General features: G+C 38.1%; 10 protein-coding genes across 31 annotated transcripts in view; 2 read left to right on the top strand and 8 right to left on the bottom strand.

Moving 5' to 3' along the window:
• Positions 1–20,492: 20,492 nt before the first annotated feature.
• Positions 20,493–24,100, top strand: LOC108093463 (calcium uptake protein 1 homolog, mitochondrial). 2 transcript variants are annotated; one of them, XM_017193545.2, is made up of 8 exons: positions 20,493–20,874; positions 20,945–21,137; positions 22,006–22,168; positions 22,286–22,323; positions 22,388–22,502; positions 22,559–22,719; positions 23,121–23,580; positions 23,639–24,100. In XM_017193545.2, exons 1-8 carry the CDS (start codon positions 20,582–20,584, stop codon positions 23,791–23,793), a joined length of 1,578 nt encoding a protein of 525 aa, XP_017049034.1. In that variant the 5' UTR covers positions 20,493–20,581; the 3' UTR covers positions 23,794–24,100. The 2 variants fall into 2 exon arrangements, with proteins under 2 accessions (XP_017049034.1, XP_017049042.1); XM_017193553.2 differs by lacking the exon at positions 22,006–22,168 and adding an exon at positions 21,680–21,839.
• Positions 24,101–24,216: 116 nt separating this feature from the next.
• Positions 24,217–28,044, bottom strand: LOC108093454 (zinc finger protein Xfin). Its single transcript, XM_017193533.2, has 4 exons — positions 27,699–28,044; positions 26,593–26,879; positions 25,259–26,082; positions 24,217–25,191 (listed from the first exon to the last, which is right to left on the bottom strand). The coding sequence occupies exons 3-4, from the start codon at positions 26,067–26,069 to the stop codon at positions 24,248–24,250; spliced, it is 1,755 nt and encodes a 584-aa protein (XP_017049022.1). The 5' UTR covers positions 26,070–26,082; positions 26,593–26,879; positions 27,699–28,044; the 3' UTR covers positions 24,217–24,247.
• Positions 28,045–29,594: 1,550 nt separating this feature from the next.
• On the bottom strand, positions 29,595–34,649 carry LOC108093492. Its single transcript, XM_017193584.2, is given in 4 exon segments — positions 29,595–31,402; positions 32,562–32,583; positions 32,586–33,442; positions 34,445–34,649. Coding segments are annotated over 3 exon segments (1,521 nt in total). The 5' UTR covers positions 33,433–33,442; positions 34,445–34,649; the 3' UTR covers positions 29,595–30,750.
• A 509-nt stretch (positions 34,650–35,158) lies between these two features.
• Positions 35,159–47,226, bottom strand: LOC108093519 (ubiquitin-conjugating enzyme E2Q-like protein CG4502). Its single transcript, XM_017193615.2, has 5 exons — positions 46,945–47,226; positions 36,712–37,241; positions 36,467–36,590; positions 35,959–36,308; positions 35,159–35,892 (listed from the first exon to the last, which is right to left on the bottom strand). Exons 2-5 carry the CDS (start codon positions 37,032–37,034, stop codon positions 35,808–35,810), a joined length of 882 nt encoding a protein of 293 aa, XP_017049104.1. The 5' UTR covers positions 37,035–37,241; positions 46,945–47,226; the 3' UTR covers positions 35,159–35,807.
• A 1,907-nt stretch (positions 47,227–49,133) lies between these two features.
• Positions 49,134–66,910, bottom strand: LOC108093449. The gene is given in 6 exon segments (XM_017193523.2): positions 49,134–51,996; positions 52,061–52,215; positions 52,282–52,446; positions 53,711–53,824; positions 53,908–54,038; positions 65,879–66,910. Coding segments are annotated over 6 exon segments (2,940 nt in total). The 5' UTR covers positions 66,082–66,910; the 3' UTR covers positions 49,134–49,824.
• A 408-nt stretch (positions 66,911–67,318) lies between these two features.
• On the bottom strand, positions 67,319–70,108 carry LOC108093503 (elongation factor G, mitochondrial). Of its 2 annotated transcripts, none has more exons than XM_017193596.2 (4): positions 69,951–70,108; positions 68,184–69,858; positions 67,779–68,124; positions 67,319–67,719 (listed from the first exon to the last, which is right to left on the bottom strand). In XM_017193596.2, exons 1-4 carry the CDS (start codon positions 70,020–70,022, stop codon positions 67,575–67,577), a joined length of 2,238 nt encoding a protein of 745 aa, XP_017049085.1. In that variant the 5' UTR covers positions 70,023–70,108; the 3' UTR covers positions 67,319–67,574. The 2 variants fall into 2 exon arrangements, with proteins under 2 accessions (XP_017049085.1, XP_017049093.1); XM_017193604.2 differs by having other exon boundaries at positions 69,956–70,059.
• Positions 70,109–70,903: 795 nt separating this feature from the next.
• LOC108093343 (sodium bicarbonate cotransporter 3) lies at positions 70,904–102,902 on the bottom strand. 19 transcript variants are annotated; one of them, XM_017193392.2, is made up of 12 exons: positions 97,525–97,941; positions 89,419–89,522; positions 85,598–85,810; positions 83,383–83,853; positions 81,430–81,597; positions 80,509–80,746; positions 78,584–79,529; positions 77,753–78,255; positions 76,963–77,275; positions 74,750–74,992; positions 73,229–73,482; positions 70,904–71,215 (listed from the first exon to the last, which is right to left on the bottom strand). In XM_017193392.2, the coding sequence occupies exons 1-12, from the start codon at positions 97,599–97,601 to the stop codon at positions 71,134–71,136; spliced, it is 3,612 nt and encodes a 1,203-aa protein (XP_017048881.1). In that variant the 5' UTR covers positions 97,602–97,941; the 3' UTR covers positions 70,904–71,133. The 19 variants fall into 19 exon arrangements, with proteins under 19 accessions (XP_017048881.1, XP_017048924.1, XP_017048906.1 ...); XM_017193367.2 differs by lacking the exons at positions 70,904–71,215; positions 81,430–81,597 and adding exons at positions 71,502–72,624; positions 82,341–82,460 and having other exon boundaries at positions 97,525–97,942; XM_017193350.2 differs by lacking the exon at positions 70,904–71,215 and adding an exon at positions 71,505–72,624 and having other exon boundaries at positions 97,525–97,942.
• LOC108093441 lies at positions 75,399–76,955 on the top strand. Its single transcript, XM_017193509.1, has 2 exons — positions 75,399–75,710; positions 75,767–76,955. Exons 1-2 carry the CDS (start codon positions 75,546–75,548, stop codon positions 76,616–76,618), a joined length of 1,017 nt encoding a protein of 338 aa, XP_017048998.1. The 5' UTR covers positions 75,399–75,545; the 3' UTR covers positions 76,619–76,955.
• A 1,501-nt stretch (positions 102,903–104,403) lies between the features above and the next one.
• LOC108093329 (uncharacterized protein PB18E9.04c) lies at positions 104,404–106,743 on the bottom strand. The gene is made up of 4 exons (XM_017193326.1): positions 106,661–106,743; positions 105,571–106,610; positions 105,393–105,503; positions 104,404–105,119 (listed from the first exon to the last, which is right to left on the bottom strand). The coding sequence occupies exons 1-4, from the start codon at positions 106,741–106,743 to the stop codon at positions 104,452–104,454; spliced, it is 1,902 nt and encodes a 633-aa protein (XP_017048815.1). The 3' UTR covers positions 104,404–104,451.
• A 3,403-nt stretch (positions 106,744–110,146) lies between these two features.
• Positions 110,147–118,862, bottom strand: part of LOC108093476 (protein Wnt-4) — a 23,350-nt gene continuing 14,634 nt past the window's right edge. Inside the window, exons 2-4 of one of the 2 annotated variants that reach the window (XM_017193565.2) lie at positions 111,526–112,024; positions 110,909–111,148; positions 110,147–110,641 (exon numbers count right to left, since the gene is read on the bottom strand). In XM_017193565.2, coding sequence (XP_017049054.1) covers positions 110,399–110,641; positions 110,909–111,148; positions 111,526–112,024 — 982 coding nt within the window. In that variant the 3' untranslated portion in view covers positions 110,147–110,398. The remainder of the gene's footprint in view (positions 110,642–110,908; positions 111,149–111,525; positions 112,025–118,862) is intronic. The other variant, XM_017193572.2, reaches the window with a different exon arrangement.

The raw sequence follows: 118,862 nt of genomic DNA, 5'->3' as shown, positions 1-118,862 counted from the left end.
AAGAGCAGAGAGCTATGCAGATTCTGATTTCTGATTTCTGAAAGCTGGGGAATTTCTCTTTAATTGGGCTTCAACTTGTCAATCAAAACGTCGAGCCGAACTGATGAAAATGGTGGCTGCTTGGAGGCACTTTATAATTGAATTGATGATGTACAGAAGGATTACAATGAAAAACTAAATATACTTTAAAGTTTATAATTTACAAGGAGTTCTGTTTAAAAACCTTATTTTATTACACATCAATTGAAATTAAGTAAATAATTCATTGTTTTATACATTAATCCCTTCTACGCAGTGTATAGTACAAGTACATATATAGTAAAAAGTCAAGTTAGACCCCAAGGATTTTTCAAAACTTCTGTTATTTTTAAATTTTAAAAATATATGGTTTTTCGTTGGTTGGTTCCATGCTCTTCGAAACCAATTTTTTGATTGAAAGGAAATTAATCACATTTAGAAGTAATAATTTAGAAGCATTTAATCCCGCTAGGTAAATACTTTGAGGTATTCCTCATGCATCATACTTAAATTCCCTCTAGACGGCATCTTAGGTCAGTTACCACATTCAAGCGCATTGAGTCATCGAACAAAATAGTCAAGGAATCACCAAGGCTGTGTTCCAGCAGAAACCCCATTAGGCGCCATTAGAAAAGAGTTTTATGTTACCAGTTGCGAGCTAAAAGCCTTTCAATCCGACTAAAAAGGAGGAGGAGAGGGAAACCAACCTGAACCTGCCCCAATGCGATGCTCAAGCAAAATGCAAATGAAACCACAAAGGAAGGAAAGTATAAAAAAGGAGATGAAATTGAAAATGGAAATGAAAAATAAAGAATGCGAGGAAAGAAATGCGATTGAGATTCGCCATCTGGGAGGCGGTGGCCTATCGAAATCGGTAGGCATTTGAATAATTGAAGTGTTGGGCATCGAACAAAGGACCCGCAAGATACAAAGATACATTTCCAAATACTCAACAAGTTTTTCCCTCTTGTTTGGAGAATTGCCAATTGTCAATGGTTTTGATATTGCCAGCCGAAGGAAAAGCGTGACAAATTGTTTGTGTTTTTTTTTGGAAGAGGAACGAAAGGGAGACCACAAAGCAAATAAAAATGGGAAACTCAACAGGAGTCATAAATTTTGGGGCAGAGAAATTTATCAGGCTTAGCCGGGCCAATTGATTTTATTCCAGGCTCTTTTCGCCAAAAACAAATCCGATTGACCAACAACAAGTCGGCAAACATATAAAAAAGTTCCTATAGGAAATTGAATCTGAAACTTACGCAATTTTTTCTCTTCTTTCCAATCGATGGTGAAAAGTTCCAGCAGAAGATTTTCACAGCAGCCCTAACAAGGAAAATAAACAAGGGGCAGATGCAAAACAAACAAGCTACAAGTATCTTTAAGATGCAGCAGAAGCGCATCTCACAGATATAATTCTCTTCCTCATCGCCCGGCACTTCCACTTGTTTGCTTATCCAAGGTAACTTTAAATACTTTTCCGACTGCCTGCCAAAAATAAGGTGAGAATTTTGTTTAGCCACAAAATGGTTCCACGTCGAAACTTTGCTTTCTATCTGCCAGTTGCATCTTCCAAGTTGTGCGAACTGTCGCACATCATTTCCCAATGCAGCTCTTAGATTCAGAACAAAGTTGAGATAGGAGAAATACGAAATTCGAATACCCTTAATAGCACTAAAAATTAGAGTTTTTGTATAAAGTTACGAAATTGCTAAAAAGTTAGTTTAAAGTAAGATCTTTTATGGTTTTCACTACTGCTTACGTTAAAGAACTTGTTAAAATTAATGGTTGGAGGATTAAAATATAAATATTTCTAATTGTTTAACTTAAGTGCAGGTTATTTCATTTTTGAATTAGGTAACATTTAATCAATATTCTAAAATAATTACAATAAGGAAATAACCATAGTTAGAAATATAATCAGTTAGGTAATGCAAATAAATTAAACTGAGCTTCAGTAGATCAAAAACTATTACCGAGAATCCTATCTTATCCTAGAACAACCTCTTAAACCCAAATAAATAAACCAACTTAATCATCAATTTACGTTGCCCCGACGGAAAAGAAAACTCCTTAACTCTGAGTATTTTTCTATATCGACAGACCATAAAAAAAATCCATAGCTAATAAATCAAGCAAATATTTGGGTCACGCTTCCGTGGCCGTGTGGCATACTGTCTGCCGGCCGAGTGCCCACTGTACAGGAGGGTTGGGGAGGTGCAAATGGACATCGGCAGTGTCTAGTAAAAAAGGAAAATATTTGCTTGAAAATTGCCTGTAAATATTTGAGTCGGTCGTGTGGGGGCAGATCATTGTGTCTTGGAATCGTTTTGGTTCTCTTTTTCGGTTGATTTATGCGCGGTCAGCCACACTTGACCCAATCTGGGATGTGGCCAAGAGCTGGAGTTCTCTTACCCAGACCGATTCCACATGCTTGCGCACACATATCTTGGCCATAATTCAATGAAAGTGTCAACAGGGCAGCAGAAAGCTAAACGAATCAACTTCAGCCCAATCAATTCCGGCAAAATAATAATAAACAATTTTCTAAGCCAAGCAAATATGCAGCGGCTTTTTCTTGAATATTTTCGTTTTTTTATAGAAAACTACGTGACTTGATAAAATGGGGAAGTTTACTTGTTTATGTAAAATAATTTCGAGAAACCTATTCCATAATCCATTAAAATAATAATACTCATTACTTTTTACACATCTAGAAAGTGAAAGAATTTTATAGAAATTATTAAAGCTTGATAAACAGTGTAGAAAAAATATTTTCAAGCACCAAAGAGTTCCCTCTGTTGACCCATGGGTACACAAACACATCTTAGCCTGACTTTAAGCAGGCTTTTAAAGTCGCTGAATGTCAACTTGTGGTGATGGCAAAATGGGGAAATGGGAAATGCACTTTTCCGCACACACAGAGAGGCAAGCTGACGGAGACGAAAGGGGCAGTCGGAGAGAGAGGCACACACATCCGGTGGCCATTTGTCGAAATGAACTGGCAGGATTGCGGGCAGGGTCACGACACATGGCGGCCCAAACCGATTTGACCCGGCCAAGACCAAGCCGGCAGACAAACAACTGTGAAATGCATTTCGACATGTCCAACGCAACAAAGAAGAGCCAGAAAAAACAACCTATGGGGCAAGGCGAGAGAACTTTCCTGGCCCTGCACCGCCATAAAAGTAAATGGAACATGTACAAGTGTCTTTATATACACCAATCTATGTGTACACGCAGAGAAACCAATAATCTACATTTTAATATATATTTATAGTTAAAAAAAATGTAAACAGTACAATTTAAAGTTTATAATGTTATTAATGAACAAGAGAGGAGGATCAAAACATTAAAAACGCGAAAGTATTAAACATTAAAATTGGTTTCAGAATCCTAAAAAGGAGTTCAATATATTTTAAATATAAATCGTTGTATAAATAAAAATAACTTTTAAACAATAATATCTTATGCCATTTCAAACTTAAAGGGTTAATTTTATAATAATTTCATATGAAAAAATCAGTTCCAAATGATTTAAATTTATTAGAGCTTGCTTCCAATATTTTCTTTTTTCTATCTGCATAAATAAGTGTGTATGCCTGAAATGTCCAGCAACTGCTGCAAACTATCAGCTGCAAACTTTAAAAGCTAAAAATGTTTATAGAAAACTCGTTACACAAATCGAATAGAAATTCTCGTCTTTTCCTTGCAGCAACCTCATTTTGTAAGGGGGAGTATGTACAGATGACCCTGACAACCCTGGAAAAACTCACTAATTTCCTATCGTAAAAACTTCAATTGCTGTTGTCGACGGAGGTGTAATTTCAAAATGCAATAGGTGAATAAAAAAGGGAAAAGAAAACGTTGGTGATGGACTTGCAACTAAAAGGGGAAGCTCAAGTTGCAACCTGTTATTGCTTAACTTTAGTTTCAACATAGGAAATTTATTACAATTTACAAGCATGGGATTGCACAATTATAGGCTTTTAAATTAATTAAAGGCAGTTTGAAAATAGCAAATGATTAAGCAATGTCTAAATGCATTTGTTTCCTATTTGGTTTACTAGCACAGAGATTTGTTGAGCCAAAATATTGTAATATTATTATTAGACCACAATGGAATACCTAAGAAATAATCTCATTAATCTTTTAGCAGTCTTGAAAAGTGGTTCCCAATCCCCTAATCCTTCCTAATCATCATCAGTTTAACCGTCTTTAGCCAATCTATTATCGCAAAGACCTTGTCTGAAGTATTTAGCCACAATTCGCAAACAATTTACCAAAAAATTAAAAGGGAAAAAAGTTTGACTTTGGCTTTTACTCCTCTCATTTATTTGTCTAGCAATTAAAAAAGTATAAAACCAGAAAATTAAAAGCGCCAACTGTTGGACAAAGTTTTTTTTATTTTTTCCAAATTGTATTTTCAGCGAAAAAAATTTTTTTCAGCTGCTTTGGCAAACTTTTCGCCGGTCCGAAAACAAGGAAAAACAAACCAACAGGCGTCGCGTCGCCGCACTTAATTAAATTAGAAGGAGTTTCCCTTCTCACTGCACAGTGGCACTAAAACGATGCGAAAAGTCAACAATAACAAACCAGGGAACAAGGGCAAAATTGAACGAAATGTGCGCCAACAGACGGCGACAGTCGCGGGAAATCAGCAAAACTAATGCCGAAACTTTTTTTGGGGGAAGAGTCTGGTTTTCTACGTAACAGTGGGTGGGGTTCGTGAGAAAGTGGGCGGTGGGTGTGGGACGGACTTTCGTGGTCTTGTAAGTCGAGTGGGCGTGGCCCGTCAGCGAACCCACTGCGGCGTGAAATGGCCGACAACTTTCATCTGCCAAGCTGAATTTCGGCTGTGGGATCTGTTCCGGATTTCACATCCGGAGATTTAACCTCTTAGCGAAAATTTTGTAAAACGTATTTGATTTTCGCTAAAATATTAAGAAAATTTTTAAAAGCTTGTATGATTTATAATAATTAATAAATAATAAATAAGCTCTTTTTGTATATTTTATATTCCTTTACAAATTATTAAACAAAAGAAGTATACATATTTTGTTAGTTAATTTAAGCAAATATTAAGCTTTCCCTAGTATAATAAACTCATAAAACTAAGGTAAAGGTTTTATATTGAAATGAAGATATACCTTGGATATAAGTTATTATAATTACTTTTGGTTAAATATTTAATTGGTAGAAATATTAGTAATGAAAAACCGGAACCAAGTTGAAGCTTTGCTTTTAAGTCAAAGCTATTCTATTTTTGCGCCTGGGTGGCACAAAGTTTATCAACTTAATTAGAGGCTTGATTACGATGACTGTCGTCCATCTCCACGGGCATTAAAATTAAACGCGCTGCGAATGGCTAAAGAGTCTGAAGAGGAAAGGAGGAACGGAGAAGGCAGCCGGAGACGGAGGCGGATATCCGGAGACAGAATCCGGATACGGTGGCAGCACTTTGACATTTTAAAGCCGCCGCCAGACGGCGTGGTTCTTATCGCAGCACCTACACACCACCACGCCCTGCCACCCACCTACCACCCACTTACCACCCACCGCCCGGAAAAACCCCTTTTTACCGAACCCTCCTTTTACAGTCTGTTATCAGCTTATGGCTCCCATTTGGTTAGCAGCCCTTTAACTGCTTCCCATTTATCGTAGATTTGATTTATGGAGCAATTAAAAGCTGCCCCAGATGAAAAGTGGGAGGGGGTTTTCCAGCGAGTAAGAATAAAGGGGGGAGTGCGGATGGGAGATGGGCTGGAAAAGTCCAGCTCACACGTCCTTCTTTTCTCGACATCTTTGCCGGCGGTAGCATCGAAGCGAAGCCAAATTTATGGCAACAAATTTATTGGCTAAAAGTAGCGACCAAAAAAAAGAAACACGAAATTTAAATAGAATTTCCGCTTGCTTAAAAATGACAAACGGTGAGAAGAAAAGCGGAAAAGAACTGAGATGCTAAATCCCTCTAAGCTACACAGTTAAAATGGAAAAGCAGTTTTTATTAAACGTGGGGCAATACGTACAAGAACTCAGTCATTGAATAATATTTTTAATATTGTGTAACAAATAATAATATATATGGAAAGTCTTCCAAAATTTTTAAAAACATATAAATAAAACTAAAAAATATTATACAACATAAGAAATTGAATTGAATGAAAAGTACAATTTCTTATTTCAACATCAGTTTCCTTAGTTTTTTGGCCGTGTCAACTTGAGTTCCCATTCTTCTCCTTTGATTTCAATAGCCAGCTTTCTTAGATATCCTTTCGTCCTGGTCCCCTGCTGCTTTCCGACATCGCCCAGCTGTTGGCCTGCACTTCAAGTTATGCATTGCCGACCGATTTGGTATTTTTAGACTCGTGTCAAACACATATTCCTACACAGTTCCAAACACAGCCTCAAGTTGTGTCTACAATATGGGCAGAAGTCAGTGCAACATGTTGCCAGTGCCATGAAATGTAAATAAATTTCTCATGCGGCCTGGCATGTCGTAAAACACGAGGTTAATGTGGTAAAAGCCGGCTAGACATCTGATTCATGGGAGGTGCGGTGTGAAGAGGGTCTAAAAAGGAGTTGCCAACAAAGGGCAGCATATTGTTGCCTAAGCAAACTATTTAGGACAGTAACTGGCATTTAATGGGGTCTACTTGTGGACGGGAAGTGCAATCGCATATTTCATTGCCAACTTTGGATGCGCACGAGTATTGTTTTGGGGAAAGGGAAACAGCTTCAAGGAAGCTACAAATCTGGACAAGTTAGACAAGATAATACGGTCAAACGTCTGTAAAACAAAGTTTCTGAAGCCAAAAAATACATGATGTAAGGTAGTTCACATTAGCAGATATTGAAAGGCAAACATTTGATCACCCATAAATTAGGTAATTAAATATGTAAAATATATTTTCACACAATAGTGATTATAAATCTATACAATATCATTTTGTTTAAATTAACTTAAATAAAATTCAGCGTAAAATAACACCTTGCTTAGCTTATAAGAACCCTTTTATTTGTTATGCAGATTGTAGTCCTAAGTCTTAGCTGAAATTCCTTTTAATTCCAACTCGGGAATTATTTGCCCTTAAGGCGCCCTAAAGTATGCAGCATTTGTTGAGGATTACTGCGGTCGTGTCTGAGATTTACTTTTGCTCCTTGAGCCTCTTGACCTAACCCTTTACGACTTGCCCCAAGGCAAGTAGCAGGTCACGGAGTCAATTATTATAAACTGACAAAACTGCCGAGGTAACAAATTTTGCAGCTCTCGCCGAAACCCCGCTGGTCTGTCTATTTAATTAACACGCACACACCGACATGCCAAAAAATTGAGTTAAAACTTTTTTGGCTGCGGCCGAAAGGGGGTTGCTGTCGGTGGAAAATTAATTTGGCGCCCTTTTGCCCGCCGCCTAACTCGCACATAAACTTCTAATTGGCAGCACATTCCGCATACGCCGCGTTGGCCCATGCAAAAAACTTTTTCCACCCAGCCTGCCGGGGATGAGCCCCCAAAAAACGAGGGCCACAACTTCGACGTTTTGTGTGCGCAAAAGTTATAATAGATTTTTAGTTTCACTCATTTAGTCGAAATATTTGGCAGACAGCAAAGGATCTGCTCTCGTCCAGAAAAAACTAATCATTGTGGTTAAGGACTAAGTTTAATTTTTTTCCCAAGTGCTCACATACTAAATTGAATTGTTTCGGGCAAGAAGGTCACTTAACTTGCCTTCAATGGGAGTTTAGTAAATAGTTGTTGAGTTAATTGTTGTTAAATATAGTGTTAATGGGAAAATGTTTAGTGTGAGTTTCAGAGTAAATTTCCCTTTTAATTAAATATACAATATTAACAAAAGATTTATATTAACATTTAAAAACTTTTAAAAAAATAATTTGGTATAATATTTTCTGCATTAAACAAAATTCAAGTTATATGTATGTCATGTTTAAAATTTAATACCAATATCGTGAACATAATCTTCCATAAATTTAAAGCAACAAGACTTAAGTTCTTGCGAAAATGAACTCAGTTTTAGTTTAAGTTTATTTTCCATCATTCATCTGCTTTATCACTTTAATCTCCTCCTGCGAGTTCCGTCGGCTAAAACTCAATTATATTTGTTTATTCATTCCCAAAACTAATCCGGCTGTTTAATGTGTTCAACTTGGCCAGCAAACGCATCTATCTTGGCCAGAAAACTCCTCCCAAGAAAACTTTGTTGTTCTTGTCTCGAGTCTTGGTGTCTCTTGGCTTTTCCGCTCCGCTTTCCTCGCCTGTCTCGGAAAAACTTTCCCCTGGGCGTCATGCTGTCTGTGCTTGTGGCTTTTCGCTGCCATTTTATGGTCAACATTCTCCCACCCACAGTTCGCTGCTCCTCTTCCTGCTTGGCTTCTTGGTTCATATATCTTTAATTTTTTATGCCCTCAGTTATGTCAGCACATTTGCCATAGCATACTTTTCAGCAGCCACAAAACTTGAGTTGCTGTCATTAGCGGGAGAGATTCTAAGGAAGCGGAGTGGAAGTCAATCCACTCTAACAAAATAAAGTCCCTTAACTATCGAAAACACAGATTGTTGTTGAGAATTTGAGTAAATATAATATATATATACATATCTCTGAGTTAGACAAGTAGCAAAAATATCAGGCGATATAAAATGGTGGAAAATACAGTTTAATGTTGAGAATATATATTTTTAGTAAGACAGTTACCAAAAGTAATCAAATGGAGGCTTGGGTCACCTTTTAAATATTAATGTTTTATAATTTCTCAAAATTGAACAGGTAAATACTTATATTTAACATTTTAAAAAATATTTAAGTGTTTTAATTACTGATTTAATTATAAATTTTATTTATTCACTTTATAAATATTTTCTGTCTAAGTTATTTTATAAAATTATTTATAAAAAGGTTTCTGAAACCACCTTAAGTTTGTTATTTGTTGTTCCAGGTGTAGCTCTTAAGGTTTTACTTGTGTGTGTTGACTGTTTTGTGGCCCATAACTGGGTCAACAATGGGAGCTCTTTGAGGTCCCTCCCTCCTGCCGTTGCCCCCTCCGATCCTCCGCTCCTTTGCTATTCTGCTATCCTCCCTCCTCCTTTGTGGTTATTCTGGTTTGTTGCTTTAGCCATTGTTGGGGCCATCGCCCGTTTACAAGTCAAGTGGCGCGCATAACACCAAAAAATTGTGTAACGTAAACAATTTATTTTGCTGTAGAACTTGACGTTTCACTGCTGCTTTTACTGTTGGCTGTCATTGTCAGTTGGCCAGATTTGACAGCCAGATTCCGGCACACCACTATTGATTTTTGTAATGCTTTTTTTATTTTTAACGCATTATTACGAATTTTAAATTGTTTTGTCAGTTAAATCCCTTTGCGGCACTCCAAGGTAAATTCTTTGCATTTTGTTTGATTTTAATGTGATGTGTAAATTAAGCTTAATTAAATTCCACATGAAACGGAAAAATAATTATTTGATGATTTAATTTCGATTGGAATTCGCATCAAAGAGACCAAGAATGCACTATAAATCATGTGCGTTTTATGGAATATTAAATATTTACGGGTCAGAGAGGTTAGGGGTTTTATTTTTATTTTATTTATTTAATAGCAATTCTGTCAAAATATTTGTTTTAGGAAATGTACATCTATTGATATGTTTGCTTGGTTCATTTACATGTTGTAAAATGTCTATATAAATGTCACAATAATCACAAATAATATATGTTTACCTAAACTATATTTGACAGCATAAATTAAGCCCTAGATTACCAAAGTATAGTGGCACTTATCGAAAGTATACGTAGATAAGACCTGATGCCAAATGCATTTGCAACATCTGGCAAACATTTTAGCCCCTTCCATCGACCCACTGACCAAAACGTGACAATTTTGGCCAAGCACCAAACGCAAGGCAAACATTGCAGCCACTCAGAGTTGGCCAAAAGCACTTGGCCATGTGTGCAGCTGCTCACTTAATGTCAGTCGGTTGGCTTACAGCGGCTGATGCCGCAGCTTAGTATTTGCATAAAGATTCGATTCAACGACGATGGGAGGAAGTCGGGGATCAGGACAAATAGCGCAAATCTGACAAAAAAATAAAATGCAAACAAGTGCAAAGTGCCAAAAGACAGGATATTTATACAAATTCTTCTTTAAGGGCCATCCACTTTTCCTAAAACCATTTAATCTTTTAACTTTTCAAATACAATATTAAAACCTAACAGAATCTATTTAATATGGGCTTCAAAACATGTATAAATTTGTAAAGATTATTTGATTAATAATTATGTAATAAGAAATAAGATTTTATACCTACCCATTAAAAAATATAATATAAGAAAATTCATTAACATTTATAACCAAAAACTAAAGAAAGATAAGGGTAAGTTTTTCTTCTCTGACTTTAAGTAATAATTGTTTCCTTAACTTTACTATACAAAAGCAAACCTTTCGATTGTGTAAAACTCAATTTATGGCAAATCACTTGGGGCAATTAAAAAGTAAGCAAACTTTTCAAAGCAAAACTGCGGAAATCACTGGACCACCGGCATTGCCAAATGAAACTATGTGAAAAACTTGCTCAAATCAGAGTCGAAAACCGAAAGGCCGAATAAGCTGAGTGCAAAAGATAAGCTTAATGAAGATTGCAATTGGCCAATTGTTGCCACTGCAGCTGAGATTTGTGTTTTTTGCCTTTTAGGCAATGCAAAAATTAGCAGCAATTAAAGGAAATTCGCAACGAAATGCGATAAGTGCGGCCGATATAAATGTGTTTGAAGTTTCGCATTTGGAGGAAGGTGAAGTCAAAGTCGACTTCGAACTGGCCATCGTTATGGTCTGGAAAATTGGCCAATGAAATGGCCAACCACTGGAAAAAGTGGCCAAAAGTGGGTCAAACAGATACTGATAAATGGCCAAATGCTTGAGTTTAGTGCTTTAAGAACTTTCTGCCAATCTGTTTCCTTATTGCGCTTTCTTTTGAATGTCTTTTATATTTTTGTTCATTTATCTGATTTAATAAAAGATTCCTTGCCTTTACTATTGTTGACTTTTTGACATTTTGTTTGTGCAATTGTGGCTTGCCTTTGTTTTTCCAAATAATTTATATAAATATTATTTGGCCATTGGTTATTAGAACTTAAAATTGCCACAACATCTATCTCCATTTTAAATTAAATGAACCTTTAAAGTTTAAACGTTTTGAATTACCATTAGACAAACAATTCTAAGAAATGTCACTCCGTTTAAATATGTATTATTTTTCTAAGAAAATACAATCTTTGAAATAAAGCAACCCCAATTAAAGTGCCATCATTCCCACACTCGCCATATAAAGATGTACGTACATCATGTCACAATATTTTGACAACTTGCTGTCATGCCCAAGATAATCATGGCCCTTAATGAGATGCAAGACGAATGGGGCCGCGTTTTTTGATAAATTGATAAGGTCTTCGGAAGGTACAAATTACAGGCCTACAAAGGTTGCCCCCGGTACTCCGACTGCCCAATTAAATCCATATACGCATAAACAAAATCAGAAAAATCGGTAAAACAAAAAAAAGGTAAACTCGTTGTGCATCTTGTGAATGAGCATTGGATCGGAGGGGAATCGAAGCAGAAAACTCAACAGAAGCAGCCGCATCTTCAAGGGCGTTCGATAAACGCAAAACTGGTTTCGAAACCATCTGGAAAATAGGAGACTGAGGGGCGTAGTAGGTGTCGTAGGCATCTGCTTTTCGATGAGTCAGTTTTTATTTTAGTTGTTGTCTTGCGACTGTTTTTTTCTTAATGGTCAAGGTCAATTTGCAGCTCACGAACTGACAAATTGAGGTAATTTGAATATTTGGAGTAGGAAAATGAATAGATGGATATATTTTATTATCAGTCGCCCACATTACATTTTCATTTGCATTCAAAAAACTTCAAAATTGTGCGGAAGTGGAGCGCATTCTACACATAAGGTTAAAAGACCTCTATAACGAATTCAAAATCATATACCTTTTTGTGATTAGTAAATTTGGTTTACTTTATAATTATATTATGTTTAAATAAATAGTTCATTATATTGAAAAAATTATACTTTATTATAAAATGTACATCAGTATTTTAAAGGCTTTTCCAGTTTATACATTTTTAATTATTCACTTTCTCTTTTACTTTTTTTCTCCACATAAATCCCTACAAATGTTTGTCACTTCAGTAAACATTAAAATAAAAAACTTGTCAAAAACAAATATGGATTTACAAAAAATAAAGGCATTAATTGCCATAATATTGTATAAAAGCGTACGCATTGTGTGCAATCTGCAACAATGTTGCAATTGCCATCAATTAAATGAAAAGCCCCAACAATTTGCATTTCCATGCAAATTATGCTCAACAGGCGAGAAAAAGCTGATGACGCGATGGAACAAAATGAAAACTGAGATAACAACTAAAGTAAAATGAAATAAAAACTTTGCTTGCACAAAAATTGACGTAACTGGCATTTAATTTGCAGGCGAAAGGCTTTACAAAAAAAAAACCAGGCTACATCGGTTACTTTCTAAAAACGAAATCGAAAGTTGTCAGGGTAATGAAAAGGAAATCACTCCTGGATATTAAAATATAGGAAGAAATTTATGCAAAACCAAAACTTTAAAAAAATGTTTACGCATAATATTTTGCAGAGTGAAAACTGAAGTTCCTGTTAATTAATGAATCAATAAAATTTTTAAAGCCCACTATATTATCAGTAGAAAATAAAAAATCAATAAAGGCCTATAAAAATTGGACTGCAACAGATACTTTTCCTTGCAAAAAAAGAAACTTCACGAATAGCATCTGGTGTTTACTTCTCAGCGAAATTAGATTTTCGATCTAATATTAAGACAAGTGAACTTTAACCTTTTGTTCTTTATCCGGAAATCTGAAAGAGGATTCAATCAAAGGCAAAGTAAGAAGTGGAATTCCTCGTTTCCTGGCAAAAACAGAAACCAGGGAGACGATATTGCTCCGGGCCTTATTTTTATTCGCCGACGGCAGGTAATCGCTTTCGAAAAGGGAACCTCTGGGCTTCCCCAATCCCTCAACTCCGATTCATTGCGAGTCAAGTGCGTTCAATTTCCTTCGGGGAAATACAAGTGTTCTGAACCAGCCCGGCCAGCCCTCATCAATATAAATCACAACAAAGGGCCCTTGGCCAACTGGCTTTTGACATTGTTTACCTCATCAGTTCGGGGAGCTCTGAAAGCCTGGAACAAGCACATATTTTTGACTGATGTTCCCGGGATTGAGTGCCCGGCTTTTGTTTTTCGGCCCGGCCGAAAGCTTCTGTTCCTGCCTTTTGATGGATGCGATGCAGCAGCTGTTTTTGGCCAACAATGAAGCCGGCTGGAGCGGAATACGGCCAGTGATGCATTATCTAAATGGACACTCAAGTTCATATCTTGAAACCTTGGTTAGCTTGGGCCTTAAAGGGCGTTATTGGAGTCTTTCAAATTGAAAGTATGTTTTACTTTAAATTGGATGCAGATATTCTATAATATTAACTTAAAAATAATGTAACCAAAACAAAATTAGTAGTTTAGTTCTGAAATATATAATCTTATTTTAAAATAAAAAAATTACATTTATGAGAAGACTATATCACAATATTAAATATGAACAACAATTATTTCCATATGAGCAATTTTTGACATTAAGAAATTGAATTGAAGCAATGATAGGTATTTTAGTAAACGATAGCTATATTAAATTATACTATTCTATTTCAATCCTTGGCTCATGCCACTCTACATTTTCGTTGTCAATCCATGACATTAAGCTCAATTTCTGATATGCGCTTATCTCATTGTCGATATCTTGTTGTCAGCTTTGCATCGAGATACGAAAAAACTCATTGAGGTTGATAATTTGCATTGCAAAACGAAAAACGAAACCGAAACCGAAACCGAAGCCGAAGCTTATCTCACGGCATTTATCTTGGACAGTAGCCGGCTAGGCAAAGAGTGTTCAACCTATAAACACCACGTATCTATCTGTTTGCATCTAATTCTGTATCTACTATAGGTACACCGCTGTCTGGCTTCCATTCTCTGGTCAAAATAGCTGCAGGCGCTCTCCGGTGTTGCAAATATGCAAATTAGATTTGTATTATTACACACGTTTTGTTAATTGCCTTATTGCTTTCAATGCAAACCCAATATCAGGTTTATCACTTACCGTTTTACTGACAAAAAAATAGAAGCCATAATTGATTAAATCACTTTCGTTCGTGTTCATCAGCGTTTTTGCAATCTGGGACAATTGTTGTGGGGATAGAAAAAAACTAGATGATAAATAGAACAACAATAAAAAATCGGATGGTAAAATAAAACTGTCTGCTACTGAAATCATTCAACTTTTAAATGCATCTATTTTTTATAAATACTATATATGCAACACAAAAGCCCATCTCTATCACAATTTTATAAATTCTTTTGACTCTTTAATATTTTCCTTATCTCAGATTCCGCTTACCACTGATCAACAAATTGACGCATATATAATATTTACCGAAAACCAATAAAAGGACAATCAGGTTTTCCATTTTTTTTTTTTGTCGGGAACAATGGCTTTCACATACACATCTCTTTACTCCTCATATAATTTTCAGTGCCCGCTCCTGTATAGTTAGTCATTTTGCCTGCCTGCAAACCGTTTGCCTTCTTTTCTGTTTTCAGCGTTTTCATTCGATTTTTCCCCTTTTGAGTTCCGCTCAAATACAATGGATGGGCAATCCAAAAACGAGCATCCATTTTCGATTTTTCATCATCAATGGCGGAGCACTTCTTCCATTCTGGCTTGACTTATTTCTTTGCTGCTGTTTTTTTGTGTTTTCAGCTTTTTTCGTTATTGTTCGGTGCATTTTTATTGGAACGCTTTTGGCCCCTTTCGCGAAAAAGGGGAAACGGGGGGTCTCTTGCCTTTTTGCGACGGGTCTCCGGCCATTGTTTACTTCCGTTTCCGGTCGGAAAATGGCGAAGGACTATGGATTTTCGGGGGTATTGGCATATGCAAATATTTTCAGCATGATTGCGTTTTGCTCTCTTTTGATTTCTTGCCTTTGTGACTTTTTATTGTTAATCGAATTGATCAAATTAAAAATATATCGGCATTCCTGTGCGAGGCGACGTTTCGGTTTAAAAGGTAAAGTTGGTCAAAAGCGCGATACCTTATTCATGATTCCTTTCCCTCCGGCTCTTTCATCTCATTTGTCATTCACATGCTGTGCTTTTCCGAGGGAAATGGCGGGAAAAGATACTCGCATGTCGCTGGAATGTAATTAAATGAATTTGTTTACTTTACAAAATGAGCTTGGCACTTTTCACGCGCTTTTCGCAAATTGTGAGGCGCTTTTTTTGCCTCGGTCGTGTGGCCTAATTAAGTAAAAATATTTGCACATGCCACATGTCCTCAGCCCATCTCAACATTGCCTTTTTAAACGCTCTCAAAACGCTTAGCTCCTGCCCTCGTGTGGTTTTCATTTAATGTCTGGTAAATACAAATTAAAACACGCTTTTTGCCTCCACGTTTTTTTGTTCCGGTGAAACTTTTTAAGCGACTCTTTGTTGCGCGTGTTTAATTTTTAAAGACTTTACCTTGGCAGTTTGGTGTTAGAAACCCATTGAAAAAATACTTAAAAGACTAATACTTTTTGGAATTTATTTGGTAAGCAAATTTTTTAAAATGTGTAACAAATTTTTATAGCTGTTAATAATGTTTTAATTAAGTTCAATTTTTTTCTGACATTTTATGGCAGGGTTTTTGGCGTAGCCTAGTTTTGGTGTTCAGTTTTACAACTCAATTTACGGTGGTTGTTAAAAATGTGCAGTACATTTGTTAAAATAGTAATTAAATTTGTAAACATATTTTTAACACTTGTTCTAGTATTTCCTTTTTTTCAGTATTCACATCCATCATGTAGTTTGTTAGTCAACATATTTATTTTTTTTTTTTTAACAAGTTTCTTATGAAGAAATGTGTTTTATTTTATTCAAACCAGTTACTAGCGCTACATTCAATGCCATTAAGTCTGCAGCCCCACAGATCTAATCTAAAATTTGTTTAGCTGTCAAATTAGGGTGACTGATCTACAGGGGCGGATACAGGTATCTGCCTGGGGGGGCGATCAAAATTTTTTTTAAATAATGCAAGTAGCAGGTGGCAAATAATCAAAAATTATACGCAGTTTTATTCAAAACACACTGTACAAATAAATTAATTAATTTTAATCTAAATTGCGAATTCCATTTTTCTTTTCCCTCTTTTTAAAAACTTTTCTATAACTCTCTCGATGTCAATACTGATTTCGGAATGCGTATGTAGCAATGCTAGGCCAGTTAGTCTTAGGAGGAGGGATAGAAGTAGGGCAAGGAAGGACTGGCGACACGCTGTAACACGCAGGTTTCCGAAGTTCACACCAGTTCACTCGGTTCACGCGTTTTCTGAGGAGTCGGACGCATTCAAGTGAAGCACCTTTTTCAGAAGCTGAGGGGGGCGATCGCCCCTATCGCCCCCCCCCCCTGTATCCGCCACTGCTGATCTACTCAACTAAGTGACAGCTACAAATCGCAGTGAATTGGACATGAAACAAACTAGTCCTGTATGCCAAAGCGGAATAATAAAGGAAACAGAGAAGAGGGATCCAAAAAGGAAAATACCCAATCAATAAATGCATGTGCAGAGGAAAATGCAGGAGTTGGAAGTTTTCCGGCAGCGAGGACAAAGAACTCGAATACAAGCAATCAAGGCAAGGGCTAAGTCCACCAGAAAGGGAGAGGCACACTGAAACAGAAAGAGAAGGAGACACTGCAACTGAGGGAGATAGCTAGAAGGTAAAGGCAAGGCAAGTTGACTTACTCCCAATTGGTATTGGCATATTGGCCAAAGTTTTCAAACGCCAAAGTGGATTGCCTCTTGATTAATTAAAAGCTCTTTGACGCTCCTCCTTGTGTGCGTGTGTTCACCTTTGGCCACTCTATATCCACTGTATCTTCTCCTGGATTCTCGAACACGTACCCTTTCTGCTTCTTTTAGCCGAGTGTTTGGTTACCATTGACAGAGGTCTTTGGCAAGGACGGCTTATTCAAGGGGTTAAGTTACACTTCGGATTCAAAGAGTACCTATAATGCTTCGCAACCTCAACAAGATTTTTAATTTATTTGCATTAAACAATAGACTTAATAACTGAATTGAATAAAAACAACTTTAAATATAAATAAATTAGTTAATTAAAAAAGTAATAAAAAATAATTATATTATTTAAAAAATTAAAAGTGACTTATAATTTCGGTTAACAGGACTAACATACAATTTAAAAGTCTTTTAAAATTATTTGTCATTTGTTTGTTTTTTAGCAATATAGTTAAATGATAATTATTTTATTGTCTCTCCAAGTTTAAATTAAACAAAAAAAGTGCTTCACCTTAAAAACTTTAAAACAGTATCTTCCAAACGAGATATTTCTTGACCTTATACGTAATCCTTTAAGGCTAACAAACTCGGTCCCCGCAAACTGTCCTCTAAGTCCTATGCAAAATGTGTGCCAATTTGTGTGTTTGTGCTGCGAGTCCTTTGCTAATGGCTTGTCGGCCTTTCCTCCTTGTTCCTTCTCCTTCGGCAGAATCCCTTAGAATTTGCCTACCAAAGCGTAAATCAATTGCTTGCCAAAGGAGCATGGGATGGAGCAAAGAGAACGCTTTTAGCACAAGAAAACAACTAAAGCTAATTGCTTAAAGGTTAACCCACCACCCACAAAAGTCTCAGACGTCAAATCGGAAATTCGCTTGGTAAACTTAGGCCACTTATCTATAACCAAATATAGTTATCTGACAATCGGGTGGCCAAGAAAACTGGACCAGAAACGTCTAATAAAGCAACGAATAAATGGGAAGCTACATGGAAGTTTTGCTATAAGATGGCGTGACTAGATCTTGCAATATAAACACGAACACGAACATAAATTGGATCCAAAGTGGGTTTTACATCGAACATGGAGTGCAAACATGGAACTAACGGCGGAAGAGCAGGAACATAAGCCATACTGAGTTTATATCTTTATTTAAATCAACTTTATTGGCAGCAGGAAGGAAAAAATAAAACAACAGTAGAATAATACAATTTGGTATAAAATTCTAAATTTGAATGCATGTTCTATAAAATTTTAAATATTTATTGTTTCAAGGCAGCATGCATTGCATCACCCTCCAGTTACAATATATATCTTGTACTAAACATTTCTGTCATATTAAACCATCTTCCGATACATAATCTCCTAGGCCAACCCACTTAAAGTACCGACCAGATGCTTCAAATGGCCAACTCATTTTAGCTCCTATCAATTCAAGACATTCCCCAACCGAAACAAAAGCCTCCACAGCAGACAGTCCTCGCCATCATTAACATGAGCAAAGTCGTTGAAAAGATACAAAGACCTGTTGTCTCCTCGAAATACACAAGAATTAATAAGTCCCATATTATGAGTGCTTTTTACAAGAGGAAAATATGATTCAATTTTAAAAAATTACTACTATATTAATATAATTCAAAAAGAGATCATAGAATAAAATGCTTCAAATATAATTGTGCAGATAAATAGTAAAAATTATGCAAAAATATTAAAAAAAAAATTAATAAAATATAAGAAATAATTATATTAATAGTGTACAGTGCAGAATTAAGAAGTGCAAAACCGGTTAACAGGCTGGGAGAACAGACTGGGCCGCGAAGACAGGCCGAGATTGGAGGCCTAATGGCGCCAACAACGATTACGGAAAACATAGACATTAAATGCAGAGGAAGTGACATTAATTGCATTGATTTAGCTGGCCCTACAGCCCGGCTAACCGATAACAGTTGGCCAAGTCGGGCTCCATTACTGGTGTCCCTCCAACGGGCAATTGGCAAACAATTTCCGGGGAGTGGACACCAATGGGGGCAGATCATTTTCACGGAATGGCCATTACGCACTCATTGCGTATGCACTTCCAATTATTTGAAATTGTTGCTAATGAGAAATTAATTTGCAAAATGCTAATCAAGCGGTGGCAGTTGGTTGTCGGTCAGATCTCCATTCTAATTTCAACAAACTGCAAATGAAGCCTTGCGAACGGATCGAAGTGATTTAATTAAGACAGCCAGCCAGTCGCACGAGTTTCGGACTTTTGGCATCGCATCGGGTCTGAACTCTAATGGGGATTTAATTGTTTCAATTCGGACCGGCTAATTTAGAAATCGAATTGCAATTAGTGCAAAAAAGACAAAACCTTGACAGCATTTTGGAAATGAAACGATTTCAAAAGTAGAACACAAATACATATTTTATTTACATTTTAAAAATAAGTTAATAGTAATAGATTATAAATTAAATAATAAAAAAAAAAAAAAATTGTCTTAGAGTCAACAAATGCAACATTTTGTTACTCAAATTTTCTTAGAGTATCAACGGAAGTAGTTGCAACATGTTGATACAAACATTATAATTAGCAGTGGTAGCAAAAAAAAAAGCGATAAATAAGTATCGCTCAATAAATCTTTCAATGCATTTCAAACAATTGGGGCGTGTGCAACATTAATCAAATCTTCAGGTAAATGAAAACTCACCTGCAGCAAGCCACTCATTTTCTCCGCCTTCTTTTCTTCTTGCTCCTTTTTTTGGATGCATTCAGAATTTCAATTTTTCACACCTCGCGGTGGCCAATGCAACGGTACTTCTTATCCCATAGATCGTGTGTGTAATTGCATTGCCTGATTGATTAATTTTGATTGATTAATGGCGTTTAAAGTGCGTGCGTGTTGCCAATCAGCTGCCATTTTCTCGGTGAAATACTGAGATGCTATTTTATAATGCAAGCACACACTCGAAGGCGGTGAAAATCGCAAATCAAAAATTACACTTTTCGCTGCTCTGTGTTTTGTAGTAAACAAACAAATATTGAATCTTACTATAACCTTATATTACTCCACCGACGTGTTGAATAGAAACACGGTAAAAACGGTAATATCATCAGATGCTACTTGGATAGTTCATTTTTTAGGCTTAAGTTACTTTGCTATCGTTTAGTCTTATTTTGGTATTGAAGCCAGAACTGCTTTTCAGAGCGCTCTTTAGGTGATTTAACTAAATATGTTAGATTCATTTTCTTCATATTTCATTTGATGACAGCTTAATTCAAATAACCAGTTCAAAAAAACGCACGCGGACAAAAGCTAAATGATGCATGAAAAATATACCAAGGTACTTATCGAATATCGATTAAGGACTGGCCAAAAAATAAAACCAAGGCAACGCTAACACTAATCTTAATCTTCAAAAACCTATAAATCAAACTTAAATTAATTTACCAAAGCAAATAATTGGGCTATATTAAGCAAACTATATTTTTTGAATATATAAAAAGGCGCCGCACAGCTGTTAAAGATGGTATTTTCCACACCCCACAATTTGGTAACACTAAAATTTTTGCCCAAAAAATGCGTATAAAAACGAGTAAATCTTTTTAAAAAAAACAAATAACAATTGAAAGAGGATAACGAAATGTCTGTACTGCGGTTTCTGGTAACGCGACAGGCGTTAGCCGCCTTGTCGAGGCCAAGAACCCTCAACATAGTGCAAAACCGAGCGCAAATCGCCTTGGCCTCCACTTTGTGCAACCAAAATAGCAATAAAATTGCTCAGGATCTAACCAAAACGAATGCCAATTTAAGTCTGACGCAAATTAGGGGTCACAAACGATTTGGCCACCAGGAGGAAAAGACTCCCAAAGTCACAAAGTACTTCCACTTGCTTATCCTGAGTTTGTTTTTAATTTCCGTGCTGGACTGGGGCAAGTGAGTAAACTAACCAATAAAGTATTTTTGCAAAATCAGAACTATTTACGATGATGGAATCTATTTTTAGAGTGAAGCGCTTGCTGATGCCAAAAGTGGACGCGGATGCTGGACAACGTCCCTCTTCGGCGGCTGGCGTTAATGGCGAGGATAAAACGTCGGATTCCGAATCGGAGGACTCAGACGACGAAGAAGGAGGTTCTGATCTGCACCTGCACGAGGGCAAGAAGATCCGCGAGAAAGTCGGTTTCCGCGAGAGAAAGGTATAAAGATGCTTCCAGCTTGATAATTTGCTTTATAACTCTGTTTCTTTAACTCTGTAAAAAGTCTTTATTTCTGGTTTTATCTGGTTTTCAAAGTTTTACTTGACATCTTTTTGCTCTGCTTATCTCATAACTGGTCATTCTCTTAAATTAGACCTTTATTTTAGTTCAGCAAAATGGAAAATCCTTTTATTGTGCCACAAAGGCTTTAAAAGTATTTCTTATACAATATTATTTAATTTATTTTGAGTTACTTGTGGTGATGAATTAAGAAACAAATAGGGAAATTATTTTTAAAAAAATTCTTAGCTAGTACACACTCAAAGAGCTTAACAATTATTTATGTAATTCAACGTTTGTCGATTTTAAAACAATGAATTTTTAATATTTTGAAAACCTGAGAAAACCTTAAAAAATCAGTTCCAATATATTTCTTATTTGCTGATATTATAAAAAATCTTTGATTCTTTTACTTTTATGTTTGTGCCGTCTTGTTTTTGACCCACCATCAAACACAAAAAACAAAACACACACACCCGAAGATCATTGAATATGAAAACCGTATACGGCAATTCTCAACGCCGGACAAGATTTTCCGGTACTTTGCCACGGTGCGATTACAGGATGCCACGCAAACTGTTGTCTGCATGACTCCCGAGGATTTTCTTCGCTCAATTTATCCGGGAATCAAGCAGCCAGATGGTAAATCACACAACCCATTCATTGGTTTATATTTGTTATTTAGATCAATTTCAGTTAGCTTTTGGGTTTTTTCATTTAATATTGTTTGCTTTAATTTAGTGAAGTTGATTTTGGTATTCTTTTTCGATGCCATTCTCGTAAGCTAAAGTAATGTTGTTTGCCTTAGATAATTGAATACGAGAACCGTATCCGGCAATTCTCCACGCCGGACAAAGTGTTCCGCTACTTTGCAACCATCCAGGTGCCCGTGGCCGATGATCGTCACGAAGTCTACATGACTCCGACCGATTTTTTAACCAGCATGACACCCGGCATGAAGCAACCAGATGGTATGTGCTTTATAACAGCATAGGGAAAAGATAAGGAAGGTTCTGAATATTTACGGACTAACAACCTTTTATTTTTACCAAGAGTTCTTTACAAGTAATAATTTTTATTTATTTAAGGCTTGGGTCTGGACCAATATCGGCGATACGATCCAAAGGTATGTTTATTCTATTGAAAGCTGGTTAAATATTTTTCTTATTTATAATATTTATTTCGTACAGTCGGTTGGCGAGCAGCTAAATCTGCACCTCGAGAAGAACAGCATATTTTACAAGCTTGGTTCTTTTGGACTGATCACATTCTCCGATTACATTTTCCTGCTAACCGTTCTCTCAAGTAAGACACAATTACTCAACTAAAAATATATTGTAATTATCACTTAAACCATTTAGTTTCTCGACGCCACTTTGAGATTGCCTTCCGCATGTTTGATTTGAATGGAGACGGCGACGTAGACTGCGAGGAATTCGAAATGGTGGCCACTTTGGTGAGACAGCAAACCAGCATGGGAACTCGACATCGCGACCACGCCAATACAGGAAACACCTTCAAGGTAATAAGCCTGATATTTGAATATAAGAAAAGAGTACCTTACGACGTACTAAAAACAATTCCTTTTTGTATATTTGTATATTCTCTGTCTTTTGGCTTTGACCCTATATATTGAACGCGTGTCTAAACTGTGTATTTATAAAATCTTAACTTCCCTCTGTTTTTGACGTACTAACAGTCCTTGAAGGTACTTTGTGTGAAAATGCTTATTCACTTTTTTTGCCCTTTCAAATTTATTTTGAAACATGAAAACACAATCGCACTCAACTAAAACAAAATCACTTTTGCTTACGGTAGAAAATCACCGATGCACCTGCTCCCATGCACACAAATAATCCTTTTTATGTTTTTATTGCTTTCAATATAAAATACTAATTATTTTATTTTGAATCCTCTCCTCAGGGTGTAAATTCAGCTTTAATCACATATTTCTTTGGACCCAATATGGATGAAAAGCTGACGATTGAGAAGTTCCTGGACTTCCAGGAACAACTGCAACGGGAGATTCTCTCCCTCGAGTTCGAAAGGAAGGAACCCAATGAGGAGGGGAACATAACAGAAGCGGACTTTGCTGAACTCCTTTTGGCCTATGCTGGATATCCTTTGAAAAAGAAGCAAAAGAAACTAAAGCGAGTTAAGAGGAGATTTAGGGACCATGGCAAGGGCATCTCCAAACAGGACTATTTGGATTTCTTCCATTTCCTAAACAACATCAATGACGTGGATACTGCCCTGACTTTCTATCACATCGCCGGTGCCTCGATCGATCAGCAAACTCTACAGCATGTGGCTAAAACGGTGGCCATGGTCAATCTTTCCGATCATGTGGTGGACGTGGTTTTCACTATCTTTGATGAGAACAGTAAGTCTGTTATTTCTTAATTCAATTTCAATGAATAATAATACCAAACTTCTTTCAGATGACAACCAGCTAAGCAACAAGGAGTTTATTTCGGTGATGAAGAATCGCGTGCAGCGTGGCTTGGAAAAACCTAAAGACACTGGGTTCCTGAAAATGATGCGATCCGTGTTCAAGTGCGCCAAGGAAACCAAGCCCGTTCTGTTGGACATTTAAGGATCGATACACTGTGGATTCTCCCGCTCCAAGCGCCCCAACCTTAGTCATTTTTCCTACGCTTACGCTTCTACTTACTATTTATTTTTATAGTTACATTTTAATTAAATCGATTTTAGCTCAATCTTTTTAATTATTGGACACCCAAGCAGGTTGTTTAAACTCGATGAATTGCTCTTGTACATTTCACCAACTCTTGTGCACTTAATACGTTTATTTTTTTATTACAAATACATATGATAATATTTATAAATAAATACAATTGATAAGGCCCTGTTTATTGGGAGCTTATCGCTCAGTTCTGTAAGTTTTCATTTCTTTATGGCGAGTGATTCAGGACTCAGTTCTTTATAACGAACTGCAAGAATTCAGATGTCTTTTAGGACATTAAGATTCATTATTATAAAATAAGGAATGTATTGTTTCTTTTAAAAATCTTACATATAAATTTAAATTATGCCACATCTACGTCTTCTTGCTCCTCGTCTACAACATCATCCACACTCATTCCGTACAATTCCAAGTCGTGCTGCTTGAGATGAGCCGTGTAAGCATCTAGATCGGTAAATCTCTGCTGACACTCGCAGCATTCCAGACCATCCTCTACAGAACTCTCGCCATCATCCTCGCTTTCGTTGGTTGATGATTTTCGGCTACCCAGCTGCTCCAGATGACTGGTTTTGTGATCAGCGTACTCCAGATAGTCCCTATATTTCGAGGGACACCTAAGGCACTTGTACCAGCGATCTCTGACATGAGTGACCATGTGCTTTTTCAGGGTGGAGCACTCTCTGAAGGGTTTTCTGCACTTGGAGCAGCTAAATGGCTTTTCTCCAGTATGGATCATATAGTGGCGTTTAAGATTGTGACGAGTTCCAAATGGACGATGACACAAAGGGCAGGGATAAGACCGGCGACTACGGTTGTTGGGCTTTCCAAACGTGTTTCCATCGTTGCTCAAGGAAGATGAGGAGTTGGCACTACTGCAGCTGCGAGGAAGTGGCGGACGACTTGGCTGGTTGGTGGTTTGTGCAACCCTTTCTGGAGGCGATTGAATTGGTCGTATTAGAGTAACCATCAAAGTAGGTGGTAGTACAGGAAGCGGTTGCTCCTCCTCTTCGGGCTCATCTTCCTCCTCCGGATCCTCTTCGTCTTGTTCCATTTCTTCTGCCTGCTCCTCCACTGTTTTATCGCCCAGTTCCTCAGCTTGGGGTTTCACCATTAGATTCTTGCTCTCACATTCGGCACACCTAGTGGAGTCCTGCTCCAAAGGTTGTCCCAAATGGCAGATCATGCAGATGAATCGAGGATCATGTGAGTGTCTCCGACGATGCTTTTTAAGATCGCTGAACTCCCTAAAACGACGCTCGCAAAGATCACAAGGAAAGGGCCTTTCACCTGGAACAATCAAAATAGAAATGGATAAATTCGTATAATCAATTGGAGTAACTTATTTTTTATATACCTGTATGTATCATCATATGACGTCTAAGATTATAATTAGATTGCACTTTCTTCCCGCAGTCAGGACAAGCGTACAGATGACGTCCTCTTCTATTTACATAAGGACGTTTTTTCGCCGATCTCTTCGACGAAGACGGTTTCTTTCTGATTACTTGTTCTGGCTCGGGTTCATCTTGTTCTTGGTCGGAGTGCAGAACAATCACATGCTCCTGGGGGTTAGGATTTCGTGCCTCCCTCTGATTCTGCTCGCTTAAAACACAAGATACCGTGTTTAATGGTAGAGCCACATCTTCTTCTCCTTCGCTATTTGCGTCCTGATCACTGTCGCTCAACTCGATCTGTGCTACGATCCTATGTTCTGGTTTGGGAATAAGTTCGATGTCTGGGGATATCCTTCTTATGGAAGAGTTCCACTGTGCTAAGCTCCTGGCTGCGCTGATGATCAAGCCTTTTGCTGGTGTCACCTCCTCTTCATCCAATTCGATTACCTCTTGGTATTTACGGGCCTCTTCCTCCTTTCTTTCCTGCTCCCTTTTTGCCTTTTCCTGATCCTTAATTCTTCTGATTTCCAATTCCTTTTCTTGCTGCTGCTGTCCGATCCTCAAAAGAAAGCCCTTGATCTTCACATCATCTATGGAGACAAAGTTTTCCTCGGGTTCCTGGTATTCATACTTGACAGGATCGGGAGGGATTAGTCCGCAACTGGCTTCGCAGCTAGCGTCGCAGCAGGCAGCGGCAGAGCAGCAGGACATAATGTTACAGTCATTGCAACAGTCCACACAGGACGATGATTTATTAAGAGCCAGCTCCATCAGATTAAGATCACTAAAAGGAGATCAAAAAGCCAAAGTTCTAATTGTCAAAAGATCAATAGATAGGAAAGTATGTACATATTCCTGATAAATTCCGTTAAAGGGAAAAATGGAGTGGTTGTTTGACCTTTATGGGAACAATTCTTGCCTTAGTAGTGGATCACCAAAAATTTACTTAAAACTGAGTTCTATTGAAGATAAAGTTCTAATAATTCAACCGAGATTTGATTTTAAAACAATATTATTTTCCTTTTAAATCGTAATATTTTTGGGAACATAATAATTGACTAATTTATTAATTCCTATTATTGCTCTAATATTTAAACTTGACAAATCCAAACAATGCTAGATACTTGAGATCGGTTCATCAGTTTGCAACGATTAAGTACGGTATAAGTACTATGTATGTATGTACATATGTATCTGAATGTTTAAACAGTAGTACATGGGGAAAATCACTTACAATGGAGTGAAAAGTGTCTTAATAATCCTGATAGTTTAAAAGCTCCCGTTGCGTACTCACCATACGATCAGCAAGGAGATTTTGATGCAATGAATTGAAATTCTTCAGCGCTTTCCCCTCTTCACAAAGCTTCGCTCCTTTTCTTTCTTTTTTATCCGCAATTTCTGCGCTCGGCGATGGCGATGGAGCTGCGTCTGCCGTGCGAATAAGTGAAGAAGCGAAGAAGAAACTGGATTCGCGATTTGCGGCTTGCCGAGCAGCAACCTCTCGGCAAAAACAACAATCGGCGCAAAAGTCGAGCTCCAGTGGACGCCGACGCCGACTGTTCTGCTGCAGCGCAGCTCAGTCTGTGAATCAGGCGTAAAAGCAACAACAACAAAAACAACATGAACGGCGCTTAAGGCTTTTTATTTCGATACACGAACGTGAGCCTTAGTCCCCCACCACCCCCTTTTGCGTGCTAACTTGATTTTTCTTCGGGCCACGCAAAAAGCGAAATACGAAAAACAAAGAAAATGTCCCAACAACAAAAGCAAAACCAAAAACAATTACAGGCAAAGCAACAGGCGCAACAGTCACAACAAAAACAACAACAAAAGCTCACGATTTTCAAGATTACCCAGGCAAAGGCGTAGTCAGGACTTAAGAGGGAAAGAATGCCAGGATTTATATGAATGATAAAAATTAAAGCTTTGTTCTTAAGAACAAGAAGCTTTTAAGTGAAATATTACATAAGAAATATATGAGATTTTCTGAAAACAGGTCAATTGTCCATCTATGTATCTATTTATTAAAGCTAGCAGAAGAGGTGGAGTTGGCCCCCTTTGCATATCAGCTACAGACGCCCTTGAAGAGAGCGAAAAGAGCGTGAGAGAGAGGTGGAAAGGGTTGGGAAGGAGGAGAGTGGGCGAGTGGGAGTACGGAAGCGTGACCAAAGCGTAAAAGCAACAACAACAACGCTGGACAAACAACAACAACTACTGGGGAGCAACAACTGAGAGCAACGCCGCCAACGTCAGCTTCGACGCAAAAAAAAAAATATTGACGTCCGAGTAAAACCGTGCGCCTTCATTTTTTTCATTCGCGGTTGATTTTCTTTATATTTCTAGCTTTGTTGTTGGCTTCCTTTTTCACATACATATAATCACACGTATATACATACATACATATATGTTTTTCAGTAATTGACTTAATTATTGGCCGTTGCTTTTGCTTTTCTCCGTTTTCAGGCCGAGCTTCATTCATTTCGATTGACCGAAAGCCCTTCGATCGCAATTTATTCAAATGTGTATGTATGTATGTCTGTATGTGTGGATGTAGAATGGTGCGGTGGAAAATTGGCATATAAGTGGAAAATTTGCAATTGTTTTCCGTTATACTTTCTCTAGCCATATCATTTTAAATTAGTTTACAATTTGTTGTTCGTTTTTGGCCATAATACACTTTTAAGTTTAAGGCCCTTTTAACCATAAATAAAAATGTATATAAGGTAAAATTTGTTTAAGATAAAAAAAAATAATAAAGTCACAATACTTAAAAAAACGTTATTTTAAATAATGGTTAAAATCGTTTTATTCAGGTATACATTAAACCAATAAATAAACGACCAATAATAATAACAGCACTGCTGTTTTAGCATGATCAATATTAATAAAAATTTGTATAGAATTAGGAAAAAAAAATCTTTGCAAAATTAATCATTTTAGATCAGCTACAAAGTGGGTTTTGTTATTTAAAGATTAAATCAATTGACAATTGTGTAATAGTTATTAAAAAGTATGTATAGATACATATTTGGAAAACAGGAGATTTCACCTATCTTATTTACGATCCATATAATAAACCTTGGATTTTAGTGACACATGGAGGTTTTTGAGGGCTAGGATAGCGTGCTTTCCTCTAATCTGTATTCCATCAGCGTGGCTAGTTGAGATCTGCCTCGTGCCATTCGGCCAGATCCCCAGATCCGCATTGAATACATGGCTAGGCTCCCCGTTGCGTTCTCCGACTCGGAATATTGGCGATCGTGACTGCACCGCTTACTTATTTTTCGCTATAAAACTCGTTTATATCGGACCCACACACACACACACACACGAGTCCAGTCATCAGAACGCCCACTCGACTTGGTCCGTGTGGAATCGGTTTATCGGCTGCGGACTCAGGCCTTTGGACCTCGAAGTTTGGACTGGGGGATTGGCGTCCGTGTTCGAGGTACGCGTGTACCTCGCCCATGAGCAATGCACATTATATCCTACATCTGTGTGGGGAACCACTGTGCCGGTGCTCGAGACTGGGGAGCAATGCTCGGCATCTGTGCCCCAGGTGTTCGAACTTTTCGGTGCGTGTGTATGCATATATGGATACATACTCACTCGTTCGCTGCAGGTGTTTTATATAGATTGGATATGGGGGCACGATATCGGACTCGGTAAAGCTATTACATATGTACACTGTGACTCTCGTTATGATCATCTTTTTGTTCTTAATTGGGTAAAATTTAAAAACTATGAGTTATTTAAATATTTACAGTATCTAAAAACACCTTGAAAAATTCAAAAGCTTTTGCAAAACCCATTCATCTATGGATGGGGTCAGATGAACGCAGTTAACGATTTTTTACAAGCCAATGAGTATCAGGTTGGAACTCCTCCTATCATATAACTCTTTTTCTAGATGGTTGTAAATGGATAAAGTTGTGTACATTATTATCACGATACTCGGCTTTTCATCCGAGGGTTTAATCATTACAAGACATCAAAACACCACTTTCAAAATATTAAGAACAGATAATCTTGAAATTCCTATCTCCCAAAGACTTTGTTTTGCTTAAAACTGTAAAAATACCGAAAAATTCTGATAGTTTTGTGATAGAAATTCGTTTTCCGAAGCATTATGACGGCTTAAACCAATCATAAAACCATCTTGTGAACCTTTAAAACTTACTTATTATTATTATTTAAAACCTGTTCCTTTGCATATTTGCACACCGAGCAATACACACTTCTGAGCAATACAATCCTTACCTCTTTCCATCATCAAATAAAAACAAATATTTGTAATCTATTGAAAAAATGTTTAATGGGCAATTCTTTCGTTTTGTATCCTTTCTAAGTATAACTTTTCCTGAAACTACGTAAATTCGCTTACGATAATTAGAATAGAATCGTAAACCTATATGCGTAAATATATCGATCAGTTTGTTTTGGGGATACGCGCAGATATCGCCGCAATTAATTGGATCACATTATAGGCAATACAATGCTCGATTACATACATAGAGGAAACATATTTGGCAAAATTGGGTTTTTGGTAGCTAAAATCTAGGGTGAGGCGGCGACTACTAACGAAACTAAAGTAAGCATAACTGTATGGGCCTAGCATTAACTGAATTAACTTTTACTTAGGTAAAGAAAACCATTGTTAAATTGAAACATTGGAAGATAAGAACATATCATAACACAAAGATTGTGGGAATAATTCCGGCTATATATAGTGAAGCTTAGGCTAACATATTAAAAACGAATGTTTGCTAGAAGTTAAGAGGCGTGTAAGGGTGTTTTGTGTTAGATGATATGCAAGATGGTTTAGAACTTCAGACAAACAACTTAACTATGTACAACGAAGCTATGAACTAAGGTTTAGCATGTTGGGGGATCGATTGGAACCCCCAACTGAAGCGTGTGTGATTGGGTATTTTGGGTCGAATTTTCTACAAAAATCATAGTACCGCCATTTGGTCTTTGGTTATTTTCAGGAAACATTGCTTTGAATACTGGGAACAAACAATCAATATAAATTATACGAATTAAAATTTTCTTCAATAACTTTTTTTGATTAGTGAGTAAGAAATATTGCTTTCATGTGTTTTCTAAATTTTTTGTATCTTAACTAATATACCTCTTCGGTACCTGTATTTTGTATTCCAAGCGAACTTATTAGTTATCTTTTTTTATACAATATAGTCTTATATTTGTCGACACCCTGCAACTTATAACAGAATCTAGCTATTTAAATATTTGTTTGGAAGACAGGAGGTGTGCCTACTTCTTGACTTCTCTTGTAACGTTTGCAATCTTAATTTCATTCCTAAAGTTTTCAAAGCAGATCACTGAAAGTAAACCAAAGCTTAATTTTTGGCGCCTGAGATTATTTCATTATTTAATGTACCCTAAAATCGACCTCTAAGCTAAGCTGTGTATGATTTAACACAAATTCTTAAAGCTTTTGCGGCACGTCCTTGCTGGCGGCTCCCGTTCTCTCGTGATTCACGACGAACTTCTTGGCGCCCGACAATCCCTGTTTGTTGATATAGAAGCTCTTCTGCGCCAGCGGGGAACCCCCGCCATCCGAATCCACCACGAGGCGATTGAGGAAAGTGGCAGCTGTTTTCGCTCCACTGTCGCAGGATGATGACTCTATGCTGATGGTGGAGCAACCACCGATTGAGGAGGTCTCGCTTTTGGCATCATCCATGAGGGTGGCATCGTCCACCAGATCGTTGACCAGCACCTGGGTGCTGGAGGATGCGGTGGACAGTATGGAGGAGGTGCGACTGCGGCAGGAGGAGTGCGACTCCGACTCGGGAATCGAGATGCCCTCGTCGATGCTTTGGCTCTGACTTCCACCGGAAACAAGGCACATGGCTGCCTCCAGATTTGGCCCACTGCCCACGCCTCCTGGGGATGCGGAAACGGGCGACGGACAGCCCGAGCTGCTGCTGTTGTTATTCAGCCCACTTCCGCTCACCGAGTTATTTGTGCACAGCTTCGAGATGAATAACTTGGGCGTTATCCGGCCATCAAAGGTTCCGGAATCGGGACTGGGACACACCGACGAAGGTGATTGGCACACCGGTGACGTACCGCGACTGCAAAGGAAATAAAGGTAGTTTTAAAAAATTTATTAAGGCTTGAAATATGTGAAAAATATGAAATATCTGGGAAAAATGTGGGAATTTTAAAAGAATTTCAACAGCTGCAATAAAATTTTTGCTTATAAATTCTCAGATTGGTAAATTTATAGCCCTAAACATTGTTGAACAGTTTGCGAAATGTTTTAGGCGTGTTCAAAATACTCAACAAGCACATTTGCATGAACATGCACCATTTCATTTCTAATATTATTTTAATTAGTGCTTTTCGCGCAACTACTTGACAGCATTTATTTTCGGCCTTTTGAACAATGTTTCAGTGTCTACAGAATAGGAAACATTGTAATAAATTTACTCAAGAATTTAATTTAAGTTAATTTAATTTAAATGTGAGGTGGAAAGCACTTTCTTACAAGAAATGAAAATATCGTGAGTTGTTATAAATAAAAATAGCACATCTTTTCAGCCTTTTAAAAATGCTTTGTTGTCTACGAAAAGAAAAAAATATAATAGATTTACTCAAAGTAATTTATATTTTAATTAAAACTTGAGAGGAAAAGAAATTTTCTTCAAGAAATATTAAGAACGCAAATTTTAGAATAATCTATTTTAACGAGAACTGTTCGCTGTTTAAAATGTATAAAATATTTTGCATTTTGGGGGAACGTTTCAAATTATAAAGCCATTAAGAACAAAGATAAATAAGATATAAATTAAATATGGCTTGCTTTACTGACCAACATATTTTATTGGCAATTACCCTCCGTTCTTTCGAAGAAATCGGAACAAGTATCAAAAGCTTCAACCCACAGAAAGCTTAACCCAAAAATAAAGTTTGTTATCATGTTATTTATACGAACCCGATCAGAAATACTATGTAAGCAAACAAGGGGTAAACTTTTGAAAACGTGCCGTGAGTTTAATTACCCCAACGGCTAAAATGTTGCACATAAATAAACATTAAGTGATAAAATGGCGTTCAATATTATACAAAATTTTAAATAATAGAACAATTTGTAGAACAAATTTTTGGAATATTAAAGTCACACATTTGAGTTCATCTTGCAGTTATTTAAGTCAAGATATTGTTATTATTTTTCGAGTTATAAATCTGCAGATTCAAACTAAGACTAAATATGTTTTTCAATTGGCTCACCTTTCCGTGAAGATCTTTTCAGTGGCGGAGGCGAGTACACACTCCAATTGCTGCCCTGCGTGGGATTGTCGTCCAGCTCGAACTTCCTCTTCACGGGTCCCAGCTGCGATGGCCTCATGGCGATGGGCGACATCGACCGCCTGGTGGCGAAAGTGCGCCTCGTGGGCGACGGGGAGTACGGCAGCCTCATGCCCGCTCGGTTATTCGTGGGACTGGGGCTGGAGCAACTGGTGCTGCCGGTGGGCGGCAGGCTGACCTGCAGGGGATTGGAGAACTCGTCGGATTTGCAGGACCAGTTCTCGGCCACCAGCGTTAGGTCCTCCCAGCTCTGGGAGATTTGTATTTCGCGGTGAACCTCCCGCTCGTGGTTAACCTCCCGGCTGTTCAGATCGGCGCACTCCTCCTGCCTGAGCTGCGATACCCGAGGAGTTAGGCAAAGAGTGGCTCCATTGGCTGCTGTGGTTAAAGGGCTGTAGCTGGCCGAATATCTCCTGGCTCGCGGAGTGAATATATTGAAGACAGGAGCCGGGGAAACCTCCCGTGAATTGGGCTGCGATCGTATGTGTATGTTCTTGCCGAAGCAATCGATTGATGGGACATTTGGCATCTGGATATCCAGCGCCTGCTGGCTCTTCTTGGGCGTCTGCTCGTGCTCCTTGGCCGCCAGAGCGGCGGCTGCGGCTGCGCGTGTGGTCATGGGGGTTTTTCCCGATTTCCCCGCCGTTGGAGTCCGGATGATGGGCACACTGAGGCAGCGCTTCAGGGTCTTGGAGCTGCTGCTCGGTGGCGGCGGATCCAGAGTGTCCATGGGCACTGCCGAGGGGTTTTCCTGCCGCTCCTCCTCGCCACTGGCTTTCTTCTCCGATTCCATTGCCGTCAATCTAAAAATAGCAAGTGTTTACTTCTTGGCTCTCAGGGTTATTTTTAAACCTTTGCAGAGGGTATGGCTAATTTAGGTAGCAGCTGTAATGCTGTATCAATTGTTTTTGTTTTTTTTTTTTCGGTTATCTGTACTTGTGGCATCGCTGATCTAGATTATCAGTTTTTTAAACTGGGGATCGCATTTACTATTTTTTACATAACCCCCCAGATTGATTACATATGTTTGTATCCCTTTAAGTGTTTTACCTGTTAGTAAAATTAACTTAGTTGGTTGCAGTTTACTAACCCTAAGACCACATTTTAATTTTGGTTAACTTTCTACGGTGTTGTGACATTTCTATTACATTCAAGTTTGGTAATAGATTTGTTATTTGTAATATTAAAACAATAGGTGCCATATATTTATTATCTGTCATAAAAATGTATATGACGGTGGTATTATTAATATTATTATGATAAAAGATCTTCTGGTTTGATTACAAATGTAGCTGTACGATAAGCTACCTCACCAAAAAAGGCCATTACTTTGCAAAATTTTAAGATAATTTAACCAAACCTTTTATATGGTTATTTTCTTTGACTCCAGAAGCACGGAAAAGATAATTTCAAAAATCAGACTACTATATCCTTAAGTTCCTATAGGATCGATCGATTTGCAAGATAAAACAAACTCCGGTGTCGGAAGATAACCTTCCATTACCATCTTCCCCAACATTTTCCGACAGCCCATGGTGGCTGACAATTTCCCCGATTTTCCGCAGGACTTCGGGGCGCAGCAGCAGCGACGCCGGCAGCGCTGCAACCGCGGGCAGAGAGACTGTCTATTTTTTCACCCAGAAAACTGCGTGCCCAGCGAGGCAACTTTTGGCAGTCACTTTTCACGCCCTAAACCTCATTAGCCCTTTTAAATAACTGCTGAATTAGACTCACCAAATCCTAAAGAACACTTGGCACTACCTTAATTGAGCAAAAAACACGTGCAATTGTCTTAAAATACTTACAAAATTGTGTCCTGTGATTGTAATTTTCAGCTACCCGTTTAGTTTTTTTATAGTGTTGAAAAGCAAACGAATTCGGGTGACCACATAAACGAACAGTCAGAATGACACTCCATTCATGGCGTAAAAAATACAAAAAAATTGGATTTGTCTAGCCCAGAGAAGAATTATATAAGTACACAATGTGTAATGTACACAAAACAAAGTAGGCTTGTGTGTTTCTTCAATTTATGTTACTTGTTTTTTCTTTAAACAGCTGATACATTGCCTGCGGCATTTGATTGCCTCATGCAGCTAACGTCATGCACCTCTGTGTACAATCGCTGCTCAACACTATACGCGCGGAATTTAAATTTACTCGTTGCTCTGTCGAATTGGAAGTTATGTTTTAAACAATTTGAATTGAAATCGACTAAGAAAACTCAATAAGAATTTAATGAGACCTACAATGAAACAAGTGCTTACCAAATAGCATTCAATGTACGTTAAATATTAAAAACTTTGATTAATTTGCAACAAAAAATGAAAATACACAACACGTAACACAAGAATGTATAAACCGAAGATTTATTTTCATTTTATGAAATAAAGGTTTGCCAATTCTCATTATAATCAATCAATACATTAATTTCCTATAAAAAATGACTCATTTTCTTCTTAATTAAGAAAAAGTATAAGCTTAATAAAAGTGTTTCTCCTTTTTGAATAAAAATGCGATTATAGACACATGTTATATTTATTTACTTTGCGTAACTTAAAAAGAAAGGGCGAGTTATGTGGTACACACTCGTGCTTACAAGCTGCTGTTGTAATTTGGTTTCTTCATTGTTTAACTAACAAAAATCACAACAAATCATAATAACACAGTCGAACAAAGATATCAGACTAATTGATTCTGTAAATAATACATAACTAAATTTTTAGCGCTAGGCGATTTGAAAATATTTTGGAAATTGGCTCTTCATCGATCTTAACATTTCGTTTCTGCTCAACTAATAATACTTAATGATCCATTTAGTAATCGGCGAAAATTCCATTTTACTGATGACTACGAACTAGAGTTACATTTTAAGCTAATTTGTTGCTTGATGCGCGTTCTTCCTTTGTATCATTTCCCTTTGTATTTTTATTTCCAATAGTTCCCACTGTTGTTCTTTTGGATGGTTTGCAATTGAAATCGTTCGTTACTTGACTAAGTGGATGAATCGCGCCGAGAGAAGAGAGATGTATAGTATAGATGTCTTGATGGATTGATTACTATGAGCGAGACTTTAGCTGTGTGGCTGAATATTGAATTGCATTGGTTGTGTTGGCAAACGCAGAGCATCTGAGCTGAGTTTCCTTCCTGGTGTTCCCAAGTCGGTACTTAACCATCGGCCAGGGCTGGCGTCACCCATCCGTACTTCTCGTGCGTCTTAACCAGCGATCTGAACGATTCTTCGGCTGTGCGTCTACAGGGGATAATAAATATTACATTTCCATTACATGTTAATTTATGTTCAAGTTCATTGGCTCACCGAGTGAACTCCTTTGTACTCTTTGGCTTGCGTGTTATTCTGCCTTGTCCTTTGACCACGCTGGCGGCAAACTGCATGATGACCGCCTCCACCGTATAGGCACTGGCCCATCCGCGCGGCGTCAGGAGCTCCATGCAGATCGCTCCGCCCTCCATCACGTAACCCTTCTCGATGCGCGGCTCCACCACTCGCATGAACGGCGGGGCGAAGGGGAAGTTGTCGGGGAAACTCAGGTGCAGCAGGATGGCCGGCACACCCATCTCGACCATATCCCTGGCCAGCGGGGAGTCCGGATCAATCACGTGCAGCCGGACGTGCCACTCGAACAGACTGTCGTTGACGAGTTCCACCTGTAAAACAGGTTGCAAGTGTTTAATAAAAAGACTTCAGGTTATTTGAAACAGAGAAAAGATAAGGTAACCATTGCATGTAAATTCACGTAGGTACATATATCTGGCACATTCAATACAATTGATCACGAATTACATACATAAAAACTCGAACTTACCGTGAAGACAGCATCGTTCTTGCACTGCAGTCGCTCCATTTCGCGGTACTCCTTCATCAGACGGCGGGATCTGATCGTCTGGTCCGGCGCCGCCACCAGTTGGCGTCCCGTCGTCGGCGCCACTCTGCAAAGAGGATTGCAAGACCTGGGGTTAGCTTCCCACCCAGATTACAGTGTGATTTTTGTAACAAAACGGACACTTTTGAAACGATTTTTTTTTCAAATTTTTTGTAATCAATACGTACTTGTGATCCTGTCGTCGCCGCTTGCCTGGTGAATCCCAAACTGCCTGCTCGGCTGCCATTCGAACAACGGCGTTCTTGGAGGCACCAGACGATCCCGATGCTCCGCCGCCCACTGCCCCGCCCCCCGTTGAAGAGGGCGACGCACCATCGTGATTGTTGTTGTTATTATTGTTGTTTATGTTCGGACTGCTGCCAGTGGCGCCATCAACCTTGTCATTGTTGTTATTATTTATGTTATTATTATTATGGTTGTTGTTATTGCTGGACTTGTGGAAGATTTTGCGGAATGCAGTGACAACTCTCTCCTTGGAACGCGACGACATCTTCTTGGCTTGGATTGGCTTGGATTGGCTTGGCTTGGCTTGGTCTCTTGGCGAAATGGATTCTCTGGTGCTTTTGGTTCTGGTATTTCTGAGATACTTGAGCGGTGGCTTTTGATTCACTAGTTTACAAGTATTGTTGTGTGGGCGTGGTTATTCAGTCTTGTTCTTTAAATTGTTATTGGTGCAATGTGGGTGTTCGAGGAGATGCTGAAAAGTTCAGAGAAAATAATATTGTTAGACAAAATAGCTTTCAATTTAGATTTAGGAATACCCTATTGTGCAACCCACAGCAAATAATGTTTTCCCCTAGCAACTCTTAGAACTGAAAACTCAGCGTTTAGCTGAAAGGCAAATTTAGCAGACATCCTGCGCTTGCCTGAAAATGTTTTTAAGGATTTACCCCACTTGCAGACGACAAGAAAAAATGCCTACATTAACATTTTCTTGGGTCGGGCTTATAAAATTAACATACTTGTGCATGCTAAGGATGCCATTACTTGGAATTTGATTCCCCCAAGCAATTTTCATATTTTAGTAGACCCTCCTCCCCAGCACAATTATGTGACCTTGAACTAGCGCCCGCATTTGTAAACCGAACCACAACAATAACCGGAGATACTTTACCATGTCTAGCAGTCATAACCCCAAACACACATCCTTGGCGAACTTTTCCAAGTGAATAACACAAAAACACCAACCGAATATGTTAAATACTTGCCACAACCAATACAACAAAAGCAACCATAAAGCAGCTCCTGAAAAAGGAACGACACAAAAAAGTATTTTGTCGCAGTTCGTTGAATTTAAAGAAGTTTGAGGAACCGCCTAAAGAAAAATGTAATAAGGGTCTACCATAAGAAGCATGGTTGAGATGGGATACAAATCTTATCTGCAACATCACATGTTAGGAAAGAAAACATTTTCTTGGTAATAACAAAATTGTTTATTGTTATTATGAAGATAAAACAACCAGTTAATATATTTTAAACTTGTTTGTACACAATTTAAAAACTGAAAGTGGGTTCCCCTTTGTTTTTAATGGAAACATTCCTAATCAAGCGTTGAAATTAAATTTAAAAGAGTGGAGATATGGTACATTCTTTATTTTTTGTTTCCGTGCAGATGCCAAAACCCTCGAGCCGTCGAAGTTTTATCGCAAAAGTTTGCAGAGCCTCTGGAGAGGCTCTTGCTCGCCTCATTTCCTTTCTCCTAAGTTGTGGATGCCAAGGAAACATCCCTTCGCCCACCCACCCCGCTTTGCCACCCCCTCGAGGTGTCCGAGGTGTTGACCGTAGTGTCGCCAGATTGTTTGCCTTGCGAATAATTAGCTTTGAGCCGAGTGCAAGAGTCCTCAAAGGGGATTTCTGGGGTCACTCCTGACCTTCTGGACAGAAGCCAAAACCTGAACTCTGAGACTAAACCAAGGACAAACAGCTGTGGGCGTTATATTTTTTTAAACGTGGATGGGGCCAAGGGACTGTTATTATTATAAGAACACAGATAAGTAAGCTGAGCTGAAAGCAAAACAAGAAAGGAAGCTAGCTTCGGCAAGCCGAAGCTTATATACCCTTGCAGTCATCAAATATGTCGATCAAAATGCATAAAGGCTAAACAACATCGAAGCTATAACGATTTTTCTTTTCATTTTCCATATTTCCGACTATAGATCATATGGAAGCTATATGATATAGTTGTCCGATTTTGATCAAATTTAATTCGTAATTTAAGAGTCGTAAGAAAACTCTATATTTCAAAAATCATGCTTGTCTTATAAAAACCACGATGTTATAATTTTACTGCCGTTATTTCTATATAGATTTTTCGATCTTTCCTATGACAGCTATAAGATATAGTTGTCCGATTTTTATGAAACTTTTTTCTCAATATAAGAGTGGTTAAAAAACTTGATATTCAAAAAATCATGCTCATGGGATAAAAAACAACGATGTTATCAATTTATTTCAATTAATTCTATATATATATATTGATCTCTCCTATGGCAGCTATATGATAGAGTTATCCGATTTTGATAAAATTTAATCCGAAATTCAATAATAGTTAGAAAACGCCATCTGGAAGAATTCAAGTCGATCTGATCAAAAACAACGGCCTGAGAATTTTTTATTTCATTCTCTCGTATTGGAGCTATCCGATATAGTCGGCCGATCCGGCTCGTTCCGACTTATATACTGCGTGCAATAGCTACACACCTTTTGGGAAAGTTTCAGCAAGATAGCTTTAAAACTGAGAGACTAGTTTGAAGAGAAACAGACAGACGGACAGACGGACAGACGGACAGACGGACAGACGGCCAGACGGACAGACGGACAGACGGACAGACGTACAGACGTATTCTGATTCTACTCGTGATGCTGATCAAGAATATATATACTTTATGGGGTCTGAGGTGTCTCCTTCACTGCGTTGCAAACTTCTGACTGAAATTATTATACCCTTTTGCTCTGCAAGGGTATAAAAATCAGATAAAACTGTTTCAAAGGAGCACATGGAAAGGTGCCAAATAAAGGGCGACAAAAAATAAATAAAACCTTCTGGGTTGATTTTGAAATTGTTCTACTTAGCTCGCCTTTATTTATGAGAATTTCTTTTTTGCCAAAATGTACTTTTTCACAAAATTATCATAATTTTAGAAACTTTTATTGCTTTTTAGTTATATGATTTCCCTATAAATGTTTATACAAAAATGGGTTTACAAAGGAAATGTCAATTAGGATATGCAAAAATCAAATGTCTTTTTATTTATGATTTAATATATTTCCTAATTGTTGATTAAGCAATAACTTTAAAGTAATTTCAAGTAATACCTTGCTATTATAGTTAGAAAAATAAAAACCTGCTTGTTCTTTCATATATAGTTAGCTTTCATAACCCGAAGCAGTTCTATGTTACCAATAATTGATTACGCGAAGCTTCCTCCTTTCATTACTCATGTTTTATTCATATCACAGTTAAAGGAAGTCCAGTATTTTACCAACATTTATTAGACTTTGCTAAGGCTTAAGAACTTCTTTCAAAACATTCGTAAGCTTACAAATGATGAATAATTGATTGATTAATAACCAAGCCAAAAGAACACAATCCACACCCCTGAAACTGACCCCTGGACTAATTAAGAGTTCATCAAGGTTCGAACTATGTATTTCCGACTCTTCCCACATTTTCCCTTTTGTCCTTCACCATTTTTAGCCCACTTATGACCATTTCCTTCCTGCAGCTCTTGTGTGCCCAACTAAAAGTATTTTTAGAGAAAACTTTTTGCACTTTTGCTTTCAGTGAGGGGCAGTAAAAAAAAAACAAAAACTGACCGAGGCCGAAACAAAGGCGCCACAGGAATCTTCAAAAAAAAAAAAAAGACCAAACCAAACAAGTTCCACAAATAATGGAGGAAAAACAAAAAACGTGGTGAAGTCACGTTGATGGCAAATAGGAAATGTTGTCTGGCTGGCGGCACACATTTCTACCATTTATTTAACCAAATAAATGTCAACAATGTTTGACATATTTTTCCATCCTTAGTTGCAGACAGACTCTTGATATATCTACACAAAGTAGGGTGAATAGGAATGTCTGCAAAAATATTGCATACTGTTTATTTTTGTAGTTAAGGAACCTTTCCCGTTCTTTTTGAGGATTGAAAAGGATATTATTTTTTGTGAATATTTTCAGTGAAAGATAGATTATCGTAAACCTTTTTGCTCCTGCTACAAATTTACAACAAGCACGATAATTATAGCGCACTTATTGGTTTTATAGCCATTATGAATTTTTACTAACAGACTGACCCTACTGCATATCTACGCAGATTGGGCGACAAATTGACTGCGCTGTCTGAAATTACTATACTCACAAAAATATATCTTATCTGGCGCCACGAAAATCGATCGGGAAAAAGCAAAAGCAACGCCCTCAACAAATTGCCCTCCCTATCGGCCCCCTTTTCCCCCATTTATTACTTTAACCCACTCTATAACTGACCTACCCCTCAAAAATATTTAATAATAGCTTTCGGGCACGATGGTTATCTCAGTTAATTTTTTTTTTTTTCAAAGTAAAATACAGATAGCAGCAGTATGTCGTTAAATCAGGTGTCTGACACTTTTTCAAGTTTCCTTTTGTGGGCTGGGATAAATGGGATTTTACTTGAGTTTTCCAACGGAACAACTTGTTGTAACAAGCTTTTTTTTTATTAAAGTGGATAGCTGTTTTCTTGGCGTTAAATGTGTTTAAATTTTCTTAAATTTAAATTTAAGCTCGTTCTTATTAAAAACCCAAATTTTGAATTCCATTTTTTTGGGAAGGAAATACCTAAACCATTTAGGAATTCAACGAGCGACACCTTTAAAAGCGTGGGAAATGAACAGAAGGTAACAAGTAATTAATATATGTAAGTTGATTTTCCAGTAAGCCAGTAAAAGAAATACATGTACAGTGAATCCGCTTATAGCGACTTTCAAGGACCACGATTTTGTCGTTATACGGAAGACGACAAGCAGAAGGATTTAAGTGTATAAGTCTGTCGGGGACCAATCAAGCCATCGAGTTTTCGTCGCAATACCCGGACGGACACATAAGCGAGTCGTTATAACAGGATTCTACTGTATATGGCTTTAATGGTACGTAAACAAACAACTTGGCCCATGTTTATTGTTGTTTCATTGCATGCAAATTTACTCGCCTGTCGCATGCAAAATTTCTGAATGCAAACACGAAAGTAAAAGGGGTAAACAATAAAAAAAAAAAAAAAAAAACTGAAATAAAAAAGGAAGAAATGAGAACTGTGTCACTTTGCTAAAAAAAAATTCCGGCGATGCTTAAGTTCTGTGTGCTCTCCTTACGCGCATTTTTTTTATTGATTTTTGTTCCTGACGACGAATTGCATAAAATAAAGCAGGGTAAAAACAAAATATGTACAACACCTTTAGAAAATAACTTATATTTTTTTGAGCTTCAAAACGTAAAATGTAATAATAAATAAATTTAACGAAACAATTGTAAATTTTTTACATAAACATTTAATGCTAAAAAAAGGTTTTAATTAAATAATCTTAAATGGGTTTAATAACCAATAAAACGAAAAGAAATTTATAAGGAGCAAAAGAAAAACAGTTTACTGATATTTTAGCCTAAGAATTTCTTCGAGTGCAGAAAGCTTAAGAGAGAGAGAGAGAGAGAGAGAGAGATCGTTAATCAACTGTTTGGTGCAGCAGCTGAACAATGCGGAAATATTTGTTCTGGGGAAATGTGGGAGGCGAAGAACGACGGCGGTGAGATGCTGACTAATGGCCCCTGCAACAGTTCTTTGTTCTCAGCCATTAGTGAACACCTACTATAAGGCACACGTCCGCCGAGAACTGATCCCCCTTTCTTGACCATCGAGTGCGGTTGCCATGGCATTCGCTTCTTCATCCTCTTTTCATTTCTTGCACTTGCACTTATCCTATCATCAGTTATGACGTGGTAAGTAAAATAAGAAAACATAACATCTATAAAAGGCAATAAAATAATGACTAAAAAAAAACAAAAATTAAAATTATATTTATTTTTATGGTTCTATGTATATAAAGTTGGCTTGTTATCTTGTATCCTTTTACTGGAGCTATGCATTTCTGTACTCTAAATAGGTGATAAAAAAAAATTGTTAGTTTTTAATGTTTATATGTATTTTTAAAAATTAATGGTGCTTGAAACCTTTTTCTAGCTTTCTACCGTTTCCTTTTTTTACAGATAATTGCTCAACACCGATAGTCATCCTTTCGCCCCCCACTTTGGCCCCTCTTATGCAGTTTTTCTGACGGCACTGGCATTGTTCTAGATGGAAGTCCGAGGGTCACCGCTTGTTGGGGCTTTGTTAATTTATTTATAAACAATTCCTCGCTCGGACTCTCGTGCACATGCAAATTGAATTAAGCACGGATTGCCTTTACTCTCTCTGTTTTTTCCACCCTCGGTATAGAAAGCTTTTAAATGTGCATTCAGCATTAATCAAGGCCAGGCATCACCATCACAATCGGTCTCCTTTACTTCCTGGTTGGGTTGGATGATGCTAACCAATTCGAAGTGCTTTGTCACTTGATAAGGTTCGTTGACTCTTTCGAGGTCCAATAATTCCCGTTAGCTGACTAACGGGCAGTGACTGATGCTGATGGTCTGACCTCGTCGTGGTTCCACAAAAAAGATATAATGATGAAGAGAAGCCGTTCCATCTCTATGGATATGTACCATGACCTTGGAAATGTCTCTGTTAGTCTGTCATATTAGTGTGGCGCCCATAAAGCTCATTCTCACAAGAAGAAAATACGACAACAAGAATCTAGGCAATTGACGATCTCAATGGGGTTTGAAATATACTTAAAAGTTTAACTAGGCATTTCATATTGATTGATTTTAATTGAGAAGAACTCGGAAAAAACTTACAGTTGGGTGGCTGATTTATTAAAGTGTTTTAGGTGTGTTCAAAATTATTAAAAAAAATTAAGTATCTGGATATTTTTATTGTTTAATTAACTTTGTATTTTTATTAAAGGGATTTAAATTTAAAACCCCTTTAAAAAAATATTAAAGAAATTACAAAACTTTTTTACAAACCAACTTCTTATTCTTAAAAATAAAGGTACCCTTCTTGAAAAAGATATAAAAACTTTTTCATGACCCGCACCACATGTTGTTATGTATTTATTAAGTCTTCTCCAGGCATATTTAGCACGTATATATTTATAAGCAGTCGGCTCCTAGACAACCGATTCGAGGAGGAGTAAAAGACAGCCACAAGATGAAAAGCCTCGCCAAACCTTAAGCCCCACTCTTCCACGACTCCACAATATTTTTACCCGACTCACTGCTGGCGCGTGTTTCATTCAAACGGAAGCCATTTATGAAATTGCTTTCGACAAGAGAGCAACAAAGGCAAAAACAGCAGAAACCACAACAACAATGGCCACATCTCACGGGTTAAAAGTGGACTTTGACATGGACATCGGCCAAGGGATATGGATCACATATATGCGTCGTTTGATGACGTTAGCGGGTGAATTGCGGCTCAGTCTGGTCTATGTCCAAGGAAATACACTGAGAAAAATAAACTGAGTTTTAGTCAGTGCACAATTTTTTCGTAATCAACGAAAGTAGTAAAATATGGATTGTTGGGTATCCTGATATACCTTTTTATTCCTTGCTGATCTCCACAAGTCTAAATCTATTTTACCTAAAGTATTTCGAATTTAGCGAAGTGGAAAGTTAAAAGTGTTGTTCTCGGTGCAACTGCGTCTATGGCGATAGCTCGTGTGAAGCGACCTGTCAATTTGGCTTTTGTCGGGTGTCAAAGTTAAGCACTTTGGATAGCGGTTATTGCACACGAGATAAGCTTCAATTGCTTGAAAGAGGGGGTGGGGCATGATGTTGTTGTCTGTTCTATTGAATTTATGGAAACTGCTCATTAACCAAACTTGAATTTGGTGATTAGAGGACTTTTTAAACCCTGCTAAATAAGTCATATAAGATATCTTTAACTTATTATTATTATTATTAAGGGAATACCTTATCTGTTTGAAAAATGCTCTAATATTTGATTACTATTTGTAAGCCATTCTTTATATTCCTAATCCCGAGTCATGTGATGTTTTCATACCCCAAGGAGAACCACATTGCTGACGTCAAAGCCTGTCCTGGGGGCAGAATAAAGAATAACCGGACAGAATGGGACACACGCACTAAGTGCTACCTGGCATATTGTTTATGCGCGGTGAAATTGTTTATCACCTGCCACGAGGAACTCCCCCTCATGTTAAATGCATAAATTCATGCGTTAGCGGGCAAGTTCATCTAATTGCCGGGGACCCTTTGCTCTTTGGCTCTATTAATAGAGTCCACCGGGGATCCTTGGCTCCTTTTCCTGACTCCGGCTCTGTGCATAATCAATTTATGCGTGTGCCGGGTTAAATCTATAAATTATTTCAGGCGTAAAAATAAAATGCCTACTCGGCGGGACCATAAAAAGTTGATGTGCCAAAGTGCACACTCTTCGGCAAACCCACGCTATAAGCTTCGTTGATCAAGTGCGATTTAAATGCACAACATGTCGGGAAGTCGGAACGGGATAGCAATTACAGTAGTTATTCGCTTAAGAAACCCGTCCATGTATACTAATATGTAGCCAGAGTTCTTTACTTCTTGTCTACTTGTTGACTTTTGAAAACTTACAAACTTTCACAAATTTTATGGAAGTCATTAAAGTTGCAACACTTTCGAACTTTACGAGCTATTATTTTGTAATATAAATGCCACTTAAATCAATCTACTGATGGTAACGAACTTTTATGAATCCTAGGAGATAACATGTTTTAAGAGCTTTGTAAACGAGCAGACTGTCTCTGTATTCGTAGGTTCTACTGTACAAAGAAAAGGATGCAAAGCGCCTTGGCGCCTATTTTACTGTGCCAAAACAGAATGGGGCGATAAAGGATAGGAGAGATAAGGAAAAGGGGGAGAGATGGAGCCAGATAGAGAAGGCAGGAAATATAATCTATCCTCGGAGCTTAGACTTTCTCCCTCCCTCTTATGAAGAAGTGGAGCTCTGATTTCATTCATGAATACCAAATACTGTGGAGAAGCCTTTCCGACTTCTTAGATAAATATGTATGTACGTAAATATACATATATACATCTATACATATGTACATTGTCTTTTGTATACGTATGTATTTTCGTGTGTGTGAATTGGTGGGCGTGAAAATGTCAGCAGTAAATACAATTTGAGCATTTTCCGTTGCTGAGCTTCCATTCATTTGCTTAGATTTATTTCCACAATCTCTTTTTAGCCAGATTTTTTGGTATTTCTTTTCATCTTCTAAGCTGTCACAGGCAATAAAGAAAAAAAGCAAAAAAGGACCAACAAGTACAAACATGAAATTGAATAACCAACAAAATCCCAAAAGTTTTGTTTGTACATTTTCAAGGCTCATTGTTTTTCCCTTTTTGTGTGCATATTTTTAGCTGAGTTTTTCATAACTTTTTTTTGTCTCCTTTGCGGCTTCTTTAAGATTTCAAAGAACAGTGTGCAAATATGAAAGTTGATGACTTTGTGAAAACAATAATTTTTCAGCTTCTCCTTTAAATGTATTTTGGATTTAATAATCAAATTTTTACTAAGTTTCTGTATTAAATTGGAATGCTTTTAAGCTGATTAATTACATTTTTACGAAGGCATATCTCTTTAAACTGAAATTAAGTTTCGGCACTTGATTTTATATTTATCTAAAATTACTATGCCAGAGCCAACATGTGAAAATTGTTCTAATGTATTGCGTATTTAAGCCAATATAGCAAAACAATCCACGATAAGATAAGAAAATGCCAGTTCCTCGAAACCAATTTAAAGGAATCTTAAATTTCAGAAATTTGACCATGACTCAGGCCTTGAAAAAGTGACTTGCACTGGGAAAAAAAGTGGACGAAAAGAGCACTTGAAAATGTTCAGTATCAAGTTCAATGAAAAGCTGGCATTGGCAGAAAGGGACAGAGACAGAGGCAGCATCTTCTCCCTTTTCCCCTCTTTTGGCCAAGTCCGAGCAATGTCAAAAGCTAGAGTGCAATGAATAGGACGAGCACAAAACCTGTGGACAAACACACGCAAACACAAGTTTATTTGACAGGCTAGTTTGTTAGCGTCATGCTTCAATTGAAAATCGAAGGGGGCCTGGAAAAAGGGGGAAGCAATGTAGCTCGTGTAACCCACAAAGTTCTATCCGTGGAAGTGAGAGGTCAAAAGCTTTTAATTGGCAAATTGCTGTGAGACGCTAAAAACAATAAGGGATAAATAGTGGAGCAGGAGCAGAGGAGAGAGAAGGAAAGATAACAAAAGAGGCAACACAGGCACGCACACACAGGCACTTACCAAATGTAAAATGCAATTCGCTGCTTTTGTTGTTTTCTTTCCACGGTTCGTGCTTATCAGCGTTTCCTTTTATTCCTTTTTTTCTCGAATTTCTTTTTGCAACTCGCACAGACAAACAAATAACAACGACGGGAAAATCAACCAAACATTTTCCCCTCGAATTATATTTTTTATTGCGCGCTTAGCGAAAAGCAGCAAACATTCGCACTCGCGACTTAATTTTTGATTGTTTCTGGACACGGGAGCCCCAACTTTTCGCTGCACTTTTTTCGCCGCGAGAGCGCGAGATAGGGATGTGAAAAGTATATCAGAATATCAATATATCGATATTTTTACGAAAAATATCAACATTATCGAAACCAATCTCCTAACCTAGCAAATGCACCCTCTTGCCTAGCAAAGACATCGACCAATATTAGAAATGCACAGACCACTGTTATCCTATCCTTTCAGCGGGATTTTTAAATTTTGGAGACCGCACTGAATGATCCATATAAACAATGAATTTGTTTTATTTTAATAAAATATAAGAGCATATAAATATTTTAATCAAATACAACTGAAAGTGCGTTTAAAATTTGCTTTCGGTTTGGGAGGTAATCCGATAACAGAGAGATTAAATAGAGATACAAAAAATAGAGACGTTGAAAACAGCTTTAAGAAAAAAAGTTCCACAAGAAAAATGTTCAAAAAAAGATCACTTTGTATCGCATAGTTTACGTTTATTTTGTTTTGAGAAATGTCTAGAACACCAATAAAGTAAATTCGGTAGCAAACAATTATGGTTAGTATTATTCAACTTCCACTTGTCGTTTGCGTTTTATTGCTTCTCATGGCTCTTCTTGACTTAAGAATAGGTCTATATAAATACCAGTAATATGAGTATAATAACCATTGCGGTTATGAAAAAAGATTCTATAATCCAAATGCCGTTCTTATAACAGTTTTAATTGATTATGAGTATTTGCTTCCATTTCTTTTCATTTGTTAGTAAGTAATTCGTTACAGTTGGATAATGGTTTCACAAAGAATATAATACTGCGCATCTGCAACAGATTTGTTATTTATAGGACACTACAAAATCCACTCGTCGTAGTAAAAACAATCATAAATAGCCGCTACTCACTAATCAACAAATGTTACTTTTTTTTTTTTTTTTTTTTTTTTTTTCCTTTTCTTATTATTTATTTAGTGCAGAATCTTTTAACCACTGTTATCATATCCTTTCAGCGGGATTTTTAAATTTTTGGAGATCGCACTGAATGATCCACATTAACATTGAATTCGTTTTATTTTAATAATATATTAGAGCATATAAATATTTTTTATCAAATACAACTGAAAGTGCGTTTAAAACACGTCCGGTTTTGTATAAGGTAGTGAAACTGAAGATATTAAATAGAGATACAAAAAATAGAGATGTTGAAAACAGCTTTAAGAAAAAAAGGTTCCACAAGAAAAAATATTCAATAAAAAAGATCCCTTTGTATCGCATAGTTTACGTTTATTTTGTTTTGAGAAATGTCTAGAACACCAATAAAGTAAATTCGGTAGCAAACAATTATGGTTAGTATTATTAAACTTCCACTTGTCGTTTGCGTTTTATTGCTTCTCATGGCTCTTCTTGACTTAAGAATAGGTCTATATAAATACCAGTAATATGAGTATAATAACCATTGCGGTTATGAAAAAAGATTCTATAATCCAAATGCCGTTCTTATAACAGTTTTAATTGATTATGAGTATTTGCTTCCATTTCTTTTCATTTGTTAGTAAGTAATTCGTTACAGTTGGATAATGGTTTCACAAAGAATATAATACTGCGCATCTGCAACAGATTTGTTATTTATAGGACACTACAAAATCCACTCGTCGTAGTAAAAACAATCATAAATAGCCGCTACTCACTAATCAACAAATGTTACTTCTCCTCGTCGTCGGTTATTGGTAATTTTTAAATATTTCTTAAATATTCTCAAGCACTTCGAATACATATTTATGTGGCTTATAAATAATTTAATTTCGTATTTAAATTGTGTGTACGTTTTCAACGGAATCTCAAAATTGCAAGGAAGATTTTTGTAATTGTTTAGTAGTTTTTACGTAATCTCTAGAATAATAAAGCTAACGATCAGGAATTGTGCTGCATAAAAAATGAAAAAAAAGAAAATAAAAAAGAAAGAAAATCATAAGTTCTGCTTGGGTTTCGTTTATTTTGTATCAATTTTAATAGATCTTAGCTAATAAATTCTGCTAGGAAATGATAAAATTAAAAATTCATTTTACGAATAATATCGAGATTAAAGTTTGATTTTGTTACAGAACTTACAGGACTACGAAATGAATTTGACTAATGTACGAAAAACAATGACGATTTATCAAGTTAAATCTAAACAAGGTGAGAGGCCCAAGCTGAGGAAAGTTAACTAAGCTAGAAATTTGCACAAAGTGGATATGTCTTTGCGTGGATTTGGAAAACTTCGAAGGCTTTGACAACTCTGGCTTGGTCCCTTCCCCAGCTGAAACCCTTCTTTAAATTCTCGTAGTCCGAAAAACTAAGGATTTAAAACTAGTTACATTTTAAGCTAATCCTTTGATCTCGCATCTCACATAAAAAATAATGTACATTGGTGTTATGTTCTAAGTGTATAAACTAGGTCTGCCTCTTCTACGTCCTCGTCTTGGTTTTGGTTTTTGTTACCCCCGAATAACAACAAATTGAACAGCTTAATGAATTTTGGTTTTCCACGAGTGATTGGTGTTATGTCTTCTGCGATTGTGTATAATCATAATCCCTTCCTACTAATGAGGTTTACCCTTGATTCCCATACGGTTTCACACTGTATAAAAGTCAAGGATGCAGAGGTATGTTTGCATGAGTTATAAGATGATCTCCGTGGAGCTCTGCTGCAGTGGATCGCACTGGTAGGCCTCGGAATTCGGAACGGGCGAGTACTTGGCGTTTCGCTTGCCAGCTGCTGCGGGATTCGAATTTGGAGGAGCAGCCGTGGTGGTGGTGTAGCTGTAGGTGGTGCCACACCCGTTCAAACTGGTGACGGTGCTGACTAATCCGGGTGAGGGATACTTGGCCACAGTCACCACACTGGCCGTCAAGGTGGCCGTGGATGAATCGTTACTTCCCGCTGTTCCCGCACCCGTTTTGGCAGTGGTTCTCCTGCGCACCGGCGTCTCCTGCAGCACGGCGGACTTGCGGATGGTCTGCTGCAGCAGGGCGTTCACATCGATGGCTGGCCAGGCGACCAGCGAGACACTTCGTCATAAGGAGTTGTCCACCGGCGAGGAGCCCCGTTTGTGTTTCCCGTGCGGGTTGCGGCTCCAGTGCTTGCAGGACGGTGGCTCCACTTCTCTATCCTTCGCATCCCTCGCCTCCCTCTTCTCCGGCTTGTCCGCTTTGTCCTCCTCTTTGATGGGAAAAGAGGCGGCTCCTCCGGCGGTGGACGACAGCGAAAAGTACTCCGCCGACTGGCTCAGCGACGAGGCATCTGCATCGGTTAGGTTGCCTCCGCCATTGTCACTTCGCATGGTGTGATCGCCGTGATCCTGATCCATGAAGGAGGACCTCTGGGTGCTCAAGGGTGTCAATGTGCTGCTGTGCATATCGTCGCCCTCCTGCGACGGAGTTATCGTGTGATCCGCAGCCGTGCAAAAGCTCTCCCTTTGCCCCGTGGTCTCGTCGTCCTCGTCGTCCGCTTCCTCCTCCTCGTCGTCCTCCTCATCCCCGCGAGAGCAGGAGCCGCAGCAGCAGCTGGAGTTGTGGCAGGAACAGAAGCTGGCTCTCCGCGAACCGGGAACACACTGATGACACTCCGCCGAAACGGTCATTTCGCGATGGGCCTCCAGATCCTCATCGAGACTGCTGCACGAACAGGAGCTCGAGCAACTGCTGCAGTAATCCTGCCCAGCCTCGGCTATGAACCGCTTCCGCTTGATCCGCACACACTCGTTTCGCGCTGGCGCCGAGGCGGGATTGCCCCTCTTCGTGGAGCTACTCGAACTGTTCGTGATCGCCGGCTGCGTGAGCTGCGCCTCATCCTCCGGCAAGTGGTGGGAACCCATTCGCACATCATCGTCGTCGTCGTCGTCGTCGTCGTGGGAGAGCTCGTCGGTTTCGATGGTGGTGTTGGAGTTCAGGGAGCCTCTCCTATGGCGATGCTGCTCCCGCAGAGGAGCCATTATGATGGGCTTCACGCCCTCGCTGGCCACTTTGTACGGGAAGTTCGAGGTGGCCGTGCTGCTGTTGTTCTCCTCGCCATCCTCGCTCATCGTCGCCGCATCGATCTCGATGGCGATGGCCTGGTGGTGCATCGCCTCTTCGCTGGAGTCCAAGGAAGACTTGTTGTTGTTGTTTTGGTTTGATGGAAGCATTGGTTTGTGGTTCGACTGCTTGACCTGCAGATTGTGATGGCGGTGGCTCCTCTTCTGGTGGAGCAGAGCTCGTCGCTTGGAGCTCCTGTAGTGGCAATGGTGGTGATGGTGCCTGTGGTGGTTACAGTGGCAGTGGTGGTGGTGCGTGGTGATCACGCAGCAGCAACTGCCGCCCTCCATTTTAGTTTGGGTGGCATTGTTTCGCTTACGGCGACAGCAGCCGCTGCTCGCTGACTCCTGACCGCCGATGAGGCGCTGCTCCTTGGAAGCCGGCGAATGGACGATGACGACCTCCAGGGCGGCGGCCATGCTGCTGTCGTCCTTGCTCTTGCCACTGCCTCCTGGTCTGGGCAACATCTTGTTATTATTGTGATACTGAAACGCACGGTTATCGTGGCACTGACCAAAGTCCAGCACCTTGAAGTGCTCGTCGTCCGCACGGGCGGTCAGCAGGTGGTCGTCGCCACTGCTGCTCACCGTCACGGGCAGCGAGAGCTGGTGCTCCTCGGACTGGGAATGGGATGTATGCAGATCGTGGTGGTGATGGTGGTTGTGCTGTGGCTGTTCTTCGGGGGCAAACTGCTAATCGCCGCGCCGCAAATCGCGCGGCTTGGAATTCTTACGGTAGAACCACACCTGCGACAGGATCGCTATGTCCAAGCTGACCTGGAAATCCGAATATAACCCATTAATTTCATATGGAAAGAGTATATATATCACAAATACTTGCCTGCAGCGTGCCACAGATCCAGAATTGCGATGGGGCTTTCCTAACAATAAAGTAACCAGTCTTAAACATATCACCGAGCGTCCACATGATCACCATGTGTATGCTCATTCCATATGTTGATTTATTCTTAAAGTTGCGCAGAAATTGTGGCGCCCCTAAGAAAATACAAAAATAAATGTGTTGAGAGGTTGATGGTTAGTTTTGTTATTTTCCATTCTTACCTAACATGGCCTCTGTGAAGACGGCCACGAAGCCCATGGATTCCATGAACCAATGAACGGACAGCATCAGATATGTTATGGCGGCGCCCACGAACCAAACTAGGAGCATGAAGTCCAGATACGATTGGAAGTCTGTCCAGCTCCAAAAGTGCTTGAAGTCCAGGTCTAAAAGGGTAATAAAGAAATTCAGTTAATTTGTTATTAACTTAATTTAAGAACAAGTGTTAATATACTTAGTATATTATACTATATATAATAATTATTAAATGCCACGAAAGTGTCAAGGTTTAAATAAACCTAAGAAGCCTAAAATAACCCCATGAAATAATCTAGTTCAATTTGGAACATATGCTTTTCACTTCTAAGCTAAAGAAAGTTGCATACTTTTTGACATATTTTTAAATGATTTAAAATCTGTGAGAGATTTGTTGCCTGCAAATTATTAAACAGTCCGTAAATTTTACAAACAAGTGTAACTGTTTGCAAACATTAATAAATAAGTGAAGTATCGAGCAGCTATGCTACGAATTTCTACAAACTTCCCCTTAAAAAATACCACAAATCATGATAACTGCCTTTCTTTATTGCTATTTATCAAAAAACTTTTACGGCAATAAGCCAGAGGTCATGACCCAACAGTTTAGAGCTCTATAAATCGTTCAAAGGTGCCACATCGGGAGGACTGCAGATGGCAGGCCAGTTGGAAATCAATTTTCATTATCTCTGCCTGCTTTTAGGCGCTGCACAATTTACGACAAGCAATACAAGTACAAAGAAGCCCAAGGCGTGCCAATATAATTAGCTCGTGTTGGCGTGGGCGTATATTGGTTCTGCTCGACGGTTCATTGATCAATTTACCGCCCAGAAAGCCACCTCCTAACCCAGTTTCTTGTTTTTCTATTTACTGATAAGATGTAATGAAGGAGAAGAAGTAAATGCGGACGGCGAACGGGCGCTCCGCTCCATAAAGATATAGTATGATAAAAAGCAGCAGAAGGTGGAGCTTCGCTAATGGTAATGGAATTGCAATGCTCTAACTTCTCTTTCCGCATTTAGTTAGATTTGTTTTAATTTACTTTGAAGTCTGACATAGGAAATAGAGTGAGTTTATTTTTTAAAAGTATATTTTAAGAAACATTTTTAAGTATGTAGTTTAAAACCCTAGATATCTATGTACAATCCCGTATATACAAACGATCTAAATAATAATATTTTTTAGATAATGGCAAAAATTAATAATCTTGAAGAAGACTTAGGTATGAACAATTCTTTGAAGTTCTTCCTATCTTTAAGTTCTGCTTTTAACGGATATCAAATTTATGCATTCTATTATATGTAAATATGTCTTAAAATATCTCCTAAACGGCGCACTATTTTATGGCTTTCCACATCGCTGTGTTTTAAAACCACGTGAAAGCATTTGACTTACCAGTGAGATAATGCCGGGAGCGAACTCGCTTGAGGACGCTTCCGCCGGCTTCCGTGGAAACAGAGGCGCCCGTGTCCGTGTCCGTCATCACTTTGGGCAAATGCAGTTCATCGCCTGGAAAAACGAGGGAGCGTTGGTTGATTGCTTGACATGTTTATCTGCGGGGTGACAGCCTGCAATCGGCTGATGGGACTCACCTCGCAGGGCGAGCTCGCGGTTGTTGGCGTTCACCCGCTTCACCTTCACGCACAGATGGATCATCAGGAACATGGTCACGTTCATCACGACGCTCTGCACCAGCAGTGGAAGCTCGTAGCGGCTGGAGAACCTGGAAAACCAGAGGGAAAATGGGGCAAAGGTCAATCGGAAAGGTCAGCACAAAATGGCATTTTAATTGGCCTGCAGTATCGAGATTTTGGTTGTGTCCCTGGTGGGATTTTTTTCGAGGGGGGATTTATAGTTAGCATACAGTTGAATTTCATTCTGTACTTTTAAAGCCCTTTACAGCAAAAAAAGGAACAATGATAAGCAACTAAATATATTTATTTACATGTGTCGAATGTTTATCTAAATCATACATATCTGTTATTGGGTATCTGCATATTTTGTATTAATAAAATCCTTATCTCCACACCTTTTATCCACTTATAATTCATAATGGCCATACCCTAACCCATAGACATTCCTTAGACCTCAAAGGCACTAAAAGGAATCATTATTTATCACCCGTGAGTTGACAACTGGTCCAAATTCGCTGCACGTTGTAGCCTTAAGTACTTGCTAATTGACAGGTGCTTACATCGCCCAACAAGTGATTGATGTGCGCCCAACAGCATAATTTACTGCCAAACCCAATCGATTATGAGACCTGCAGCAGAGCCTAATGTATATATATGTTTTTTGATCAGAGAGGGAGGGTGAAGAGGCAATCCCAGCAGTGTGTCAAGCGATTTTGTCATAAATCTGACAGATGCCAAGTGGGTGAAAAAGGGTCCCCGAACACACAAACAACCAACAATGGCCAAAACGTGTTGAGCATTTGGCCGAAAGGCCCCCAAACACAAAAGCCGAACAAACCGAACGGGAAGTCCAGAGATTTTCTGCGGATTTGTTTGGGATGAAAGTCCTTCTGTCCGACAGAAAGTCATTCCCAAGTGTTATTAAATGAAAAAATCCGTCAATTTGTTGGCAATTCGCTGGTGTCGATTTGTGCCACCAACTGTTGTACCAAAAGTAAAAGCCACAGCTGTCGTTTTGCAATCACAAACAGCAGATAGCATACATTTCCGCGTTGCTTCCGATTACCAGATAGTAAAATGCGGGAAAAGGTGGAAAAGGGGGGAAATTGGGAAATGGGGCCAACACCTCACAGCTCCTTTGGCAATTTGCTCCCTTTCGTAGCATGGAAATTGAATTACCAGTTGTGCCAAGTCAATGTCATTCCATGGCTGGAAGCGAATCACCACATAAATCGCCTTTAAATGACATGCAAAACACATTTGCATTTCGATTTCGTTAGCGGAATGGGAGGAGCAATGAGATTTAAGGCAGGTTAACGCGCGCTCTTGATTAAAGATAGATTTCATGGTTTTATTTTGAGTACTAAATTCATTAGGATTACGTATACTTAGTTACTCATATCAAAGAGGGAGGATTTAAGATTAGATACTTTTCTATCTCATAGAAAATGTTTTAAGGTATATGATATCTTGGAGATTCTGCAGAAATGTCTTTCTTAATATGTGTAATAAGTTTAGGGTTTCCAAAATGAAGTGTTGATATTTACTTTTATTAATAAAATAAATAAATAAAAGGGTAGGGATTTATTTTAGATACTTTTCTATCTCATAGAAAATGTTTTAAGGTAAATGATATCTTTGAGACTCTATAGAAATGTCTTTCTAAATATGAAAAATAAGTTTAGAGTTTCTAAAATGAAATGCAGTTATTTACTTTTATTAACTGCATCTAAAAGGGTGTAACGAAGTGTTCTTTGCATTCAATTTACTGTAACAAACAAACCATAAAGCATGTCTCCTACAAAGCAATTTCAACTTCAACTCTAGTCGAGTGCAACAGTTTCAAAGCTCAATTATAAGGTATTTTGGCTGCAACTCATCCTCCTGGCAGCCATGAAATCCTGCTTAATGCTTTCTGAGTTTGTACAACAACTGCAATTTTCTGCAATGCTAACATTTTCAATGCAAACACACCAATTTGTAGTCATCGCTTGACTCTGGCGCTCAGTAGAGAACTAACCCCCCGAAACATTAGTGCAGAATGGTTGGCTTTACCTTTTAAATTGGCAAAAACACACCGGCGTCTCCTCGTTCCGCCCACTGGCATAACATTTTGCACGCTTCAGAGTGTAAAATATGTCGTAAAAAATCGATAAAATTGTATACGTGCATTTCAAACCTACAGTGAGCCTGCAATGCAAACAATTTTCCAACTACCGGGCAGCACTTTCAGCAAACGCAAAACTTTCCATTTTTCACCTGCATATTCAGGGGTTCACTTTCAGTGGCAATTTGCCCAAATAGCCGCAGCAATTTCACTAAATAGGCGGCAGCCCCGAAAATGTCACTTAGGCTTGATGAAACTTTTATTGATAGAATTTGTCGGGGGGCTGGCAACAAATTAAGTCACCAAAGTGGAGCCAAGCAATTTGCAAGCTGTTTTTCCATGTGTGAGGGCTTTGTTCATCGCTAACCTTTTGTGTCTGTTCTAGACATAATTAAAATTCCGTGTTGCCTTCAGCGTAATGTTTACTCAAGTGTGGGTGGGTTTTTGTCTGCCCGATGTACAGCTGAAGTCATAATAATATAACAAGGGAATTTAATTAATTTTATCAAATTGTTGATTGACCTAAAAAAGTCTCTGAATATTTCCCTACAACATTTAATAACTATTTTTTTCTTTAAGCTTTTTATTCAGATTTCAAACCTCTTAAAAGGGCACCGAAAAGTATGCTATGAAAAATTAAATGGTGTTTAGCCGCATTTTCGAACAATTGAGTGTCCGATTTAACTTCATAGTTTCGACCACAGCTGTAATTGAATGTGTTTAAGCCAAGGTTAAGCGAAGTGTGCTGCTTAACACAAATTTCATTTGGCTTAACTAGCGAACCAGTGGAGGCCCGTAAGTAGGCTACAGTCGCCGTGGACGAAAGGACGAAAGTCCTCATCGTTGTCTCACTGCTGAAGGGCTCCTAACTAACGGAACCGAAAGCACTTAAGACCATGTATTCCGGTTATTTCGGAACCGCATTGTGTCAGTGTGTGTGTGAGTGTTGGCCACGTTTGTAGATTGCCTGCTTCGAGACTTGGGTAAACACACAAGTTGGCGCCTGATGAGCAGAAGGGAAAAAGGGCTCGAACAACCAAAGCATTATTTTACCCACTATCCACCGAGTGAGTGAATGAATGAATGAATAGTAGAATGGATGGCCCGCCGCTGATGGTGATGAATGCCCATAACTGGGCCGATCCGAAACCCAGATGGATTTCGTTGGGCGTTGAGCTAAGCTGCTAGGAACAAATGACCTTGCCCAGGATAAAGGATAAAGAAACGATGAACTGGAGCACAGATGACTTGCGATTGCCAATGAACCGAACAATTTGTGCGTTAAGCTGCGACTAAGTTTATGATCCCTTTACACAGAGTTGCCTAAAAGTGAGGAAACTTAAAAATAGATTCTCATATGCTTCAATACTAACTTAAAACGTTGAGTTTTAATAAATATATAAAATATTTAAAATACAATTTGTCCCCACAAAGGAATCAAAAATGGATGATCATTGATTAAACGCTTATTTAAGTACAATTACTATTTTTTAACTTTCAAAACTGTAGTTATTTGATACCCAAAAATCATCCATAAACCTTTTCATAAACAACAATAAAAGCTTAATTAAATTAAAAACCACAAAATGTGCTATTCTCTCTTCAAAAATGTCATTAAAGCTGCTACGTTCTGAGAAAATCTAATAGAAAATGAAACAATAAATATTTTATTACATCATTTGATTTGCTCAATGAAAATTAATAGGAGCTGAGTCCTCCCACATGGCGCTAAGCCCATAAAACGACAAATCGAAACACAAACAAAAGATTCTGGCCTCCCAGAAACGCTGTGTGTGACTTTAGCCGAGGGAAACACTTCAGTTTTCGCCCTCGGAAAACCACATTCAGAAACCGTAGAAGAAAGGGAGTCAAGAGCGCAGATGGCAAAGAAAGTCATGGGAGAAAATATGCAAAAAGGGCACACAATTGAAAATGGAAAAATAAATGGAACCCAGGCGGAGTAAAATATTTGCTGATTTGCATGAGAGCTTGAAATTTGTAGGCAAAACGATGGCGGATATTTTATATCGGAATATTTATACCTCTGCAGATATAAAGTTCAACTTTTGAGCTGACTATAGGAATTACTTTCTGTTTTGCATATAACTTTTATTCGGGGACCTACCACAATTTTTATAAAAGTTGTTCCAATTTTCACGGCGCTTATCAAAACTAATTTAAAGTGCTGGGACTTAAAGGCTTTCCGAATGGTGTCAATGCCATTTGGGGGCCACATCTGCTTCTCGAAGGCAAACCAAGCGTGATAATGCTGTTTTCAACTTTTTCGCGTTTTTATAACTGGGTACGGGATTAAACGGCATTGTCGTTGGGAATAAAGCGCATTGCAAAGTCAACTTATGCGTGAAAAATAATCGATATGTGGTTGGGAACTTTTGACCTCAGGTTTTGCTGAGGGAATTCCTTTAATAGTTTTGGGAATTATTTTTATTTACGAATAAATTGATACGGAACTTTATAGAAATTCTACACAAAATAAAACAAAAATATCTGATAGTTAAAATTTTGAGGTAAGCTTTAATATATTTTTATGAAACAAACTGTTGTATTTCAAATATACCATTTTTTGAGAAAATATCTTAATTACAATATACAATTCTTAACGTCTTTCTAACAAGCAAACAAGTAATTTAAAAACTGTCTTGATTGCTTATATACGATATAGGGGAATGTTGTCAGGGTTGGGCCATATTTTGACCTATGTCCATAAGTTCTGAACGACTGACAATTCAGAATAAGTTTATACATTTTTGGAAAGGTACAAGCAATAGGAAGTGTTCACCAAAAATAGAAAATAAAAAAACAAAAACAAAAAAAGTTATAGGCGTTTGAAAAAAAAAAAAATGTAGTCAGCGTTGGGCCATGTAGTCAGGGTTGGGCCACCTTCAGAAAATCGTTGACAATATCATAACTTGGTGGAATAAAATTGAATTCAGGTAAATCTGACATTATTTTGTTCATTTATTTAATTATTTGGGATTTTACAGTAAAATTATCAAATTATTCAGAGTTGTTTTTCGTTTGTAGCGAGAAACACTAAAGAAAAAGATAAAAATGATTCATCTTCTTTCAATCCATCAAAATATTTTTTTAAGGAAATCTATTTAATTTATTTTGCATATTTTTGCTACAAAAAACTTAAATATTACAACAAAAATCAAAAATACACGAATAAAATGTAAAAATTATGATGGCCCAAGCCTGACTACACAAGTGGCCCAACCCTGACGACATGCGGTATTAATCTATTATGGTATGGTATAGCCAAACTATATCTCTCAATGAAACTATATCTTAGTATTTTGTAATATAACAACTATATAACGTATTTTTTATGTTCACTTTGCGGATGACATGTTGTAATCTTGTGTTATTCCACCTTTTCGGCCAGGTTAAAAAACTTTTTCGAGCACTTTTTTTCAAAGAACAACGACACGTAGAAAAATGAAATCCCGAAATAAGTAGTCACGTGGAAAGTTTCGAGTGACCGATAGAAGTTTCTTGACACCCACAAACAGAAGGTACTAGAACGAATATTCGAAATATTGAGATGGCCCAACTCTGACAATGGCCCAACCCTGACAACATTCCCCTACATACACAAAAAATAACTTTTTCCCAAAAATGTATCACTCCTATATACACAGCTAAAAAGCCGATAAACAACCACATAAAGTGCACAAAAGTTTTAGAAGCCTCCTGCCACAAAATCAATAAACACAGCTTTTAAGCGCATTAAATATTAATAAATGTTCATGAAATTGAATATTCTTCAAGTTTTCTCCACGCAGATTATCTCTGCTGCTGTCCAACTCTGTGGGGCAGAGATCCATTCTAATTGAGAGATTGAATCTCAGTCCGTTGGCTTCGTGCAAACATTTGCGTCAGTCAACGTCGCACATTTTTCGCATGCAAAGAAGTCTCGTCGATCCGAGAGATTTTTCATTCGGGCATTCAGGCAAAGTCGTTAAAATTCAACGGACACAGATTGACGGCACTGTTTAGACTTTTCGATTAGCTATGTGTTTCCCCTCTTGGAATTTTCCGCCATCGCCAGCGAATTTCGAGACTTTTAAGAATCCAGATTGGCTGCAGAAAGGCCAAGTAAGTAACGAGCTTACAGGCGAAACCCGACTTTGGCTTGGCATTAAAATTCAATTAGGCCAACGTCTCCGGCCATAAAGCAGAACAACAAAGGCCACAGATTAAGGTTGCCGAGTGTGTTTTAATTGTCTGTCCTTTCCGCACCTGTGACGCAAAACTTTTAGGGATTGTCATTGTCCCACAGCACGAAATATGGCGTGAACCACTTTCCGCGCAGCTCTCTTTTCTTTTTTTTAATTACGTAAAAATCTCCAAACACAAATACAATTAATTTTTGAGGAGAGGGCTTTCGCAGATAAGACTGCGTTGCTTGACCTCCGATTTAACCGCACCCAGGTTATCAGACAGCCTGGCACTAAAAGCGAAACTTTGCCCTGAATCGGAACAAATGCGATTGAGATAATGCCAATCGGCTTAAGATGTACAAGCTCCAACGAGCTTCTGCTGTATAATGGCTGCTCGAAAACTATGTAATGCCAGAGATAACCCCTGGGTTCAATCATTCGTTTGGGAGAGGCCAACGGAAACTTATAATTGGCACAATTAGACGGAGAGTTTTCGGGCGCACAACGATGAGCTCACAATTAGGACGATTAATTAAGTGGCATAGCAGTTTATACTACTTGGATAATTTTGAAAAACAAAAAGCTTATTATGAAATTATCTCCGCTTAGTGACTGCTAAAACTTAAGCTGATAAACGGATTTGCAGCACGCTAAAAAGGGTTTTCATATGATAAACAAAAGAACGCTTGGAAGCAGATAAAGTTTTTAAAACTCTTAGAAATGTTATTGTTTCCACATTTCTAAAGTGCTTATTCATTTCATATTTTTTATAATCAAATTTTTACATTCACAATGAATAACATTAACCAACATTGTGAAATAAAACAAAATATAAATTTATTTTTGTTCAAATCAAAAACTTAACTCCTTCAGAAAATCATTACATAAACTTCGTAGCATCTCAACAGTTTCCACTTGAATTTCAAGAGACTTTTAAAGTTGACAAACAAACTCGTGCCCAGACAACTTCCACATCGAAATTATAAATCTTTTACAGCCGCTTTAACCAATATTTAGTTGCCAACCGACCGGGCAACATTTCAAAACCGTCGAGTCAAGTGCAACGTCGTTTATAAGCAAAGCCAAAAAGGGAAAACACAAAAAAAATATCAACTATTAAAACCAGAACCCCACGAACAACATCATTATCAACCACATCGACTTTAGCGGCCCTAACCGGTTCAAAAATTAAAAAAAAAAAAAAACAAACTAATTTGCATGCGATGCGAAAATAAGCAAAAACAGCAGACCAAAAACCGTAAACATTTATGGGCCGAACGCAAGTTTTGCTGGTCAGCAAATATGGAAGAGAGCCACCTCCCCCCAAAAAAACCACCCAAAAAATAATTTTTTGGTCCTTCCAACACCCACAAACCTTGGCCTTTGGCGAGAAAATGTCCACAAAAAATTGTTTGCCTTTAGAAATAAGTTGTTTCATTTTTTCGAGGCCAGTGAATGGTAAGCATTAATAATAAATAAACAGGGAAACTGGGTTAAAGCTTGTATAAATAAACGTGAATGAAAGTTGGGAATGCTTAACAAATTATTAAAAATGTTAGATTAGATTGACCAGTGTCTTCGTTTCTTTCTTTTTTTGGTCATTTATTGATAAGCAAATTATAAATTATGAAATAATTGGGGGAAATCGTGTGACATTTGTAGATATACACAATCGTATCTATTTAATTGCATTATCTTTGGGCATATCATTAGATTACGTATTAGGGGGCGACTTATTGTGATAAGTGTTTACGTAAATAAATTAATTGGTTGGAGTTGACTCGGTCGACGGTTAATGGCGAGACTTCGTTATCTTCAAACACACACGCTCCTTTATAGTGATAAGAAATCGCTCCTCAAGCTAAAGTCGATTTGTTGCTTGCTTTACACAAACACCATAAATACACTGGGTGTATCATACCAGCAACTAAATTGATTGGAGAGTCTCATTACAGATAGGAAACACCCAACCGCCCCTATATAGTCACTGCTTTTCAAATCGCTTATCAATTGAGGAAGTTGTTTTATAAAAATTTCCGATTCAGAATAATTATCTTGATTGGTTCGCTGGAAAAATATTTTGATCTGAGAGTTTTTATTCCAACTGCATTTCAATCTTTGCTTAAGTAAAATTCCTTTCTAAGTTCAAAAAGATTCTCTTGAAAACTTTTACTGAAATAATAATATTTTTCCATGAGTCTTATGTAAGTTACCTTGAAGAATTCAATTAGTCAACAACTTTTCACATTATTACTTTTCCTTGTTGACGCTTCGCTGAAACTTGAATCCCAAAAACTTGCCGAAATAAGTTCAATGAACCCCAAAGTTCTCGAGTTGAACCCTTCACTTTCCCACCAAATTAAGTTGTATAATATGAATAGTTGCAACAATTTCTAATGGGCGGCACAAGTTTTGCAACATTTTAAGTGAATTTGTTGTTAAAAGACGAGAGTAAATTCCAAAACTGAATATTCAGATTCGCGTATATAGTATAAAATTTTAATTACAGGCGAGAGTTGCCTCAATTTTGTTAATTTGCTAAGTGTAAACGCCCTGTGTTTTCAGGCAGGCTGACAAATTGTGCAAATATTTAAGCAAATGTTGGCATGAAAATTACAAATATAGAAATGACTCTGTCTGAGCCAAGTTAACAGCTTGTATACTACGTATGCCCACATCTATTGTTGTATTATATAGTTTGCCAGGAATGAAAGTGTAAATTATAATGCAGACTTGTTTAGTCACGCCCCACTGACCTGACCAACATATTGAGTCATAACTTTACCGTTTTTTATGCAGGGAAACCTTTTTGCGAAACCTGACTCCGCTCTGTTGACTTTGGCAATTAAATACACTTTGGTTCGGTGTATATATCTGGTTATATATATATTCTATATACGCAGCTAATGTTCACTTTGATTCATTAGTCAGAAACTAGATAAACCGCCCACATTGGACTGCTTTTTATTTAGAACTTGATTGGAAGTTGTATACATAAATATTATAGATTACTTTGAATACGTTTTAGTATAATTACTATAACCTTTTTTACATTTTTTGAATTATAAACGGTATAGTAACGATATAGAACATCTCTTGAAAAAATTCGAAATATCTTATCTGAAGTAAATTATATTTGTAATACATAACATACAATAGCTATCTTGATTTCCCAGCTGTCAGAATGATCAACAAAAGGTGATTTAAGCCAATGAGCTCATTCAAAAAGCCTTAAGCAATATTAAAATTTTCTTATTTATTCGATAGGTACTTTGGTTTTTATTTACAACTCGCATATCACTCTGTGTGTTTCGTGATTAATTCTTTGTTAAATATGCATATATTTACGATGCACAACAAAGGCCGCAACGATGTCAATTATTTATAATAAAGACTTCGGATGTGTCATTCGCTTTGTTCCACTATCCAGTTTCTCTTTGTTGGCTAAGTTTTCCACTGGGAGAACTCGTAAATATTTTTGTGGGTAATTTATATTCCCAACACATCAAATAATTAATTGTAATTGCCAGCAATTTCTGTGAACGTACAGAAATAAAACTAAAAATAGTTTAAGTGTTTCGTGCATTTTGTTTTGCACAAATTGCCAGTTGCAGTTAACTGCGGAAAAAGTATATGCAAGTGGGTGTCTGGAGGTTTATCTATATCGCGGCGATTAGTCAGAATAATAACAATTATCTCCGCTAGGAAACACAAAACGCAATGAAAAATGAAATCTACTTCCCTTCATTGTTTTTATTTTTAAAATAGTTTCCTAATGCATTACTTAACCCCACAGCCAGTTTGCATTCGTCAAAAGCCATTGAAACTCATCGCGTGTCAAGAAAAACGCCTCCCCACAAAGAATTTTCCACACACTCGTAAACATCTATATTTAAAGTATATTGTATCTGGATTATTGGGCCCAAAGCCACGTTGCACAGCTGATTCACTTTGCTCGCCGGCAACAGTTTCTAGCTAAATAATTAATTTATTGATTGCTACCCAGGCCAGACAAATTGACGACGTCGCTATAGACGAGGGCCACCAGTTGCTGCCACATTTTTTGTTCACGTTTCCCTCGCCTTGTTAATAATTTATTTATCGGAAGCATTGGGTCTTAAAAACTCATAACAGAGGCGACTTTAAACGGGGTAAACAAATAAAAAATTAAATCGTTCGGAAACCAGATGGGCAAAAGTAGTTGACCCTGGTTTTAAAGGTAAAATGGAGTGGCTAGCCTCAAAAAAAGTCTAGTTCCATTGGAACAATAAGTAGATATATTTCAGAGTATGTTCCGAATAAACAATATCGTTTGTTTTTCGATCAAAATTCTATTCCATTGTTTGCTGAAGTAGTTTCCTCGGGTTGAAGTGGCATTGTGACATTTTAAAAGCTATTTAGCCCATTCACTCAAATTGAATTAAAAATTTATTTTGTTGTTTTGATTTATATCTCTTTCTCTTTTAATTGATGAATCAACTTTGAAGGGGAGGTTTGCACAATGACTGTTGAAGTGATTAAAAGAACTCTCAAAATTGAAAAACACCTAATAACTTATATTAGTAAATAATATGTGAATATAGATTTATGAAATCTGTTTATACTTTACATTTGCTTCATCAATAATTAAATAGCCATCATAATGCGGTTTGAGTTCTTATCAATCATCCCACTGAACTTTAGTTTACCCGGAATCGTTTTCCCAAAATCATCGTGAGGGCAGCCAAACCTACCAATAATTATCACAAAAACAAGCCAAAATAGCAATTACCCGTGGCATTGTGTCAAATACCATATCGCAGCCAACACAATAAACATAAAACCCGTTCAATAGTCCTTGGACAATTTGTGGAATTCTATGGTCTGCGAAATCGACGAGAAATCATGACAAAGCTATACCCAGATAGGGGGTCTCAAGAGGTGGAAACCGTAAAATGTCGCGACGACCACGAGAGAATTTCAGCGATAAGCGGCTTGAATTACCCCAGATAAGCCAAGATACGAGGTGTTTACAGAGTGGGTTTAGTCATCCCATTGTGGGCGAGATAAAAACGGGAAGGCATTTACTTAGAGAGAGTCTGCTAATACTTAAAAATTATTCTTGGAACTGTTAATCTTAAAAAACAAAATTTGTTTTTAGGTCTTTGAGACAGTTAAATATGTATTGACAATATTTATTCGCATTTTCTTTGATATTTAAAAAACATATAAAGAAATACTGCAGGTGTTTATCTTCTTTTCATAAAGCAATTAGGATTTTTTTTTTTTTTTTGAATGCTGTACATTGAAAGAAAAACAAACAGTAGAAAAATATAAATTCGTCTTTTTTTTCATTACTGATTTATTGCTCATAAACTGTATTATTTCTGCCCCATGTGCTCATTTACATGCACGAAAACAAGGTAATTGTGCCCATGATTCTCCTTTTGTAATTTTTCCTCTAGAACATTAAAAGATTTTTAATGGACATTACAGATATATTTTGGTGAAAAACAGATTAGCCTACTCAGTAATTTTGCAGTAGTCTAGGAAGGCTGATCATAAACATTCTGAGAATATTATAAGAGTGAAATAATATTTTTGCGAAATATAATATAAGGGGTACGAGTATATTCTATTTTGATTGTGGACTTACCAGAAGAGTATTCTCAGCGAGTTGGCGACCAGCAGGGCGAGGCAGACGTACAGTGAGAACCCCTCCGCGTCCTGCGTCTTCTTGATCTCAATGTATTGGGGAACGTAGGGGATTACGCCCCCAATGACCATCGCTGAGGCGGCGGCCCAGCCCACAACATGACCCACCGTAAGGCCCATCTCGTCGTTGATGATCCAATCCATTGCGATGTGTTTTGTTTTTTCTTACTAAGAATTTAATTTTACTAGATTACTTTGTTGACTGGAATTTTAATTATTTTTTGTCGGTTTTGGGATATGTTTAATTAGCTGTTGTATCTTTATGATGACTAGTTTAAAAGCCGGCGTTTGGAAGTAGTCGTTGGTGTTTTTGCATTATCAGTAGTAATAAATATGCTTTTTCGGACAGTGTATGCAGGAAGGTGAGAGAAGAGGAAGTCAGCTGTGTGTAGTTTTTGTTGCCGTTGTTTTTGTCGTTTCGCTTTGATCTTCTTCTTTTGCACACGCACACACTGACGCACACACACCCACACAGGTATAAAAGATATTTATTTTCTTTTCTCTCTCTCTTCCGATTTTCGTTTCTGTTTTTGTTTTCCGCGTTTTTGTATTGAATTTTCCCCGAATTTTCTCTTTCCCCTCACGAATTGTCAGCGATTTTCCTGCGCACACTTTTCTGGCAGCGGAAAACACTAGACAAAATCACAATTCGCTCCATTTCCACGCAAACACATCAGCACACTTCACACATTTTCTCGGCAATTCAATTGCATTTTCCTCCGTTTCTTTTAATTGAGTTAAATTTTTTTTGTGGTTGCAGCCGTTGTTGTTGTTATTGTTTCGGGAAATTCTACGCTGTTTTCCTCGCTTGTTAATTTTTTGTCGTTCAATGGCTTTTCCTTCGCTCGGTTCGCACTTTCGGCACCTGTCGGTGGTCAGTTTTCCTATATCTCGCCTAAGTTTGCATTTTCTGCGAGTTTGCAGGGTAAACTATCCGCGGATCAACCGCACGCAAGCAAAGAAACGCGACAACAACAACAAAACAAATAGGGTTGTTGATAATATATCAAAATATCAATATATCGATATGTATCAAGATATTACTTTTGTCTAAACATCGAAAATACGATATTTTTCTAGTTATTTTATGATGCAATTGCTTTGGTCACTTTAAATTCAAAAGCGAGCGCGGGAAATAAAACCACATTGCAAATTAACAAAATGTTAAGTTTCCTAACAGAAAATGTTAAGTGCTTGGTTTTCTTAAATTTTATTTCTTTCTTCCCCATATTTTAGAAATTCTTTTTAAATCAAAACAATGTCAACTTTTTAACGACAAAAGATTGAAAATTGTATTATATAAAACCGATTTTATGTTATCAACTCAAAGCCCAGGGAAAACCATAATGTTGGTTATTAAAATAAGAGAATTCATGTAAAATATTTATAAAATACAATTCTATATATTTATTCAATTAATATGTATAAAATACAATTTGAAAACAAAGAGCATAATTTTTTTTTTACTTTTTTCTGTCTTTGTTAAATATACAAGTAATCTGTACATGTCGCAATTATCACAGTGGAAACTGAAGATTTTTGTATGAAATAAAATTTAACTAAGCAAAAGTAGAATGACACACAATAACATTTCGATTTGATAGAGATGAAAGTTAGTACTAGGGAGAAAATATAATTTAGTTCTTCTTTTTCTTCTTGTCGGGCTGAGCCAATCCTTGGGACTCCTGGTACTGGCGCACAATCTGATCCTGGACATCGGGAAGGCAGGGCGAGTACCGTGAGTACTCCATTGTGAACTCGCCCTTGCCTTGGGTACTCGATCTAAAACAAGAATACGACTTGGTTATACATCCAAAGGTTTTAGTAAATATTTAGCTTACCTCAGTTCTCCCGCATAGCCGAACATGTCGTTCAGGGGAACCTCCGCATAGACGGTGAACCACCCCTCGGTTCCCTCAGTTCCGGTGATGATGCCATGACGTTTGCTCAGGTGTCCCATTACAGCACCCTGGAATTCCTCGGGCGCCGTTACCTCAACCAGCATAATGGGCTCCAGGATTTGCCAGCTGCCGTTCTGGAAGACTTCTTTTATGGCACCATGGGCAGCCAACATAAAGGCCAGCTCACTGGAGTCCACTATGTGATGTCCACCGTCTTGCAGGCGGAATTTTATGCCGGACAACTTGTGGCCAGAGAGCATGCCCTTCTCAGCCATTTCTCTATAACCTAAACATAAAAGAATACCATTAAATATTAGTAATTTTTAAAGTTACTAATTTCCTTACCCTTTTCCACTCCAGGAACAAATTGCTTTGGTACATTAGTGCCCACTGTTTCGTCAACGAATTCCAGCAGGGTATTTTGGTTGGGCGGCAGCGGTTCCATAACACCGATAATCCTGGCATACTGTCCCGATCCTCCCGACTGTTTCTTGTGCAGGTAATCGAATTCACAGGGTCCAACCAGAGTTTCCCTAAATGCTACTTTAGGCTTTCCCAGCGTCACCGGGCAGCCATATTCCCTCTCCATTCGCTGGGCGTAGATCTCCAGATGAAGTTCACCCATTCCCGAAACGAGAGTTTCCTTCACATCGTTGTCGAAAAAGAAGTGGAATGTGGGATCCTCCTTGGTGAATCTGGCAATGGCCTTCGAGAAGTTATCTCGGTCCTTGGTGTTGGTCGGTTTAATGGCCATTGAGACAACGGGTTCCGGCACGAAAATTGACTCCATGGCCAGGTTGTCCTTGGGATTGGTGGTGAAAGTGTCTCCGGAGGCGCAATCAACTCCGAACAGGGCGAATATATCGCCGGCGTAGACCTCGTTGACATCCTCCATTTGATTCGAGTGCAGGCGAACCAGGCGAGCAATCCTCACCTTCTTGTTGGTGCGGGCATTGAAGATGTTGTCACCCTTGCGGAGCACTCCTTGGTAGCATCTGAGGTAGGTAAGTTGGCCAAAGCGGCCGGCTTCCAGTTTGAAGGCCAGGCCCACAAAGGGATCCTTTCCATCGCGTGCGGGATTCAACACAATTTTCTCCGGTTCCTGTCCTTCCTTCTCTATGTAGGCCAAGTTCTCCACTTCCCCGGGGTTGGGCAGGTATTCAATAACCGCATCTAACAGTGGCTGAACACCCTTGTTTTTTAGTGCAGTTCCCACCAAAACGGGCGTAAAGGTTCGCTTGATGCAGGTTCTTCTCAAAGCAGCCTTGATATCGTCCTCCGTGAAGGGTTTCTCCTCCAGGAAAAGTTCACCAAAGGTGTCGTCCGCATTCGAGAGGTGTTCGATGAGCTCCTGCCTCCTTTCTTGGCTTTCCACTCGCATGTCCTGCGGGATTTCGTCCAGCCTCAGATCGATTCCGTGTTCGCCCTCGAAGTAGATAGCTCTTTCCCGCACCAAATCCACAATGCCCTTGCAGTTGCTTTCCACACCGATGGGTAGTTGAATGAAGGCAGCATTGTGGTTCATTTTGGACCGCATCTGGGACAAAACTCTGTAGGGATTCGAGCCCAAGCGATCCAGTTTGTTGATGAAGGCCAGGCAGGGGACATTGTAGCGCTTCATCTGCCGGTTGACCGTAAGCGTTTGGCTCTGAACACCGCCCACTGCACAAAGAACCAGAACGGCGCCGTCCAAAACGCGAAGAGCACGCTCCACCTCCACGGTGAAGTCCACGTGACCCGGCGTGTCGATGATGTTGATGTTGGTCTCCTTCCACAGGGTGTATGTGGCAGCTGATTGGATGGTGATCCCCCTCTGCCGCTCCAGTTCCATGCTGTCCATGGTGGCACCTACGTTATCCTTTCCGCGAACCTCGTGCATTTCCGCAATCCTGCCGGTGTAAAAGAGGATTCTCTCCGTCAGAGTCGTCTTTCCACTGTCTATGTGCGCCGATATGCCGATGTTCCGGATCTTCTCGATGGGCTTGTGCTCCGAGAACTTGGCATGCGAACTATAGCCGGCCTGCAAAGTTATAATATTATTAAACTACATTCTTTACAACAATTACATAACGAGCCGATCGGTTTTCGGTTATTTCTCTGCTCCGAACTCACCCTACCCAAAGACTCCAGTGCCCGCAGGCGCAGCGGGTTGTTCCCGATCAGTAGACGTGAAATTAGCGACATCCCGGCCAGGTTTTAATTAATAATTGCGGATTTAAAAAAATAACACGCGCTCGCTCGAGGAAACCCCACCACAGTGTTGCCAGATCGTAAAATGGGTCTCACCCAATACTTTTGACCAACCCTGAACACCCCCACTAAGTGTTCCCGCTAAATTCAAAACCTCGTTAATTGTTATCGCACTAACCAACCTCAAAATTTTATTTATATTTGCAGCTTGCGCAGTTGATTTAAATTGTTGTTGTTCAATATATTTTATACGTTTTTTGGTGATTTTAATACGAATATTTAAAAGTAGAACTTTCGAAAACCAAAACCACTTATCTGGCAACACTTTCCAACCAAATCAGTGTGACTGTGGGTGACCAAATTATTAAAGCGATGATATCGCTCTTAGACGATAGTAGGATCAATATGATGATTGCCGTTACAAATAGTATCCACATTTTAGTCAAATAAATTTGACCAGAAAAGAACACACGGCTAAATATAATATTTATCTCCAGAAATGATGTGATAATAAAACAATAAACTTATTAACTTATTTATGGTTTTAGTAGTTATAGTGGTCCGAAATTCATCATATTGCTAGATAAAAAAAATTTCCGCATTAATTTTATTTAACATCCAAAATGATTGTTAAGCCCAATAATTTTTAAAAATGTGGAAATCAATAAAAAATAATTTTTTTTACATACATATCAGCATAGTAATTGCTCTACATTTGTGTGCTTACCCAAAATTAAAATATGTCAAAATATTTACCCCTGAAAATAAAACGGAAATTTAAATCTATTGAATTTGAATTCCGATCATTTTTCTTGTAATTACATACTTACATGTTTCCCTTTTATTCGCGTACCATCAATGAGTAAGATTTTCAATTCAAAATAAATAAACTTTATTTTATACATTTATTTCAACAAATTCCTTTAGAGTGGATTGTATAAGATTGGTTTTCGGTTGTCGCTTGATATGTTGCCAGACAATTAATTTGTGCCACAAATCGCACGCAAAAGGGACGGTAGGTGGTACATACACATTATAATTATATAGACAGATTATAGACACACAAAACTGTTATACAGGTACACAGATATACGCTAAAATGGAGTTAAATCATTGACTCAAACGGATGTTTCTGTTGGTGTGAGATATCCACGCCACAATTGCTTCGACGTATTAAATTTTGAGTTCTGCAATAGTGAAAATAGAGATTAATATCCGATATCTAGGGTGAGCATTATCAGGAATAACCTAGTTTTTTTTTACTAAGTACATAGAAAACCAAGTGATAGAGTAGAAAATGCGCATACAGACATCAAACACGATGCTAATGAAGCTTGATGGTTTGATTCTTCGAAACAGAGTTTGAAAATGATTGAAAATATTTACAAAAGGTTTTGTTTTTTTTATGCCTTCTAAGTAATATACATTTTTTTTGCAGCTTTTTAATGCATTTTTTTCAGAATATCCAACGCTGATACTCCACAAACTTGATCTAATGTCTATGAATGTCTGATATTATGGAAGACAGGCAGAAGTTGCTGAGGTGCTATATATGAATGATCAGAGATATAGATTTCGGGAGCAGTAGGTGCCACACTCAACACTCACAACTATGCACAAAATACACTGAAAACGAACGATGCATACCAAAAGTAACGAAATGAAAGATACATTTTTGTTTCCGCAGTTGCTTGTGGCTAATTAATTGTTCGCCACTTTTATTCAATATTAATAGTTGTCTATAGTTTATATATATTTTTTTTCGGGTGTGTCGGATAGGATGCGTGTGTCTCTGTGTGTTAAAGTTAGTGTAAGGCATAAAATATAATACAATTGTTTACAGCTTTGTCTTGGCTAGGCTAAATGATACACTTCTTAAACAACCCACCCCCAAGATATACCCATCAGATCACAGTTCGATAAATAAGCCCCATATAACACACAATTCGCTTTAGCTAACCAAGTCAAAGGGGAAATAGGAAAATTGGACAAACATCGGATCACCGATGGTTAATATTTATGCGCTCGCATTCTCGGAATTGACTCTATAAAATTCGTTTCAAAAGTGTATATTTGGAATGTTTTTTCTCGTCTACAGAATACCGTTATATATTTTATTTTATAAGTAATACTTGTATAACTTGTACCTGAGCCCCAAATCAAAGTTACACCCCTCTACTGGCACAGCTAAAAAATCGTTACCAAAAACGTCACCTGGGATAACTACTACGATATATACCATATAGTAAATAGAGATTATGATACGGTTGTGAATGATCAACTAGAAATACATGGATGTGTGTGTGTGTGTGTGTGTGTGTGCGGGTTCTTTGTGCTTTTGTTCGCATTGTATCCATATCTTTTTCGGGATCTTTAGACGGGCGTTATGTTGGCTGGATTGATCTGGCTGTTGACCAAAGAAGATCCTTCGAGTTTGGCAGCCGCCTCCTTGCAATTATTCATCTGCTGCTGTTGCTGCTGCTGCTGCTGCTGAGCTCCCGTGGGATTGCCCGGTGTGTTTGGCGGGGCTTCACTGTACTCATCCGCCTCGTGCATGGGCGAGAGGCGTGGCGAGAGGGCGGCACTCGAGGGGGCACTGCAGAAAGGGGAGGCACAGGGGAATGCGAAGACGAGCATGAATGATTTAGTAGTCGATGATATCAGGAGAAAGCCTATTATTTTTTGTACTTTCGACACTTCTGAATCATAGCTTCATAGGCATTTAATGACTAAAATTTTCTGAATTTTGATAAAGATATATACACTTTTTTAAGGGTCCTATGAAGAAGACCAAAAAAAAATAAAATTATAAATTATAAAAATGAAAATATACATAAAAGACTCAGGCAATATATATATTTTTAAATAAGAAAAAAAATCTAAAATAATTTTTAAATATTAAATATTTTTCATAAGCGAAAAAATGTTTTAGAACGCACATTAAATAAAAGAAAGCAAAACCCTGCAAGGATATATTACTTGTCATTTAATAATCTATTCATAATAGTATCATCTTCTTTTTCTTGTATCTCCTGTTCTAAGGGAGCTTATACGATCTGATTTTGGGTGTAGGAAAAGATAGATTTATATACAAAAGAGAGAGCAAAAGTTCTAGCAGCTCATAAGGGGAAAGCGAGTGATCTTATCTGAACCCTGACTCAGAACCCGACCCATCGGGACATTCCATTGAGAACACTTACTGGTTGCCGTTGATTTGACGAACTTTGACGGTGACCGGGATGATCAGTTGCTCCGAGATCCCGTTGCCATCCTTGTTGATCTGCTGCCAGACTGTGGTGCGATTAACAGCCTCCTGGGGAATGTTCACTGTGGGTCCATTGTTGGCCGGCTTGTTGCCCGATAGCGGAATGTGAATGGTGGTCGGACCCCCCGACTTATCGGCATTATAGTTGGGTCCGGACCCCGATCCCGGGTGATGCTGATGATGGTTGTCCTTCAATATAAAATTGGCATAGTTTTGGGACCAAAAAACATCTCTCGGGAGGAGGAAGCAAGGAAAGAGTAGAAAAGGGTATAGCATATCTGATCTAGTGTTGCAATAGTGAAAGGCGAAGAAGAAGAAAGGTTCGCTAAATAAAAGGGTGAGGGTCTAAATCGGTGATCTTGTGTGTAAAAGCCAATTCGGTGAAGTGTGTTCAATTTTATGCCAATCTTTTGTTTTATTTTTATTTGTTTAGTTTGGTTTTTGTGTTGCAATTTTGGATTTTGCCCATGACATATTTTACATCAATTTTCGCTACATTAAGTGTGTGCTTGTGTCTCTGGTTAGTTACTGGAACTCGCGACCCGATGACTATAAAATAACATAACATGTTCGATTTAATACATTTAGGTACTTGTTGTACAGTGTAAACGCTTGATTAATTATGACTTAAGCTAGAATTTCATTTACATTTATAAATATCATATTTGTATATATATATATAGGGTAAGAGTAGTTTTAGAGTAGGTTCGGATAGATAACACATTTTTGCACTACAAAAAACCACATTGTTTCTTTTTTTGTGGGTTTGGCATTTACAGGTGGTTTAAAAGCGTTTTTTAGCACAGGATCAGAAGAGGTTAGGAAATCATATTTATCAAAAACTATCGTATATATAAAAACAAAATGCAAAATTGCTACATGCCATAGTTTAAAATTAAAATGGGGTTGGGGAAAAACATTTACAAAATACTGTTAAAGACATGATAAAAACGTATATAACAGAGAATAATGCATATACATGGATATATATAACTATAGTAGGTTGGATAAGATGTATCAAGACCGACAAAATGCAAATTAATCGAAAAATTCTATAAATAATTGAATTTATCGGTATCGGAACCATCGAAGCGCCAATCGCTAATCGTTGGTTTTTTGTGCGGTAGACTGGGCAGCACTGCAAACGCAAATGAAATGGGTAGCACTTGTCCATAGGGTTTTTTTGTTTTTTGGCTTGGGCGTGGGCGTGGCATGGGCGTGTGCTTGTTTGTCTAAGTGTGTGTGTGCAAGAGAGTGTGTTCTATGTGCTCTACTTCTTGAGCAGACTGCTCTGTGCCTCGAACTCCTTCTCATTTGCATTTGAGGTGGTGCAACTGATGAGGCCGGGGCCCTCACCACCAGACCCAGCGAGGTTACCATCGAGGCCCGGCGACTTGCCAACCACCCTGCCCCGACTACCCTTTCCCCAAGGGAAAATTCGCGCCAATAAGCCCACCTCAGCGTCCAGTTTATGCAGATCATCGGCCGCCGCTCGCTTCGTCATCTCCGGCATTATATCATCCAGGATCTTCAGCTCCCGTCGGGTAAATACAAGATCCAGGGCCTTTCGTATGCCGATCATCACCACCAACATCAAGGGGAACAGGATAGAGGTCTGTGAGAAGGACTTGATCAGCCAAAGGATAATGAGACACGCCAGCTGAATTGCGGTGAACAGGTGAACGCGCTTAATGGGAACCTGTAAAGTAAATCAAACGGAATAATTAGAAGCAGATTAATATTAATTGTTTCTTAATTATAAACTTTAAAATATTATTCTTCAATGTATTTTTGTAGATAAGATGAATTCTGTGTTTTTTTAGGCACATTTTTGTATAATTATATCACTCTCTTTTAAATTCCACAGAATTATAATTGTTTTTATTCAATTAAAATGGCTATTTATTTATATCGCCACAATTTTATTTTCAAGAGTTTAATATTATTGGTAAATTTTAAATTAAAAATTAAATAATTGTATATATGCGTTAAATGCATTATATGGTTTTCCCAAAAATTTTATTTTTTTCGGTACATGCATAAAATTTTGGTTTGCTAATTTTTCTGATTTTTATTTTATAGCTGTTACGTCATTGCCGGTCGAACTGAGTAACAGACTGAACCGTACATATGTACATGTATTTTTATATCTTCTCTGGTTAAGAATATTTATACTTTATGGTTTGCTTGTATGTTGTTGTACCTTAAAAGCAGCATGATAGTGATACATCCGCTGTTTAAAAGATTAAAATATGACTAACTGCACACTAGACTTAAAGAAATATCGTCATTTGAAAACAGTTCAGTCTTGTTTCAATTGTGCTTCTGACAAGTTCATTACGGAAAAAATGCGAAAGGTCCATTTAAGTCTAGTATTTGCGATTGCCTTACTTGGAACTGCTATCGCCAGTTTGGCCGTAAGTCTACACGTTTCTCCTTAAAGTGCAAGGCTGAGATTTATTTATTTTTTCAGGAAGAAGCGGTTCCTGGATGCAGTCAATTCACTGAGGTTCTGGAAAGTCGACTTAAAGCCATTGAAGACACTTTGCACCAGAGATTGACGAGCTTTGAAAATCGACTGACTCAATGGGAGTGCTCAAAGAAAGTAATAGTTCCAATAAAAGACTCTTCTACTTTTAATGATGAGACCACCGAGAGGAATTTGTTGGATCAGACGAAAATTACTCAGTCACACTTGAACGCCGAAATTCCACGGAATCCAAACATAAACTCATCAATCGGTTCCCGAATAAAGGATATCTATAACGACTTGGCGATAATCGCAGCTTTCAAAGCAAACCCTATAAGTACTGAAAGACCTGAAGAGAATGTTAGCGAAGAGCCAAAACCTTTTGATATTGAAAAGTTCCTACAAGAATTAGATGTTCCTGAAATACTCAAGAATTTAAATGCTACAGTGGAACACGAAAACGAAGTTCAACAAGGAACAACAAATCCGGATAATTTGGTTAAAGATGAAAGTACAACTGAGAATTCTTCTCAAGATTCAACAGAAGGGCCTCTTCATGTAAAAGGTGTCCTACCAGAGATAAACAATCAAGACCAAGATCCAGATACAACGATTGTGGAGTTGGAGCCAAGTTCAGTATCAATGGAGGAAGGGGAAAAGTCAGTTAAAAGCATCGAATCAATAGAAACTATTAAGGAACCACCTAAGTTTGATGGTAGCTCCCCAGTTGAGTTTCTGGTCGATCAATTGATAAAGGATCTTAATGCCAAGAAAAAACAAGACGAGATGGAAGAAGAAGAAATATATGAATATGATGGATCCTGGTTGAGGCGTTTAGTTAAACAAGAAAAATGAGAATAAATTACAAAATACAAATATTTCTTAAAATTCTAAAAAAATACAATCAAAATGACACATTACTTAGATGCAGGATTGGAAAAAATCCATGAATATTAATAGTTATTGTATTTTTAATTTATAACATATATTGCCAAAATGTTAAGACATATAAGCCTATTATAGTAAAATATTTTGGGTTTTAAAGTCAGGTAATAAAATGGTAGAGAAAAGTGGTTTTAAAAAAGTTCCCCTTTGAAATTATTCACCAGTCTCAATAAAATTACGCAAATTAATACCAAAATAGATACTTATTTACAATAACCTGGAAAATCTTATGAGAAACCATTGGTATATCTTACCTGGCGCAGGAACATATAGTCCGGTTGGTACTTGGCCGGCATGAACATGATCAGTATGCGATCGAAGAACTGGAGACCCTTAAGCGAGGCCACGCCCATATAGAGAAAGACGCCGAACAGGACCGGCATGGGGATGTGACCGAGCAGCGGGGTCAGCAGCACGGACACGCCGATGGTCAGGAAGATGAGGATGTGGGTCACCCGCTGCTCGCGCACTCCCAGGAACTGTGGCTTCTCGCCAGGGGCCGAGCACTCCGATTCCAGCTTCAGCGAGTTCACGTGGTTGATGCTCAGCACGGTGGCAGCCACGAACCTGTGGAATTCATAAATATTAATAAATAAAATATAATATCAATAACAAATAATATTAATATTAAATAAATATTAAAAATTTAATAAAAATGTGGACATAATATACACATATTTAATTGGGATAATTAAGATAAGATGAGATTCATGAGATAAAATAGCAAAAATCTTGAATTTACTAACAATTATTTTTGCCTTTGCATTTACAAGAAAAACATATTTTAATATTTCTATTTCTGGATTCCCATTTCAATGAGTTCTTTCAGGTTTTGGCTATATGTTTACCGAAACCAAAACAAGTTAAATCATATCATATCATATATATAAAATCAATCCATACATTTAAAAACCGATTCCTGATTTGAACTTCATTCTATAATGTGTATTAATATCATATTATAGAGTATACCCATGCAAGTATTAATGCAAGTCTGGATAAATTATATCTATAACTAATATGATTTCTTTGGTCGAAACTCACCAAGGCAGTCCCATCAAGCTGCAAATAGCAATCAGAATGGAGAGGATGAACAGATCCAGATGGTAGCCGCATCCCTTCTTCAGCTTGTTCTCCTTGCGGTTCACAATAACTGCGGTGATCTGCTGGTCCATGAAGATCAAGATGGTGCCCAGGAGGGCGGGGAACACGGCAATGATCGGCGACCACCAGGGATTCCTCTCGGAGAACGGCGGGATGAGCCAGCCCCTGGTGCTCAGCGTCGGCTTCAGCTCGTTGGGAACCTCCAGCTTCTGGGTGGGCACTCCCAGGGAATAATCGAAGAAAGTCATCGCGAAAATGGCAATCAGCACGGAGAAGTCGCTGATGTACTGGCGAACGATCGAGGGGAAGAAGAGCGCGTTCTTGAACTCCTTCAGCACGGTGGAAATGAGGAAGGTGCCGGCGCAGAGACACACCGACATTAGGAAAACGTTCTCGGTGGGCGGGGTGCCGCAATCGCCTCCAACCAATGTGCCATTGTAACTCTAAAAACAATATTATTTTATTAATAAAATTAACAAGAAAAGTGTGAACACTTTCACACATATCACAACCTCGTATAAATTTTAATAAAACAAGACATTACTACATAAATAAATAAATAATATTATGGAGTAAACTTTTGGTAATCAGAGAATAGTATCGGAATGCTTAATTATTTTAATGATTATTTTCATATTTTATCTCTCCTTAACTTTTCCTTTTAGCAAATCATTACGAAAAGATCATTGCATCAAAAATATTCTTTGATGCAATGATCAAATGTAATTCCTATAAGTTAAAATTCTTTTAGGTTTTTTTAAGACACCTTACCTCACAGGAATCCCAGTTGTACTTGGCATAGTCGATCACACTGGCGTTGCTTCCCAGTGGCGGCGTACAGACGCAGTCGTATATCCCCTGATTGACCGGGAAGTTCTTGCCGATGACCACCACGTTCTCGATGGCCTTGTAGATGAAGATGAAGGCGATCAGGGTGGCGAAGTTCTCCTCGGTGAACCGGGTGATGTAGCAGACGAGGGCACTGGCGTCGATCGCGGTCAGGACGATGCAAATGCCGGCGACCCACATGCCGATCCAGAACCGGAAGGTCATGTAATCCCAGTTCATCTTCAGACAGAACTCGTAGATAATTGACTCGAAGACCAGGACTGGACCGGTGGACCCGAGAATTGTCAGCGGCTGACCCGAAAAGAAGCCATACCCCATGCCACAAACGAACCCGGACACCAGAGACTCCATCGCAGCCATGTGCTTGCCGGTGGCCTCGGCCAGGAGTCCTCCGAATGTGATGATCGGCGAGAGGCAGGCGAAGTACAGGAAGATCCAGGAGGCGACGCACTGCATCGACAGCGAGTCCTTGTAGTCGCTGAGGTACCACGGTGCCTTCCTCTTGATGTCGTTGATGAGTCCTCCGAACAGGCGACCCGTCCGCGACAATCCGTTCTCCTCCCGCAGACGCGCCTCCTCCTCCTCCTCGTCCACCTCCTCCTTGGGCAACTCCGGTGGACGTTTGCGCACCTCCTGCGAGGGAATCGCCGCCGGCGGCTCAATCCGAATGGTGGGATCCCACTCGCCGGGAGGCAGAACGGTGACCGCGTCGAGGAACTCGTCCACGCCGGACAGCAGGTGATCCCGCTTGCGAGCTCGGTAGGCCACCTCGTGGAAGATCTCGTCGGACATCAGGGTGGCCATCGCCCGCCCGATCTCGTGGAAGTTGCTCTGGCTTCCGGGCGGACCAAGCAGGATAAACACAAATCTGTCCGGGGAAAACACAATTATAATTAGTTATCGGTTATAAATAATAAGCTTTGAATGGTAAAATTGGAGAGTATTAATTATATTAAACAAGTTGTATACACTTTGTAATTTATTTATAACCCATCTTTTAAAGAGATATACCTATTCTAGAAACATTAAAAACTTATCAAACTTTTTCTCCGAAATTAAACTTTTTTATGAGCTATTGAAAAAACAATGCTTAGTTTATCAGCCTGCAGATAATTCTTAATAATTATTGTCTACCAAATTACATATCATAAAATCATTCGATACTGCTTAATCTTTTTCTCGGAAATTAAAAAAAATACAAATTTATTATGGGCCCTAAATTGATAAAAACACAACGCTTCTATTGACATATCATTTACAGTTCACCACAAAATACATTTCGTGGAAGTCAATTATTTTCACAAACATTCTTTGCTGTCAGTAATGAATAACACATTTTATTAGTTTATAGGTTAAGTAATTACTACAATTTTTAAAAATACAATTTTTGTATATTATTTTTCGGTCTACAAGCTCGTAGTAAAAAGCCTTCGCTGCTAGCAATAAAATACCAAATTTATTGTTAAAGTAATTTGACTAAATCTTTTTGATCTTTTATAGGTTATATTATATTAACGAAGGATTAAATATAAGACATTGCTGAAAACCAGCTTTATTAATTTATTCAAGCCATCAAATTCACACATTTTATAATTAGAATCAAGTCCACAATAAATATGCTTTTTATTCACATTAACGTTTGGACAAACAACTTTATAATATTTTTTATTTGAATAATAAAAAGTTATTTAAATTAAAACAATAATTTTCTTTAAGAAAAAGTGAGGATGGAAAAGCTAGTTTTAAATGCCTATTATTGGATGATATGCTTCCATATTCCCCACTTCTGTTTGTAAGATTTCAAAAACCTTTGAAAGAAAAATAGAATTGTTTTTGGGTGAACCTACCTTGTGGGCACTGGGACCTCGGTGAGGTCGCCGAGGACGACCGCCTGGCTGAGGCGGATGAAGCAGGAGAGGGTGCGCTCCAGGAAGTCCACCTCGCCGACGAGGATGTTGCTGGCCTCCGCCCCCGGGGGGATCTTCCGCATGAAGTGGGTGTTGCCCTTGTGCTGCTGCTCGCTCAGCTCGGTGCCGCTTCCCGGCCGGGCCATCGACTGGTTGCTGGGACTCTTGACCATGTCCTCTGTGATCGGGGGCAGGTTTTGTGCGGGCCGCGAGTGTTTAGAATTAGATTTTTTCTCTGCATTAGTCGTGTTTTTCGGTTCGGGTTCACGGGATGCAGGCAGGTATTTTGGTGTCGTGTTTACATATTTTGATATTTATTTTGTTTTGGATTACGTGCGTTGAGAGGTATTACAATAATAATAACAACAACAACATGTAGGTCAACACGTTACAACGGAACAACATAAAAAACATACGAAAAAGAAGTGCGAAAAAGAAACATTTGATTAAATTCGGGTTCGGCTAAGAGTGCTGGAAGAGATTTCAAATTGAGTTCAGATACGGATAATGAAGCATGCAAAAGATATTGGAAAGTTGTTAGTTCTGAAGTTTGTGTTAGATGATAAGCGTGCAGATATGTGAGGATTGTTTTCTTTTCTTTTCTAATTTGTCTCTACAAAACCATTTCCTGCTTTTCCAATTCAGCTGGATTAAACCTTCATGCAAATTTCGTCGCCTTCGAATTTCCTTTTATTCAACCAATTTTATTTACACAACTGCGAACTACCAAAACGAGTATTCAATGTATTTATCGAGGATCTTTTTTAAACAATTAACAGACACGCAAAATCAAACAATAAATGAAAACGGTCACTTCTTGAGTTGGTTTCGAAAAAGGTTTCTTGGAGTTGTTTTCTTTACCGAGCGTTCTTGTGCTGGGTTTTCCACTCGGCACCGTTAGAAAACGGCCCATTCCGCCGGCAGCGGTGCTTAGATTGGGGTTTCCATTGGATCCGGGCGGTCCCGGTTCGCTGGCCGTTAGGGAAATTGGCGTTGTGGCCCCCAAAATGTTGCCAGAGTGCTCTTCAACTGGAAAATGTTTGGGTTTGTTGGGGTTTTCAGGTTATCATTAGGCTGAGGTTATTTTGTAAGTATCGCGAGCTGGGTTGGTTCTTGTTTCCTCATTCCCTCAGAGGATCCGTTTAGTAAAGATTAAATATATGTATATTTCTCTTAGAAAGGAACTTAGTAAAGGTCCAAATAGTTAGGGTTAGCAACATATATACTTGCTATGACCTATTGATTATTTATTATCCTATTCTGTTTGATTCGGAAATCAAAGTTTTGACCCAATAAACTAAATTAGTAAATGCGTATTTGAATTATTATAACAACGGTGTCGAATGTTTTATAAAGTTTGTGAACTTAGAAGAATTTTTGTGATTTTAATGGGTTATAGTTTGTTGATTAAAAAGTGACAAGTGAAATAAAAAGGGCCTTTAAGAAATGGGGCTTTCAATCACTTAAGTATCGAAAAAGTAGAGTGGAGTTTTAGTGAAGAATAGGGGAGGTAGGGATATAGAAGGTAATATAAATATTAAAATTCCTTATACTCTGTATAGATTTGTTAAAATGCGTAGAAAGACAGCACAATAAGTCATCATAAAAAGGGTCTAACGAGCTTTTGAAGATTATAGTTGATTATATAGTGAGTAGATTAAAAAGTTCAAGGAGTAGAGTAAATAGAGAAGTCAAGAGATAATCATCGAAAAACACAGCGTGCTTTTGAAAAGTACAGCAAAGTACAGTGAAAACCATTGATGGGCTATTACTTGGCATTGTTTGTCCTTGATTTTGAGCCTGATTCTGATTCTGGGCCTGATGATGGGGCGATGCCCCGGCATGGAACCAGGTGGTGACCCCAATGGCGCCCAATTGCGCGGAGGTGTCAGCTTTTTGGGTGAACGATTTTATTTTATGATTATTTAGCGTGTATCCTACATTTTTTAGCTTATGGATGTGAGTGATTAATGAATGATCACGACTTATTGGTGGCAAGGGTTAATCTCTAGAGGGTTATTTTCATCTTAAGAAAGTCTTTTCCTTGAAGCAAGCTGCAACTTTTTGGTTTTAGAGGATTATAATTTGCTAGGATACATATTGTTATCTTCAAATATAAAAAGGGGTTCCTCCGGAGCAGAAATTTTATTTAGAAAGTTCATCTCTATTAGGGTAAAAGTTAAATGGTATAGGTAGTTCACAGAATCCCATTAAGATTCTTTAGGTCTGAATTTGTTATATTCGGGGTTCCATACTTTCTCTGATCTAGGGTTGTTTCTAAAGGTTTTGAGATCGGATTTCCATGGTTAAGTCTTTAATTAGCTGTTAAATTTGGTTTCTATTTGTTTCTGGGTGCTTTTGAGTGCGAGGCAACTGAAAATGTTGACGGCTTTTGGCTTTCAGCTTTACAGAGATTGCTTGAGAGAGAGTTGATACAGGTGAGGGACTAGTTGGCTAGTTCTAAGGCTATACCTGTGGGAACAGCGAGATAACAACCACGCTGGTCCTTACTCGACACACAGAGGGGTGTCTGGTGGCCATATCCAGATCCAGTCAGATCCAGGCCAGCCGAGGAGCCATGCAGTGAGTGCAGTGGAGTGCTCTTGCCCAGGTCTGAGTTGTTAGTATTACGTTAGTTCGGATCGGATGAGAGTGTTAGACACTTGACACAATGATCCTAAATGAGCTGATCTGAGCTGAGCTGTGGTGATGGCACTTGACTCGCGTATGGATCACAGACTCACACCAAAACGAACGAGATGAGCTTAGAGAAACCCCTGGTGGTGCTGATGATGCCCTTCCCCCAATACTCACTTTTCGACGACGAGTGGTTGCGCATATCGGCCAGGGATCGGATGATCGGCAGTCGCGTCTTCTTGGCGTACTCGTGCTGGTGGCGATGGCGTCGCAGGAGGGCATCCTTCACCTTGTCCTTTACTCCTGGTGGCAGGGTGCCTGCACTGACCATGTGATCGCAGACCAGGTCGGCCATCACCTCCAGGTTGTGGGCCTCCATGTCGAGCATCACACTCCCGTTGACCAGCAGGCGGCGCAGCTCGAACAGCGAGTGGAGCGAGAGGGTGGCCACGTGGGGCTTCGACCACCGGTTGCCCCCCTCCTCCACGTCCTCCTCGAACTTGATCCAGCGCGCCGTCTCCTTCCACTCGATCTCGTCGCCCTCCTTCACCAGCATCCCCATCTCCGAGAAGAGCGGGTGCGATACGTGGGTGCCGTCGTCCACATCCTCGCCGAGGATGAACTGGACGCGCTGGGCCGGGGGAGTCACTATAATTTCAAGGGTACAGTATGAGAAAAGTGTGTTCCATACTTGTGAAATGTGCATTTCAGGCATATAAATAAATATAATAAATAAATAAATAATAAAATAAAAATTCCAAAGAAATTTACTTAATAAAATAGTAAATTAAATTATTAAAAACAAGGAGCATAAAATAATTGCAAGTTAAACAATAGTAAATCTGCATCTAAAGAAGTAGGTACTAAATTATTAATTTTTTAATTATTAGACAACATATAAAATAAAGCCAATGGAAATTAGGAGGCCTTAGAAAAAAAAAAAAGTCTCGAATCCTAACCCTTAAAGGGATTGAATGATACACACTTAAAATCACTTTCAAAAAATTTTTTGAAAAACAAAAGAAATCTGTTGAACACAAAACATTTCTATGAGAAATTCAAGTTTTTAAAGCTTTCGCTTCTACAAATAAACAAATCCTACAAAATAATATGCAAATAAAAAAATCCGAAATTATGTTAAGCATTTTCCCTCTGTGCAACCCTAATTAGAGTAATCAACATTTATGACTTAGGGCCAACATCGTGCTACCATTGCCACCCTCTTCATAACAATCATCTGTATCCTTGGACTCTCAGAATGCGTGCTAAAGTTAATTGGCGTAATAATTTGGCCCTGATCTCAGTTGGGAATTGTCCACTGACCACTGACCGCCATATGTCCTGTTTAGTCCTTTTTGAGTTTGCTTGGGCTTCGTGCCAGGATTGCGTGCATTGGCTGTTGTTTCATACAACTGAGGATGCTTAGTTCAGGTTACATAGTCAAAGTGTTTTAAAGTGTGTGAAATGCAAAACAATTCCGTACAATTATTTCGGCTTACTTTTGTTTTGGGTTTAAAGTTTCTACAAATTATAAAATCCTAACAAAATGTGTTGTGTTTTCCGGAGAGGGATTAAACTTTAAGATAAATTATAATACGTAAAATAAGAAGGGAAATGTTTGGAGGTGTGAGATGCAAAGTACAAATAAAGGTCATTTACCTGAATAAATTCAGATTTGCGGCTCAGATTAAATGCGTAATTTAAAAGCGTAAGTAAAACGAATAATAAATAAAGGCAAATGAGATAATACTGCGTTACAGTGAAGCAAATGGATAGGTCAGGTAATGTATGCAAAGAAGCTTTGTTGGGGGTGTTGGGATAGGTTGTGCAAGATTATATGAAATGCAGTAGAACAGGTTTAAGCCCAGTAAAGAGCTAAGCACAGGAATTAACGTGATGATTTGCTTTTATGAAGGTAATGACTTAGGCTAATGTATGTACATTTATGAAAGGTTGCTAAGTATTGCTCATGATAAGTGTGTTGTTAAGCAGTTATTGTAAATCAAGTATTAGTTTTGTTATTTCCTTTATCTTTAGAAAAACCTACGCAGTCCCAAGATAATTGCATTATCCTAATTCAATGTCACCCATTAGTCAGCTTTCCCCTATTACAATCAAAACTTCTTGTTGACGGCAAACTGTGAGCCAATCATCTGTCATTTTATTATCCTACTGTTGAGTGAGATATCTCAGAAGAGGGCAGCAATTTGTGACAATTTCGCCCACTCAAGGTTCCTGTAATTTGCCACAATTCTCGGCCTGGCCGAAACTGATTGGCCGCTTTTACTGCTGGCATTTTATTTGGAATGCCCTCATGTGGCAATTACGAGTGTGGATGTGCAGAAGGAAACCCGAGGCTTCTGTTCTCTGCAGGAGAGACAACTGGACGCACCTGGTCGCTCCACTTCCTGTTGCTTCTCGCTGGTGTTGTCCTTGCCCGCACCACCGCCCACACTTCCGGAACCGCCGATGGAGCCGCCGCCGCCGCTGCCACCCGTGCCACCCCCCACCACTGGGCCACTGTGGTGGTGCTTGCGCCGGCGCTGCGAGTGGCGTCGTCCTCCTGGCACATGGACACCCACGTAAACGGTGTGGGCCCGATGTCCTGCGGGAGAAATGTGCGGGTCAAAAGTCAGAAGGAGCCACAAGGGGAAGGGGGAGCGGGGGAGTCGGGAAAAAAAGGCCAAATTGAGTGCGACGTTGTTTACTAATTGCAATTGTGCTACATAATTCTATTAACTTAAAATGCTGTACCCTCGCTTCCATTTGTTTTCTTTATTTTCTGAAATCTCTAGCAACTCTCGCTGAGTGTTCTGTATTTAATTTAATTTCTGGGACCTTACAATCAAACAATAACATAATAATCACTTTTAAATATCATTCATTAAATGACTCAATGTGTTTACATTTCTCACTGATTGTATTTTATCATTGTAAGAATGAAAAGAGGTTATCATTTATAACAAGAAAGGAAGCTAGCTTCGGCAAGCCGAAGCTTATGGGTGATTCCATATCAGATTTACAGTCGATATCGGGAAATTCGATGAGATATTTTTTCATGCTCTTTATCGAAAATAAATCGACACGTATTTTTATATGGCTCAGAAAATTTTTTGACAAAGTTATGATTTTTGAATTTTTGATGAACTGCCCTTTTTTGATGACAGTCGCGTTTTCCAGCCCCAATAACCCGAAAACCGTACGTCGCAGAAAAAAATGAATAGGAAGTAAAATTTCATCCTTCCTTCTTCTTTGCAAAACTTTCATAAAAAAATTTTTTTAAACAATTTTCACCACAAAAAGTTCAAATGTTTATAACAAATTCATTTTTCTCCAACTTGGACATTTTTGATTTTTTTTTTTTTCACAGTAAATCCTTCAAATTCTTCTGATGAACATACTAAAATTTCAGAATGGTATCAAAATTAGTTTTTGAGTTATAGAATTAAATAGCATTAAAAATTCATTTTATTGACCCTTACTATGCGCGCGCAAGCGAATTGACGCTCGTTAGAGTCGTTGGTCGGCGCACGCCCTGAGACCGAGCGCGCGGACCGTGCATGATAATCTTTAAAATTCTATAACTCAAAAACTAATTTTGATACCATTCTGAAATTTTAGTATGTTCATCAGAAGAATTTGAAGGATTTACTGTGAAAGAAAAAAAAATCAAAAATGTCCAAGTTGGAGAAAAATGAATTTGTTATAAACATTTGAACTTTTTGTGGTGAAAAATTGTTTAAAAAATTTTTTTATGAAAGTTTTGCAAAGAAGAAGGAAGGATGAAATTTTACTTCCTATTCATTTTTTTCTGCGACGTACGGTTTTCGAGTTATTGGGGCTGGAAAACGCGACTGTCATCAAAAAAAGGGCAGTTCATCAAAAATTCAAAAAATCATAACTTTGTCAAAAAAATTTTCTGAGCCATATAAAAAATACGTGTCGATTTATTTTCGATAAAGAGCATGAAAAAATATCTCATCGAATTTCCCGATATCGACTGTAAATCTGATATGGAATCACCCTTATATACCCTTGCAGTCATCAAATATGTCGAACAAAATACATAAAGGCTAGCAACATCAAATCTATGGCGATTTTTATATTATTTTTATATTGTTCATATGACAGCTATATGATATAGTCGTCCGATTTTGATGAAATTTAATTTGTAACTCAAGAGTCATTAGAAACCTCTATATTCCAAAAATCATGATTGTCTGATGAAATACAACGATGTTATAATTTTTTTCCGTTATTTCTATATAGATTTTTCGATCTTTCCTATGGCAGCTATATGATATAGTACTCCGATTTTTATGAAACTTTTTCTCATTATAAGGGTTATTAAAAAAACTTGATGTTCAAAAAATCTTGCTCGTGCGATAAAAAAACAACGATGTTATCAATTTATTTCCATTAAATCTATATAAATTTTCGATCGCTCCTATGGCAGCTATATGATAGTGTTATTCGATTTTGATAAAATTTAATCCGAAATTCAATAACAGTTAGAAAACGCCATCTTGAAGAATTCAAGTCTATCTGATCAAAAACAACGGCGTTAGAATTTTTCATTTCATTCCCTCGTATGGGAGCTATCCGATATAGTCGGCCGATCCGGCTCGTTCCGACTTATATACTGCGTGCAATAACTACACACCTTTTGCGAAAGTTTCAGCAAGATAGCTTTAAAACTGAGAGACTAGTTTACATAGAAACAGACAGACGGACAGACAGACAGACAGACAGACGGACAGACGGACAGACGGACAGACGGACAGACGGACAGACGGACAGACGGACAGACGGACAGACGTACAGACGTATTCCGACTCTGCTCGTGATGCTGATCAAGAATATATATACTTTATGGGGTCTAAGGTGTCTCCTTCACTGCGTTGCAAACTTCTGACTGAAATTATAATACCCTTTTGCTCTGCAAGGGTATAAAAATAACCATTCATAAAATTGGTTTACGTACTTAATTATTTGTCTTAAATGTCATTGACAGTTTTAGAGTTTAATTTAATGAAATTAATTAATTAATTATTAATTAATTTTAATAAAATATATATTGATCAACGCAGCAAAGTTACTTCATAATCCTCTAAATAAATATTTTTTAAGTTATATTTTCAGTTATAATACTCTTATACAATTCATGCAGCGCTCTAATTGTATAATTTAAAAACGTCATTTCATATATGTTTAAGTTTTAATCAGCAGCTCATAGTTCGTTTCTTATTTTGTTTATTTTCAAGATAAGCTTATATACAGCACTTTCCTTTCACGTGCTTAAAGTTCCCTTTATACAATGCCTTATGGAATTACGTATACGCAACGTTGAATCATCATCAATCTAAGGCAAAACCAATCTAAGATTCAGTACCGTTCTAATCCAATTCCCCACACTGTTTGTCGTCGTTTTAGTGCCTACAAATAAATTTATGTTAATTACTTATTTCCCTGAATTTGATGCTCGCTTTGAGCAATTTTTCAGTTTTAATTTTCAAAGCCTTTGTTCGGCTTGCGCTCAGTCAGTTGACTAATTGTGATATCATCTGATATGTACTTGCATCAGTAGTTTTTCATAAATTTAAATTAATTATACAGAGCACATCTTGTAAATTATTTTCCACTTTCCGCAAAGTCACGCGATTAAGTCTTACAAGCACTACAAAATGTGGGCGTTGCATTTGGATACAACAAAAATTTGTTGTTAAATGCACTTTTCACTTAACAGTACATAACATTTTAATTAAACACGTTATTTTGTATATACATTCATTAATTAAGCATGAAGATGTTATATTTTTCAGTGAAGTAAAGCATATGGTAGGCCAAAACCGGAACAAATGTTAAATGAGTTATATGTAGTACTTACATTAAAATTTTTAAATGGTCGAATTAAGTAATTTATTTGACCCTGCTCCTTAATTAAAATTTTCAGTTAAATCTAGTTTTTCTTAGAAATTTGATTTTAAGTCCATCTTGGCATTAGTTTTAGCTGCGTGTTAGTTATCAACCTGCAATTAACACCACGCAAGTTTCTTGTTTGCCTATCGATTTGTCACTAGGCTGGTTTTACAAGTCCGCTTTTATTTCGGCACATGCGTGGACCCAATAATTTTTATTCAGGTTTTACTTATCAGTTTGTTCAGTAAGCAATTAAAAATAATGTTTGAAAAGAAAAAGCGAAGCTGGACTCACCCTCAAAATCGTTCTCTGTGAATTGTTGCGTAAAATCCTCGCCGCCAGTGCGCGGATCCTTTGGCGCCTCATCATCTCCGCTTGAGGAGTTCATTGTCCAAGGTCTGTAAAAAAATAATTAAAAAGCCTTGATTATTATATTTTTCAATTAGTAGGGGAAAATGAGACGAAAATGTTTAATCAATTTCTTCCATTATAAACTTGCTATAAAAAACCGTTTAATGTAATTCGAATTTCTTATCGCTTACGTTTATGGTTACCTCAGCTAAAACAACCTTAGTCCCAGGCCTAGAAAATAATAACTCGGACCTGAGCTGAATATGCAAATGCCTTGTGAATCGCCTAATTGAAATGCGCTTTAGCAGTATAAATAAACACCCACACAAACCTCCCATTTAACTGATCGCGGCGTATAAAAATCGACATAAAATAGGCAAATAGCGGGTGTTATAAATGGTGAAGATAGTATACTCTTTTTGATAAAATTTTTTGCAAAGCGTTAATTAATTGCATATAAAAATCATTGATAAACGTATAATAAATAAAACGAATGAAATATTTGTGGAATAATAACATTCAGTTTTTAATCAATGTAAGTATAGATTTTTTTAATAACAAAATTCACATGTTTGTTTTATTTGCCTTTAAATTGAAGTTTTCTGTTTTGCCTTTATTTTATGTTCACCAAACAGTTGAAATTGTTTTCATGGAATTTAAAATTCAGAATAAACATCAATGATTTGTCATCGAATGTCACTGCCAAACTCATTGTCACAGTTGTAGTTTATGTAGAAAACACTTGTCAAACTTATAGAAAAATTGTCATCTGCAGTCCGAGAACTTTTAGCTGCATTTCCCAGTTGCAAAATTGTTGGTTTGCTGATGGGTTTCAATTTCATGCAAATTTAAAATTTTTATGGGCTTTAAACAATGAGTTGATTTTGCTTTTGATATATTTGCCATTGCACTTCATTGCATCGTTTTCATAAATACACGTGCTTCAATTTTTTCATAGCCAATGAAATAAATGGATATTTACGAGCGGTTGGCCAACTTTTATTGCAAATGAATTCATTAGCTGTTATTGTTACTCTCTGTTTGCATTTGGATTTAGTTTTCTTTGCAGTTTTGTAATGAAATTGCAATTTAATTTGTGCGACGTGTCCGCTGAGAGGGGAAGTCTTGTTGACCTAATAATGGGCTTGGCTCTTTCATGTTTGGAATTCAATTCTAAGCTGAGCTCAACTCTTAAGCTTAAGTTTTGTGAAACTGAAAATTGTTAGCTGGAATTTCAGTTAGTCAAAAGCTAAGAATTTCTTATGTCATAGGGTAACCTATTTGGGAGCAAAGTGACGATAAAATATCTGATTTATAGACAATAAGAGTTGACATTTATTTTAGTGTTTGAAAATTATAGTGATCTTACAATTTTTGAGCACAATATAATTATAGTACAAATATCAGCTATTTTTAAATTGAATTGGCAAAACTGAAAAGTACGTTTTATGTGTCATCCAGGGAATAAAAGACTTGTCTTTGTTATTTACACAAACTGGTTAATTTTAGTTAATCTCAAGATCAGACAGCATTACGATGGAAAATTTGCATTGCATAAAGGTTTATTTCTATATAGCCCATCATCTCGAGTCGCTGTCGCCGCGCGTTGCCTTATCAGTCGGTGAAATGTTTAATCTATATGGTACTTGAATAAAATATATAGACAAGACAATCTGACAGCCGGAGAGACGGACACTCCAGGCTGTCTGCCAATTGCCGGTCTAAACTGGGTCTAGCCAGGGTTTACTAATTATAGTACTTCCCTCTACCTGCCCTCTCCATCATGCATTTTGATCGCCTTATCAGCACCTGAGTCACAACAACAAACATTAATTTGGGGTCCGATATTAACTTAATAACCGATGTTGTATACTTTGTCAACAAGACAGTGAATTGCTATATAATTTGCACTTGGTTTTGTTTAAATAGGCGGTCGTTCGGTGTCAAAGCAAAGAAACAAGTTGGGCTGGGTCCAGAACCGAAAATTCTGGCGGAGTCAAAGGCTTATCGTGTTGATATAGCAGGTTCTCTTGTTTATGCCTTTAATAAATTGAAGGTTCAAGTACATGGTGACGGAGTATAATATTTTTAGGAACAGATTCCTAGAAGTAATGTTAATTTGAATAAGAGTGATTTTCTTGGAGAATTAAAGCTATTAGGAATAACTTTTTTTCTTTAATTTTTAGTAATAGTAATAGTAATGATAGGTAAAGGATTTAATATTTTGTAGAATATTATTTTTCATATAGTAATTTTCTTAAAAGAAGTTAATGCCCTTACAGTTCTGAAAGCAATAGTTTGAGTTTATAAAATGTTGAAGTTTATGTAAATGTATTGAAAAAAAGTAGAACTTTATGAATTTTCGCTCAAAAATATTTTTCAACAAACTTGCATTGTTCTTCTTCATTTTAAGTTGGGAGTTTGTTTAAATTATTTAATAAGCTTTTAGTAATTTTATAACTAAGAGATATGATATAAATCATTTTAATCCACTCTTTCGAGATGTTGTTCCACTATCGAACACATTTTGTTTCTGTTGATTGGCCTTGTGCAGGAAAGATAAACCGAAACAAATAAAAACATTCCGAGCTGAATCGAAGCCCGAGTGATAAGCCCAGCTGAAAAGTGCGTCTTAAACCTTGGACCCTGATAACTCCAGAGCTGTTTTTCCTGTGACAATTCTATGAAACCATTGATGACGAATCCCACTGGCTACTTACAGTTCTATGTACTCATTATTTTTGGCCATCACCTTATCGGCGAAAATAGCGATCGAATAACTGGAGCTTATTTTTCTTCTGTTTGTACAAAAATTTCACACACGCACCTCGCGATTATCAACCGAAAAGTGAATTGTGCGATAGCCGACGAATATTGGGACACAATAAAAGACGAGCGTGTTGTTCCGTTTTATGATTTGATTTTAATCTTTTCGAAATTTCGGGGTTCTGTTTTTCTATATGTTTGTTTGATCCGACGACTCGACTGCGAGTCCCGGCGATTGCAGACTAACTAACTCTGCCGATCTTTAAACTGAACCGCTCGCTTAACCCTCTGCCGCCGATTCTGCCGACGTCGCAGTCGCAGAACGCCAAGTGGGTGAGAGAGATAGAGAGAGACAAACACTTGTTGATCAGGTGGGAGAACTTTACAAAATGTGTTTTTAAACGCCAATTTTGCCTACTTAACTTTATCGATAGTTTCGCCTTTCAGTGGGCTTCCTTATCGCCTTGCCGTGTTATCAAGGGGCAGACAAAAAATATGTTTACTTAACCGAAAGTGCATTTTAATGGTCCGTTACAAGATCAGGCGATAGCGCCTATATTCACAAATCCGGTTAGAACCGCTGGCCTTCAAAGTCGTTTGTTAGTTCCAAGTGTTTTGGCAGACTTTTAAGCGGCATCAGCATTCTTCAACAAGTGTTCCCTTTGCCGTTTCTATAATAGTATTTTTTTTTTTTTTTTTTTTTTTTTGGATTCGTTGAGGTGATTTTTTTTCTTTTCTCTTTTAATGAGTATCCACAAACATTTTTTATCAAAACACATTTTTCGGCTCTTTCTGTGTGAGTGAGTTATGTGGATTTTATGATATGTATAATTTTTTCTGTTTTGTTTTCGCTTTTCTTGATGACGAAAATAAACAACAGAAATACCTAATATTGGTTGGAGCCCTTGAAAAAATGAATGTGGGGCACTGGGTGTCAAACAAAAAAAACAATAAATATTGTGAGCAAACAGTAGGAAGTAATTCCACATCAAAATTTTTGAAAGGCAGTTGGATCGCTTATTTATAAGCACCGATATTCTGTTACTATTGTTCATTGTTTTTTGTGTATAGGCTTGCATATTTGTGTTAAAATTACTCAATTTGTTTATGCTTGGCTGAACAAATTGTACAAATTTATTTCTAACATACAAAATAATTGCGTTTTTATAATATTCTCCAATTTACTTTTTAATAAAGTTTACTGATACAATATTTATCAGTAATAATAAAAATGTTTAACTGGTTTATAAACTAGTTGTAAAATTTGACAAAATTTAATAATGATATAATTTCGTAAGTTCAAAATTTTATAATAATCTTCTTAAAAAAGAAACAGAATAGACATTTGATTCTTTTTTAAGAAAAGTTTCGCTAAGAATTTGGAGCTCTTCGCTTTTGACGAGCTTATCAAATTTGTTTGTTTTGCCTTGAAAGACAAAACAAATTTCCCAAACAAACTTTTCGGAAATTGTGAATTAGGTATTCAAATTTATACAGTGACCGAGCTAACTAAGCTGTTTTGGACAAATCACATAATCAAAACAAATCTCGAAAAATACTGAGAAAATAACCAAATGATATTAAGACGTCTTGCGTGCCTGTAAAACTAGAAATTATTTTAATTCAATTTGCAGTGACTTGTTGTGGATGCGACATTGTTGTTGGCTTATTTGTTGGTAGTGAAAAATGTGGTAGCAACTGCGAATGCAAGGCGAATCGTACCGGTTATAACCGGTAGGAAGCAAACGGTTCAGGTTCAGGTTTCGCTGGCTGCCAAAGCGGAATGAGATATTGAGATACTGTGTGAAAGATTTCTCCGATAAAGGGGCCTTTTTTTATATTTTTTTTGCAAAATTTTAAATAATCTTCTGTGATTCAGTCAACTTTGACTGTCAAAACAAGTGGCGCAAAAACAAAACACATCCTGAATAATTATTTTGTTTTTTGTTTGTCCGACTGTTAAGATTTGAATGCGAATTCGGCTGAATCGAGTTGACGCAAACTGAGTCTCGCCGATTCGATTCGGATTTCATTGTTAATAAATGTATTTTCCAGACTTAGCCATAATTAATGTCAATTAGCGCGATAAGCCAACTTTACTTTGAATGAATCAAGAATCGACGGAGGTTAATCAAGTTTACGTCGGTTTCATTGACAAGGCCAAGAATCGCCTAAACCAGCTTATATCTGCTTAGATTTAGATTAGGTAAATCCAATAAAAAAGCACTTTTTTGTTGATCTCTTTTATTTGACGTCAATTTTCGGGCCAGGTTACCGTTTAAGCTATTTTTAGCTGCACTTCAAAAAACCCAAATTAATCATAGTCACCGAAGCGTCATGGTCAAGATTTGGTCTTATTTTTCAGGGTTCGTTCTTATCGCGAACCACTCGAAGCCCCCTGACAACTGAATTGTTTAATAAACGTAACCCTTGTTGATTAACTTCGATTCTTATCGAAGATTGAAGCCAGTCAACGCGTCACTTTAACCACTTGAAAACCCACTTGATAAGTGTTCGGTTCCAGGTTTAATTGCCAAAACACCATATTGCTAAAACCAGATTCCTGTCACATATAATATATTGATATATGATTCCCATTTACTTGATGGGTTTATGATAAGGCGAATTTTTGTTGACACCTTCTGGCGAAGATTTTTATGGTTACTCAAACGCGAAGGCAAATATAGTTCTGTAGAAAACAATTCGATTTTAACACTTCTGGTTTATTTATACCTTGCATCTGGGTGTTTGTTCACTTCATTAGCAAATTGTATGGTGGCTTTGCGATGATTTGTTAATCTCTAAACAGCTAAAGTAAAAGTACGATAGGAAAGAAACTGAGAAATTTAAAAGATAGTGTAGTAGAATTTAATTTATTTTGCTGGTTTATGGAATTCAAAAAAATTTTAATTGGAAAAAAAGTTTTTAAACATTTGTCACAAAATGGTTTCCCTTTCTAGTCCTTTTTTTCTGGAATTCTAATTCTCTAAGAAATTTTTTTCACGATTCTGACCCACTCACCCTTGACCTTCTATGAGCTCATTCTTTAAACGCAAAAGTCCCGACAACAAGCGAAGGTCATCTGGGTTATAAATTTCTTCTGGCTGAAATATGTCACAGCTCACATTTGGCTCTAGACATAACCACTATTTCCATCTTTGATAGTGACATAGAAGCTTTTACTATCGTATCTTAAATTACTACCCCTTCAATTAGGGCAAAGAATAGGGTTCTCAGTTGGCCATGGGTCGTGTGAAAATGCTTGGCTTTAGTTGGCTGTCCGTCTGATGTCATTCTTGGCTATTAGATTCCGTTTTTATTTTCTTCCATGGACTGAATGGAAGTGTGATGAAAGATGACTGCAAAGTGAGATATTGCAGTCAGCTATATTGAATAAGTTATCAGAGATGCAAAGGTCAGCGATATAAATACCTCGAAAATAGAGGGAGTGAGTTTTCAAACATTGGAGTTTAAGGTAATAAAAAAAAGCAAACATAGCTTTTTTAATAATGCAAAGATTGAATATTACTTTTTATATATTATAAATATATATTTAAATATTTTTTTTATTTAATTAAAGTATGACTATGAAATAAAGTGCAAAACTAATATGAGCTTTGCAAAGTGTTTCTCTCTCTGCTCAAAACCATTTCCACAAGCAAATACGAACTGTGATATTTGCCCAAGAAATTTGCAATTAGTCGGGAAAATGTTCAATGCTGCAGGGACGTGCAACCCAAAGGGGCGGGGCACAGGTGAGATTTGGGACCTGAGGCAACATGGCGTGTGCCATTTTGAGAGACATCCGCTGCACGCGGAAGTGACACACATAACAGGGGGGCGGGGTTGGGTGGACAAAAGGGTTAAAAAGGGTGGAGGGGCGATGGTTTATTGGGGCTGGGGAAAATGGGATCAATGTCCCGCAATGAAGCGAGAATGAGGCAAGCAAAACAGAGAATCCTGAGCGGGAAACGCCAGAGAGAAGTCTGTGGTTTTGGAGCGTCCAAGAGAGTCGCAACTCCCCTAATTCTCTTTCAGGTTCTCACCGCCCTCTTTCTCCACTTCTCTTTGTTGTTTGTTGTATGTATATTGTTTGCTTATCGAACGCTTCCCTCGCTTATCACAACAGACAAAGAAAATACACAAGCAGCACAAACACAAAGACACAATGTGGGGGAGTATCTTCTGCATATAGGCCCTCCCCTTCCCCTTTTTTTGTCCCAATTCACCCCCTTTAATTCCCTATTCCACCCTCACTTTGCACTTGACATGTTGTTGACCCAGTCTCTAGAAAAAGACAGACAAGAAATCATCAACAAACCGCAACAAACAGAATAGAAAGTATCTATATCACTCGCATAACAAAGTTCCTCAGCCTTTGCTGTTTGATTTCCAGCTAGTTAGATATACTACCCAAATCAGAGTAATTTTGAAGATAATCTACACTAAACAAACTAAATACCATAACATGCTCTTTAACTGAGTTATAAGTGGAATGCTTAATATATAGGTATTTTTTAAAACAAAGCACAAATAATGTATTTTAAACATAAACAAAATTGATTTGTATTTAATTGAAGACCAAACAAATCATGTTAATTTCTAGATACAAGATATAATTCTATTTTTGACAAATTATATCACCCAAGAAAATGTAGACAAACAGAGTAAGCACTATCAAACAAAACAATTTGCTGACTCTAGTTAGCGACTAGATATTCAGATTGTAGAGAGATTCTATCTTTAGATCTGAGATGTGCGTGTAGGGAAATAACTTGTGGGCTGAAAATGAGATGCCTCAGTACCGTTCTCTATTGTCACTTAATTGGGGGCAGTAATACTGTCTTTAAGTTGATTTCCCTAGCGATTACAATCTTTACAGAACTTTATTGTGGCTTGTATAGTGATTTTATTTGTGATATCTTATAGGGGGCTTAACTTTTACAATGCGGTGTCTATAAATAATAACTAGTTGTATTTGAAGACAAACAATTTGATTTAGATGTTATTTTATTTCTCTCAAATATTCAAAGATTCTCATTTCTATTTTATTAAAAACTATTTTCAATATAGATTAACTGTCGTATCCAACAGTTTTCAATTAGGTTGGCTTCACTGCACCGTAGCAACCATTAACAAAGTTCTTTGTTCCTTTGTTGGACAACATTCATACGCCCTGTTGGCCGCCAACCCTTCAACATTTATTCGATTTCCCTGTTTCGAACTTTCCTCCAACCAAAACGATGGTTGGCTGTTCAAAAACAGGATGTGCCTTCGTTTTACCTGCTGCTATCAGTAGTTATCACCCTGGGCAGTCGACCATGTCCGTGGATGTGTTTCAGTTGCGCCTGCTGTGGCATCCTGGACCCTCGATTTCGATCTCCTCCCTGGCAACTACTCCCGAAAATCCAGCCAAAGTGCTTTGTTTTTGTTTTTCTTGGCTGTAGGGGTTCGAGAAACAAAGACAAATTTTGTCGGCGCAGCGGGAGAGGGTTGATGACACCGAAAGTCAAAACAACAAACGAAACAATAGGGGATTTATCGAAATCCTTTCTTTGATTATATTAAATTAACTTTTCGGCAGCACTTTGGATATGTATAGATATTCAGGAATGTATTTCGATTTGTTTTAATTCTCTGGATGATTTTTCCGGAATTTTTCAGATATCCGCTGCCGTTTGAGTCGCGCGGCAGACTAATCCGGCCGGCTGGTTTTCGAGAAGTTGAGAGCTCAGAACCCGAGGTTTTCCCGCTGCATCTTCGGAATTTCCACTCTCGCCATTTTCCTCTCTAACTCTCTCTTTTCGCTGCACTTTCTGGCCAAAGAGTGCACTCTGTCTCGGCCCGATTCTCTTTTTCTCCGCCCTGCTTACCACGTTTGCATTTGCGGCTTTTTTTGTTATTATCTCATTATGAGCACGTTGCAAGTTTGATGATGTCGGGCCAAAACCAAAGGCAAGATGCTAACGTGGGCTGGAAAAACGGGTGGGTGGCTGCTTGGCCATGTCAATTTAATTTTGTGGAAATCCGCTTTCGACGCACTGAATCAAGTTAATGGGTAAAGGCTTTCCGGCGACAGCGGGAAGGGAAAACTACTGCACAGAAGAAGTGTTATTTCGGTTTTCACCAGATTGCAATTCAATTAAATCTGAACGATGTGTGCTCTTCGCTGAATGACAGCTTGATAATGAATTCAATTACCTTAATGTCAAGGTTTATTTACTGCGATTTTAAAAGGTTTTAAAAAGGTGGGTGGGGCACTTGAAAAGATTTATTTTAGGATTTTGGATTTTACCTTTTTTGTTTGGCAGAATGTAAAAATATATTTTTCTGCTCTATTGAAATAGTTTTTCAAGATAAAAAGCTGTTAACGTTAAAGTCCTCTCAGCTGCCAAGTTATACGACTTCCAGATTTTAAAGGGGTTTAAACGCTAAATTACCTGAACGGCATTTAGTTCGTTTTGAATTTTATTTCTCTGCGTTTTAAATTTGATTCATTTCCTGAAACCTGATTTATTTAAAGCAATAACTTTGTGATGTTAATACTCATCTCATTTAAAGGCTACATATATTAATGGATGCATGATTTCCATATATGTTTAACATATAATATATTACACGCATTCGAGCTGACCTTTTCGAGTTTATGAAGCATTAAATAAATGTTTGGCCTACACAGTGAACTTTTGTCCTTCGCCCACATTTTTGCACTAAAAACGCAGTATATTTTTATGGAAATCCCTTTTCTTATTTTCCCACACTTAAATTGCTCCTCATTTCGGTTCGAATTTCTCCTGCGGCCAACGGATATGGAAAACTGTAACTGTTTTGTAACCAAACACGTGCATTCTGCTTATGAGGGAAAATGACATGAAGGCGGAAAATAGTGAGTGGTGGCGCTGGAAAATGGGATAAAAGAGGAAGAGGCGACTCGTGTCAAGTGTAAATGAAATTTCCAATTTTGCCGTGTGGGCAAAAATCAGCAAAATGTTCCAGTTGTTGTTGTCGGTATTGATTTTTTGCTTTTCCGCTTATGTGGTTAAGTAGTGTCACACGAGAGGGGCTGTTTAAATGGGGCTAGGGGGAGCATTTTGTGGGTATGGTCGTGATGAAAGCGTTGCAAAATGGATGACAACAAATGAGCGTGAAACTTGGCCAGGTTGCCTTTGCAGTTACCTTTAACATTAATTTTTGGGACCAAATTGATATTTCAATTGCGAGATATACTAAGTAAAAAACGAGGAACAAACTTATTACTATACTGTTCATAAATTTGTACGTCAACTGTACTTAAAGAGTTAATTTAAAATTTAAAGCTGAGTTTATTTTGAAACGCTGATTAAGGTAATACTACTATTTAGAATTTTGAACTTTCTAGCTCCACAATAAATTATACTTTAAAATAAATATAAAATATTAAAGCTTATTTAAGGCATTTAATTAGTGACCGTTTTCACACAGAAAAGGTATTTAAGCTTCTCTCTTCTTTATTTTCTAAAAGGTTCATTAGGATACAGTTGCTCTAGTTTCCTCAGCTTAATTATGCTGCTCCCTCACAGATACAAAACACGGATAGCAACGCACATTGTGGCAGGAACGCACCTCACGAGGAGCTCTCAAACAGCAGTGGCCCATTAAAACAGACACTGGATAAAAATAGCCAAGGACTTTTGCCCCTTGCACAAGGATTAATTTCGCCGGGAAGGTGGATGCGAGCCAATAAAGTAGGTATACATATACTCTTCTTCTATCGATGAGTGCTTTTTATGGCCTTTCCCAACAATTCCCCTCTTGAAACTCGCCACTCGTCCCAGACTTTTGCATTGTAACTGTATCAATTCGATGATGAATTTTTATTGAACATTTTGATTGAATTTCAAAGGAGAGCAGGTGCCCACAGAAAGAATTGCAAATATGGCTCGACATGCTCGAAAATCCTCAATGACATGCGGTAATCGAATTGAAGCTTATTTACAAATTCAGTCAGCAGGCAAACAAATGTAAACTTCGATGACAGATGGCGAAGTAATGTACAGTCATCTGCTTTTTCATCACAGTTTGAACAAGAAATATGATTTTAAGGGAAAGGCCACCAATTATAATAACAAATCCCTTAACCTTGAACTAACTTTTCCTTAATAAAAATAACATCAAACAAGTAATCAAATTTGGGAGATTATCCTTCTTGACCACTTCCTTCAGACCAAAAAGTTATACCCATTTTCTTTATGACAAAGTTTCCCAACTAACTTTAGTTAGGGAATAACATCAACATTTTCTTCCAACATTTTATTACATGTTTGCAAACATGTTAATGGGTAATCCATCAAGACGGCGAAGCCCAGCAAATTATTGGGCCTCCATAAAAGCAACCAATGACCAGAAACCTTTCATTTCAGGTATACCATAGAATTATCGTTATGTCAGAAACAGTGTTTACTTTTCCCTTTTTCCGAAACATTTTATTGAGCATGAAACCTTTCAGACTTTCCTCACTTTCTCCACGGGATTTCCATATCCCATTAGCCATCAGCAGGATGTACTTAAGGACACGCGCTGTCACTTGACATAGCTGTCCCGAGTGTAATTACACTCATTCCTGCTCTCAGTTTTTAGTATTCAGTATCCATTGCCACCCGAGAACCACGTAATTATTCGGCTGGGGTTCTTCGGCTTAAGGTGGCTTATGTCCCAAATGAATGGGATTAGCTGCCAGCATCTTTTAGGTCGCTTTTTCTAATCGATTTTCGCGAAGGTCGCCTTATCATAAAGCCAAGATATAGATAAATACGATAGGAACGATAGAAATGGCATTGATGTGGGTTCAGCCATGGAAATATTCATCGATTATGTGACAACATTTGGGGCTTTTATTTAACGGCAATGTTTTCTGGGCTTTCCTTCGCCCTTCGATTCCCTTTGTTTGTAATCAATAGAACATTTCTCGCTGTTTTTCGTTGTGTTTGCTATTATGTAAAATAGTTGCAGAAACGGCAGACAGGTGGGGATATAGAAAGAGGCCGAGATAATGGTCATTAGCTCACATGTTTGCTTTGTCAGTCGGTGGCGATTCAACTTTGGCAGTGACTTGTTTGCTTAGTTGGCCGACAAAAGTAGTTAAACGAATGTCTATATAATATCGGAGGTGTGTGCTTGTACAATCCTATGTTGGCATTGTGGCTAATTTAATGGCTTTCGATTGTCTGGAATAAGACCCAAGTCACTTCTGAAGTTGGTTGATTGTTTTTTGTTCTTTATTTGTTGATAAATATTTAATGATAACTTTGTTGGGGAATACATCAATCATTTCCAATTGTGGAAGTGCTGTTTTTGTAAGTTCTAACATCTGCTTTTGCAAAACACAGAAGCTCAAGAATGTTTGGTTTCACTTTGTTGAGATGTAAACTGATTATTTTTTAATTCGTTTGAGATTGGGTTAAAAGGGATAAAAATAGTTTGTACAAAGTGTTTTTACTAATTAAATTGAAAAACATTTCAAATATGCAGTTTTAGGCTACCAGAATTGGAGCATTAAACAATTTGCAAATTTGTTTTCCATATCTATCATATTTATAAAATAATTTAACACTGAATTTGAAATAAGATATAATTCCAGGATCTCAATCAAAAGAATTTGAAAAGTTTTGCGATGAATTCAGCTAGCTTAAAAAGTTTTTTGTTTTATTTTTCCAAGAAGAACTTTTGCTTTTCTATTCATTACGTTTTGCCAAGGCTGAGAAAATGCCAAAAAATAGCTCCCGTGAAAAGAAGACAACAAAGGTTGTCCACTTGGGGACCTACTGACCCGTTTTATTCCCTGGCACTCGCCGCAATCACAAAGCAGTTGAGTCCAACAAAAGCTAATCACAGCCAAAGAACAATATCCCATATTTCCCTCCACTCTATTTCGATCAGAATTCAAATTGCCTCCGAAATCCTTCTAAGCTGGAAACTGTGGGAGATAAGCTAGTGGGCTTCGCTGGAAATCCAAAGCTGGGCTCCACAAACCAGAGGGTGAAAAGAATAGGTTACTTACCACACTGAAAGGATGGAGGCGAAGAGCGAGGAAGCAGAAGAAGGGGGTTGAGGAAGCCCTCGATGTGCCTACTGACCCAGTTAACGGTAGTTGCTGTTACTGTTACAGTTTCGGTTACAAACACTCTTGCGACCTCTTAAATGCTCGTTAACGTTTCTTTTCGGTTATCTTCAGGTTGGTTATTCTCGGTTTTTTAAATAGATGGGTTCACTTTGGCAGTGTTTGGTTGTAGAATTTTGCGGAGATTGATTGATTTATTTTTAAATTCTTTATCGATTTACACTTTACGGCTTTCTCATTAGCGTTAGGTAAAAACAAGCTCTTCTATTTAGATCGGACTTAACAAAATTCTAATTCTCGAGTTGAATATATGTATATTTGTATAGTTATTTATGACTTAAATGCACTTTTAGAGTGTTAAGGTAATTTTCACTAATTTTAAGGTGGTTAAACAATTGATTTCGTTTTGTTGGCTTAATTGGCTTGGTTTTGTTGTTCGGTTTGAGGTTTACTTGTGTTACTTTCTATTTTAGTATTTCAATTTTTAAAATTTTTCCGTTCTGCAGTTTTTGGCCGCACGGTGCGTGGAAAGCGGAGGAAAGCTAGAAAAACACGTCCGCACTGGGCGAAGAGCCACCAGAACCTGAAAATCAGTACCCAACAAGCGGGCGAATTCCGAAACACCCTCGCGTTTTCCCTCTCCCGCCGTTCGCCTTTCGCTCTCGCCGCACTTTCACCCCCTCTCTCGCCGTGCTTTTCCCGCGCTCTCTCTCTGAGCGCCGCCGCCTTCGAAGTCCTGCCTGTGACATTTACAATGTCAGCCTCCAGTCGAGGATCCCAATTCGCCGCGGCTAAGAGAAAAACAGAGCGGGAAAGCGGTGGCTTGGGCAAACTAATTTGTTTTCGGCTTTATTATTTCGCCGGGAAACTCCTGTGGGCCGAAAACGCTCTTTTGACTTTGCTGTTAGTGGTGTTGGGCTTTTCCGTCAGTCATATGTTATCCACTCACCTACGGTTCTAAGCGTAGGGCTTATAAGTGGGCAAGAATATTAATGTGTTTGACCTATAATCATAAAACATTAAAAAATATTAGGTTTTTTTTGGGATTTTTTTGCTTATATATATTTACTTGTATTTATGTTAGCTTATATTTATAATATAAATGTTTGAAATGTATAAAAAAAACTTAAATACATTTGAACAGTGTTGCTGCAAATAATGATCTTTAAAGTTGTTTTAAATATGTACACAATAAACAGGTAGAATTTTTTCAACACTGATTTTTGAACTGCGTAACGTTTCCTTTTATAATAGCGATTAAATTATATTCAATCATTGATTATATTTTTCCTTTGTTTTAGTTTCTTATAAAAGTTTTGTGTCATTTTCTTGGCAAGTTCACAATCCGAATATGTGTTAGCTCTCATATGTGTTTTGAAGAGCTTTGGAGCTACTCCTGTTAAAACGAAGCAATTAAAAGCTCCTTCCCTTTCAATCCATTCATGTGGGAACTGTTATTATTTGGAAAGCTTGCGATATATGATTCTTACACTTAGCAAAATAAAAAAAACTTTTATTCCACTAAAACTAGCCTTTCTCTTATATAAAATCAAATTTAATGATGCATGTTTTTAAACTTTAAAATTGTTCTACCCCCAAATTTATTTCTATTTAAATAAAGCTAGTTTTCTTTCAGTGCTGGAGTTAACTCGAACTAGGGGATAATAACAGAGGAAATAGGATTCCAATAGGAGCCCCACCACCACATCACGATGGAACCGAGTGGGTGGCAATGGAGGCCACCGCAAAAGGCAAAGAGCCTTCGCGACCATCAGGTGGCCATGGCCCGCTGCTCATGGGTTTGTCATTAGGGGCGCGTGCCTTTTGGCCAGCGGACTGAGCCACGTCTGCGGACTGATAAGTGGCTATTCACCCCATCCCCCCCTCCACTCACTCACTGACCGCCAACTGAAAGGCAATTGCTTTATAATCCAATTGCTGACGTCGTCCCTCCTCCAAGATCAAAGAGGTTCTAATTATCCGTTGGGGTTTGAATTGATTGATGGTCTGTGTTGGCTTTTGCTTGGTGGTGCACTTGTTTATTTTTTATTTTGGTGGTTAACTGGTTACTGGGTGCTCTGTGTGCTACTTGGCTAAGTTGTGGTTAAGGTTAATTAGGTGAAAAAGTGCGAGGAAGTGGGTGCTTGTGGATAATCCACTAAATGGTCCGTCTGTTGGTGATGTGGTCTTTGGCCAAAGAGAGCGTGATCGTGCTCCATTTGGCAGGGATCCAAGCTGGCAGTGGGCGTGGCAGGTGGCATCAGCCTTTCCTCTTGAAACACTTCCTCATCGGGATAATGATGGTATTGTGGCTGAGGTTGGGGATCTCTTTCCCGTAAGAATTCCCTTTCCATCCGCTCCTCTGAACTTCTTGGAATCAAAGGTTGTCTTTTAAATGGAGCTGGTGCGAAACTTCTCATCATATTTCTCTCAGGTCCCATTTTTCTCAAAACTGGATTTCGCTGAAGCAGATTGTCACGCCTTACATCCCAGAACCTTTGCGGTTGATTGGGAGGCCTTTGGGGATACTGTGCCACTTCATCGCTGCAATCCAAGCCCCGCACAATGTTATTCATGTAGATGGAGGGCGGTATGCGCTTCCTGTACTTGGGCCTTGGTCTCGGAACTATTTGTTTGTTGGTCACAAAGTAGTCCCTCTGCTGGGGCGCAACTGGAGCCATTCGTTGAAGGGGCTTGGCAAAGTTACCCTCGTACAGAATGGGCTCCACGTAGTTTTTCACGGGCTTGCGATAGCGGTACGATGGAGGTGGTCTGGGTTGTTCTGCTGGATATTAAATTATAAAAAATTATATGTTAATTACTTTTGATTTAAATTAATAAAACATGCATTATCAAGAGTCATTTATAGGACCAACACAAATAATTGAGTAGGCAAAAGAACTCACGTATATATTTTTGATTTATGGTTTAAACTTAAGCAAGATTGAAGTTAATTTGAGTATTTATTGTCTTACTGATAACTGCAATTTGGCACTGGTACATATATTTATCTGTCCTCTGTCTTATTCAGTTTCCTTATTTTAATAATACCTACTTGGTCCTTGGGCTGGCATAAACTGGGGACACAAATTAGTGTCCTGTTCATCGGTATCCTCGCAAGGTTCTTCTGTGGTGGTAGCGTCATGATTTTGAGACTTGTCGGTTTCTGAAATAATGTGATAATTAAGTAAACATTATCCACTAATCAACAATTATAACGCGCTTACCTTCACCTTCGACATCGTCACATCCTGAAAAGTCAGACGCTTTTGTGGTTTCCCCTTCATCTTCACAACTCTTTTCTGTGGTTATTTCCGGTCCGGAAGTGGTTGTAGAAACAGTAGTTGTGGGCATCACCGTGGTGGTGCTGTTTTCTTTCGGTTTCAGCCTCAGTTCGGCAGCTTCGGTGGTCATAATTACCTGGATAACTTCGCTGGCCTTGCTGACATTATCTAGTTTTATTTTCGGTGGATCGGGAACTTTTGGTTCCTTTCCCTTGTGATTTCTTCTCCTGTTCATTAGGGTTCTTAATCGTTTTAGTTGGTTATCAGTATAAGGAGCTGGTGATGGGGTTGTGGTACTTGTTGTTGTTGTTGTGGATGGTGTTGTGGTAATTTCGGATTCAGTTGTCGTTACTGGCCATTCTTCTGTGGGTGTTGTTTCGAATGGTGTCGTGGTCTCTTCTACAGTTGTGGTTTCAAAAGTTGTTGTAGTAGTTGTTGTGGTAGTAGAATTTTGTTTGGGTTTTCTTGGCACTGGCACTAGTTTTTTTATTTTTATAATTTTGGAATCGGGTAGAGCTTCTGTTGTTGAATTTGTTGGGGAGATTGTTGTTGAATTTGATGTTCCATTATTGGGTTGCGCAAGTAAAACATTTGGATCTTCAACTTTGTTAGCTTTTCCTTTTGGCTTGCATTTCTTTGTCTTAGGTTTAATGGTGGTGCTTGGTTTTTCAGTTACCAGTGTAAAATTGGCACAAGGATCCTGTTTGAGCAGTGGTGTTCTCAGCAGGAGTAATCTCACAAAACATGGATGTTCGATGGGTAGACCCTCATTAAATGATGGTTCACAAGGTGGCATGAACTCCATACACTCCTCTTTGCTTTCTTCATAATCATCGAAAAGGTGGCCAAATTGTTCATCCGATTCACTTTCATCGCAACCTACAGAAGTTGCTGGCAAAACGGATATATCTCTGTGATCCCGATCATTGCTGGGATATCCCTCAGCCTCCCGCAACATCATGTCTAAAAGTTGCATTTCCAAAGGCGAACTAGGAAGGAATTGCATATTATATATATTCGGTAGATTTTTACAACTCACCCAAAAACCAAAGGTCCAAAAAGTAGCACCCAAATCGACAGCAGCAAGATCATCATCCGAGTGTTTGGGTCGATGGTTTCCATGGAAATGTTGCCCCAACCCGATCGACATTTGGCTTTTGTTGAGTTCACGTATCTGTCGGATGCAGAACGCTGCGCTCTCACTTTCTGCCAATTGAGACATCGTTGTTTCCGATCTGTAAGTCACCCGAAACACCACCCAACCCCTCCCCCAAAATTAAATCGCAGTTCTGCGGTCAGCTTTCTTGTTAGACTCTTCTTGTTCATCCGTCTGGGCGGCGTCTCCGTTGCTCTGTTCTTGTTTTCACTTTCGTTCTCTACGTGACCTGTGCTGAGTTCGGCTTTTTTGTTTTTAAGTATCTATAGATTCAATCTTTGCTAGAGTCTGGGGTACCCTATAAGCTAATAACGATTTTCGGATCTAAAAAAAATTTTTAAAATTGGTTCCCTATAACGCATAACATTTTCAACAAACATATATGTGGACTTATTGATTTTAACACATTCGTAACAAATTTTAAATCAAGACATTCGTGACTCTTAATTTTAGTTTAAAACTTAAATTTTATAATACAAAAAGTAATGATGGGCTTTTTTAATTGTTTTGTTTGTTGTGGCAGTACAAAATATTAATTGTTTAATTTTAACAAAAGTTTAAAGTGGGTTCAATTTTGAAAAAAATAAGCAAATATGATTCTTTTTAATTGAGTTAAAAATTGTTCTTGTAAATATTTTAACGTTGGTCACAATATTTATTTATGTATTTACCGGGTATCAGCTGTCAATTTACCCTCATTTGCATCTGCTCTAGTTCTTGACGTGTATTTCTTATTTACTTAATTTATTTAATTTATTATGGTTACCGTTTGATCCCACGTCTCGTTTGCCTTGTTTCCGTTTTATGCTAATTGCTTTTATTGTCGCTTTCGCGTGGGCGTAAAACAGAAGCATGTTCCAAGGGGGAGGGAAAGTGGAGGAATGATGGCTCCATGTGGTCTACTAACAAGTAATTAATATACAAGAACATCGAATGCTTGGGGCTTTTTCCCCGAAGAAAAAACAATTGGGTGCAACTCTTTGTTCTCTTGGCATTCGCAAACCATCTGAGCAATTAGAAACGCAGCTGCTAACTGATTGTATTTTAAACGGTAATACCATAAAGCAAAACTATCAAATTTGATTGGGTTCTTAAGAACAGAGTGACTAATAACTTATGGTTGTCGGTGCTTTTAGAACTGCCTTATTGGAATTTCTCACTTGGATAGCCGTTTGTTCAAACAGTTCGTGACAATTAATGGTAAAATGTGGATGTGAGAAAGTGTCAATAAAATCTGATATGTAAATACAACTTTCTCTTCCTGATAAATGATGATATTAAATATTAAAATGAAAACAATTTTTTTTAATGTAAATAAATCATTTTTCAAATGCATTATGTTGTTACACCTATAAAATATTTACAACTGCCAAACAATGCCTTTTGGGCGCACTTGAAATGGTTGTAGAAAATCTGTCTTCCTTTCCGGCTTTTTGACCTTGTTCCTGTCACATTCCTAAATGTCAGCTAGCAAAAAAATGTGTTTGAGAAATTGGCTTGGGGCGTGTTTTCATCCTGTTATTACCAAATGGAATTCGCGTGTAATTTGTCTTGTCTTTCTGGAAAAATCTTTACGATTTTCCAGCTGTTTTATGTAAAAGTCTGTAATCACTCGAGGCGTTTCTGCGCAATCAATATTTGCCCGCTGGCCAAATATTCTCCAATCAAATGAAGACCACGAGGACTCGGGTTTACAAAGCAAATATTTTTCTTAAGGAACATATTAAAGGGAAACGCTTGGCTGGTATCTCAAAAGCGATTGCCCTTTTTTCCTTTTAACAGCTATGTCCTTGTTATGCGGAGCAACAGTTTTCGGCTTTCGGCACGCAACTGAATGAAGTTGACACAGGCGTATCAATGTCACAGTTGGAAAGGGGAAAGTGTGGTGGGTCGTGGGATCTGAGACATGACAGATGGCTCAAATGCCTTTAAGGCGACGACATAACATACTAATATAATACAGTATATGTATTTCAACTTAAAGTGTTTTCGGATGAAAGTGAAATATTTGATCAGGACAACATTGCGTATGAGTGATAAAGTGTAAAAAAAAGGGGAGGCAATATACGAATTGTTTTAAAAGTTTATTTTGGGATTCAATGCGATAAGCGTACAATATTAAATTATTTATTTTGTCGTAATATATTGGGGTAGGGTATTGAATTTATATTTACTGAGATACATGCTCCAAAGATCTTTTAGTTTGCCTTATGAGGGTTTGACTGTACCCACAGTTCGATTGGTTGAAGAGAGCTCAACCGAAGTTAACCCTGGGTTTTCTTTGGGGTTAGGTGAGGTTTTGCGCTCTGTCTCGTGCTAAGAAATGTCGCGTGGACATCGTGAGCTGCCAATTTAACAATTGATAAAACCAGTTATCTAACACTTGAGGTTGCTGTTGTTTGCGGGTTGCTCACTTCAGTTCTGTCAGGTTTGAAGCTGTTGAAACGGCCTCAGGTCGGAAACCTGACACTGATATCTGCGATCAATGTAACCGAGCGAAAGTTGATAAGAGTTTGCCATTTTGTCATTGCCCAAGAGGGCTATAATAACATGATGAATCGAATTTTTTATAGCGGCAGTACGTTAATTGGTCAACAGTTTGCGTCGCAAAAATTAATTAAAAAGTGTGTTAAAAATAAATATTTGCTGTATTATTTGCTTGACAGCACGTTTGTATAGCTCCTGATTGTGCTTAGCTGGGCTTTTAGTGGTGTTTAATATTTTATAGGTGTGTTTCAATTAAAACAAATTTGTTTAATCTAAGTATTATTGAAAAAGCTTTTAGCTTTTTAAAAATTATTTGTAAATTTATAAATAAATGTATGGAATTTAGTTATTGATAAAAAGGAAGTCCTTTTCCTTTGGGGTTTGTGTGTTGGCTAAAATGCTTAATCCAAGTTGTCAACCTTTTCTTAAGCAAAATAAAATTAAAGGTAATTTTTTTTATAAATCTGATTTCCTTTAATAAAATAACAAAAAAGTATTTGGCCTTATCACACCTTATCACATCTCTCCCTTAAAAAAACGACATTTCAATTTTTATTTTTATGTGAAACTTTTTATTCCATTTCAGTTTTGTATTTTTTTTTGGTTTGTTTTGTATGTTTAAATACTTATTAAAATTGTTTTTATTTTTTATTTTTCGTTTTTGTTGCTGTGTGTTGTTAGCGTCTGCTTTTCTGTTGTTCTTTGTGTGTGTCTGTGTTTTTTTTGTTGTTTTTCCGTTTTGCTAAATGAAGTTTTGCGATTTTTTTGAGATTTTTTCGTTTGCGACGGTAGCTAATGTTTACTATATAGTAATTATATAGATAGATGCATGTATGCGCTTGTGTGTGTCTGTGTGTGTGTATGCATGTGAGTATGTGTGAGAGTGGGTGAGTTTGGCCTTTAGCTGAGCCTTAGCTTTCTGAGCGTTTTCTATCGTTCTGCGTATCATTTCGTTCTTTTCGCTTATCATTTCAATAATATTTGTTAGGAATGGAAAAAAATTACAAGCCATAAAGGTAGAAAAAAACTTTACAAATTACATTTTTAAAGAGCACAAGGATAGAGCTACAGCTTTCGGAGAGGGGAAGAAAGTAATGGAGACGGGCTGAAAGACGGCGAGAGATGGCTGCCCGTCTATTTACAAAAGTATTTGTCCTCGAACCGCTGGCAGTAGTCGCAGATAAGCTGGCAGCACCGCCCGTTGTTGAACCGACACCGGCACTTCTCCACCTGCTTGACCACCTGCGTGGTGTAGCCACGCCCACAGCACAACGTCCCACAATTGTCCGGATGCAGGCACTGGCGATCCTTGGTGACCGCGCAGTAGGAGGGCGAGGTCTCCAGATAGTACAGCGTCGTGTATTGCGATTGTTGGGGCTGCAATAAAAGATGTATAATGAATTTTAATAAACTTCTCTTAACGAATTTATCCTAAAGAAACTCTATTTAATTTATAATTTAAGTGCGATAAAAACTGCACCAAAGTCCTAGTGAAAATCAATTCAAAACTATGTTTTAAGGCTTGTGGCCTTTAAAACTAAGGAATTGCTTAATTTATCCCAAATAACCATAAAATTTCTTATGGGTTTGTTACGAAAATTTGACTTTTTGGACTTTGATGACATTGTATTTTAAATAACTCACTTTATAACTCACTTTCTTGCGTCGCTGTTTTGGCTTTCTCATGCGACTCGACGAAACCTGTCGCATGGATCGTTGATTGGGAGCTTTGCGGATGGCCTCGTTGTATTTCTGCCTCAGCAGGGTTGCTGTGGCATTGAAGTCGGCCATTTTCTTCCAGCAGGTCTTCATCGAACAGGAACCGGAAACGCCGTGGCACTTGCACTTGTCCATCATCTGCGAGGAGACAGCCTCAATGCCGACCTGTAATAAAAGTAAAATAAGTATGAAGCTATTCAAGATTTGTATAATCTTCTTTTTCTCTTGTTTTGTTTGTATTTGAAATTTTTTTAAATAATTTTCTTTTTTGAAACGCGATAAAAATTGTGCAAAAAAAATACAGTTTTGAAACTTTATATTCTATAGCACACTTTGAGGCAGAACTTTTGAAATCTTATTCAAAATGTTATTTTTCAATGGGAGTAAAGTAAAGTTAAATGTTTATAGTCTTAATAGATTTTTGTTTAGTTTAAAAACAAAATTAAGGCAAAATAAGTATAACAAAGTATTCCTAATTTTCTTAAGAACATTTTTGTGGATGATTTCCTTTCCCGTTTCTTTAATTTTTATTAAAATCTTACCTCTGAGTCATGTCGCAATATCTCGCTGACCTCGTCTCCATCGCCGCCGCGCAAATCCAGGAAGCTGCGCGTCACCCGCTTGCCGTGCTTCAGGTTGTCGTTGCACCCACCCCACTGGAAATCCTGCGCTTCCCTGTTGTGCTTCTTGGGGCCGCAGCTGCACTTGGTCATCCTGCCCTCGGCACAGGCCCTGGCTATCGAGTGAGTCATCGCGGCGGCGGTAAGGGCGTGGACAAAGGCCGTCTCCTTGTAGAGCTTCTTGAAGATGTTCCGCTTGCCGCGCGTCTCGATCGAGCAGTTCCAGCGATCGTAGCGGAACTGCTCCTCGCAGTGGGTCGTCGCCAGGCGACGGGCTTCACTGAGGGTTCCCGGCAGCCCCGTCTCCTTGCGACACTGGTGGTTCTGCCGTCGCGTGGCCGGCATATATCTGCAGGGCCCTCCGACTTGTCCTTGGGATGTGAACACCGCCATCACCGTGTGCTCCGAGATAAAGTGTTCGCTGAAGATAAGAAAAACAATATTTTAGAAAGGGTTTAGGTTATTTAGAGTAAGTTGAACTCTAGAGAATAATCTGAAAAAGTATCAGATAGTAGAAATTTTAGTCTTACAATTTTAGTTTTTAGTTTTTTTCATTCAGCGCCATCTACAGCTCGTAATATGCGCGAAATAATCTACACGTATTTTACACAGGCTAAAGTTAGCGCCCTCTAGCGCTTGTCAGGTGAACCATTACTCATAAAATAAACGGTAAAATTACCGTTTCAACGTAAATTTGAATTCACATGACTTTTCCTTTTATCTTACAAAATCTATAGATTTCCTAAAGAGTTAATTACCAACGACAACCTTCATAGATTAAAAAACTGCAATTAAGGGCTCTATAAATTTTACAGCCACTAATAAACCGATATTTGGGAACTTTTATTTGATTCAACAAAAGTTACAACATGTGTAAGTGCGCTTTTTCTTATCAGTTTTCCACTGATTCGGATTCTAGGAATGCCAGAAAGAATTTTCCTTGAATTGGTTTGTTTTGAGAACTCAATGCTATATCTATTTCTAGTAATTCCAGAGCTTATTAGGAGGTATTTCATATTTCAAAAAGAAGCCGACGCTTCACCTCACTCATTTCCTGTGCAACTTCGGTTATCATTTTGTGGCACCCACTCCGCCTCGAACGATTGGAGTCGGCTGATTTGCAGGAAATCTTAAATTCTCATAAAACTTAAGTGCATCGTAAATTGGCGTATGAGTAACGAGCTCAGCATATCTGCGGCTATCGGACTTTCCGACTATTTCCGTCTCCATCTGGCACAGATTTTCCACTTTTATTCTCCAGCTGGAAGTGAGCAGCTGATCTCAACTTTCGCCAATCAAAATCTGTTAATAATATTCCGCTCGAATACGTTCTACATTTTCCGCGTGCCCACTTTTTATGTGAAATTAATTTGCCACATTTTCGCAATTAATTAATTAATTGAATGTTTGAAATGTTTACAAGTAGTTTGCTTTGCCTTCTGGCTACACTTGTGGCATTTGTTTGGATCCAAGAACCTGTGGCTGCGGCTGGCCAATTTTTATCTATTTATCTCCCGCTGTTTTATTTCGATATTTGACGTAGTTTTCGGTTTGATTAAAATATCATTTGGCGATTGACTGAAAGGCAGTCTGGATAGGAATTTAATTGGGGTGGTTGGGGGACTGCAGGTTGCTCTTTAAATGTTTTCAGTATATTTATCATTCATCATATACTAAGAAAAATAATCAAAACTACACACATATGAATTTATTATAGTAACAAGTTATTAAATACGTATTTTATACTGATACATAAATAATGAGGTAATAATATAAATTTTAAGGTAGAGATTATAATGATATTGTTTATGTGTATATATATTTATTTTATAAGTAAATAAAAGTCATAATCCCTTTGTTCAACATTAATTATTATTTTGATAAGGGCACTATACTTTTTACCCCTCTGTTTCAATTTATTTGTAAAAATTCATAGAATCTATAACTGATTGGGAGTGACATATGTCGATCTGTTGATCTCTTTGCATTGAGCTCTTTGACTGCGTGACTCTGTAATTCCCCGGCCAAAACCCTGGGGGTCTTCAATTACAGCTCAAAGCCCATGTAAGTCGGCATGTAAGCTTTGTATTGTTATCACATCCGATTCGGTTGTTGTTTCTGTTGCTGCGGCAAGTGCAACGCAAAGCGCATTAGCTCAAAGCCCACAGCACACGACTCGCCATTTACCCACTTCAACTTTGGATAATGTATGTCGCCTTAGCCATTGAAAACATTGAGGAATTACCAGTCGTAATTCCGCAGGGAGAGGGGCAACTGGGGGAAACTTGGGGATAATCCTTTTGACAAAACGTTTACGGGGCAAAATGGACAGACAATTAGCAGGCGAATGGCTAAAACAATTGGCCAGACAGACGGACAGACTGAGAAAAGGAGCCAGTCTTCTTTGAGCGAGCACTTTAATATCACAAATTTTCGCCGCCAGCTAAACAATCGCATGCAGCAGAGATAGATTCGTATCTTTCGGATACAAAGTAGTCTGAAAGCTATTAAAATGGCCACAAAGCAAAACAAACTGTGAAGAGTTGGTGGTTAGGCCAAATACCAAATAACAAATTGATGGACGGACGGACGGAAGGACGGACGGATGGACGGATGTGTGCCAGCAAACATGTGGGAGAGTGGGACAGGGAAAAAGATAGCGCCGTAAAACAAAAGTGTTGATGGATATTTTCCTCGTGCGATGATGACGCTGAAGTTGTGTGTTCCTCCTGCCGCTTTGAGTGCTCTTCTTCTTCGGCGTCCCGCTTTTCCCTCATTTTCCTTGTGCATTTGTGGAGATTCATCAAATTTTCAGAAACGTAAAATATTCAACACACCCGCACACACCCCACACACACACTCACACACAAACACAAACGCACAGGTAGCCAGGAAAAGCACATATATAAATCCCTTTGTGCTGCGGCAAAAGCATTTTATGGACTTTACAGTTTTTAGTTGCTTCTGCTGCTGCTGCTGATGTTGCTGCTGGCCCCAAACAGCATAGCAAATGTGCAACAGCAACAGGAGGCAGAGGAAGCAACTGCAGCAGTCGGCGATTGAAAGCAGTTCGAAAAACACAACAAAATTTACACTGAGGGAAAGCCATTTAAACTATTATACCCACCATAAAGGTACCGTTCTATAAAATCAATATATTTTATAGCCGCCAGGGTCTATCTTCCATAAACGTGATTAGATATAATATATATGAAATATATATAAACTTTTGAAATATTAAATATAATTCGATAATTAGTAATGAGTAAAAAATGATTGCACTTTGAGGGAAAAAGATATTCAATATTTATTTTATATTCAGCTTTTACATTTTATGTTGTGTCTAAAATAACAGTACCCTCTCCTCATTTAAAAAAAAATGGTTTATTATTCTCTCAACTCAAATAATCCCATTTCCAGTTTAAAAATATTTTAAGGGTATCTCTATAGTTTCATATTATTATAGTTTCTTGTCACAATAACTCAAAACCTATATCCCCACTTTGCTTCGTGTAAAGAGGATAAAAATTGAAATCAACCCAGGCAGGCACCCATAAAATCTTTTTTAAAGTAGCATAAGCATATCGAAAGCCGAAATGCTCTCTCGACTTGAACTTTTTTATGGACTTTTTACCATTTGCATTTTATTGCCAAAACATAAATGCAGCTGCCAGCCACGCACAGTCCGCCCCCCTTTTGACGCCTTCTTTTACCATTCGAAAAGCGAAATGCATTGCTTATTTTTAAAACATTTGACTTGCATTGGGCTACCAACTCTCCAGTCGATTTCTTTTCTGGGTGGCGAGAAAATGTTTGTTTGTTTGCTGGTCGCTCTGTTTTGGTTTCCTCTGTTTGCTTTTGGCGTAGCTGTCACATAATTTACCCAAGCCCGAAACGTTCAATTAAAACGCAAGTGCAAATACTGTAACCCAATCGGATCGGAAAATTGATGAACTTAGGCAAAACGCGACGCGCTCGGTTGGCTTTAATTGATAGCTGGCAAATGAAGCAGAAGGCGCTGCCTCTGGGATTCTCCGGTTCTCTCTGATTTTCTGCTTTTGAGCTTCTTGCTTGTTTGACTGGCGAGAATGGGGCCAATGAGGCGTCATTTCTACGGGCAATTTGCTGAGAGACAAGCAGTTTCCTCAAATACTATATGAGCACAAATAATCGTTAATAGTGGCGATCATTAGGCCGATCCGCCTCATGGTTTTTCGAAATTTGTGGTTTCTTATAAGCGAAAAAATACGAAAGCTTACACAACTTAGAAAAAAAATCTTCAATATATATGTATATAATTTAGTATTAATGTACGTTTAATATAACACCTTTCCTAACATTTGAATTATTTGTTGGAGAATATATATTGCCTTTTTGTACAGTACATATTTCCCAAAATTTCGTCGCATTTTTCTGTGCAGCTTATTGTGAAACTCTGAAGAAGCTTTACGTTTTCGCCGTGCCATTAATTGCCATAACTCTTTTTCAATAATTCATGCGGACCCCATTTGTTTGGCTTAACAGCTTAACAGTGTCGTCTCCTTTTGTCATCTGTGGGATCGCTTAAAATCTTCCGCTGAGTCCGCTTCCTGCACCTGTCAGCTTATTTATTCATTCGCTTTATGGCACATGAAACGAAACACACTTCAAAATGCGTTGTAAATATTGCGCTTAAGCCGCTAAATTGCAAGCGGTAAAGGCGGTAAAAGCCGGCAACAGCAGCGAACGGCGACAGCAACAATTGCCGTCAGCAAAAAAAAAAAAAACAACAACAACGAGAAAAAAAACGAAGGCAAACCAAATTGCAAGCGCGAAAACCGCAAGACAAACGTCCGCCCCTCGGGGAGAAGTCCCCTTTCCGTTTATTTTCCCAGGACGAGGGGTCTCTAAATGCTGATGTATGAGATGTTGTTGTTGCTGCCCAATTTCGGCAGCGTTAAAACATAAAATATGCTTCCGCTCCCGCTTCTTTCGAACCCCCCAATGAATAATGTTGCTGCAACAAGGGAAGGGAAAGTGCGCACACTGAGCGAAAAATATGGATTTTAGTTTTGTAATTTCACTAATATAAAATATAATCTATACAAATAATATTAGATGTAAGAAATCAATCTTAACAAAATTGATTTTCCTTACGGGATAAGAAACTGTCAACCAAAGTTAATAGCATTCTTAAAACTTTATTCAATAAGTTTGAAAAAAAAAAAATTTAATTCCAAATTGAATACTAATATTGCCCTTTTTTTCTCAGTGCTTGTGGGTGGTTGCTAGTGTGGGGCAGCAATAGCCGGTGGTTGTTTTTTGGCTGCAACTCGGCGCTTCATCATAAAAAGCGCATCCTTCTGCCCAGCTCCCTGTGCCGAAGATTATGGTCATCAATTTTGGCATCATCCAACAGAAGCAGAAGCAGAAGCAGCGGCAACGCAACGACGACAAACAGTTGTAACCGTAAACAATGTCGCTCCCCCACAGCAACATCAGCGCAACAGCAGCAACAGCAGCAGCAGCAACAGCAACAAATGTGCCCCTCGAGAGTTTGGCACAAAATTAAAAAAGAAGACAAAAAAAAACTGAAACCCAAAAACCGAAAACAAAAACGAAGAACGGTAAAAGGCATTTTTATGGGCTGGCTCATAAAATTTGTGCATGGGATTTTGGACTTGAGCAGTAAGTAGACAATAAAATGACGTCGCTACTTTTTGGATTTTTAATAAAACGTTGCGGCAAATGATTAAAAACAAAAAGCAAGCAACTGCGCAGTAGCAACAGCAGCAGCAGCAGTAGCAGCAATCAATTTATTGGCCCACCCAGGAAGCGAGGGTCGCTCGGCCACTTGCTCTTCCGCACTGGATCTCTATTTTAGTTTTAAAAGCATTTTAACGGCTTACTTAGGCTCACGTTGCTCGCGATGTTGCTGCAGTTGCTGCTTCTGCTGCTGTTGTTGTTGTTGCCGCTGCGGTTTATTTACTCAAAAATGATTTCTGTGGCAAACAACGGAATCGAAAATGCAAAAGCAGCGCTAAAGTTTATCATTAAGCAGCCGAAGAAGACCAAAAATGCCATGTTGCTGCTAGCGGAAGCTGATGTTGCTGCTGCTGCTGTTGATGCTGCTGCTGCGTGTGCGCCATAAAAATGCAATAAAAATCTTTACGACACATTTCGCTTGCAACCCTCACATTAGGGCACGCACCCGGCGATATATACATTTACTATATATATATTTATACGTATATAGATTTAGCCACACTTCACACCTAGAAGCAACTCGCTGCTTATTTTCTAGCTGGCCCCATGTTGCTGCCGCACAGCGATATTGCTACCTTACGGCACCGGCTGCAAGCCATTTTTATGCCCAAGCAGTTAACGCCATTACCTTTGCCACGCCCCCAAACCAGTGCGGCCCCCGCACCCTTCGGAATGTTGCAGCTGGGAATTGCTGCTGCCGCCCGCTGTTTGTGTCATCAGCAATGTTTAGTTGGTTTCTTCCTCCGTTTCTATTTTTTATCGGGCTTCCCTGCATTTGACAGCTTCATTGTGTTGCATAAAAATTGAATTGTAATTGCCAGTTGCAATTTGTCCAGCAGCAATTCAGCAACATCATTAGCAGCAACATCTAAGTGGCTTGCCATTTGTGTGGCAACTTTTATGGGTCTCAGCATTTTGCATGAGCAATTTCAAATGAGGGTAACAGCTATGCTTTGTTTGCTCAGATATTTTTCTTCGGCACTTGGAAGATTGCTGATAACAGTTGTGGGTTGGGTAAATGCATTCTGTGACACGCCAATTTAAGCCTACAAGTTGCAACATTCTGATGTTGCACTTCAAGTGGGACAGCCAATCCTTGCTTCCTGCCACTGAATCCACAGTAGTGTTACCTCAACCATTCCATTTGACATTTATCATCCTTGGAGAGCGCAGAAATCGCTCCATCAACCAACCAAGAAACTCCACCTTCCTGCACTCAATCTTCGACCGCTTGGCGTTGCTGCTTCCGCTTGTTGTTGCTGCCACAACAGCAACATCCATTGCATGCTGCTCTCCCTTTCATTGAATACATTGCCAAACTATTTTTCAGCTAATATTAGATGGTTTTGTTGGCGGTGTTGCTGCTTTTGTGGTTGGTTTTTTTCTCGTTTATGCTTGAACGGCATTCCAGCAATTTGTCTGCATTTCTTTTCGTTTTTGTTAGCCGCTAGAATTTCTCCAGCATTTTACAACCATTTGTTGTTTTTGCGCCAGTGCTTTCCTGCTCTTGAGAA

The sequence above is a fragment of the Drosophila ficusphila genome, unplaced genomic scaffold (genome assembly GCF_018152265.1).
Source record: "Drosophila ficusphila isolate 14025-0441.05 unplaced genomic scaffold, ASM1815226v1 contig_855, whole genome shotgun sequence".
NCBI lineage: Eukaryota > Metazoa > Arthropoda > Insecta > Diptera > Drosophilidae > Drosophila > Drosophila ficusphila.
This window is presented reverse-complemented; position numbering and strand designations above follow the sequence as displayed.

Coding starts and splice junctions, on each gene's coding strand:
- LOC108093463 (XM_017193545.2), top strand. CDS start 20,582: ATGTCTGTACTGCGGTTTCTGGTAACGCGACAGGCGTTAGCCGCCTTG. Junction 22,169..22,285: donor CGGCATGAAGCAACCAGATG/GTATGTGCTTTA, acceptor TATTTATTTAAG/GCTTGGGTCTGGACCAATAT. Junction 22,503..22,558: donor CCTGCTAACCGTTCTCTCAA/GTAAGACACAAT, acceptor TAAACCATTTAG/TTTCTCGACGCCACTTTGAG.
- LOC108093454 (XM_017193533.2), bottom strand. CDS start 26,069: ATGGAGCTGGCTCTTAATAAATCATCGTCCTGTGTGGACTGTTGCAAT. Junction 25,192..25,258: donor TCATATGATGATACATACAG/GTATATAAAAAA, acceptor TGATTGTTCCAG/GTGAAAGGCCCTTTCCTTGT.
- LOC108093519 (XM_017193615.2), bottom strand. CDS start 37,034: ATGTCGTCGCGTTCCAAGGAGAGAGTTGTCACTGCATTCCGCAAAATC. Junction 36,591..36,711: donor CGGCGACGACAGGATCACAA/GTACGTATTGAT, acceptor TCCTCTTTGCAG/AGTGGCGCCGACGACGGGAC. Junction 35,893..35,958: donor AGTACAAAGGAGTTCACTCG/GTGAGCCAATGA, acceptor TATCCCCTGTAG/ACGCACAGCCGAAGAATCGT.
- LOC108093503 (XM_017193596.2), bottom strand. CDS start 70,022: ATGTCGCTAATTTCACGTCTACTGATCGGGAACAACCCGCTGCGCCTG. Junction 69,859..69,950: donor CACTGGAGTCTTTGGGTAGG/GTGAGTTCGGAG, acceptor ATAACTTTGCAG/GCCGGCTATAGTTCGCATGC. Junction 68,125..68,183: donor TGTTCCTGGAGTGGAAAAGG/GTAAGGAAATTA, acceptor TTTTATGTTTAG/GTTATAGAGAAATGGCTGAG.
- LOC108093441 (XM_017193509.1), top strand. CDS start 75,546: ATGACTAACTGCACACTAGACTTAAAGAAATATCGTCATTTGAAAACA. Junction 75,711..75,766: donor CTGCTATCGCCAGTTTGGCC/GTAAGTCTACAC, acceptor TTATTTTTTCAG/GAAGAAGCGGTTCCTGGATG.
- LOC108093343 (XM_017193350.2), bottom strand. CDS start 97,601: ATGCCACAGCAGGCGCAACTGAAACACATCCACGGACATGGTCGACTG. Junction 89,523..97,524: donor ATAACTACTGATAGCAGCAG/GTAAAACGAAGG, acceptor ATTTTTTTACAG/ACCTTGGACAATGAACTCCT. Junction 78,256..78,583: donor ACAACTGGGATTCCTGTGAG/GTAAGGTGTCTT, acceptor TATTGTTTTTAG/AGTTACAATGGCACATTGGT.
- LOC108093329 (XM_017193326.1), bottom strand. CDS start 106,743: ATGGAAACCATCGACCCAAACACTCGGATGATGATCTTGCTGCTGTCG. Junction 105,504..105,570: donor AGGATGTGACGATGTCGAAG/GTGAAGGTAAGC, acceptor ACATTATTTCAG/AAACCGACAAGTCTCAAAAT. Junction 105,120..105,392: donor TATGCCAGCCCAAGGACCAA/GTAGGTATTATT, acceptor AATATCCAGCAG/AACAACCCAGACCACCTCCA.